This window comes from Crinia signifera, chromosome 4 (assembly GCF_055691185.1).
Source record: "Crinia signifera chromosome 4, ASM5569118v1, whole genome shotgun sequence".
Taxonomy (NCBI): Eukaryota; Metazoa; Chordata; class Amphibia; order Anura; family Myobatrachidae; genus Crinia; species Crinia signifera.
In genome coordinates, this window is record NC_139220.1 from 173,035,754 (window position 1) to 173,179,932 (window position 144,179).

The 144,179-nt window shown below is 43.5% G+C and overlaps 1 protein-coding gene across 6 annotated transcripts; it reads right to left on the minus strand.

Annotated features, from left to right (window-relative positions):
• Positions 1-15,087: 15,087 nt before the first annotated feature.
• Positions 15,088-89,028, minus strand: KMT2E (lysine methyltransferase 2E (inactive)). Of its 6 annotated transcripts, none has more exons than XM_083183011.1 (27): positions 88,742-89,027; positions 73,364-73,548; positions 67,704-67,818; positions 67,040-67,263; positions 66,743-66,823; positions 65,740-65,798; positions 64,092-64,145; positions 60,660-60,832; positions 59,708-59,746; positions 58,593-58,823; positions 56,567-56,697; positions 56,114-56,231; positions 55,800-55,909; positions 53,312-53,576; positions 51,114-51,212; positions 46,244-46,408; positions 41,289-41,624; positions 40,678-40,731; positions 38,865-39,116; positions 37,596-37,740; positions 32,417-32,670; positions 31,744-31,800; positions 22,987-23,556; positions 21,873-22,168; positions 19,182-19,267; positions 17,421-17,518; positions 15,088-17,249 (listed from the first exon to the last, which is right to left on the minus strand). In XM_083183011.1, the coding sequence occupies exons 2-27, from the start codon at positions 73,432-73,434 to the stop codon at positions 15,843-15,845; spliced, it is 5,490 nt and encodes a 1,829-aa protein (XP_083039137.1). In that variant the 5' UTR covers positions 73,435-73,548; positions 88,742-89,027; the 3' UTR covers positions 15,088-15,842. The 6 variants fall into 6 exon arrangements, with proteins under 6 accessions (XP_083039137.1, XP_083039136.1, XP_083039139.1 ...); XM_083183010.1 differs by having other exon boundaries at positions 88,525-89,027; XM_083183013.1 differs by lacking the exon at positions 64,092-64,145 and having other exon boundaries at positions 88,525-89,027.
• Positions 89,029-144,179: the final 55,151 nt, after the last annotated feature.

The window sequence follows — 144,179 nt, forward strand, 5'->3', positions numbered from 1 at the left end:
TCCACCTGTCAACTTAGGAATCACAATAGGTTGATTTATGTGGAAAGAAGATACCACCTTAGGGAGAAGTTCTGCCCTGTCCCTATAAAACACCAAAAATGGTGATCTACATGAAAGGGCTCCCAATTTCGACACTCTGCGAGCCGAAGCTAATGCCAACAGCATGACCGCCTTCCAAGTCAACAATTTTAGTTCCACTGCCTCCAAGGGTTCGAAGAGGTCTGATTTCAAGAAGTCTAAGACAATTGACAATTCCCAAGGTTCCAATGGAGGCACGAAAGGGGGCTGTAGACGCAACACCCCTTTTAGGAAGGTCTGAACCTCCGGAATAACTGCTAATCTGCAAAGAGACAGACAGGGCAGAAACCTGAACATTAAGGGATGCCAGCCTAAGGCCAGCGGCCAATCCAGATTGAAGAAATTCCAGTATTATAGCTAAAGAAAACACTGCCTTGGGCACACCTCTGGTCTCACACCATAGCACATATGCCTTCCAGATGCGATGGTAGTGTGAAGCCGTAACATCTTTCCTGGCTTTAATCATAGTAGGGATCACAGAGATAGGGATACCTCTTCGCCTCAGGAAATCGGCCTCAACAGCCATGCCGTCAAACGCAGATGAGGCAAGTCTGGGTAGGCAAATGGACCCTGCTGTAGTAAATCTTCCCGAAGTGGTAGTCTCCATGGGTCATCTGCGAGAAGAGCCTTGAGGTCTGAATACCAAGGTCTTCGAGGCCAGTCCGAGGATTACCATCATGGATTCCCTCTTTACTCATTTGAGTACCTTTTTGAAGCAATGGTATCAGCGGAAACAGGTAAACCAGGTCGTAATCCCATGGAATGGCCAACGCATCCACTGCCACAGCCGCTGGGTCCTGAGAACTGGAGCAGTACTGGGGAAGCTTGTGGTTTAATTTGGATGCCATGAGGTCTATTTGGAGGTCTCCCTCAACTGCTGGAATACTTCCGGATTTAGGGCCCATTCTCCTGGATGGAACTCCTGGCGGCTGAGGAAATCTGCTTCCCAATTCTCTACACCTGGAATGAAGACCGCTGAGAAGCTGATCGCATAGGTCTCTGCCCAGGTTAGAATTGGTCGTACCTCCCTAATGGCAGCTCTGCTCCTGGGTTCCTCCTTTGGCGATTTCTATAGGAGACGGCGGTGATGTTGTCCGACTGGATCCTCACAGCTTTGCCCACTAAAAGGTGGTGGGTCTTGGACAGTGCCAATCGGATTGCCCTCCGTTCCAGAATGTTGATGGGTAACCTTGCTTCTTCGGGAGACAAGTGACCCTGGAAAGTATGTCCCAGAGTCACTGCCCCCCACCCTTGGAGACTGGCATCTGTGGTTAACATTGTCCATGTGTGAGCTTTGAAACTGCGACCCTGCGTTAGGTTGAACGTGCTGAGCCACCATTGTAAAGAAAGTTTGGTTTCTATTGACAAGACAATCTTCTTCTGAATGTGTAGGTGGGAGCCCGACCATTGAGCTAACAGGTTGCCTTGAAACGTCCAAGTGTGAAATCTGCCATACGGAAGGGTTCAAAATAAGCTACCATCATGCCCAAGAGCTTTGTGCATAGATGCACAGAAACTCTGTGAGGCAGCAGAACTGGTCTTACTTTCTTCTGAATGGCCAAGACCTTTTCCCTTGGAAGAATGACCTTCTCTTCTATGGTGTCGAACAGGAGACCCAAAAAGAGTAACATTTGAACAGGTTGAAGTTGCAACTTTTTGAAATTCAAAACCCAACCGTTCCGCAGGAGAAACTGACATGTCTTCCAAGCATCCTCCTGTAGTTTCACAGGACAGGGGGCTTTCAGGAGAAGATCGTCCAGATAAGGAACAATTGTTATCCCCTGAATCCGAAGGGCTGATATCATGCAGGCCATAACTTTGGTGAACACTCTTGCGGCCGATGAAAGGCTGAACGGCAGGGCCTGGAACTGGAAATGGTGGCTGCGTATCGAAAATCGAAGAAATTTTTGATGTGGACCCCAAATGGGAATGTGCAAATATGCATCTTTTGTCCAAGGAGAGGAGGTACTCCCTTGGCTCCAGACTCGCTATCACGGACCTGATGGATTCCATTTTGAATTTGTGATATACGATAGATTCAACTGCCTCAAATTTAGAATCAGTTGTACAGACCCATCTGGTTTTTGGTACCACGAAAAGACTGGAATAATAACCCAGTCCTTCCTGATCCTTTGGTACTAGCACAATACCTCCTGTCTGAAGGGGGGGTGGTGGTGGTGGTGGTGGTGGTGGTCTGGAGGCAAACTCCAGGCTGTACTAGTTCCACAATTGTCCCTGCAGTGAGCTTTCCATTCTTCTTTGAATAGTGACAATCTGGCAACCACCTTGGGATCCCCCAAATGGGCAGGTAGCCAGTCATGCCACCGGTTTGTCTGCAATCTTGGGTTCTGCTCTACGTCTAACTGAGGCGCTGGTAGCAGCTGCTCTGGCTCCTCTAACTCCTCGAAATGAAGAGAACCCACCTCGTGAACGGCCTCTGAATGATGCTGCACCCCGAAAGGAAAGAGCAGTATACGTTTTTTTTCAGAGGGGGTGCTGAGGAAGGGAGAAAGGTAGATTGCCCTCCTGTAGCCTGTGCAATAAGCTTATCCAGCTCAGGGCCAAAAAGCATATCACCGTTATAAGGCAAAGCTTCCACTGCTTTCTTGATTTCGGCTTCAACTTGCCACGAGCGCAGCCAAATGGTACGCCTGGCCAACACTGCCGAAGCAGACACTTTTGCTCTTAACTCTGCTACATCATACGCAGCTTCTCCTATGTAAAAGGATGCATCCTTTAGAAATGGCTGCAACTCTGACCTAGGTCTATTGTTCTGGAGATCTAGCGATAACTCATCAGCCCACCTTTCCATGGCCTTACATACCTTTCCCAGGCCGAAGCTAAGGCAAGTCTGAGAAGAACCCCCGCCGTAGTGTAAATCGACTTTACAGTATTTTCCAACCGACGGTCCGGAGCTTCTTTTAAGGTTACTGCTCCAGGAACCGCCAGGGTAGTACATTTAGATAAACGGGAAAAGGAGAGACATCTGCTGGAGGGGGAGTCTCCCACTTCTCCCTTGAATCTGTAGTAAAGGAGTATAACATTTTTATCCTCCTTGACAGTTGGAATTTCTGATCAGGCGTTTTCCAAACGCTAAGAAGGGGCCTGTCCAATTCGAACGAATCTGGAAATGTAACCAGCTGTTTTTGAGTACGGCCGAAGATAGAAATGGGAGCAGGAGTATCGGGTTCTACCAAATTTAGAGTGGTCCTGACCGCCTGAATAAGGCAGTCTACCCCCCTGCGGATAGTCCCCACTGGGATCCTGAATGGGTTCAGGATAGTCTGCTACAGGGATTTCATCCAAAGGCTCCTCATCATCCGAGTCATTAAGCTGAAAGATGGCGGGTATAGCCTTCCTCTTCTGAGGAATAGGGGAGGCTGATCTATGCTGAGAAGGCCCTTTCACAGTATGTAGTAGTAGCACGTTTATTTATGTACGTTAATGTGTCAGGGAATCTACCGACTGCATGAGGCTTCTGGCCCATTTGTCATCTGCCCATTATTTGTCATTTGGTCAAGCTCAGCCTGAAAAGCCTCCCTATCCCTGCGTGGAGTAGCTAATTCAGCAGCCAAATTGGAGAAGACCAAATGGAATACCGGTACTTCTGCTGGAGGTGTTGGAATAGCAGCACTATCTGCCCCCTGTGCAGCAGCATAACAGTTTTCACATAAGGAGATGCCAATAATGTGCTGCGTGTATTGTTCCTTGCAATTCTTGCAAGATAACAGTTTTTAAGCAGCCTTTGAAGAGGTAGCTTTGCCTGCCATACTTGTTCAGAGTGTACACCTGAACACAAACAAGATTACAGTTGTACGCACTCACACCAGATACCCCCCAGAACCCCTAACAGTGCTTAGAAAACAGACGGGGCCTGAGTTAAGATATGGGGGGGGGGGGAGGGGACAGAGCCTTTCGAAAAAATCCCCCTAATATGAGTGTGACCCTCCGGTGACTTACAGAGTCCTCTGCAGTACTGGGAGGGAGCGCTGAGCCACGGTGCAGACACTAAATAATCAGAGCCGTCACTGCTGGCCGATATCAGAGCTGCGTGAGGGACAGGTAGATGGCGCCATCTGTCAGGAGGAAGGCGCCAATGCACTGTGCGGAAGCCCCTCCCCGTAAGCACGCGTAGACGCTGACGCAATGGCGCTTGTAAACAGAGCGGAGTGCTGTATACAGCCTCCTCTCTGAGCCTGTCTGTATCCCTCTGACAGTGCGCTGAAAGCAGCATCTGTCAGGAACAGCGTGCTACCTTGGTCCTAGCCACCCTGACCACAGCATCTCTCACCCGTTTCAGCTCATAAATCCCTGGAGCGGTGCCAGAGCCTTGGACCCGTAACGCACACCGCATGCAGTGGCGGTGGGTCCTCGGTTGCTGGTTTCTGGAAGGCGCACTGTGGAGAGTGGCGACCAGAAACACATCCAGGTTCCCACGTCGCAGGCAGACTCTGCTGAAGAATCTGCCTGTCCTCTGTTTCATATTAAATAAAAAATAAAAGTAAAAAACCTAAACTCCCTGAGGAGAAAAGGGCCAGGGGACAGACTCCTCTGGCACTTTTTCTAAGACTGGTGTCTGGGTGGGGATAGAGGGGGGAGAAGCCTACTACACCAAAGTTTTCTTAAAGTGCCGAATCCTCCAAAACACCTACTCTATCCCCATACGTGTTGACTGCAGTGTCCCCTGCTGCATGTAGGTGAAATATAGATTACACACACTATTATTACTGACCAGATATCTACAATGTTGCTAGCTTTTGTGGCGGATTGTGCAGTAATTTTCTTTTCTCTGCACCCATTTTCCCATAACATTGTCCCACATCTTATGCTGTTACCTCCTGTTTTAGGATTATATATCAGACCACTGTGTCATGATAGAATAAGCTGTACACTGAGGAGACCGTTGTACTGTCCAGTCTACATTGTTTGCAGGGGTATAAGCAGTGATCATGCAGCCAGTGAGAGCTGGGGGGATGGTTAGGTCTAAATTGAAGTTGGCTAAGGGACCTCCTGATGTCACAGGGGGGAGGAGCACGTTCTGAAGAAGGGTCCCAAACGGATGCTTGCCACGCTTCAGGCACAGTGATTCTGCTCGTCACTTGGTTACTAAAGGCAACCAGTGGTGGCATGGATAGTGAAGGAGCTAGCCCCCCCCCCCAGCCTTGCTCCTCCCCCCCCAGCCTTGCTCCTCCCCCTGGATGTGGAAGGTCCTTTAGTCCACTACAATTTAGCAACTACCCTGAGGGGATAGGGCGTCCTTGCAGCTCTGCACTGAAATCGTTCATGGTATCCGGACTGATCATAGATTGACACTAGGTCAACAGTCATAAAGGTCAACCACTATTGGTAGACAGTCAAAAAGCCGACAGGGTTTAAAAAGGTAGACATCCAAAAGGTCAACTCGAATTTTTAGTCAACAGGCAGTATTTCATGGTCTACCATCCACTACGGCACGAAGGGAGATTATAATAGCGTGCCATGCGCAGCGAGCCCAAAGCATGGCAAGCGCCCCAAGCCACGCAAGGGTACGCGGTACACTTAGACAGTGTCCATGTCGACAGACACCAAAAATATGAAGAAAAAAAACGGATTTTGTAAATCCTTTTCTCCGAGTCCACAGGTGTCACTGGAGTAAAAGTGGGGGATAGAAGGGCGACCACAGGGAGCATGGGCACTTTAAATATAATTAAGTGTGGCCAACTACTCCCCACCTAGGCAGTCACAAGGATGTGCCCGAATGGAGCTGAAAGAAAGAACACGCTTTCCAGAGGAGGTTAGTATAACACACAAGAGTAAACAATCAACCAGAAAAGATTGAAAACATAAATAGTGAGAACCACTGAATCAAACATGCCACACATATAACATAGCAGGCAGTTCCCTCAACATAAGAAGAACTTAACCTAGCAAGTATAACTGTAAAGTTTTAAGGCAGGAATTCCTAATAACAAAGGAACAGCGCCGAGGCGGGTGTCCAGTGACACCTGTGGACTCGGAGAAAAGGATTTACGGTAAGTACAAAAAGGGGATTTTGGTCCTACCTGTAAAATCCTTTTTTCTGAATCCATGGTGGACACTGGGACAGTGGGGGGTGTGGGTGGAGCTTCAGCTACAGGCACCAAGTAGAATAGAGTTCTTCGAGTGCAGCCCAGGCTCCTCCTCCTCCACGCCCCTACAGGCTTCAGTTTGTTCAACAGCTTACCCGCAAGGTACAGGAAAAGGAAGAGAAACAGGAAAGAAACCAGCAACCCGAAGGAAGAATAAGTTTCAGGAAGGTGTAAGCCGACCCCCATTATTGTAGATCAGTGTGCGAGGGCGGGCGCCCAGTGTCCACCATGGATTCAGAAAAAAGGATTTTACAGGTAGGACCAAAATCCCCTTTTTTCATTCATGCCAATGGTGGTCACTGGGACAGTGGGACGTCCCAAAGCTGTCCCTTTTACGGGAGGGAACGCACCTGAGCTGCACTGATGAAGCGTTGCCCAAAAGCAGAATCTGCCCCGGTGAATGTGTCAAAATGGTAAAATTTTAGAAAGGTGTGTGGAGAGGACCAAGTGGCCGCGCGACACAACTGTTCTGCTGAGGCTCCCTGATGAGCCGCCCAAGAGGCCGCTACCGAACGCATGGAGTGGGCTCTAATAGAGAATGGAACTGGCTTATTGGAAGATACATAAGCTTGTTTTATGGTTAGCCGCAACCATCGAGCCAGTGTCTGCTTCGTTGCAGGCCAGCCTCTCTTGTTTGCATCATAGAACACGAACAGGGCCTCTGTCTTGCGGATTGATTGAGTCCTAGTAACGTAAACCTTTAAAGCTCTTGTAACATCCAAAGAGCGTAACTCTGGGGAGTCCTCCAACTGGGAAAACGCAGGAACAACGATATCCTGGTTTATGTGAAAACTGGAAATAACCTTGGGTAGGAACTCCTTCTTAGTTCTTAAGACTGCCCTGTCCGGGTGGAACACCAGATACGGAGAGGCACTGGACAAGGCTGACAGGTCCGAAACTCTTCTGGCTGAGGAAATAGCCAGTAGGAACACTGTTTTCCATGTTAACCACCTGAGCTCTGAGGATTCTAGAGGCTCAAAAGGTGGTCTTTGCAGTGCTGAGAGCACCACTGTGAGGTCCCAAGGTTGGATTGGGGGTACAAAGGGAGGCTGTATGTGAAGGACGCCTTGCAAAAAGGTCTGTATAGCCATCCGCTTTGCTAACTTCCGCTGAAACAAAATAGAGAGTGCGGAAACTTGGACCTTTAAGGAGGACAACCTTAGGCCCAAATCCAGGCCCGCCTGCAAGAAGGCCAGGATCCTGGAAAGTCGAAACTCCCTAGGTGGAAGGTTCTTCTTCGCACACCAGGTGAAAAAGGCATTCCAGATTCGATAGTAGATCCGAGAAGAAGCCGGTTTCCTTGCTGCTATCATGGTTTTTATGAACGGTAATGAAAATCCCTTCTCCCTTAAAACTTCAGTTTCAAGAGCCATGCCGTTAAAGCTAGTCTGCCTAGATTCGGATGAAGGCATGGTCCTTGTACTAGCAAGTCCGGACGAGCTGGCAGCCTCCAAGGTGGCTGCAGAGACATCTCCCGAAGGTCTGAGTACCAGGCTCTGCGGGGCCAGTCTGGGGCCAGGAGGATTGCTGTGGTCCCTTCTTGTTTGAGGCACCTGAGGACTCTTGGTAGCAGGGCCACTGGGGGGAAAATGTAGACCAGGGAGAAAGGCCATGGAGCCGACAGGGCATCCACCAGATATGCCTGTGGGTCCCTGGAGCGAGCCCCGTAGCAGGGTAACTTTTTGTTGACGCTTGAGGCCATTAGGTCTATTTGCGGGAGTCCCCATCTGTAGACTAGTTCCTGGAACACATTCTCGTGGAGCTCCCATTCGCCTGACTGTACCTCCTGGCGGCTCAGAAAGTCGGCCTCCCAGTTCTGAACCCCTGGAATGTCTACCGCCGACAAAGCTAACAGGTGATGCTCTGCCCACTGTAGAATCGATGTTACCTCCCTCATGGCCGCTAGGCTTCTGGTCCCCCCCTGGTGGTTGACGTATGCCACCGCAGTGGCATTGTCTGATTGTATTTTCACCGGTTTGGAGTGAATCAGAGGGCCTGCCGACTTGAGGGCTAGCAGGATGGCTCTTAGCTCCAGTATGTTTATTGGGAGTAGCGCCTCCTCCCTTGACAAGCTGAGGGCTTGTCGGCCTGTTTTGGGGCTTGACGGCGACCCGCCCAGGACTGTTTAGTCTTGGGAGCGGATGGACGCCTTGTGGGGGCCTGCGCCCTTGATGAAGGCTGATCCCTGGGCCTCCCCTGTGGACGGAAGGTCCGAAAGGACTGAGATCTAGGCCTAGCCGGTGCCGAAGGCAGAAAGGCTGTTTTGGACGTTGCAATGGTGGCTACAATCTTGTCCAGCTCAGAACCGAACAGTACCTCTCCTGAGAATGGAAGGGCCTCTAATGCCTTTTTGGAATCAGAATCTGCGTTCCAAGTACGCAGCCACAGTGCACGCCGGGCAGCAATTGAAGAAGCTGACATTTTTGAGGAGAGGGCCGCGGCATCTATCGCTGCCTCTTCCAGGTATGTGGCCCCTTCCCTAATGAGGTCCACTGTTGATAACAATTCAGAGCGACGTGTACCTGAGGAAATCTGCTCTTGCAGAGAATCTGCCCAAGTTGCAATTGCCTTTGCTACCCAGGCTGAGGCCATAGCTGGTCTTGCTGACACGCCTGCATTGGAGAACACTGATTTTAGGCAGTGTTCAATCTTCCTATCAGTAGGATCCTTAAGAGAGGCCACTGTAGGAATGGGAAGGGTAGTAGCCTTAACTAGGCGGGCTACGTGAGCATCAACCTGTGGAGGCTCCTCCCATTTCTTACGGTCCGCTGGAGCGAACGGGAAGAAGGAAATCAGGCGTTTGGACACCAAAAACTTTTTGTTAGGGTGTTGCCACGCTTCAGATAAGACCTCATTCAAGTCTGAATTTGAGGGAAAAAGAGCCAACTCCTTCTTTTTCTTTTTAAAAAGAAGTGTGTCAGGTGTTGTGACCTGGGCGTCCTGTATATTGAGAGACATCCTAACAACCTTAACTAAGGAGTCTACTCTGGACTGGGTCATTCTTTCCTCCTTATCAGGTTCATCTATGTCAACATCATCGTCTGTGTCGACCAGCACCTGGTCATCCAAGTCATCCCCAGCATCTGATTGGTTAGAGGCTAAAGGAGCTTGTGCTTTGCGTTTAGGTGGAGCCCTCAATGCAGATTGCAGAGAAGCAGACACCTGGACTAAATCCTGAACAGAGGAGGATAAACCCTGTACCCAGGCCGGCTCTGATGCAGCAACAGCAGGCTGAGCTGGCAATGGCTCCGCAGCAGACTCTCTGTTTGCAGCTAACTGAGTTGCTAACTCCTTCATGGCTGCTGAGAGAGTGGAAGCCCAACTGGGTTCCCCATGCGTTGGGACTGAGGGGCCCCCCAGGGAGTTCTGTGCAGAACAGCGTTCACACAAACCAGCTTGCTCCTGTATGGAGGAATAATTCTCCTTACAGTTAGTGCATGTATAAGCATGCAGCTTAGGTGAATCCCTAGCTGGTTTTGCTTTGGGGTTTTTCTGTGACATCTTAACACAGACAGGCCCTGTGTGCACTGGTAACAATAATACAGTGGACAGTAACACCCTCTGAAACTATAAAAGTATACAGATGGATAAAAGTAGAAAAAAAGACACTATACTCTCTGACTCTCAGCTAAATACTGAGGTACAGAGGGCTGCTGAAAAACCTGTTCCTGTAGCGTGTAGAGGAGCAGGGATTCCGGTGCACTTCTCCCACAGTGTAGTCCCGCGTAATGGCGTCTTCAGTACGCTGCTGGGGCGTGGGGAAGCTAAGCTCAGGCGGGAAAACAGCGTTATGCCGCTCTGAGCGTGGAGCTGTGGATCAAGGCCCCGCCTCCCCTGGAACCATCAGTGCCCTGCGCCATTAACAAAAATGGCGCTCCACAGTACGGCTCCCTGGTGGTCTAGTGGCCGCGCAGAAAGGACTGGGTGCCACTGCCAGGGTCACCCGGGCTGTACCCCGCCCGGTGACTCGACCGCTAGCGGTGCGCACTTAAAATGGTGCACGTGTCACCTCACATGGAGGGCCCGCTTACCTGTGGTGGAGCGCGGCGTCCTCAGTGTCATGAGGAGAGCGGCGGGTCTGAATATGAAAGTCAGCGCGCCGCTGCCAGCCACAGGGGAGCAGCGTACCGCTGTCTCCGTGTAAAAAATAAATAAATGAAGATTTCAGACAGGGCACGGAGCCCTGTCCCATGGTACCTGTGCCTTGAGGCACCAAGAAACAACGGAAGCCTGTAGGGGCGTGGAGGAGGAGCCTGGGCTGCACTCGAAGAACTCTATTCTACTTGGTGCCTGTAGCTGAAGCTCCACCCACACCCCCCACTGTCCCAGTGACCACCATTGGCATGAATGAAAAATCCCTGTTTTCTCCTTCATCCACTAGGTGTCACTGGAGTAACAGTGGGGACGTCCCAGAGCTCCCAACACGGGTGGGATGGCGCTGAGACCCCCGTAACACTGAGCGTCCAAACTGTGAAGCTGATGCCGCAAAAGTGTAAAATCGGTAGAACCGAACAAATGTCTGATGACCAGACCAGGTGGCAGCTCTGCAGAGCTGCTGAATGGAGACCCCTCTGGCAGCCGCCGAAGAGAGGCCCACCGAGCGCGTAGAATGCGCTGTGATGGAGGCAGGAGGGCGTTGAGCTCTTGCCTTGCCACGTAGGCCTGACGAATAGTCAGGCGGATCCAACGAGACATCTGCTTTGAGGCTGGCCAGCCCCGCCTGACCGGATCATACCTAACAAAAAGAGCATCTGACTTCCTCAGCGATGTACTGTTCTCAGGAGAGACGTCTTGGAAGGCCGGTACCACAATCGGCTGATTTATGTGGAAGGCGGATACCACATTAGGCAAAAAGGAACCGCTGGGCCAAGAGAAGAACTGTCTTCCATGTGAGGTAACGAAGGTCCACGTCCTCTAGAGGTTCGAACACCGCCGACTGTAAGAAACCTAGAACAAGGTCTAAGTCCCAAGGAGCCGTGGGTGGACGAAAAGGAGGTTGCAGCCGCAAAACTCCCTGAAAGAAGGTGTGTACCTCAGGTAAAAGGGCCAATTTATTTTGAAAAAAAGATAGACAATGCCGAAACCTGTACCTTCAAGGTGGAAAGACGCAACCCTGCAACCAAGCCAGCCTGCAGGAAAAGAAGAAGCCTGGCCTTTTTGAAAAGAGTGGCGGAGACACCACGACTCTCACACCAGACCACATAGGCCCTCCAGATGCGGTGGTAATGCTTGGAGGTGACCTCCTTCCTGGCCTTCATCATGAAGGGTATCACCGCCCGCGGGATACCTGCCTGTCTCAGGATGGATCTTTCAGCAGCCACGCCATCAAATGTAGTCGACTTAAGTCTGGAAAAATGAAAGGCCCTTGGCTGAGCAGATCTTCTTGAAGAGCCAGGGGCCAAGGCTCGTCTATCAGAAGAGACGTGAGGCTGGTGTACCATGACCTGCACGGTCAGTCCGGAGCCATCAGGAGGACAGAGATCCCCTTCCTTCGGATTCTCTGCAGCACCCGAGTGGAAACGGAGGGAAGATGTACACAAAGTGGAATGGCCAAGGGGCCACCAATGCATCCACTCCCACCGCTTGAGGATCCCTCGTGCGGGCGAAGAACCGGGGTAACTGGTAGTTGTGGCGAGACACCATGAGGTCTGCCAGGGGACACCCCCACCGGTGGACCAGTTGCTGGAAAACCTGGGGATTGAGACACCATTCCCCCTGGTGTACATCCTGCCAACTTAAGAAGTCGGCCTCCCAATTTTCTACGCCAGGAATGAATATGGCGGAGATGGCCAGGGCGTGATCTTGAGCCCACAGCAGGATTCGACTCACCTCCTTCATGGCAGCGCGGCTGTGCTTGCCTTTCTGCTTGTTGATGTAGGCCACCGCAGTGGCGTTGTCCGACTGCACTCTGATGGCCTGACCCTGTAGGAGATGATGGCCCTGCAGGAGAGCATTGTAGACTGCTCTGAGCTCCAAGATATTGATGGAGAGCAGGGCCTCCTGCTGAGTCCAACGGCCCTGGAACTGATTGTCTAGAATGACTGCTCCCCACCCGCGAAGACTCGCGTCTGTGGTGAGCAGTATCCAGTTCCAAATGGCGAACCTCTTTCCCTCCCTGAGGTTTGCTGGGTTCAGCCACCACAGGAGAGAGTGCCGTGCCCGCACTGACAACCGTATCCTGTGGTGAAGGTGCAGGTGAGAACTGGACCACTGACGCAGAAGGCAACGCTGGAAGGGTCTCGATCGAAAACGACCGTATTGGAGAGCCTCGTTGGAGGCGACTATCTTCCCCAGAAGTCTGGTACATGTGAGGACCGACAACTGTCTGGTCAGAAGGACCGAGCGGATCAAGGCCTGGAGGGACTGTATCTTGTCCTCCGGGAGGAACACCCTCAGAAGAGTAGTATCCAGTACCATCCCAAAGAACTGTAACCGTTGAGACTGCTAGAGCTGGGACTTCTGAAAATTGAGTATCCATCCGTGGCGAATGAGAGTACTCTGAGTCAGGGCTATGTTGTCCAGGAGAACCTCCCTGGATGGTGCCTTCAGCAGAAGATCGTCCAGGTATGGAATGACCGTCACTCCCTGGTTCCACAGAATCTCCATCATCACCACCATGACCTTGGTAAAGATCCGGGGGGCTGAGGAGAGGCCAAATGAAAGGGCCTGAAACTGCCAATGTTGGCTGCGGACTGTGAACCGAAGGAAGGCCTGATGTGGAGGCCAAATAGGGATATGGAGCTAGGTGTCCTTGATGTCGAGTGACACCAAGAACTCGCCCTCCTCCAACCCCGCGATCACCGATTGCAGGGACTCCATCCTGAACTTGACCGGTTGGAGGTAAGGATTGAGATCCTTCAAGTTCAGAATGGGACGTGCCGATCCGTCTGGCTTGGGGACCAGAAAGAGGGTGGAGTAGAACCCCAAGGTCCTTTGGTCTGCTGGGACCGGGATAACCACCCCTGCCGAAACCAACTTTTGGATGGCCGCAGTTAGTAGCAGGCTCTTTTCTGCTGAAACTGGCAAACCGGTTTTGAAAAACTGGTGAGGGGGTGGTTTTTGGAAATGTATCTTGTAGCCAAAGGCTACCAGATCTCGCACCCAAGCGTCCTGGCAAGACTGCAGCCAAATGTGCCTGAAGCCTTGAAGACGCGCTCCCACCCTGGGATCCCCCAGGTGGGCCTGAAACCGGTCATGCGGTGGGCTTGGTGGAGGCCTTGGCCTCTTGGGTGGAAGAGAAAGCACCGCTGCCACGACCTCTGGAGCCTCTCTGAGATGCAGCGCCTCCTCTAGAGCGACCTCTGAACTTTGCCTGAGGCCGAAAGGACGTTCCCTGAAAGGTCCTACGAGTAGAAGGAGGAGGGGCCGTGGAAGGGAGAAAAGTGGTTTTCCACCAGTGGCTTGTGATATCCACTTATCTAGTTCGGGCCCAAACAGTACCTCACCCGTGAAGGGGAGTGCTTCTACTGCCCGCTTGGACTCCGCATCAGCTTGCCACTAGCGGAGCCAAAGTGATCGGCGTGCCGATATGGACAGAGCCGATATGCGTGCTCCTAAGATGCCAGAGGCCATCAACAATGCTATGGTATATACCAGAGAGCGCTATAGCCCAATTTACATACAGCCCAGAACTGTCTCACCCAGCTCTAACTCCACTGTCTGCATGCAGGGCTTGCGGAAGCTTTTGCAGGTCTGGACATCGGGAGAAGGCTGTGCTTGAGTCTGTGACCGTCTCAGCCGCAAACAGAGTCCCTCAGCGTGTCAGCAGCGGTGCGCACTAAAAAGATGGTCGCCGCAGCTCAGTCACGCTGGGGAAATGCCGGGGCTGCTGGGAGCGTACCACGCGGTAGCTCCACCCCCTTGCTCCGTGCTCCCAATATGGCGCCAGTTTCTTAAAAAACCTGCACTACCGCCATATTTTTAAATCACTGACCCCCGCGCTAAGCGGGAGGATCAGGAATACATTACCGCTGCCTTGCTGGTCAGCGGCGGTAGAGGCTGAGGGAGGACGGGACATGTACCACGTGCAGTGGTGGCTGTCTCTCCGGAGACGGTTGTCTCCGCAGCCGGGGACCGGGCACGAGCCGCACGCAGCTGCGGCCAGATCCCCACCGACAGCTCCCACTATGCAAACAGGCAGCGGCAGACTGCCTGTCTGTTGTTGTAATAAAAATTTTCAAGCTTTTAAAAGTTGTGCCCTGGAGCAAGCCAGAAGTGTGACCAGCTCCCATGAGGGCACATTCTATGACTGCCTAGGTGGGGAGTAGAAGGGGGAGGAGTTGGCCACACTTAATTATATTTAAAGTGCCCATGCTCCCTGTGGTCGCCCTTCTATCCCCCATTGTTACTCCAGTGACACCTAGTGGATGAAGGAGAAAAACTCATGTTGACCTTTAAACTCTGTCTACCTTTGAACCCTGTCGACCTTTTCAATGTTGACCATTGGACCCGGACGACCTTGTGACTGTCTAACATTAATGGTCGACCAGATGTAGACCTAGACATTGTAGATCTAATGTCTTACACAGATACACTGCCTTTGCTTATTATATAAAAGTTATCAAGCCTTTACTAATGTTTGCATTTTTCCAATTAGTATCAAAATTTCAAGTTTAATATCCTACACATTCATTTCTGAGATCTCAAAAGAGTAACAATGGGGAAACAGTAGAAGTAATAGAATTGCTCAAGTAGAAACAATTTTGGTAATTAGCCAATTTTTCATAGAGGGGATAGTTTTTTTATAGGACTAAGCAAAAAATAAAATAATAATGGGCAATTTAATAAAGCGTTATTATTGGGACCAGTTTACAGTTTTAATTCAACATAAGTGAACTTGATTAACGGAACTCCATAAACTGCAGTTACATTAAGATCCTTTTAAAAACAACACTACAACAGGTTTTGGAATAGTCAGGAAAAAGTGCTGACAACGCATTTTAATGTACAGTTTAAGTGCTGTAATGACGCATTAACTTTTTAATTTTGTAAAATGTATGAAAGGACTAACCTGATAAAACAGACATAATTGTGGTTTATTTAACATGAATTAAAATGCCCAACCAGTGCTGCAATGTGACAGTATATTACAAAAAAATAAACTGTCATATACTGTACTACTTCAACAAGGATCATACAATAAAAAAAAAAAAAAAACCTATGTACATGTTATCAAATGAGGTGGAAGCTTTAAGCAATAAACAAGCAAATACAGTATTTACAAAACTTCTAAAGAAGTTGTTAAACAGAACTATACATTAAATTACAATTGTGTAAATAAGCAAGAAGGAGCAATGTAACATTAAAACTGGCTTTGTGTTATCTATATGTGCACATCGCACAAAAATAAAATGTGTTAGTGCTCTTATCTGTGTATTTAAATCACATATATAAAACATACTGAACTTGGACGAGTGACTTACATGTTATGTAGTTTTAACTATGCTGCATTGAAACAGAACTGGAATGTTTAATAAACTAAAAGACTCAAAACTGGCTTAAAAGCTCAGTAGACATAAAATAAAATGAAAGCGCACCAGTAATTGAATTTTTACAAATTTTCATATACAGGCTTTAAAAAGTACCTTTATAAGGTACATATAAAATATACAGATATTTTACATTTTTTAAAAATGTTTATGCACAGCAAAACCAAACTTAATGCCAGCCTGAACCATGGTAATTGTTTTGAAAAGTTGGTGGCACCTGCGGTCTGTGAATATTTATCTGGCCAGGAACTGCTGAAGCCTGCTGTGGTCCTTGCACCCCATGGGGGAGACTTACAGACCCAGGATGGGGACAGAATCCTGCAGGTGTTGCAATACTGTTTGGTCCTTGTGGTTGAATATGAGGCCCCTGATTTGGAAGCGGGAGGTGTGGTCCAGGTGCAGATTGTTGTGATACAGGTCCAACTGTGTTATGAATTGGAGCTTGGGTTGAATATGGTGCTACGCCTGAATGAGCCCCTGAAGGAAAAATTGCAGGTCCTTGGTGAGTCTGCAAGTGCAATCCTTGTGCTGATGCTGAGTGATGCCCAGTACTACCTAAAACATTAGTAGACTGAGGTGGAGGGGGTGGGGGAGGAGGAGGGGGTGGAGGAGCAGTATTTAGAACATGCTGGTGTTGCACCTGCAGGCCTTGATGTCCTGTTGTAACATGTTGCATGTGTGAGTGATGTGGACCTGGCCCAGGTGGTGGAGGGGGAGGTGGTGGTAAATGGTGTCCTGTTGACTGCGAATGAATAAGCGTGGCACTAGCAACTGGGACTGCAAGAACGGGTCCCGCCACATGTGTTTGATGGCATCCAGGTGGGGGTGGCGGCGGTGGAGGCGGAACACCAGAGGGTGTACCCTGGAGGTGGACAGCAGCATTCTGAGAAGGCAAATAATGTCCCGTATTTACATGATGTCCTTGAATTGCTGGTTGCCCGGTTGTTGTTGGATGGCCCTGATTTGGACAGGATGTAAACACAGTTTGCTGGGGAATACTTCCTTTGATTTGACTATAATTCTGAAAAGATGCAGATGGTTGCTGGTTTTGATAAAAGTTTGCGGTTGGCGGAGGAGGAGGGGGAGGCGGAGCAGAACCGTTTACATTCGGTTGATTAAATGAACTATAAACTGTTGAACATTGTCCTGTCTGTGCCTGGGAAAACAACTGTCCACCTCCTGGCTGTGGATTAGAAGTCTGAAGGTTCTGAGAAACAGGATAAAAGTTTACATGGTTTTCTCTTTGCGGCGTCCCCACCTGGTGCGGTGGAGGGTGATGAGGTCTAAATGGAGAGCCTAGCTGTTGTGAATGGGGCTTTGGTGAAAGATAGCCATGCTGAATGGGTGTGTGTGGGGTGGAAGGCTTAGGGGATTGTTCCAGATGAGGGGATGAAGGACAATGCAATTTTAAAGGCGTAGAAGGCAGCTTCTGTGAATGAGGTTGAGAAACATGAGTTTTCGAAAGGGACAGCTGTTTCTGTTGCAGCTCAGGTTTATAGGGGCTTGAAGCGTCAGCCACAGTTGTATGTACGATGGATTCTTGGGCAGGATCTGTTCTAGGTCCTGAAGAGCAGGCCTGCAAAGAAAGAGGAAGAATAAGAGTGGAATATATTTATTTTACATTACATACATCTCTTTCTAGTGCCTGCATGTCTTTTCTGAGTGCTACACCCTGGCAAAACACCAACAATATATTTCATTATTTTTCAAGGCTACATAAATGTAGGTAGCCATTATGCCTCCTTACCACATTCTGTTGTTTGGAGGGACTACAATGCTTCTGACATTGATCTGGAGACTGGCTTTCTTTTACAGTAACACATTCTCCATTTTCTGGCTCTCCATCTGGGTGGGGGAAAACAAACAGACAAAACATGAATGTCGCTAGCTGTTCCCTAAACTTCCCAGAAGTCACAAAGAGCAAGTAGAAGGACTAGGATTAGGGTGTATGACACAAACAGGAGTAGGGAATAAGCCAGTGTATCTGCCACATTAGGGCAAAGTGGGCTCTCCCTGCATTGCTTTCACACATAATAAAAACATGTGGGCCTTTAGGCAATGGGCAGTATTCAATGCTCTGGTGAACTGGGCTGTTTATCAGCGAAACAGCCAATTTTTCCTCAGAAAATGTTATTTGCTGTATTCAATGTTCACCGAAAGCGAACAGTGAATGCCGGACAGTTCTCGGTTTCATGCTCGCGGCAATTCGCCGGTGTATTTCAATGGGGTTTTGACTCTAATTCGCCGACAATGTATTCAATCCTAGAATGGAGAAATACTTTCGCCGCGATTTTTGATATCTCCGTTTTGCATTGAACATCTTTTTTTGGTGAACTGGAATGTGTTCTTTTAAAATAAAGGTTTTCTATTCATTTTTTTGGTGTCCAAAAATCTTTTTTTTTTTTTTTTTTTTTTATTATTTGAAGGATCTTGCTATTTTTATAAAAAAAAAAAAAAACATGCAGCACATAAATAAAGTAAAAAAAACCCTTTCATGACGTCAACAGGGGGGCGGGGACCCGCTCATTCGATATTCACTATGCTTGGTCCCGATTATTACATATGCACAAGCGGCACCAGAGCAGCTTCTGTGCCTGTATCCCAACCAGCCCTCCTTCTCCTCCCTGATAATAGTGGGTGGCATGCAGCGGGGTCTAGCAGCGCAGGGTAGCGCTGGTGGGCAGGGAGGCTCTGCGGCGTATGTGAAGTCAGCGGTGGGGTCCCTGCAGCAGATGGGAACTAGTAGTTTCCATCCGCTGATCTAAAACACGTGTCAGGGACCCCCTTCCTGCCAGCGCTACCAGACCCCACTGCATGCCACCCACCAGCGGGCAGGGGGTCCCTGCAGCATATATGTGAGATCAGCGGCGCCCCCACTGCAAATGTTATGTAATCAGCAGCGCAGCCCTCCATCCCTCCGCCCTGTCCCCCTCCTGCCTTCTGTTGTATTGGGGTATTTTCACCATCAGGGTCAGCAAGCCCCTGAGGCGTTGAATTTGGTGAACGGCGGGGCAGGCAGTGAATCAAAATGACAGCGAAAGCCCAGCGAGCGCAGGCGAAAGCGTTACAGCGTACACTGCCCCTGCGCTCGCTGAGCATTGAATACAGCCCAATGTGTATTTCTAAAGGGGAGGCCATAATTGAAGAAAAAAAGAAAAAAAAAAACCCTTAAAAACATAACGTACACTTTTTAAATACAGATTCTTCAAATGCAAATAAGGGCATTAGAGTTTGCAATATTGGTCCAGGTAAAGAAACTAGAGGGTCAATTTAATTACCCAAAAAACATTGTGTTTGCGATTTAGCGGCACTCACAGTACCAGTTAGGCATTAAAGAGCGGTGAGTTTGGGAGAAGTCACAAGGTGGCAACTTGCAACCATTCGCAGGTTATTGGACTTGCTCTAGATCTACATGGAAGAAGTAGAGAACACTACTGAGCCCTATAGGATACCACCTGCTTGTTACAGAATACCGTATTCTTAATAGGACAAGACCGAAATCACTCACCATCTTTATCCTTCCTGTGGTCGCTTAGTAGCAAGGCTCTATGATAGCTCCTCTCTCTGACTTGTTCCACAGAGGTTGAAGAAGTCCTGCAATAAATATTAAATAACATAATATTTAGAAAAGCCAAATAAATGGGACCCATACACCACTGGGACGCCCCATCAGTGTGAATAACTAAACTTGGTTCTACTTGTAAAGCAATGGTTCTGAAGAGAAAATGCAGACCAGATGGGAAATTGGTATACAAAACAGTAATGACATTGTGTGAATTATTAATAATAATAGTAAACCGTAACAGAGCAAGCCACAAAACATTAACCGCTCGTGTGAAATTGATTCACAACAAAGAAATCCATGCAAAAGATTATATAGCTTTTCAACTACCATCTTTTTGCATGGAAATATGAGACTCGAAGTACTACAACAATGAAAAGACAGAACTACAAATCCCAGTATTAGTGGGTGGTTGTTTTTTTTTGGGGGGGGGGGGGGGGGGGGGGAATTTCAACTAAGATGCATTTTCAACACACACACAAAAAAAAGATGCCAGATAAAATATTGCGCTAGACACGTAAAAGTAATATTAGACAGTCATATAGTACATTGTATATAGCAATCCACAGAATGCGTAATAACATTTGGGGGATATTGCCAACCTTGGGGTGTATAGGGCACTGTTGCAAGTACTGTACTATACTGCAAACAAGTTCTGTGTTTTTAAATGTGTCCACATCTAGGCCTCCTTTCGCATTAAACAGCTCTTCATGACTTCGTGCAACTGTGTAGCACCAGGTGTCTTTTTCTGTTAAATAGCATCTTATTTGCAAAACGGAGCAAATAGGATGCACAATCAGCTTCTGTTGATTAAAGTAATGGAACGTTAGTTTCTTCCATGAAAACACTAATGTAGCATTCCGTTTTGGAAAGAAGATGGTAAAGGGGAAAAAAACCACCACAATGTCCAACTCTACAGATTCACACAGAGCTGTATCGCATGGAGGGTAGATGTGGACACATCTGTAGGTCTCCTCATCCAATTGGACCTCAATCTGTACCTTTTGTTCACAGCAAATTTAAACAGAATGGAGTGAAAAAGGAGTTGGAACACAGTGTCCGATAAATATATTTAACAGAGTCCGGAAAAAAAACTATTTTCACCATTTGAGGGATGCCCCTAAACTTGGGGATTGTTCTATAGCTGTCATTGTGAAATGGCTTTTATTAAATATACCACTGAGAATTGTTGTACCAACAGTGACTGATAGCCACTAATCAAGGCTAGAGCACCTGGCCCCCATTAACTAATATTAATCCAGACAGAATATTTTATTACAGCCAAGAGCAACTGTCTTCTGATGCAGTTACTGACATTGGCAGCTTTTTTGCGGTGGACAGTTTGAGAAACCTTAGGATTGGCTCACTTGCTCATGGTCTGTGCAATGGTCGCAATGTTTCACTGATGTTAAACCTTTGAATGTAGTCAATGGATCTGAGAAGACAGTGGTGGGCATCTGTGCAAAAGTTGCTCCTGTGGCATTAGTTTATCGTCTCAGATCTGCTTTTGGCAAAGCAGCAGCACAGCGCAAATTTGTGTCCAACTTTTAATCAGGTCCACAAATATAACCAAGTCATGTAACAAGCGGTTTTATCGCTCACTCTTGAGGTACACTATTGTGGTGTACACATGTTCCGATTTAATCTATTGTTCAATTTGATTTTGCTTATAGAAGTAAAAATGTAATTTGTTTGATTTCATCCCGATGCGCAGTATCAAAATCAGATAGAATGTTCAGGCAAGACTATAGTGCAGATCTGTGTATATAGTCTAAATGGAATGTGTACACGGCACCGTGCAATTTTATCGGGATGGCATAGAAAGTAAATTGCCCCTTAAAAGTTATCAAGTTCATTTGCTTCACATTGTTTGACAGAACAGCGGTGTTATAGTTTATGCCAGTGGTTCCCAAACTTTCTTGATTACGAAAAACTTTTTTATGGCACCACTTGGCCAAAAGCTTCTTATTGAGTAATTTAGCAATAAATTATAAGTAAAGTAAATTGTTATTACAAGTCATCCTTGGGGTCATTGTGGTGAAGGACAAGATTCGCTTCAGTTTGTTTGCTCATAAGCACTGGTTTTGCCCATTACATTGACCATAAATAATTGAAATTGGTCCTGGACCATGCAAGAGTTCCAAGGCACCCCAGTTTGGGAACCAATGGTTTAACGCTATAAAAAAAAATAATAATAATTAACTCATCAAGAGAACATTCATGAAGGAAATATTTTCTGTGTGTTGTTTTAACCCTTTGAGTGCCAAGTGAAATTGTCAATACAAGTGTGAAAATTGCCAAGCAAACATTTTATTCTATTATTCATAATGACCTGTAATGTTTACCTTAGAGGAATTTTTTTTTAACAAATTTTTTATTTAGATTTATATAAACAAATCTGAGTGACGCTGGCATTCTTGTGGATATTTTGCACATCACTAACAGATGTTGGCACTGAAAGGGTTAAAAAGTAGTGGCTGGTATAACAATATTACTGAAATCAGATTATGCCGTTTCAAAAAATACTTATACCACTGCTTATACTTATCACCATAGGACGAATCAGAAAACAAAAAAAAACAAAAAACTTAGTGAACAAAAATAATAATAAATATATAAATAAAAAATAATAATTACCATTGGACCTCTGGATCATTTTTCTCATTTGGAGAGGTATCCATTGCGGGAGAATTTTGGTCTGTCTCCTCCGATGAAGCATTTTGGACTTCAGCTGGCTGCGGTACAGTCTGATTAGACACAAACTCAATGGGTTCTATGTTCTCCACATTGCTACTGAAGTTTTCAGTAGCACAGTTCCCAACTAGATTTCCATTGTCTGGATGTGGGGAAAGTGTGTCCAGAGATAAACTTTCAGATTTAGAGCCACTCTTTCTGGCTTCACGCTGTCTTTTCCGGTATTCCAGCAATGATACCTAAAGAGTAAAAAAAAGGGACATAGAATTATTTACAAAGTATATTATAAAAGTAATAACAGAATACATTCATATGTATAGTGTGAATGAAAAGGAGAGTGACATAGCAGGTAACATTTAGGGGGGTATTCAATCTGGAAGTCACGGTGGTCGAGCTTGCTGGACCGCCGTGACCCGGTCCCGTTCAGCTGAACCGAGAACACGCAGGCGGGATTCAATGTCCCGCCTGCAGTGGGACAAAAAGGGGGCTTGGAAGCAAGTCGCATCACTTCCCGGCAGAACGAGCCCGACATCTTGTGTCGGGCTCGTTCTGCCGAGATACCCTGCTCAATGCTGTCAGGGAAGACAGCATTAAATAGGGCCCGGCGGCCATCTCCCCCATCGCTGGTGATTAATGTACCAGCTATTTTCCCATGGTTTACGGCAAATTTATATGCACATACAGTGTGGACACACACTACACAGTAATACCAGTCACTCTTACATGTTAAGCCTTCACAATAATTTTAACTCATGTTTATTAGTTTTGCCTAGATATTGGTCAGATTTTATAAAAAAACGATAGCAACACCTATTCTTTGCTCCAAATGATGATAATAGAAAGATGTGAGACTGCTTCTATTTTTAACCCTTGTATAGCCTACACAATTAACTTTATTTAAAAAAAACAGATAACCAAGCTTTAGAAACCTAAAATACAGGGTTTAAAGAAAAAAAAAATTCTGCTACAAGGAAATCTGGATGTAGACATAAGGTCTGAGTATTTATTAACCAATACTCAGCGCTTAGGTTTAAAATTCTACAAACTTACAGCTCACCTTTTTCTTTTGTGGAGGATTTAGTTGTGTTCCATTTCCATCCAAAACACCATCACTACAAAGTGCTCTTCCAAATCCAGTAACAAGTCCTTCATCTGAAGAACAGAAAATGGAACCATCTATGAACATGGTACGGGCATCCTCTTGAATCAGGCACTTTGAGTCATTCATTCTGAACCCACCGCCACCTTCTAACTGGTGAGAAGGGGTCAAGTCTCTCAAATTAGAATTGACTGCAGAGAAGTTTATCCCTGTCCTTTCTGGGCTTTTGATCCAAGATGGATATACAGCTCCTTGTCCACAGTGAGCAGTCTCCTGCTGGCTGTTTGAATCAGTCCTTTCTAGGGACAAGGGCTCCATATTCTTTTGCAGTACAGTATGTGCCTTCAAGTCAAGTCCCAAATGATGGTCTGGCACAGACTCACTTTCTGACGTGCATGGTCTGTTTACTTCAGTCCTACTCCGTGGGCTTGAATAGCCAATAGGTTTTATTTCTTGCACTCCCATTTCGGTTAGGTTACAATTTCTGAGTGAACTCATCGACAGAGATGTTGCTGCTCGGTCAGTAACCTGGTAACAAATAGAGCATTACATTAACAGGCACAATGTACACGTTTAGTTGAAATCACAAGTGAAATAAGGTATGACATAATTCTAGCTAGCAGAGTAATGAATCAAAAGTTGTCTACAGTTAACAAAACCTAGTATCCAGGGCACCAAACTGAATGCAAATATAAAAAGAATATCTATATTTCCCCACATGCCCAGCACTGTAATTTCAATCAAACTTTAGTGACATGGACATTTGTGTAAACCTCAATAGGAGTCCAAATAGATCCTGAGTGGAAGGGGCAGCAAAGGGACCACAATACCAAGAAATACTGACTGACCAAATCAAATTCTATAAACATAATTAAAAAGGATTTGAGCAAATCCTTTTTAATTAACATATAAGTAGTATGAATAGTAATAGTACGATCATCATCAATATTGTCCATCACTATATTTAACCAGACCGACATTACACTAGGATTACTCTTGAAGGCCTGCCTCAACCAAAACTTCCACAAAGTGGATGCATTTTGCAAATGTCCAAGACCACTACAGTTTGTGATACGCAGGCCGAACTCGGTAGTGAAGAATAGGTACAAGTTCTTTGCGGTCTCAGAACTATCATTCTAAGTTTATACCATGTTTCCAGCACAACAACTGTGAGTGCTTGTGACCAGGCTATACATAATCATGCAAGGGGAAAAAATGGTTTCCACAAAGTGTACAAAGGCAAGGGGGAGGTAGCAGAATCCTGAAAAGCCCAAAACTGGTTAGTAGCTACATAAAAAGTATTCCAGAACACATAGTTAGGAAACCCATGTCAGCATTGATGCTTATGTTCTTGAATGGCCCTGCAGGCCAAAAATGATAAGATAAATACCTGTATACAATAAATAATGAAAGCCCACACTGAAAACAAGATCTAGGTTCTTGCCTGATAAATCTGTTTCTCTGATGCCATGGGAAACACTGGGAAATCATGTGGGGCATAGCTGGTGCTGGAGGAGTCTGGGCACTAAGATGTTAACTTGCAGAGCAGCTAATGCTCCTCCTCTCCTATGCCCTGCCCCAGTCAGTCAGTTTTCATCTAGCAAAGGTAAAAAGGCAGGAGACAAGAGAAGGGGGGAAAAAGTTCAGGCACATAAACAAACCCACAAACTAGGATCAGGTGCCCGGGCCTAACAAACCAGAACACAAAGAAAACCAAAGCCAATGGGAGGGCATCTAGTGTCTCATCAGAGAAATAGATTTATTGGTCAAGTACAAAAGAGTGTAGTGTTGTGTGGGCACAATGCACTGTAAAAGGTATATTCAATGTCTTTTAACAGGTTATATTTATTGCGCTATCCGCAGTTATAGAAATATGGGAACCTACATGTAAAATGTATAACTTATTTGGTTTCCAAAACGATTTGACAATTGGAAGCAAATAATACTACTTTCAGAAGGAATAACCTGGGCTTTTATCAACATTTGAGTGCCACATTGTTTTGCAGGTCCGAGCCTGACCCCTCTTCCACACAGTATAGCAAAATTACCAGGTCAAGCATTTCTACCCTATAATTTGCTTCATAACACAAGTATTTCTTCTGTGTGAAAGGTCCAAACGGGTCAAAATTCCTGGGTCTTTGACCAGTGTTGAAGGGCAAATTACCAGGTAAAATGTTTAACAAGGTAATTTGCTTTTATTATTGAAGATATTCTAACATCAAAAGGGATATGTAAATCATCATGACCTAGTGTGATTGACCAAATTCTTTGTGTACAAGCACTTTCTTTAAAATGCAAAATAAGAGCTCTCCTGTGTGTCTTATGTAAAAATGTGCCACCAGAATGAGTCTGGTTTCAGGAGTTTCCTATAATTGTTTAATCAGTTTATGTTTGGGATAGCAAACTGGTTTGGGCTATACATATAAATTTCTGAAAGGGATGCAGGAAATTGGGAGCACCAGGTGAAATAGGTTCTCCAAACTCTATGGAAAATGCAGACTGTAGAAGGTTTCCTCACAGAAATCATGACCTGGTCTTAAAATCCTTTGACTCTTAAGACCAAACGCTCAACAGCCAGGCCATCAAATTCAGACTTTGAAGGTCTGGATGGAGGCAAGGACCCAGAGTTAGCAAGTCTGGTTGAAGAAGAAGACGCCACGGAGGGGCAAAGGACAGACTCTTCAGATCTGCAAACCAGGCTCGCTTCGGCCAATTCGGGGCATTGAGGAAACAGCCACTGGAAAGGCCACGGAGCTGCTAGGCCATCTATGAGATACATCCTGGGATCACTTGTGCGAGCTCCGTAACTTGTGGTTGCGTCTGGATGCAAACCAGTATATCTGTGGGTGGCCCCATAGTAACACCAGCTGGTGAAATACTTCTGGGTGGAGGGACAATTCTGGAATGGACATCCTGCCTGCTCAAGAAATCTGCTTCCCAATTGAGAAAGCCCGGTATATAGACCGCCGATAGTGCCAGAGGAAACTTTTCGCACCCGGTCGAGAATGTGGGACACCTCCTGCATTACTGAACAAGTGCCATCCTGGTGATTTATGTAAGCCACGGAGGTGGTGTTGTTGGACTGCACCTTCACTGCTCGATGATGGAGCAGGGAACCCGCCTGTTGAAATGTCAAGTAGACAGCTCTCAATTTAAGGGTTTTGATTGGTCGCCTTGTTTCTCAGACCGACCATTGGCCCTGGGATGAGACTCCACTACTGCCCACCAACCTCAGAGGCTGGCATCCTTCGTCAGGATCACACAATCAAGGATGAGAAAAGAGCATCCCCGAGTCGGATAAAAGGTTCCTGAGTCCGATGCTCCACTGCTTGCACAGATCTACGGATCAGACAAACACATCACGAGTGCTAAAAAGCACCCGCGATGTGCCATTGATGGGTCCGATCCGATAGATGTGCAGCCCGCCAGACCTCTCCACACCGACCGGATGTGCACGGGACAGTGCATCAGGTAGAAGGGGATGTCAAAACACATCAGATTTGGGCTCATTTCTCCGCACGATCTGTAAGGACACGTCTAAACATGAATAGAGTTGATATTGCCCATAAGATTCTGTCTATCATATCTCAATTGCATGTTAGAAAATGATCAAGATAATTTGTTTTTTATGGGTAACATCACCGTCATTTCTTGAAGCTTTAGTAAATTTACCCCTTAGTGTCTATTGGGGAGGTAAAAAAAAAAAAACCCCAAACAGATTGATTTACAAAGAACAGTTGTTTTAATTGCAAAGCTTTCTGAAGTTTGAATATATATTTAGAACTTTAAAAAAAAAAAAAAATACATAAAATATATACAGTAATCAATATTTTAAAACTATTTACAGACAAATTTATAGTTTCTGTACATTTGATAGGACACTCCACAAATATTCCTCAAAAATTTGCAACAGCAAAGAGGTGTTTTTCTTTAACATATGATTATTTAACAGTTTTTTGTATTGTGCGTTTTTTGTATCACTGTATATTCTATATGTATTTTTGGTGCCAGCGCTCATGCAGTCAACTGAAAGATTGTGACAGGTCTGTGCATGGTTGGCTGTTGCAGCAGGGGTAGAGGCTGTGATCTGAAGGGAAAGTGATAAAGTCAAACCTAATAATATTCTCTTTTGCCTAGCAGCAGTCTCTAGAGGAAAAGTGCACACAGATTTGATATTGTGACAATTCTTGGGAGGGCAGATAAGAACAATGTAAAGTGCACACAGCATGCTAATTTTTGTGCCAGCACCCACTGGTGGGCCCCCTTTTCATGGCATGCCACAGCCCAAGCAAAGATATAAAAGGACGCATATGTATGATCTCTACATATGCAGGAATAGAACCACATGATTTAACCCCTTGAGTGGTGAATTTTGCTGGGGTAGGACAAACCCCTTGGGGATAACACCCAAGGGGTTAATCTCCCAATGGGAGACAAAACAAAAGGCATGCATGATCTGAACGGTGCACAGAGTTGTGTACTGTAGGGCAAATTTTGCTGTTTTGCATGCCAAGATAAAAGGGCACATCTGAATGCCCAAGTAACAAGGCCACTTATTATCAACCTATACAACAGGTTTATGGGTCGAGTAGATATATGCCATAGGATCACGTAGCAATGTTTTTATAATATATGCATGAAACAAACCTTTACAAATATGGAGAAAAAACAAACATGAGTTTACTAGAACTCAAAGCAGCAACATTTATTGAAACGGGCAAACATTGAATAAAAAGGGAAGGCCTTCTATATCTTATGGAAGCACCACCTAAAAATAGTAAAAGGTTTGCAGAATGTTGTACCTGAAATAAGATTGGATGGAGTTGGACATTATATAAAGATCTTAAAAATCCTTTACAATGCCCAGACAAAAATTGTACCAGAGGAAAATGGCTATATTTGTGGAAAGTGCAAACGTTCCGTGTGCCTACAATGCATGTAATTTCTTCAGTAGTGGTTCCCAAACTCTTTTTGAATCACGGCACCCTAGAGCATCAAAATTAGGGTGGCCAATCCCGGGATCGGCGGGATCCCGGGATTTGGCCCCCAAAACGCCGGGATTTCAATCCCGGGATTGGAGTTTCCAATCCCGGGATTTCGGGATTAGACTGCGCATGCGCGCAGTCTAATGCCGGGCAGCGTCTGAGCATCGCTCAGACGCTGCCCGACTTCTCCCGGCAGCACTGTGTGCAGCGTGACCTCTCAGCGTGAGATCAGGGGTCACGCTGCGCAGGCAGAGGATGCGCCCGGCATTGTAATGCTGTGCCGGACAGCGCGCCCACCCACCACCCGCCCAGCCCAAGCACCCACCCAGCGCGCCCACTCGCCCAGCCCAAGCGCCCACAGCCAGCGCGAAGCCAGCACGCCAGCGGCATGGACGACCCGTCCCCACACAACCGGCAACCATCAAGTGTAAGTTTGTGGGGCAGTCTTTTTTTTATTAGGAAAGCCAATCCCGGGATTGAGCATTTTTCAATCCCGAATCCCGGGATTGAAAAAAATGCCCCGGGATTAGCTTTCCTAATCAAAATGTTTTCAAGGCACCCCTAGGCCATATGTTTCTTTTTGAGAAATTTTGAAAAAAAAAAAAAATATTAAATTAAGTACATTGCGTTTATTAGGTCACAGTTTTGTGGTGAGGGACAGGATTTGTTCCGGATTGTCCACATATATTATGATTGGCAGCCACCAGCACTAGTTTTGCCTGTCACATTGACCATTACTAATATGAATTGATCCTGGTCCACCAACCCAAGGCACCCCTGCAAGTGTCCTGAGGCACCCCAGGGAGCCTAGGCAGACACGGGCAGATTTATTAAGCTCGGTTAAGTGATAAAGTGACTAGTTTTTTTTTCATCGGCCAATCAGCTCCTACTGTGAAGTTACAGGCTTGGTTTGAAATATGACCGGTATAAGCTGATTGGCCGGTGATAAAAAAAAAAACAGACTCTTTATCACTTCACCAAGCTTAATAAATCTGCCCCACAGTTTGGGAACCACTGTGCTACAGTAAAAGACCAACACAGGTACGTGGCCAGTTAAACTTTTCCAGCTTTTCAACACTTTTATATATAAAAAAAAAAAATTAATTTCTTAACTTGTTCTTTATCATCTGATCAATAAAATATACTACATTTTATTAAATAGCTCTAAAATTATAAAATTTGTCCCTGACGAGGTTTACATACACACACAGTGCACTGCCACTATATATCCTATACTTCCTTTCCATAGCGATTCAACCACTTCTGAATTTTCAGTTTTAAACATCAGCTGATCGTTTTCCCATTTAATTACACCAGCAGGCATGCTTCATTGAAACAGTCCAAACCATTACACGTCAACCAAATGCAAACTTGTGTGTCCTTTCACCATTGTCTCACCACTGATTCCTCTATACCAAGCACCCGTACAAACCAACTTCCTGTATTTCTTCGCCACTCACACACCTACACACACTAGACGATAAAGTAACATTTATCTTTGTCACAATCCTACCTGAACCTGTGTGTTTGTCCTGTCATACCTGCTTGTCAATCTTGGGTATCTCAGCCTGCTGCAGCAAGACTACCATGTGTTATGAGCCTGTGCTAGTAATGAGCACCTGGGTGAGTTCTGAATCAGCCATTAACTCTGTAGTCACCAGTAGAATGGAATCATGCAAGCTCCCTGTTGGCCTCATCCAGAGACTGCTCCAGGTGTTGCCATTCCCAATCACCCGGCTGCCCAATCAGTGCTGTTCTGAGGGGTTATCCTCTTAGCTCTGCAGGCATATCCTGCTTGTGCATTGTTGTTACTAAGCTCCATGCTGAAGAAGCTTTCTGAACAGGCTTCCAAGTACCTGCACCAGCGTTCACCTGCATGCCCCAGTTCCTGCACCTGTGGCCACCTGCGTGCTCCAGTTCCTGCACCTGTGGCCACCTGCGTGCTCCAGTTCCTGCACCTGTGGCCACCTGCATGCTCCAGTTCCTGCACCTGTGACCACCTGCGTGCTCCAGTTCCTGCACCTGTGACCACCTGCGTGCTCCAGTTCCTGCACCTGTGACCACCTGCGTGCTCCAGTTCCTGCACCTGTGACCACCTGCGTGCTCCAGTTCCTGCACCTGTGACCACCTGCGTGCTCCAGTTCCTGCACCTGTGACCACCTGCGTGCTCCAGTTCCTGCACCTGTGACCACCTGCATGCTCCAGTTCCTGCACCTGTGACCGCCTGCATGCTCCAGTTCCTGCACCTGTGACCACCAGCACCGCTGCATACTTCAGCTACCTGCACCTGTGCCCTGGTTGCATTCACTCCGTATTTCCAGACACCTGTGCTCCAGTGGTCTCCATGCCGTGCCTCCAGGCACCTGTGCTCCAGTATTATCTATTCCGTGCTTCCAGGCACCTGTGCTCCTGCTACAGTTACTCCCTGCTTCCAGGCACCTGTGTTCCTGCTACAGCTACTCCATGCTTCCAAGCATCTGTTACCTGTGTACAGCCCCTGCTACCCACATTCCATTCTGTTACCTTTCCAAAGCACCTGCTACCTGCATCCTGTTCTGTTACCTGTCTCCATCATCTGCTACAGGATATAGCTTTTAACATTCTCTGTAGCTTCCCCAAAGACTATTACAGACTTTGTGTCACCTCTGTGCCAGTTTCCCATTGTACAATAAACTTAATTAATCTTATCCACACGCCTCCAGCCTCTGTTTCCAGTCAGCTAGCCACCAAGGTCACTCCCGGGGCCCAATCCCCAGTCGTGACAATCTTTCATCTTTATCTTCTAGTGTGTCCACTGAATGTGGTTAACAATGCATGGTCCCATGCATCGTTAACAACCCCCTCCCTCTTCCTGCATGTTCAGTCATGCTGCAGCTTGGCCGTCGCTAGCTTCAGTGCAGGCATCATAAGTGTGTATGCACTTGCCAATGCCAGCACTCCACCAATATCGGCGGTGGCCATCAGCAAGTGTATATGAGGCTTAAGTCTACAAACCAGCAAGAATCCCAGTTACAAATGATATGTCTCTCAGCCAAAGTCTAGAACCACACATATCAAAGTTCTTACATTTCATAGGCTTCAGATGACAGCATGGATTTCTCCAGTTTCTTTGTAATAGATCACCAAGTCCACCATCCTAAACCCCCATGTCTGTTCTCCCTCCTAGATTGTAAGCAATCTAACTTTATTGCCGTGTCTGTTCGGTCTCTATTCTATTTGTAGGTTGTGTCAAGTCATGCTGCAATCTTGTTTCCCATGCAATTTTGTCAAAATCGCATCCACTCAATTCATCCTGCATTAGCGCCATACATCTAAATTTCTGCCTTGACTATTATATTTTTAATACATAGGTGCCATTAAAGTACAGCTATTCATTTTTAATGTTAAAATATATTTTCATACATATCCTGATGTTAATCTGATCTGTATGCTTTATGATGTTTTTAGTCATTATTGCATCAAAGTATTTTGCTTACATTTGTTGCTTGTTCGTAATATCTGCATTACTCTGCATTACTCTGCACTGCACCATAAACAGTGGCACTTACAACCTTGAGGGTGACAAACTGTAGGTCCTGTGCTTTCATACTGGGCAAAATTCTAAAAGGGACTTTCAATATCTTATAATTCCGCATCTACTAATGTAACAGTGTGTTTCCTGTGTTATAGATTACATGCAGTATACACTGGATTGCGTTTGTGAAGCAGGTAGGTAGTATAAAAGACTTACTTCCTGGTCAAGAGATCTTCTGCTAAGCTCTGGCGAACTCTCTGGTGAGGAAATGCTCTGTAAATGATTAATTAAAAGATTGTTACGAGAGAGCGAGAGAGAGTCAGTCTAGTGATGATACAGTACTGCAGATATGTACAACCCACATGACCAAGAGTTTTTCCAAACGTTTATGTTGCAAATGGAAAAGTCTTCCATTACTGTGCAGGCAGACACCGGTATTATGTGTACCATGCATCAACAAGGTGATTACTGAACAGGTACAGGTGACTAAGTTAGGGTGTCATTGGTCAGAATCCTGACAATGGAAACCAGACTGCAATAACTGACTGGAAACAGCCACTAAATTACTTCTCCCTTTCCATGGTCTTCTTCCCCCTCCCGTAGCCTAACCCTCCCTGACATGCTTCTGTTCGGGATTCTGGCAACAGACTTCTGACTTCCAGCATCCCGTTTACTGGGATGCTGCCCACAATCCATGAAGGAATCTGCCAAATCAATCAAGTATGTTAAAAAATAATAATAATTTGATTGGAAAGTCATGGATTTTTATCAGAATCAGTGAATAAAAAATTTCTATCATGCTGGATTTTTTCTACCCAGGCATTGGGAGAAGGGGGACTCTGCAGATTTATGCGACACTTTAGATAAGACATTAAGATCAGTTGATTACCTCAAAGTGCAAGTGATTTCCACGAATGCAAGGAGTTATTGGAGTAACTGGTGAATAGGTCTGCTTATAATTACTGCGACAAGTTTCATCCTCTAGCTTTACCCTAGGAGGCGTAGTAAATAGCGAACCATCTATGGTTGGCATATCTGCATGTGTTGGTGTAGCATAGGGAGATGCAGTAGGTGTAGAGTTCTCAGAAAACGTATAGTCCAACAACTGATACAGTCTCCGTTTTTTCAACGGTGTTGTTAAATCTGAATGAAAAAAAAAAAAAAAAAAAGGAGGCAATATATTCAGAATTAATCCTATATAAACTAGAATTTTTGTTTTTTAAAAGACAAGAAAATTTATTACTTTGATACATGCATTCAGTTTACTGCAACAGCTTTAATCAATAAGTATGCAACATCTGACCATTGCTTTTTTTTGGATGCATCAGGGAGGCTGCACTAAGAGTAGCTGTCTCAGTTACTTATCAGGTTTTCTTCCTTGATGCAATTTGCACTCTTTAAAGACAGAGGTTCCATTTATCCTGGTTTGTATCTGTTTTGGCAAAGACTCCAACATTTTTTGTTATATTATACCCCCTTTTAGACATACTACCCGGGAATTACCTGCCATTTTGACTGCTGGGTCATTTTCCCGGATGCAGCCTGCACCTTTTCACACGTACAGAAGCAAAATTACTGAGTGAAGCAGTTCCACCTGGTACCTTGCTGAAAAACCCATATACTTTTTCTGCTCTATTCACTCCTGGACACCTGGATCCCCAAAAGTTTCTTGCCAAGGTCTACACAATATTGCTTAACTTTGTAGATCATGTAAAAAGGGAGAAATTACGAATATACAGTACCAACAAGCATGTTGACTGTGTCAACCTATATAGCCCCTAAAGGTCCCCATACATTAGTCCGAATTGTCCTAGGCAAGTCAGACCTGATTTCCCCCCGGTAGGGGGACACGCGATTAGGCACTTGATGTGCCAAGTTTTGCATATGATAAATCGATTTGATTTTTCATATGCAGTCCCGGGGAGCTGCAGGAGGGAGCCGTGTGGGGGACGTCAGCGGGCAGAGGATGTCAGCTAATAGAGAGAGCCAGGCAGAGGGAGGTTGCGTAGGGAGCCGGGCAGACGAGGAAGCTATTGCGGTGCCAGCGGGAGCAGGGCACCGGGCAGTAGAAGACGCTGGCTAGTGGCGTGAGGAGCAGAGAACTTGAAAAAGAAAAATGCCCATACAGATGAATAGGAAGCCATTGATTGGCTGAGACCTCTCTCAGCCAATCACTTGGCTGAGAGGTCCCCCCCCCAAGTCACATAATCGGCCAATCTTGGAGGATCAGACAAAAAAAAATAAAAAATTTTTTAAAGCTTAAAAAAAAGGGATTGCTCAGAGTTCAAGAACACTGATTAGCAAGTGACTTTCTTAAACTCTACACAACCTAGTAATGACTGATAGGTGGATCACTCTCCACCTAAGTAGACTTTGGTCATTGGTCTTCAGAACTCAAAAAGATGTGTCCCTTGTCCAAGTGGGACCAGTGAAGTCACCACAAAATGGAGTGCCTAACCTCCTTAGAGGAGGTTTACCATGTTAATGAGCTGATGGGATATGTTCCATCTTGCCATAATCTCCATCTGAAAGGGCAGAGTGTGAAACTGGGCATGCTCCACCATGTCGAAGATGGAACGGAGAGACCCCAGAATCCGTATGCAGAAGTTAATAGACATGTGGGAGAGATATATGAACCATGATACCATGACTGTAAGGTCCCGCAACTTGTCTGCTGGAATGAAAACAAACACTCTGAACTCCGGAGTCTCTCGAGATCTTATGAGTTATTGTGAAACTGGGCAGGCATAAGTAAATCATCCAGTTAAGAAAAAATCCTGATGCCTTTGCACTGCAAGTGAGAAGCCATGACTTTCATGAAAACAGAAGGGAGTCCTGAAAAGTCCAAAAGGTAATGCCCAAAATGGTCAATCAGAGAAAGTGAAAGTGTTTGAGGTAGATTGGATCACAAATAGGCATCCTGGATGTCCAGGGAGGTCGCAGGCGGCAGAGACTCCAATAATTTAGAATTCATGTTCTTGGTGAAAGTTTTACATGTAAGGATTGACTAAAAGGATTTATTAAGCTTCTGAACCAAGAGGAGGTTGTCATAGAACAACCTATGAGCCAGGTGGACCGTAAATATTACCAATAGAGGCTAGCAGGGTGTGAATGTCGTGCTGCCCATTTGAATTCTGAAGATCAATTAAAGTCCAGTGGAAAATTAACTTGTGGCGGACGTGCGTGGAAGGTTAGAGCTTAGCCCTGAGAGACTACTTGTGCAACCAGGAGTCCGATGTGGTATTCATGCAGTGGTCAGAGAAAAACTGCAAGGGTTGCCCTGGAGGTGGCAGGCTTGTTGGCTGGTTTAGTGGGCGTCTGGTAGAGTAGGACTGTTCAAATCAGGGCATGAAACTTTGAAGGAAGAACCCTGGAACCAGGAAAATGGCTGAACCATGGCCTTATCCTGCAGACAAAAAACTAGTTGCACAAAACAAAAAGGGGATACCGAAAAAGGCCGCCTTGGACAGTCACATTGTGGCCACAATTTATCCACCTTGGGCCCAGAAAGAATGTCCCCAGAATAAACAAGAGCCTCTAGGGCTTTTTTTAGAATAAGTATCAGTGTGCCAGGACTGAAGCCAGAGGGTTCTCCTAGCCAACACATAGGAAGCAGACACCTTGGAGGTTAGGTTATCTATATCAATCCTTAACTTACAAAGATATGTCTCAATGACATGTGTCACCAGAGGCAGTAGCTGTGTTCTAAGAGTACCAGAATGGCCTTAGCTGCCTACATTGATACCAGAGCAGGCCCCATTTTATAGCACAGGCATGGGAATAGATAACCTTAAAGGTGGTTTCCAACTTTCTATCATTTGGAGCCTTAAGAGAAGCGGTGTTAGAAATATAAAGGGTGTTATTCTTAAAAAAAACAGGCAATGTGCGCACCCCGAGGGACGACATTAGAGACTTTCCACAGCTGAAAGCAGATAAAATGCAGCAACGCTCTTAGGGACCTGAAAGCGCTTGTTAGGCCAAGACCAACCAAAAAAGGTTCTCAAGCTGCGCAGATGTAGGGAATTATTCAGATTCCTTCTTTTGAGTCTTGAAAGCCAGGGCTTTTGATTTAGGGGCCCGTTCCACATCTTCATACAATCTATTTAACTGCCTTAACAAGGGCCACCAACATCGCAGAGACCGTGGAGGTTGCAATGTCTGAGGTTCAAGACACTTTCCTTTAAGTCTGAAAAAACCCATGGAAGAGTTCCCGTTAGTAGAAAAACATTTATAAGCGCCCCACCGTGTAAAAGCCCTGTTTTTGCAAAACTCCCCCCCCCCCAACTTAACCCCCTAGCAGCATTTATTTTTTTATTAGTCCCCCTTTACAAACCCATTCCCCCTGATCAGTTTTTCTGAGGGAATAGATGATCAGTCTCCCCTGCTACAGCTGATTTCTGCACTGATCTCAACCAAAATGTGCTGGGTGAGGTACTAAGTTTCCCTCCACACACTGTGATCTCTATAGCATGCCGACCACACTGATAGGTAATGCCAGAAGAGTCAGATCCAATCTGCACAAGTCCTAATCTAAAGGCAAGGCAAGTGGTTAAGGCAGCCCCTGTTTAAGTGCCATTTCCTGCCAGGACCAAACTAAAAACCGAAGCGTGGCGAGCCCCGCCAAGGGACCGGGAAAACTAAGCAGATAGCTTAGTGGACGCCAAACTAACATAAGTACCCTTGTATTAAAGTCTTCCAAGACCTAAGCTAGCCATACACAAGATTCCGAATCATAATGTGTCAATACATTCCTGGCTACTTCCCACACACCCACACACAATAGATCTTATGAGAAATTATACACAGAGAATAATATACAGCGAAGCCTTGACGTGGCTTGGGGGCATATCATACACCTGCGCAGGTATATGTAACCAATATCTCTGAATTCTATTATCATGAAGTGTTCAAGATTCGTTACTAATACCACTCAGTGAGCTAGGGAAAAATATGTATTGTTTTACTTACTCAGTATTAACCCCTCCCTTACATGCACCTGAGTGGTATTACTGAACTAATTGAGCATCTACCACTATCTGTATGTCTGTTGTTAGAGGCAGAAAGGAGCCTGCATTAGGAGGAGATGCAGGTCCCGATATGCCACATGGAGTAGTTTGGGGTTGCTCCAAGTTAGGTAGCTCTTCGTTTGGATAGATCAGGCAAGGAGCCATTATCGTAGACCCAATTTAGGGTAACGGTGATGTGGGGTGCGGTGCCCCTGGACTGGTTGGCTCTAGTGCGGCACACCCCTACATTCTATTAACACTTTTTTTTTACTCACTAACACCATTTCTTTAATAGTTTAATTGCACTTCACCCCCCCCTATCTATACGGCTTCTTCTCACTAACACTATAGTTCTTCACTGGTGTGCCACTCTCTGCTTTCTAGCTTGTGCTAGTTTTTTTGGGGTGTCGCACCCTGCACCTAGATATAGCGCTGGGAACCCCCAATATACAGAAAAGCCTTGATGTGAATTGGGGGCATATCATACACCTGCACAGGTATATGTAACCAATAACTCTGAATTCTATTATCATGTAGTGTTCAAGATTGGTTAGCGATACCACTCAGTGAGCTGGGGGAAACTAGGTCTTGTTTTAATTACTCAGTATTAACCCCTCCCTTGCATGCACCTGAGTGGTATCACTAAGCTAATTGAGCATCTACCACTATCTGTATGTGTGAAATTATACACATAAGGTCTGAAACTCCTAGCATCCTAGTCATTAGCAGCATCTTTAGATTTTATGTGCAGCACATAAGAACACAGGAGAACCACACGGCCCACGGGACTGCACATCGTACCGAAACACCTCACAATGCATTGCACGACCCATCAATATTTTGTGCGTTCAGACCTGAAATCGTTCTGATGTATGGCCAGCTAAAGACATCTTAATTAAAAGATTGTACAAGTTCTATTAACTGTTGGATTACACTGTATTTAGCCTAAATTTAAATAAAAAAAAAATAAAAAAAAGCAGAACAGACATTACTTCATTGCAGCAGATTATATAACAGGGCATTCACATCACACATATGCTAAACAGGAAAGTCGTATCTTACCTGCCAATGGACAGCTGCCATTCATAACTAAATGGCACTTATTTTCTGCAAATGTAATGGGGCTCTGGGACCGATCTTGTGCAGGAGAATCAAAAGGATTCATCGGTGCAGAATGCTCCTCTTCCAAAGCTTGTTTTAGCCAACGCTAATACATTTAAAAAAAAAAAAAGTACCAAGATTATTAAGATATCCTTGAAAATGGTCAGGAAAATCAGTATTATTTACTTGAAGAAGAAAAAAAAATAAAAAAAAAATAAAAGGCTCACCAGGGGCCATGAAAGGCCCCCTATGAGCCTTTCATGGCTTAAGTCAGACACTATTTCTTACTAGGCTTCCACAATTGCCTGTGCCGCCAACATGCCCAATCTCATATTACATAAATTCCCCACCTCTCTACCTAGCAAGACCAACAACTAAAAGTAGGCATTTCATTAATTGCACAAGTACCAGTTATTTCAAAAGGACTAAAACTAGTTAGTGAAATCAAAGTGTTCCTATAAAACAGAGGCTAGCTGAATACCTTCCACAATATTTGGCATCAGTCTAGGTATATCCTTCTCTTCCCCTAAAGACAGTCATCCTGTCCCCAATTTTCTTTTACACAATGGTTTCCAAACCTTAATCTGGTGTCCAGTTGTATAAATATGTATGGTTATCTGTGACCAGCTGAGTCAGAAGATTCCCTTGTATGTGGACTAAAATGTCAGCACCTATTAAAATCTGTATTATGGTTATGTTAGTAATTAATGTTAATTTGTATATTTGCAAAAATAAAAAAAGAGCTTGTTCCCAAACTGTGTGCCGTGGGATTCTGGGGTGCCTTGGAGCATTTGAAAGGGTGCTCTGGATTGGTGGTCCATGACCAATCCAAATTATTTAAGACCAATGTTATAGGCAAATTGAGGACAAACAGAAGTGAATCCTGTCCATTACCTCATAACTGACCCTAAGGATGACACAAACACAATTTACTAAATTTTATATTTATTTTCTGATTTTATCAAGGAGAAAGTTTTGGCCTAGGGGCGCCATGATTGAAAAAAGTTTGGGAATCACTGGTCTAAATACTTACCGAATTAAACTTTATACAAGTAAAGTTATGGCATATTAGCCCAGTGTTCCCTCCTGGTCTAATGACCAAAGAGGAGTGCAGAAGTGTCAAAATGCAGCTTCTGGGTAACAGGTTACTTATAAATAAAGTACAGGTCACTCCTAAAATGAGAAAGCCATCTCTCATATTTAGAGACTTAAAATAATAATTAAGAATACCTTTTTGCAACAGCTGGAGACATTTTCCTCATCTTTTTTCTTTTTCTTCTCGGAAAGGAACGGCGAGGTAAAACGAATATAATGCTTTGGAGTGGTATACATATGTGGACTGTAGATGAGACCTGGCAGAGAGTTCAACTGTGTTGCGAGGACTTCAGGATCTGTTGTTATCCGCAGAGGTTTTTCCAAATAGGTTTCTCCATGTTTACTAGGTTTCTCATGTTTTTCGCTTAACCATTCATTAACCAAGTGCTAAAAGAACAACCAGAAAAAAAAAAAAGGATAGCTCACTTTACAGTTCCCCCCTAATATAATGGTATTAAAATATCCTAAAGATTACTTTTAAACTAGACCTACCTGCTACCCTGTGCAGCAATAACCATTAATGATGCACGCTACCGCAGGTCGTTAGCGATGTCCTCCATTGTCTGTACAGTGCATAAAAAGGACAACGGAGGATCGCGCTAGCGAAAGACATGCTGCATTCCCCGCTCCTGGCAATGGCAAGTGTATGCACTTGCCGATGCCGGCACGCCTGCCGGGTCCAGTTGATCCCAAAATTGCTGGGTACACATTATGTAATGTGTACCCAGCTATACATGTGAAAAAGCTTAAAGCGCAAATAAGTCACACCAAGCAAGAGAACCCAACTGAATAACAGTGACAAGTTGCTAAGTATACTGTCAACAGGGTTCAATAACTTAGAACAAATGGATTTGCTATGAACTGATAGCTGCAATGTCATATTTTAAGGATTAAACGGTTTCATTTAAAAAAAAAAAGACCATTAATAACATTGCAAGCTATAGTTTCAAAGTACATTACAGTGATCATAAAATACCACAAGTTAATATAGTCTCAGGAGAGACTATTGAAAAGATTATTGCCAATTATTAACCTGAAAATTTATAAACACGTTTACTGCACTTATGACATTTCAAAGAATACAAACACCACATTTCTGATCACTGAACAAAATGTTTCAATACAATATTGTTATCCCATAGAAAAAAAAGTTTTAGATAAGTTAAGACACTCATGGGCTGAAGTAAATTCTGTAGCTTTGCACAGTGAGTTTGCGTGGCATGTTTATAGTAATAACCTATGTTATTTCAGTGCAAGCAAAAATAAGCAATATATTCTTATCTGTAACTGTGGGCTGCTTCGTTAGCAGAATCACATTGTGTGAGGCTACTAGAGGTTCTTGCGCCACAGAAATACACCTCTATTTAAAATAAACAGCCCCATGCACACCTCTTAGTCTTACAGCTGAATATATACTATGCATTTAATATACTAATGCCAATCTGTCATTAGTGAACAGAGATCAATAAGTATCTGCAATCACACAAAATATTTAATGCATTTGAACAGGTGTCATTTAATGTAAACCACAACAAGTTAAGACGAAAAGAAAACAACTATTGTTTAGCAGTATTATTTAACATTTCCAATTGAGGGTAAGGAGCACTAACATCCAAATGACTGGGGGCCTGACCTTAATAAACACTACAGCAATCCAATGAGGTCTCGATTAGCTCCCAAGCAAATTGGGGGACAGGACACATACATTTGTGGTGAGGGCTTCTGGGCACAAAATATATTTAAGCATTCAAAACATTTAATAGTTTAACTTCTTTTCAAATAAATTAAATACACTGTTCAAATTATGCCAATCTGTATGATTAGATAAAAGAAATGCTTATTCTATACTTCAAGTCACTTTGCCATTTTACGGTGTACTAAACATTTTACGGCACAGATTAAAATACTTGTGTGGAAAAAAATTCACAAAACTGCCTTTGATACATACTGTAAAAAGAGTGTCCTTCCATTTTTGAAGTGCCACACAAGTGCTTACGCAAGACTGCAAACAGAATGGCAATGTATGCATTATTCATAAGACACACGTGTAAACGTGAAACAAGTAGTAAGAGGCATGCCATCATCAGTAACAATTTCATAAAAACATCTATCAGTTTGCAGTGCAAAAAAAGTAAATACCCTCGTCCTTAGAAAGAAACAAAAAGAAACATATCCCTAAACAATGTGTGTATATAAAAAAAATAAAAAAAGGTATGCACGCTATAGAACATAACTATTTTTAAATTAAAACTCAATTGTATAAAGTGATTGCATCAATAACTGCTGCAAACATACTAAATGAAAACTTTTTCTTCCCATGAGGCAAGTGTAATTTTATTTTTTTAGAAAAACGGTTCATCCTAATACAAATATGGGTTAAGGATTTCCATCTTCCCCTTTCTTGTTTTCTAGAATATATATGTATATATATATATATTAAAAATATTATAGAGAAGCTTCTGACCCTTAGGTAGCACCCATTACAAAATATAGAAATAAAAAAAAATTTATTCCATTTCCAAACTAGGTGGATGTCTTACCAGGATTAGTCGGACCTACCTTTTTAGTTTTTGGGTATTTTGCAGAACATTTGTTTTGTACAAATGATTCAGCATCTGTAACCTCATCTGTATCATCTGTTGCAGAAACACCAACAGCAGCAGAGTTCTCACTGACAGCCTCTTCCACAAGCGCATTAGTCTCCGCTTCTATTTGCTGTGGGGTTGTCTCTACATCTGGGGAGGATGGCTGGATGTCTGAGCAAGTGCTTATAGTTCTGTGCCTCCTACGTTGTTGTCCAATGTGAGTTCTACTTCTAGTAAAGCTTTTTCTTTGCTTGGTACGATTAATTTTGGCAGGCATAGGCTTGCTGATCGGTTCCTCTTTCACTGGTTCCTAACAAATAAAAGGAGAAACCAAGCAGCTTTAAAATTTGCCAGCTTTAATAGGAAAATTATGTGTCCATTCTTACGGTTACTTAAGTCTTGCCAAATGGCGCATCTCTGAACAACGTGCAACTTGCTTAAATTAATTTCTAGCTGAAATGATGCATCTTAATTGCATCAAACGACTGGGAGAAACAAAACTACATTGTTAAGTGACCATGGCTCCTCCACATACCATGTTCTGTGGTGATTCATTGTAAAATCAATGCCTATGCAGCCAATGTTGCAGCCCACTTATGGGGCCTACACACAAATATTTGTGCCAGAGATTTAACAAGGGAGATTCTGCATGAGAGATTCCCTTTGAGCTTCCCTAAATCTAGATTGCTCATAAAGTGCCAGCGATCAAGCCTAGATTTAAGTTAAGCAAGTAAATTAAAAGGGCCCCACACATTGCAACGATCTTGGGGGGGTGGGGGGGGTGGGCAACGTCGCACGGGAGTGCACATCATTAACTATGCACAGCGTACAGACTGGCCAACATCTTTCACAAAATCATTCTGAAAAAGCCCTTTATGAACGATATTATTACTAGGGATGCTAATCCCTGGATCCCGGGATTTAGGGCATTTTTGGCCGGGATTTGAATCCCGGGATTGGAGGCTCCAATCCCAGGATTCAAATGCGCATGAGCGGGCCAGGAAGGAGGCGGTTAATTTGAAGTCCGGGCAGACGCGGCGGTGTTTTAACACAGTGTGGTTGCGCAGCGTGACCTCTAATATCACGCTGCGCTGCCTGGCAACCCGGACACCGAGTTACCCGCCTCCTCCTCCTAGTGCCCGGGCAGTGTCACCTCGCCTCCTCCACCATGCCACCGCGTCTGGTCTGCCCGGACAGTGTCACCTCGCCTCAAATGCCGCATGCCTCCACACTTAGAGGTAATTTATTATTTATTGGGCATATCAGGAGGCCAATCCCGGGATTGACAGTTTTTCAATCCCGAGATTAGAAAAATAGCCCGGGATTGGCCTCCATAATTATTACCGATATCGTCTCATGAGCATGGGCCTTACAAATGGGAGATTGTGTTAAACAAGTTCATGCAGATCGCAAAGCACAAAGCATGGGCTATATGCAGTCTCTTACCAAGTGATCTGACTAGATTTATACAACAGGCTGGTTAGACATCTGCCGGCAATAGCGCCGCCATGCATCGCTTATACACGAAGCAATGTGTGTTTAACTTCTAAGTGTGCCACCGTTCTTGGGACTCCTTTGACGCATGAGGTGTTATTTGGCATATATACAACCAGTAAATAAGGACACATCTAAAACAGCTGAACATTACACAAAATGTTTAGCATGAAATTAAACATGCATACTATTTTTACACATTGTATTTAGATTTTTGAACACTGTAATACATTAATTTTCAGTACAGCGCACACTAACCCCTTGAGTGGTGGGTTACAAAACGCCGGAGCGGAGGGGGAGGTGAGAGACAGGAGGGGGGTGTGACCCCTAAAGGTAGTGCGCCAGTGGCGTGCACCTAATGCAAAGTGGTATGGCCGGAAATTTTCCGGGACAGCATGCTGCGGCAGCGCAACTGAGCCTGGAAAATTTCTGGCTATACCACCCAAGGGGGTTAAAGCATAGATGTGAGCTAGAGTTCACATACTATTTGTATACCACTGTCTAAGTGCACATTCAGTAATATTACTGCAGACCAGGAGTTTTTAAACATGACCCAAATATTACAGGACCCCAGCAAGTTATTGCAGAATAATAATGTTGTTAATAATAATAATGTTGTTATTTAAATAGCACTTTTTTCCTAATAGGACTCAAAGTGCTTGCATTAGCCTTTTAGAGCACAAAATACAAAATAAACTAACAACGTAACAAGGGACATTAGTGAAATACTTGGGTGAACAGGAAAGTCTTGAGTCTATTTTTGAATGTTTCCAGAGTGGAAGCTTCTTGAACTGAGCAGGGAAGTGAGTTCCATAGAGTTGGAGCCACAGCGCTGAAAGCTCGATCCCAAAATTCAAGGAAATTCTGGGTACTGTTAGTAGTCCTTCATCAACCAATCGCAGTTATTCAAGCGGGACAATAAGGGATCAGAAGCTTCTGCAGGTACCTTGGGCCCTGGTCATGTAGAGCTATGAAAGTCAGTAAGCCAATCTTAACAATTATTCACCATTTTATAGGCAGCCAGTGAAGGGAGTACAGAATGGGTGTTATGTGGCTGGTGCAATTGTGGCGGTGCAATTCTTATGCTGGGAGACCGAGGTAGATGGCATTGCAGTAGTCAATGCGCGATGATACAAATTCATGTATGACTTTAGGCAGATCTTCTGAGGGAATTAAGTGCTCGATTCTGGCTATATTCCTTAGATGATAGAATGAGGATTTAATTGTGGCTGATAACTGATGTTTAAGCCACTATCCAGGAAATCACCAAGTTTTTCTTAAGTCATCAGCCTGACCGTCCGCAACATGGAGTTGTGACCCCATGAGAAGGACCCACAATCGGAGAATTGCAGCCAGCCAGGGGCATAGGGAAGCATGCCCAGTGCCACCTATGGACTCAGAGAAAATAATTTTTACAGGTAAAAAAAAAAAACAGAAAAAAATATCACATTTCCACTTTCTTCCATGAGGGACACTGTAACCCATGGGGCATACCAAAGCTGTCCCCCTTTAAATGATGGAATGATCCTGTGATGTGAATAGGTCCAGTCGCTGAAACAAGTAGTCCTAGAGGATACACCATCAAACCAGAGATTAGAGCTGCAAAAGGATTCACTCAGAGGGTAAGCAGAGGGATGCTGCAGAGACACCTGTGTAGTTACCAAGGAAACCTCCAGCAACTGAGTGGAATAGGAAATATCAATTAAACAGGTGAAGCCAGAGGCCACTGATTGTGGATCCTACTATGAGTAGCATAGAAAGCCAGTCCAAAGAAAAGATCATACAACATCTAATTAAATGAGGGAGGAACCAAAGTTGTAAGACCTAACAGACAAGAGAGCATCCAATATCACTTGTAATAGTGGAACAATCAAAAGTTAAGAAATCAAACATGGTGCAAAATATTGCCCCTTCCTACAAAAATATGGGAAATCTAGAAGCTAAAGCCCACCAGATAGACCACCCAGTGGAAGAGAGAAATAGAAGGGAAAGTTCATTGGCTCAAATGGAGGGGGTTAGAGGAAGCCTTTATCCAAAAATTAAAACCAAAATGGCGAAAAGACCAAACTAAACCAGCTGAAGAAAAGTTTTGTGCTGGAATAAAACCAAAAGGGCTGAGACATACATACTAGAGAAAAAGATGTTGATACTGCCTGTACAAAGAAAAAGACCCATAAGGCTGTTGAGTCAGATACCACGCTAAAGTCAAAGTAGGTACTAAACTCCTTAAAAAGCCATGGAAACACCAGCATCCTTGAGAGGAATGTGCGCACCACCCAGCTGTAAAGCTCTACACTGGCAGGAGGACTGCATTAATAGGCAGCCTTGACAAGCTTCACTAGAAATGTCCAGGTGAAGCTCTGTGTCCTGGGAAAGAAAAGACAGTCTGGGAGGAAGCTACACAGAGGATGCAAACAAAAAAGACAGAGCTCCATGCTTTAAGTACTATTGAGTGAAGACAGGGCTGCTATAATAGCTAGGTCTACAATTAACTTAGCCTGTGAAGAACTATTGAAAGCAGGGGCATTGGTGAAAAGATGTATCACCTGAACAACATCGCCAATATCTCAGTAGTGGATGTTGGCCTTAAGCATCGGGAAGGAAATTAGAAAAGGCACCATAGTTATCTGCAGATGCATAGGCATAGAAAATTATCCTGTGACGATTCCTTAGTAGTCTGTTTATAGAAGAGGGTGCGCGAAGCATCCTGAACTGTAGCATTTGAGCAGTTGTCGCCATCATTTCACATTAGGAAGGAGGAGAGACGAAGCATTAGTTAAATGAGCAATTAATATATTAGTTGTAATATCTCAGAAGTCAAATCACTTACCTTCTGAGAGTTGTGCATGATAGGACTTTCAAACAGGCCACATTAACTGCATGTATAGATGGAGCACTTCTCAACCAGGGAATCGCCAGATTCCATTAGCTGGCGATCACAGTCGGAGAGGCACTCCATCTGAAAGGCACACACGAGCGTCCCTGTCAACACGGTTGCCGTGAGCACTTTTCCTGCCTATCTCCACTTCAGTGAGATGGGCAGGGTTAGAGGGAGCTGGGGGCAGCTACAGCGGGCGACGGAGGGCTCCGTCAAAACGGATTGCATAACATTAGTCACGGCAGGCAGATTAAATGTTGCCAATATGATCTCCAAACAAAGCACTTCATTTTAAATGATGAAAACAATTATGAATTCTGATTATTCTCCATGTTTAATCATATAAACAATAAAGTGAATTGAAAAGCATCATCAGTAATTACATGTATATTGTTTAATCTGGAGACTGTAAACCCAGAAAAGAAAAAATAAACAAAACATTTGTTTCAGTGAGATTAAATTTTTCATCTTTAAAATTCCAGATTTCAAGAGTTTATAATCTTATCCAAGATAAAAACATAAGTAATATAGTAGATATGGGTTCAGAACAAAATTACCTGAACAAGTTCACATTCACTAAGGATCTGAAGATCCTTGGTATCTGGTTTGACATCAGTTTTAGATGTACCAATTCTTTCTAAAGCCTGCTCTCTCCGTTTCTCTCGCTTCTCTAGCCTTGCAAATGCTTGAAGTATAGCCTCCATTTTCCTTTCTTCTCTGGTCTAAAATAAAATCAAGAAAAAAAAATAGTAATTAGGAATGAATTCATATGATTACAAAAGAATAAATGTAGATCATGTCAAAAATAAGATAGCATACATTGTATACATTTGCGAAATCTAATGTTTTTGGAGTGAGGCTTAACCGGACAACTTACACATTTAATTTGATGTAAATACAAATTAAAAAGGTAAGGACTATTTTCAAATGTATTTGCAAGTTACACAAATTATGCAACCATTTAACAGCAGCTCTTGCCATAGGGCAGGCATTCCCAATTACTGTCCAGAAGGCACACTGGCCAACATATTAGTGATTATTGAATGGCAAAGACATTGCGGGTGCGTTGGTAAATGTATACCCCCAATAGATCAGCGATGAATGTCTTCCATACATATCGTGTCGGCCCTGCAGTTCAGTCAATGGCTGATACACCGGCAGATCTATTGATGCATTGACGGTGTGTACAGGAGGTCTGCAGAGCTGTAGAAGCTGGTGATTACTGACAGTACAACTGCTTACCCAATTGTGATGTAAGGCACAACATACCGAGCCAACGATTGGTAAGCATATATGCACTTACCGACCGTCAGATGGAATAGCCGGACTGCCAATCCTAGGGTGTACTCAACTTAACAGTCCAGATTGTTGTGATATCCACGCTGGAGCAGAGGTGACTTATCCGGTTTTACGAAACCGTAACAAAAAATGAATTGAATATTCCATCTTCAAAATCTCTTTCTCTATAAAATTCTCCCTCTGATTTGGAAACTGGTAGATAGTAAAAAAAAAAAAAAAAAAAAAAGAAAGCGGTGCCATCGGGAAGGTACACCCTTCTGGCCTCCAAGTGTCTTGGTTACAGGTCACTGTGTCCGATGGAGACTCAAAGGGCCAAATGAGGGGAAAAATGCACCTGCCCACAGGGACTTCTCACTAGGACCCCGGTGACACACTGACCAGTACATGCTTTGGAGCCCAGCAGGGTGCACACTGCAGATAGCACCATGCTTTTCCATCCAGCAGGCTCCAAATCTCTATCTGGGTTAAAGAATCCCCACATCCTGTATGCTACAAGGCTGGATTGAGAAGTAATGCCTCCATGTCTATACCTTTTTTATTTGTGAAGGCACTACGGTGCAGTGGAAAAGCGGTCTAAACCAAGTATGACACTGAAAAATCCTGGGTCAGACACGTGTGTTTGGGGGAAAGGGGGTATTTGTTGTCCAATATTCCAGTATTTACAAAATGGTAAAAAATCCCGGGTCAGACACGTGTGTTTGGGGGAAAGGGGGTATTTGTTGTCCAATATTCCAGCATTTACAAAATGGTAAAAAATCCCGGGTCAGACACGTGTGTTTGGGGGAAAGGGGGTATTCGTTGTCCAATATTCCAGCATTTACAAAATGTGAATCAACATATTGAACATTCAACAAGGAACACAAGCCTGATTTAGAATGTCAAACTATACCAAATTGTATTCATGCTGCTCAAGTAAAACTTGAGATCGAATCTAGAAAACACTCAATCCAGTAAGTACTACATAACTCAAGTTGATGTTGAGTTCTTTCTGTCCAATAAGGCTAAAACAACAAATGAGAATGGATTTGGTTTATGAATAATGAGCTAGGAAGGAGACCAACTCTCTCTTGTGGACTTAACACCTACTAGGGACATCTGTAACTGGCTCTCAAATTCAGTGTCTTGAGATTGCACACAAAGTTTGTTTCATGCACAAATAAAAAAAATTTTGTTTGATGTGCTTATACAACATAAATGTAAGATACCTCATTCAAATATAAAAATATTCCAAAACACAGAGTAATCAGTTATCCAAAAATGCTTCTGGTCCCGGGCATTTTTGGCTAAGGGATACTGAACATGAATGTATTTGAAGAAAATGGGAAAGGTCACTTATCAGGCGCTTGAAATCCTATGTTCTGCGCTGTTGTCTCCAAACCATTCAGCACATACAAATAAATAAATGAAGCTGGATAGTGAAGTATGTCAATCACTAGTGCATATCATTTAATAACAGCCATAAAAACATATAATAGACACAACAATAATTAAAAACTTCATCCAGAATAATCAGCACTGAGAGTAAAGTGCATGTGCATCCAAAACAAGGCAAAGGTTGAAGGATTACCGGATCTTGTGGGAACGGAGTTCTCACCAGTTCCACATGCCCTTAGATACAGTCCCCCCCAGGGCATATCAGCTGGGCGCTTGTAGTGTAGTGATCCTGGTCCTGCAGTCTCCTCGCCTGCCTCATACACAGTCCACCAACGCGTTTCTTCCTCGGTAGAGGACTTTTTCAAGGTGTGAAAAAGTCCTCTACCGAGGAAGAAACGCGTTGGTGGACTGTGTATGAGGCAGGCGAGGAGACTGCAGGACCAGGATCACTACACTACAAGCGCCCAGCTGATATGCCCTGGGGGGACTGTATCTAAGGGCATGTGGAACTGGTGAGAACTCCGTTCCCACAAGATCCGGTAATTCTTCAACCTTTGCCTTGTTTTGGATGCACATGCACTTTACTCTCAGTGCTGATTATTCTGGATGAAGTTTTTAATTATTGTTGTGTCTATATTATATGTTTTTATGGCTGTTATTAAATGATATGCACTAGTGATTGACATACTTCACTATCCAGCTTCATTTATTTATTTGTATGTGCTGAAAGGTTTGGAGACAACAGCGCAGAACATAGGATTTCAAGCGCCTGATAAGTGACCTTTCCCATTTTCTTGTTTTTGTGGTGTTTCTGGTGAAGGTTTATTTGAGGAACCTTAGTGGAAAGTGCACTAAATAGGCAGCTGAATGCGCAACAGACCCATTCTCTGATCCCTGTTCACATGAATGTATTTGAGATCTGCTGACCTACCGTACACCTGCTGTGCAAGACGGTAGTGATTTCACAGCGCAACTGGGCGTGTGCCCGCCAAGCTGTGACTTCGGCCATGGCTGTGTTCTGAATACACACTCGCTATATATCTGCAGATTGATAGATCAGCAAATATAACTTTAGGTTTGAATGCAGCAAAACCCCTCTTACATGGCAAACCGTTTTTTTTCATTAGCAAATTATGTAAAATAATCATTGTCAACTGACTCAGTATAAATGTACACTGAATAGGCATGTGTTAAGCTTAAGTGTTAAGAGGCTCAAATAAATCCTGTTACTTAATTTGAAACTTAAATAAAAATTATTTCTGGTTCATTTAGGCCTCTTTTTTTTTTAAGGTAACATTTACGCACAATTTCTAAATTATTCAAACTTTCTATAAATCACTGCTAAATCAAGATAAAACTTTACAGAAGAGGAGTTCATTCTTAGGCCTCACACAAATTTGCACTTCAAATATAGTAAGCCCACTTGAAGCAAATGCTTCAAAAGGTTGATGTAGTTTCATTCACTGTCAACAGATGGCAGTGTTTCAGTGACAAACTGAGACAAATTATATATATAGGATAGATAGAGAGATGATATGCAACCTCCTCCATTATTGTTTCTGTTGCATTGCATTTAAGAATGATATTTTTAGGAATGCTGCCAGCTTTATTTCTTTGCATACATGCAAGTCAAATGCACAGATGCTAATAGACATGCTTTTTAGCCATCGTATGTCAAACGTGTTCAGGTTTGAAATACTGGGTAAAAATATGCAGTGGGTACCTGGACATAAATAAACATTTATGACAGCATGTACATTTTTCTGAGTGCCTAAGGATTGTGAGTATTATTGAGTGATGCGCACACTTATTTGTAATTTCTATTTTGCCAACAGTATTTCATAACTTCCGATAAGATGGTTCAGTCAAACAAAACGATTAAAGAAACAATAAATGTTTCTAGGTATCTAGAGAGATCCAGAAGGACTTCCGCACAAGGACTAACTTATAGAATTTTCAAGAAAGTCCCGGTATTTGAATATTTATAATAAAAGTTTCATTATTTTCAGGGGGTGCAGCCTCAGACTGGTATACTGGAAAATTGGTAATAGGAATAAAAAAAAGTCTGTAGGTGGCGTACTTTACACAATAATTGTTCAAATATAACTTAATATTTGTAAGTAAAATAATGGCTCTTTACATCAGCAAAATATTTGAAAAAAAAAAAAAAGTTTATAGAATGTGTATAGAAAAAAAAATGTGATTTAACAAATATTGTAAGCTTGCGAGCAGGGCCCTCCTACATTTTGACTGTCTGTAAATACCCTGTTTGTTGTATTACTGGCTCCTTCGTAAAGCGCAACGGAATATGCTGCGCTATATAAGAAACTGTTAATAAATAAAGATACTTTTTTGTTGTTGTTCATATACCAGTATAGTGTGACAGCAACAGGCTTTTTAATAGCGAATAAATTAAATGAAAATGAAGCTTGCTTTATTGCTTAAGCAGAATTAACAAAAGCAAAACTAGCACCATTTTATGTAATTGGTGAACAGAGGAGCAGGAGGGAGTCATAAAAGAAACACATATGGAAGAATATTTAAAAAATTACCCAACAATTTTACATAATCAAATTAAAGAGCAACGCGAAATGAATGCACCAAGCAAGCTGCTTATTACAGAATAATGCACAAAGGAAACGCTTAGTCAATGATTTTGATCTAAAGCCTATATAGGAAGCAACAGTCTGGATGGGAAGAGCAGTTGTCACTCGGGCCAAGTGACACGAACTAGCCACTATCTTCCTGACTTACCATCTTCCTTTTTCTTTCTGCAATCTGCTCGTCAGATTCCATTTCTACTTCATTGCTAATAGGAGTTTTTTCTTCTATATCATCAATATAATCTGGCTCCTGAAAGATGGAAATGACTGCTTTATAGAAGCTCTACTGCACTAATTACTCAAGGGATACTAAGACTACAATAGCTAGATAAGTTTTGCGAATGTCAATCAATGGAATACTTTGAACTTCTTTGTTGCCAAATGGATATCAAATAGCATTCCAGAGTTACATCAGTCAGGTGCCTGACCAGCAGTTAGGCTTGGAATGAAGTGTACATTTGTATAAGCCATGCTGGCTAGTATGGAAAGACATTACTTATATGGGAGAGTAATACTACTGCTGCCTATAACATGCATTTAATCTTTTGTAAAGAAAATTACAATTTGACGTGAGAAACATGTGACTGCTTAAAGTTTGTGTACAATTATTTATCTACCCAATTATTATTGTTTTCTTAAATTATAATGTCTCCACTTACAGTAGATCAGGATATGGTTCAGTAGGTTGACAGTAAGAAGGAAACCGGTGTTTTGTTCAAGCTAAGAGTCAACATGCACAAGGTCCACAAGAGTACAAAGTTGACACAAGCAAATGGTCAACACATGAAAATGTTTTTAATGCGACAATTTGTAAGATTTAGCACGTGGAATCACCATGCTTCGAGCAAGGTGCCTCGCTCCACTTCCACTGTGCTTGGCACTGGCTGCCGTTCCCAATCATGTTCACGTTGCTGGTACAGTACGGAAAAGTAACAAAAAAATAATAAATAAGTCAAGTATGCTGCATCAACCATTGTCAAGTCAACCTAATGCATGTCGACCATCACTGGTTTACCTAAACTTCAGGTACCTGTACATCTTTACTATCCTCAACGCTCTAGGGCTGTTTATTTTGACAATACCTGGGGGCAATTACATTTCTTATCACACCCGATTTTCCCATCTGGAATCCATTAAGGACGGTGAGAGGTGTGCTTTGTGGGGATTGGAGGTAATATTCCACTTAGATAGAGAAACCTTGTTATGTAAAAATTAATCTACATTCAGAAGACTATTTGCCATATTAATATTTAGATAAAAACAACTTAAAATGGTTGAAAACTTCAGGGGAAAAAATAAATAAATTAAGAAAGTGGCCCACGGTCAGATGCATCAACCTTAAAAAAAAGTGATAAAAATGTAGAGTAATAAACAACCAGCTCCTAACTGCGATATTACAGGCAGGGTTTGATAAATGACAGAGCTGATTGGCCGATTGCTTATCACTCGTCCACTACATTTTTTTGAAGCTTGATACATCTTTTACTTTGTCTGAGGTGTTCCTATTCTTGAAAAAACAATCAACCCAAAAAAAAAAAAAAAAAAAAGGTTCTCAAATAAGCAATTCTGGAAAAAAGAAAATAGAGAGCATCCGGCATTTACTGCACATTAAATTTATACGAAAAATTTTGGGGGAACTACCAACATTTTTAAGTTATTGCAAAACATAAATGTATATTCCATTAGATCCTAAATGACACAATTCCAACACATATTATGGTCTTTCATAAACGAGTGCATTCGGCTATATATGGAAATGGGATGCGGTCAATATGCTGGTGGTTGAAATACCGATGCCAGAATCCCAACCGCCGCAATACCGGCACTTTATCCCTCTATGGGTGTCCACGACACCCATAGAGGGAGAATAAAATAGTGTGCCGAGCGCATCGCCAGGCCCACTGCATGGATCCATGCATCCATGTAAAAAGAGTTTCAAACGTAACACTGCAAGGATTACATGACTATTACAAAATGAACCATTGCCTTGCTATATAGAAAAAAAAATACATTAAAATCATGAATAATCATCTAAATAAGCCACACGTGCAAAATAAATCTATAAAATAAGAATGACCACTAATTTTAGTTTTTACCATTGTTGCAGGTTTATCATTACTCGTGATATGGAAAAAGGAGTAAATTGGAAAACTTGGCAACATAATAATGCAACTGAATATTAAACATGTGTGTTCTTTACTTTTAAAATTGTGTGCGCTGTAGCAAAATTAAGTCACCTAAAAGTTGTAATGCATATATATTTAGTTAAGGAAATTGCCACTTAAAAACGCATGTAAATGCTGTAATATATTTGGCTATACCTCTCCATATACACACACACTAGATTACCTGGTTATTAGAAATGGACAGCCTAAGAGGGGACAGTTTCCGCTGTTTGTTATCTGGTGTTTTCAGTTTGTTGATTGCTCCATCTGGGTCTACTAGGAGGTTCTGATTTTGAGATTCTTTATCTTTACAAATCTCCTTTTCTTTCCTTCCTTTTCTTCTTCTAGTATCATAACCACTGTTCATATTTTCTGTTGGTTCAGAAGTACATCGAAGCACTGGGCATTCTGGATTATCTTTGAGGCACGCACAATCCACTTTGTATTTGCTGTAATGATAGTGAAAGACAGAAGACAGTTATGCTTCTATGAAAAACCAGCACCAGTCAATCAATTCAGAAAAGCAATGTTCTCTTGGCTCAGCTAGCCAGGTAAAGCATTATGTTGAAAAAACAAAAACTATGGTGCAGTGTTTTCCATTGAGCAGTACCTGGGGAATTAAGCCATTGGATTGAAGTGCCAGCACTATCTCATACTTCATAAGTGATTAATGGGACCACATATTGTTTATTTAAGTTATTTGGCATCAAACTTTTTTATTGGGGGGGGGGGGGGGGGGGGGGGGTTTGTAAAATTGATGGCGCATAGCCATTATTGGTGCTTTTTGAACTAGATTGCATCGTATCTAGTTTAAAATTCACGAGACGTGCTAAAGCACAATGCGTTTTGACGCAATATAGCTCAAAAGTACCTGCAGCACATACAATGTGAGGTGCACAGAAGCATGCGTCGCATTGGAAGCCCAAAAGGCTCAGTGTATTGTCACCATGTGTTTGTTAAACTGGTTACATTTATTTCATTGTCCCTGATGACGTAGATGAGCAGTCTATTATTAACTTCGACCTTCAGTCTCATAAGCTCTGCCCTGTTCTGTAGCTGCACTTTCTCCAACAGCCTGTTCTGTTTCCATGTAAGAGCAGCTGCAGAGCTCGTACACCAAACCTTCTAGTACTCTATTTTACTGCTGTCTGTCTGACACCTACTCCGACTCCTTCATATTTGGCAGATTTCAATATTACATGCATCCCATGTGGACTTGATCCTTAGCATCGTTAAATCCATCAAACATGATTTTATTAAAGTTCAAAAAGCATTTTAGATCATGAGTGGTAATTATCACATTGTATTGTGTGATGGCAGCATGGGGTAATTATGTAGGGGACAGATGTTGCATGGGTATTTATAAACACCATAATATATTACTTCGCCATTGTTTTCAGTGACAGATACTGTCCTGTATTTGAGAATGTTTTGAGAATATTTGAATTTAATCAAATGTGCAGAGTGACCAATTCAGTGAACAATTGTGTATATTATTTACTGGCAGTTGGGGAATAAAAAAAAAAAAAAAAAATCACTATATGGTTTCACTGTGACTTATTCTTCCAATGCTAAAAATCCTTATCCCTGCAGTATCAACATTCATTTACTCCCTTTCAATCCCCAACACGTACTAACCACATTATTACTGAATCTACTGTACATTTTACTGCTGCCTGCCATTTGTCTCTTTGGTCATTATTTTACAGACATTCTCCTGCGGTCATTTTGAGTTTCTTTTATGAAATAGATTGAGAAGGGATTTACGTTTATAGATGCACAAAACAGATCTGGAGAAGTGCTTAGCAAATGGTAAATGAGAAATGGAAAGTAATACCCCATTTACACTGCCGAAAAATCTGGTGCAGTGGCGGGTCAGACACGGAACAGCGGCGGTGTAAATGGGGTCAACCCCTGTCCATTTACACGGGTCCTCTACCCAGGTCTTTAGGACCAGTGTAGAGGCCAGGGTAAATGGTCCCAGCACGGGTTGGGAAATCCGAGCAGAACGGGGCAGTCAGGGGGGTTGACAGCACCAGTCAGCCACTAAACACAGCCAGCAGCTGTACGCTGTGTGTAGGGAGTGGGGCACATGTTCTTTGCTCCCATCCGCTCTGGAGAGCTGCCCCCCGCAGTGCCGACAGCCTGATTCTTGAACTGAATAAGTTCCAAAACTGATAGATTTTACAACTGTACCATTCTATTTCTAGGAATAAATAAACCCATTTAAACATAGGATGGAATTTGAAGGACCAGCACATAATAGCTCCTGTCTTGCCCAAGTATTTGGGAAACACTGAAACTTTGTTTACTGCCTTGGAACACTTATTGCTTGACTGATATTGGACATTAACCACATCTGTGTCCAGCATATTACAATTGGCGTATCGGTTTGAGGATGCTCAGCACCCTGAAGCAGAGTCAGCGTTGTACAGGTTTCAATGATTCCACACACCGAAGTGTATTATTTGTTATATTGAATGTTTGGAGCTGAAAGTTTGTTGGGACTTTTAATAAACAATGCTTATAATAATAAATACCTTATAAACTAACTTGCGGCAAAAATTAAGTCACATACCAGACATACCATGATTCATTAATGCAATGTTATATATGGCTTTTGGATGATTAATTGTAGGACAAAGACCGTCATATGACTATCTTTTACTCACCAATTTGCATAATCAAAATCAAAAGCAATCGTAATTTCTGCTCCTTTTGGAATGTTTGAAATTGAATAAATATAAAGATGAATAGTTCCCTCTTCAATAATATGTCGTACCTGCAATATAAGAAGGGAAAAGAATTCCAAAAATCAGAAAGGAGAAAAAAAAAAACACATAAAAGTGATGTGTCTGTACCCTGTACCCAACATACCCTGTTATTCACAATTCTAATTTCAGTTACAAATAGCAAAATGAAAATGGCATATATATCTGAGGCACTGTAACTAAATGAAACATTAAAACATACTGCAAAATCATACCTCAGCATTTGGAGTGCAAGATCGTCTGATGAACCTCGCCTCATTACCAAATGTTCTTGCATCGACACACATTTCTAATCCATGAAATTTTGAATAAAACAAAACAAAAGGGTACGGCCTAAAGAAACAAATATTAATAGATTAAAATGTATTGTTTTGAAATGTGATAAACCAATATGACTTCATAGAAGTACCAGTGATTTATACTATTTACTAAAAAGATGCATTTACTTTATTCCTTCAAGTGTGTGTACAGATCCTTACCATCTACATATTATTTATACATGCATACACACAAAAACATAAATTTTTGACATTCTCATGCCTGCATTTGTATGGCTTAGTACAGATAAGCAAATATTTAATAATTCCTTGCATTTCATATATATGTCGCAAGATGTATTTTAATTCTATGGCCAACTCTTAAATGAAACCATGGGAAAGCATAAATACCTCTTGAAGAAATATCCATTAGCCTCAAACTGCTCACGTAGCATGAATTTTCCTCTATATTCAATAATTAACGTTTCAGGAAGAAGATCTCTCGCAGCTTTTAATATTTTTTTGTTCTTCTGCAGATAGCTCTATTAAAAGAAAACCCAGTATAATACATGACTTTTCAATAAATCAATAGAATGAAAATATCTATTTATTTTGGTTTTTACGGTAAACCTTTTCAGCATTTTTTTCGCTATACCCTGCCATGCTTCCTAGGTAACACAACCAAATAAAAAGCATTAGGAGCAAATCAGAGGACGTCTACAGTCTTCCTATGGATTAAGAGATAAAAATTTAGCAGGTAAGAACCAAAATGTTATTTCCACTGTGAGTTCATGGGAGACACTTGAGAATGCTGTCCACTATGGGAGATAAAGACCCTAAACTGCAGAGAGCCTACGCACCCTATAGGAGAATTAATTCAAACGGTAGAGAGTGCACCAAGGCCCATTTAGCAGACCTGCATAATTGCTCCTCAAAAGGCTTTACACTGAGCTGCCCAGAAGTTCCTAACTGATCAAGCAAAAAGGGAAGAGCCAAATGAGGCACAAGGTGGTTAGTTAGGGTGTATACATGACATATCACCTCCCAAAACAAAGAACCAAACAATCTACCAATCATCTGTTTGGAAGCTGACTAATCAACTACCGAATAAAGCATAAAGAGGGAGTCCGGCCAGCAAAAGTCATTAAATCTATCCACGTAAAGGTGGAGACTATTCAATACAAAAATAGGTAACCCTCTCAATCCGAAAAGATTGAAGGACAATTTCCTGACCGATATAACTTGCAGAAGACATTGGTGGACCTATGTGATAAGCACTAAACTCAGCCCCAATGGGCCAAGAATACTTTAATAACCACCTATTCCAAAGGTTCAATAAGGGACAGTGTTGGAAAGCCTGTAAAGAAAAAACTAAATTTCAGTCTTCAACTGAAGGCACAAATGAGGTTAAAGAGGAAAATCTCCTTGCAGGAAAGTCGGACTACCAGCAAGGTTGCTATACATAACTGGAAATAAAATAAAAGAGCAGTAACCTGGCTTTCAGAGAAGACAAGCGAAGGCTTAAGTCAAATCCCAGTTGTATCAAAGGACAGGACCTTAGAAACCTGGTAAATATACAGCTTTAGTTTCTGGTAAGCACAACCGACCCTAAGTTAGGGATCAGACACATCCGGCTTCCTAGCATAAAGCACAGCATTGATAAGAATCAGAAAAACCCCTAGCCATCATAAGGGTAGACTATGACCCACCCACTGGAGAATCCTGCATGGCTTGCCAGCAAATTGTGCCACCCTGATCTTGACCAGTTGGCCCTTGAGAGGTCATTGTGCTTGACACGGGGCCCTGCAAAGTTGCAAGACGTTTATGGGGAAAGAAGATTTCCTGTCCATCCAGAGACTGTGAAAAGTTGGGTGAGGCGGCGGAGACCGTCTCGTGCGCCCCTGCAAGAAAGAAGCCGGCTCCATCTGTAAGCCCATGTCAATATTGCCATGTGTCGACCTTGGTGCTGTCTACACTATGAGCCATACCTGTCAATTTTATCCCTTTAAGTCTAATGACGCTCGTGATTCTAATGATAAGGACTTGAAGGAACCTCAGAGATTTGATTTAAGATCCTTAGAACATAACCGGATATAAATTTGGTGAGGGTCTTTTCCTTTTTTTTGTGGAGTAATAAACGTTGTTACACCTATTAAAATAGCACAGAATCAACTTTTGGTGTAACTTCTACTCATTATTTGCTAAAGGGAATATGGGGTTTGTAATTACATAGCTGTAAATAAATTAACATTCTAGATGATGGGTCACAAAGCAGGCATATTTTGATTAAACTTTAATATGAAAACCTCACAATTCTAATTCTGTAGATCCACAATAGACATAGTTTTTTTTTTTTTTACATAACGATAGTTTTCATTATTTTTGGATTTTATTATATTATTTGCATCCTAAAGTTTAGCAATACTGTAAGACTTACTTCTACTGGTGGCTTAAACATGAGATTGCTGGAACTGAAACTGGGCTTTCCAATTTGCTCGTTTTTTTCACTGTCATAACCGAGCCTTAGTGCTATCCTTTGTGCCTCTCTTTGAACACCTTCACTGTACTGGTTGTTACTTGCTTCTTCATAATGGTCCATCCAAGCTTTGATCTTATTCTCCCATCCATATGTGGTATTGTCAGAAGGATCAATTTCTGGAGCAGTACCCTAAAATGGATGTTAATATCCAAAAATAAATAAATTTCAGAGGTGCATAAATCAAGCAATGTGATCTAGTGATCCATGTTTATGGTTGTTTGTTACAAATCAACAGAAATTCACACATAAAATGTAGTGGAATTTTTTTTGAAAGAAATATAGTCAAGTTAATGAATGGCCTGTTACTATCACAAAATTTGTTACAAAAAAAAGTTGAGTTACTCTTGTATTAAATAAAATGTTAATAAAATTCACATAGAAAAAAAAAAAAACTACAAATGTGTAAAAGTTTCAACTATTGTAGGCCTGCATGTCTGAGCCAGACACAAGTAGCGCCACTTTTTCCGGTACTTATGTAATATCTGGGCTCCCGTTTTTCTTATGAGACCACGTCCGCTCGCCACGCTTCGGGCACGGTGGCTCGATGCGCTCGCCACTCTATATGAAATCAACTCCATGCGTAGTTGGATAGTAGGGGTATGAAAAAATAGGGTTCATTTAACATGGGAGCCCAGATAATACATAAGTACTCTTTTTCCTTTTCTGTTAATATATAGTGTTCCTTCTAGGAACGGGGGCAGCGTAAGAGGGTTGGACCGGGCCTGCCGACGTCACTGTTTTGGGCGGTCCCGAGCCGCCGGCGTCACTGAAGGGGGCGGATCCGCCCACCCGGAAGGCTGTACACTGCCGGGCATCGCTATGTACAGCGGCGCCGGGCTTCCCCAGTCACATCAGAGGGGACAGAGGCAGGCTGTTTTAGCTAAAACAGCCTAGCGGGAACACTAATATAATGTGCCAAGTTTATGACACGTACAATTAAGTATCCACGTATCAGTATTAACAAACAGCCAACAATATGTGGTTAAGATAAGAATATATAAGCAGATAACTACCTTAACTCTGGAAGATTTTCTAGATCCTTCTCTGAAGGCCTGCGAGAAAAAGAAAAACACGTTGTCAAGTTTCGGTTGATGACCTTACTTGTATAGGCAATCATCACACAAAACTTGTCTTAGAAGGTCATTAAGGTGAAAATAGAAATGCTACATAACGGGAAAATAAAAATAAAACGGGAAAATAAAAATAAAAAATAGATGACGACCATATAGTCTGGGGGATATTCTATCTCCCACTGCCATTCCTGACGTGGGAAATGGCGGCGGGGCCCTAGTCAATGCTGTCTTCCCCGACAGCACTGAACGGGGATCTAGGAAGAACTTGCCCAACTTCACAAGCAGTTGAGCCCATTCTTCAGCCACTTCTCAAGGCCCCCTTCTCAGCACACATCTCAGTCGAGCCGGCTGAGAATGGGACACGACTGTTGGGCCAGCCCGACAGACATGACCCTACAGTGACTACCCCCCATAGTCACAATTAAGCTAGGTGCATATTTTACATTCAGTGAAGTTACTGTAAATAAAGTACAAAAGTAAGACATAAAGAAGAATGTTCTAAAAAATGAAGGTGTAATTATAAGCTCAACAACTTTGTAACTAGCTTACTATATTTTAGGCAAGGTCTGCTGGCCAATATATTTTGAGCTTACATTACAATGTGCTTAAAATAGAAATAAAAATTAAATCTTTTCGATTTTGTCCAGTCAACACTAAGTGAATGTGATGACATTGTGTATTCTTAAACGTGTGTATTCTTAAACGAATGACAGCTGGCTCTGGCGTTATTAGTCACATATGGGGTTTTCTACCATAATAGGCAAACTATCAAGAAAGAAAACTGAAGTACAGAGATCCATCCATGTATTATAAAAAAAGATGCTCAGGAGGTTGTGATTAATTTTTAAAAACTAGTTACAATTAAAAACAATAAAATATTGGAATGCCTTACCTTTTTAGATTTTGCTGCATTTTGTTCCTTATCTCCACTTTTCTTCCTTTTCTTGTCATTCACCTTTGTTACTCTGGTGGCAGTGAGAGTAAGCGTTGTAGGAGTGTGCTGGAAAGCAGTATACAGCTCCATGGGAACTTCATCACAACTTTCAGTTGCACTGGTATCACCATCTTTACAAATCAGATAATAATAAAAAAAAAAAAGAATACATTCAAAATTAAACCATTTACTACATATAATGGTCATAAATAATTTGAGAATCGAATTGAAAATAAATGCTAAAAACCATATGGAAATCTCATTAAAGAGATAAACTCAGATCAGCATTGTTCAAGGGTTTTCTTGGTGTTTTGGTTTAGAGATTAAGGGGGGTATTCAATCTTCGGGTCACGGCAGACGAGCTTGAATTGTAGCTCAGAATTGTAAAAACACTGTCACCACATACAGTGCCTCAGTGTAGCAGAACTCAATTCAACCACTACTAAGTGAGTACCATTAATTGACCACTATCTGTGATACTGGGGAGGGACGACAAAACGGTACACCTTAAGCAAGAAAAAACGGCAACCTGCTGCTTAACTAAATAAGCCAAAACATTTCTACATATTGCCTTTTAAGAAGTACATGAGCAATTAGATTCCCCACTGAACAGTTGCAAGACATCTTCTCACTGCAACTTTCAGCACAGTACAGTTTCAATGGAATTCCTCTCCATAATCTTAAACCGTGTACACATGGCAGCGATAGGGGCTGATATTGCTGGGAATATGGTCGCTGGCGACCATATTGCCAGCGATGGGAGTGTGCCCCGGCGATTGGCGCGCTCCCGTTTTCAGCCCCGTTCTAAATCGCTGGTCGCAGGAGCTTTCTCCTGCAACCAGCTGATTACCTCTCTCCGGCAGAGATTCCATCAGTGACCATCTCTGGTCGCTGATGAAAAGGAAACACTGAGCAATATATATCTCCCCTTTAGTGTTTTTTTTATGGTTAAAGTAGTACAGAATTTGTGTTTTATTGTATAATACTAGGATAACATTATTGAAGTTTTTACAAAACATAAAACCTTTATTCATGTAAAGTATTCAACATTAATGTTAAATTGTTACCATCAATATGTTGACAGATAAAATAAAAAAACATGTAGTACTGTAATACTAAAGTCAAACATGTTTTTACAATAAAAAAAATATAATATAATTGTGCTTCAACCAGTTTTTACATATTAATTTATGATAAGATGCTATGTACATAAATTTACATTCTGAAAAACTAAGTTTACCAAAACCTTTAGGTTGTGTTTAATAAGCATTTCACCTTTAGAAATACATTGCGGCTACCATAAGCATATAACAGTCAATAGATTAAATTGTTTAATAGGATTCCACTGGCTGCAACATTTGTGCTTGCAGCTAGTCTTTTTGCTTCGCTAGCAACACTTTAAATAGGGTTAGTCATTTTGTGTACTTAAACCCAGCAGTTCTAGGTGTGATCAGCCCGATAAATTAATTAAAAAAAAGGGTGCCCGAGCAATTGCATACCACTTGTCTAAAGTGGCAATGGGACTTGCAATTACAGGTGCCCATTAAACAATGGATTGGTTCCCAAAGAACATGGTTAGACAAATATATAATTTTATTAACCTCAAACTATACAGAATTAGACTAATCACAATGAAAAAAAATACAAATGCATGTTACACAATAAAGAAAAAAAACTATCCGTAAATTAGGTATAATGCAATTCTGAATAGCTAGAAGCTCAATATCAGGTTTAAAGTAAAGCAGAAATCATGCCCGAACTCAGTAATTTGAGGTAGCTAAAGTAATTAAAAATATACACTTTCCAACAAAAGTTTTTAACTTTATACATTGTTTTGGCCGAATTGCATCAATAATTAGTTTTAAGAAAGTCCTAAAATTTAGGTATATAGATATATATCTATATATCCTCTCAAATTATGGGAGTGTCAGATTAAATAGCTAGAGGGTGAAAAATTCATGGTATGCATACCTGATCCTTACTGCAAAAAAATCCACATAAAGATGCAAAGACCTGAATTCTTGGTAAGCGTTCATTGGGACACCTCCCCATTTGCAGAGAGCATTATAATGTGCAAAATATCTGCTAAAAATGCCAGTGTCATTCACAGCTACTTTTAATTTTGCTCAGTGTTTAAAAAAACTTCAAAATAACAATTCAGATCATTTGCAGGCAATAACTAAATGGATTTATATTCCTCGACTTCGAACCTGGCATTTTTAGCGGACATCTCTCAGCAACGTTGGCACTCATATGGTTAACGATATAAGGGGGGTATTCAATCCCAGAGTTATCTTTTGCCAGATTAAAAAAACAGCAATTTTCTACCTTTTTTAGGTCTATTCAATCCCAGTATTGATTTTTAGCCTGGGCAAAAACCCAGCATCTCCGAAAACCATGTGGATCGTCGAAATTACCACAAATTTTTTGGCTGGAATTGAATACCCCCAAAAATGCTAATTTCTTGTAACGGATACTAATTATTGCATGTAACATAACTAAAACAATGAGTTTCATTTATAGCTCGATGGAATAGAAAGCAATTATTTACACAATGATAAGCCCAATGGCTTTCCTGGCCACAGCCGATATAGTGAATGATAATGGCCGCGGGTGGGCATTTTCAGAGTGTAGACACTGAACGATACTGGTAAATGATACTGCATTACCAGGATACACTTACCATGTGGACCATTGGCTATATAGCAAAATTAACCTGCATGTTGAGCAAATGGGTAGGGTCATTAACTATGCGAGCGCATCGTTCATGATGTAACTCATGAACATTCTGGCATCAAGCACCAAACCATTTGATTCAGTAGTTTCATTATTCAAAACTGTATGTTAGGTTGAGACACTATTATTCCTATGCATTCAATGTGCAACTAGCAAAAAAAATAAAGTTGTTTTATTCAGGTGTATTTTTTATTAAGAAAACCAATGTGTCATAATAAAGATAATGATAAAAAATGTTGAAAAATCTCATCTAGATTTATATTATTTAACCACTATGGATGTTGGAATATAAATCGACCTTAAAAATAACAAAATGGATTCAGCACAGATAGAAAAGCCTTCAATGGTGAACAGGTTAACCACATCAACTCTTGCTTTAAATTAAGTGGTTTTAGAAAAAAAAAAAAAAGCACAACTGATTAAAAAGCGGACCAGTCTTATATATCACTTAAGCATAAAAAAAATCCCACCAATTCTACATGCAAGACAGAAGAGGCAAACAGAATGAATAGAAGGACCACTGCTGATAGTTTACACCTTGGAAAAGAACTACAAAAGGAACCTTGAGAAATTTAGAAGGAAAGCAAACTCAGAAGTGCGAGTAATATAAGGAGTGAAGGGAGGGAAGGTGGTCACACGTGAAATGGTACCTACCAGATAAAAGGCTTCCGTTGTTGCCTCTGCCATTGTAGCAGGTTTGAAGATCATCTGCATTAGAGTCACAAAAGTTATAGCCCAAAAGGTATGTGGCACTCCATAAATAACATTATCAGTGCACTAACACTCTTTGCCTCTGAGCATGACCAGACTGATCTGTTCACCTAATGGCAAAGAAAGTATTGCCTCCTTAATAGGCTTCACTATTGTCCCAACTATGAAGATGATCTATGTAGCGGCATCTAAAATATCAATGCTTTATAATTAAAAAGTAATATAAACAAATTTGTGGCTAATAACTTTACTTCCAATGACTGGGTTATGATTATAGGACAATTTCCCGTATTGGGCAGTGTTTTTGATACAAAGTTATGCACACACACTGACTGCTTTACATTTGATGGGGGGAAAAAATAAAAAGAAATCATAACTTCAGATTTAATCAATTGTTTCACCTTGGAGTATACAAAATACGTGTGTGTGTATCTATCTATTTCTACCTATCTAGCAGCTTCTTAAAGATAATAGCCAGAAATATGTATACCTTGTACGGTTTTAATGTGTTCTATATGTACGACGCTGCGTACCGCATTATAAATAAAAATCTAATAATAAGAATAATAATAATAAAAGTGATTGGTTGCTATTGGCAATCTCTCAGTCTCTATAAAACTGTACATTAGTAAATATACCCATAAATGTCAGAATGTCTATTTCTGGGTGTTTTAGTGGTCAAGATTATGGAAATAAGTAACAAAATTGTAATGCAGCGTACACATGGGACGATTGTAGCCCTATTTCTAAGCGACCTGATTAGGCCCGGATAGCTCTTTGAATAGGCACCCCAGCAATGGGTTAGTAACAGTTTATTTTCAGGGAACACTGGCCGTACCAGTGATCCCCCTAAGCAGTATCGCTCAGCACGTAGGCTCCCTCGCACCATGTGTATGGGGCTTTGCTATTAAAAGCAACAAAAATAGGTAATATTTCAAGCCAAAAAAATCTTTTGTTTTTTTTCACCCTATAATATAGTTTAGGATATGGATGTGTCTACAGCTAATCAAATTATGTCTCCAGTTTCCCCAACTACCATGATCTATGTAGATTTCTGGTTCCTGTCTCATACACAGTAGAACGGTCATATGTGAGAGGAAGCCTAGGTTTATTACAAAGTACAGCGAAATACAGTGATAAATCACTAAAATGTTCCAAAACAAGGACAATTTTGAAAGTCTGTTTGACACATCCCTTAATAAAGGATTTATGTAAAGAGGTTATGGTTAACCTGAATGTTAAATCCAAAGTAAAAATGATGTCACAATTTAAAAACAAGTTTGAAACCAGTGTCTAGGAAAAACATCTGTATGCTGCTACAGTTTAAATTCAAGAACTAGCTAGTTTACACCTAAAGTAAACAGTGAGGTGTGCACAATTATACATTGAAGGTGTTACAGCAAGCCAAAGGGGACATAAATATATAGCAAGAGTGGGGCAGGGAAGATACATTTCTTAATATTCAATGCATATTGGACATTTTCTCATTAATCAGAAGCCAATCATCTAATTTAGGGATTTGATGGCTATGGAAGACTGACACTAGGACATGTGACAGTGCAAAAATGCAGTCCAAACTTGTTTCACCTACCTGACAAATGTTCTCTTTTTCTTTGCTGCAGCAATACTGCTCGCTCTCTGTCCAGAACCCTGTCAGATAAGAACAAGTTTAGTTACACAACAATGAAAATGTGAAATGTCATAAAGCAACCGGTAGAAGGCTGTGAAAATAAAATATATACATAAAGAACCAAATTTTATGAACGGCATTGTGGGAGGTTTGCAGATTTCAGTGCTAAAAAATTAATAATAGTATTTTCGGTACTTGTTTCCTAGCACGGCGCCCGTCGGGTTGATCGCATGCCTTAAGTTTAAGGTACTTAAGTAGTAAATCGACGCGATGGACCCGATTTTATGTCAATCACCAGTGTATTTGCCGGTGAAAGACAAAATCGCGTTGATCGGGTCCATCGCGGTGCGATGCGACCAACTCGATTTTCCCATAGAGAATAATGTTAAATTACAAAATCGCGTTGATCGGGTCCATCTACCTGTGAAGTTATGCACGTCCGCTTGCCACGCTTCGCGCTCGCCACACTATATAAAATCAGCTCCACGCCGACGTGGATAGTGGGGGTATGAAAATGTCGGAGGACGCGTACAGCCGCCCCTCGCGAGCTCGCTGCGCTTCGGGTTGGCGTCAATTGTGGGGTGGCGTGAACAATGGGGGGCCATTTCAACCATCAGGGGGAATTTGCTATTAAAATGGGGGGTTTTGGGGCTTTTTACATTGAAATCAATGTAAAATCGGGTCTCAGGGACCATTTTAAATTGATTCCAATGTAAAAATCGGGTCGATCACATCGCATGCGATTTGGTAGGCATGCGTTGGACGCAATTTTTCCGACCGGATCAATACAATCAAAATCGTGGGCGCCGTGCTAGGAAACAAGTACCGTATTTTCTAAAAAGATTTACGGTTCAGTTGGAAATGACAAAGGGTGTAAGAGTGCTCAAACATACAGTTGGGTGAAAAATATCAGAATGTTCTAGTAAATTCAACACATACTGTAAAAGCAAAATGAGCTGCTTACCGAGGCTGACAGCGCTCGCATAAATAGATGTCTGGAATATTTTGTCTGTCGATACCCATACAATCTATATGTTGCCATACACTAGAAGAAAAAAAGAAAATACAGAAACAGTTACGTGGGCTGGACTGGTACAATTGTGCAGAGGCCAGCTATTAAACATGATTCAAGGCCAGACCTTTTGGGTTTAGGTCTTCATAATAGAAACCATATATGTTACATTAAATTAAAAGTCATAAAATACATACAATATGACAGGCATCAGATATTTCCCATATGTACTGCAACTTCATCTCATACCTGCATTTATCACAACAGATCATGTACCCATCATCATGGGTAAAGCCACAGATGCATCGAGTGACATCTGTTCCATAGCTTCCATCTTCAGAGGTGCTGATGGTTGTAGCACTAGAAGTCTCATCAAAATGAGGAGTGGTAAATATGTTCACTTCATTCTTAATGAGAACAGGAGGCGGAGATGCCGGAGGCGTTGGTGGGGGTCGAGCACCATAGTTGTGATCCTGTTTCCATACACAAAAATAATAATATTGCAAAACAATTAAAATACAAATGAAACAAAATGGCAAAAACCGAATTACTGCATAATGCGAGGGGATGCGGGTGCTCTTCAAGCGGTGTCCATGTCGACACCATGAAAAAACCCACGTTGACCTAATGGTTGTCGACCTTTTTGCTGTAGACCCCTTGTCCCACTTCCGCCCCAACATTGAATACACCCCTAAACCTGGCATGCCTGGATTTTTCTTTCTTTTTTAAATTAACATTGACCCCCAATATCCCTTTAATTTAGTTGGGAGATTAAATGCAATAAACACTTAATTCAGTAGATATAGATATATCTCCCTCAGTTCATTACATAGATAAAATACTTTAAAACTCAATTGAAAACCTCAAACCTGTAAAACTATAAACAAATGTAATATCAATAGCCTCAACTTACCGCATAAGGCAAGCCAATATAACTGTGCGAGTGATGAGAACTGCTGGTATACAGCTGGTGTGGATAACTGTTTGACTTTTCAACTACAACAGGGCTTGCTTCTACGGATTCTGGTCTGTATGAAAAGAGGAATTGCAGTTTATGCATATAAATACTACATAAGGATGCAAAGAATAGTTTTTCAGAGGAAATGCCATATAAAACTCACAAGGCAAAGAGTTTACAGTAATGCTCTGGGGCAGCACTGAGATCTTGGGTTCAATTTTCCCTTCGACCTCCCCCCAGTGCACTTGTGCAGTTAGTATGCTCCCAGAGTATGTGTGGGTTTCCTCCACATATTTGTTTCTCTCACAAACTAAAAAGATATACGGTGGGTTAAATTGGCTTTTGACAAACATGAACTCTAGTGCATATGGTAAGGTAACATATGGTAAGGAAAATGCACCATGAGCTGCCGTACAATGGCAGGGACTGATGTTAAAGGTCAAATATTCTCTGTAAAATATATATGTGCTATATAAGGAATATAATAAATTAGGATTAAACTAGTTACCAGCCCGGTAAAATAATGGAACAATGGGCTAGCACTTGTTTTTTTTGCTTGCCCCAATGAAGCAACACTTCAATTACTCCATTGGGAACTATCTTGTGGCAGGCATGCTGTAGGCTTGTATTCTAAAGGATATGCCAATATAACGTAAATGGTTAACCTAGTCCAAGTTTCCAAAATTTTAATTTAGCTCTATGTATACAATTATACCCTAGTTTATAATGTGTGTGTGTTCCTGTTACATCCTTTAACAGACCTGTATGGTGAAATACAAGAGTTTATGTAGGTTTTTTTCTCTCTAGCATTTCACCAAAGCCCTGGCACTTAAAAGGATTACGGGTGAAAATGTATACAGGGGTTAAAAAAAAAAAAAAAAAAAAAAGCAGTGACCCCATGATCAAAAGATGTGACATTATCCTGCCTTCCTGCAGGACCTCCAAAGTTGGAATAAACTGAAGAGGTGAACAGACAAACAGTATCCCTAATGGTGTGTACACACGGTCAGATGTGCCTTAAGATACTATCCACGATCCGATCAGATCGTATCGTGGATAGTATCTTAAGGCACATCCGATTTGCATACAAGTCTGACTATATAGTGCAGATCTGCACTATATAGTCATGGCAGACAAGACTTTCTGCCTTGCGATACGTGAACGTGCATCGGATCAGGATCGCAAGGGTTAAAACCCTTGCGATCTGCATCCGATTCCAATCCGATGTCGACTATATCGTCAACATCGGAAGGCAAAAAGTATCGTGTGTACACACCATAAGATGCTCAGCAGCAATAGCTGGTATTGACTATATAAGTCAGGATTTTACTGCATGTATAAACAGAGGATGTCATTAAATAACAGTGGGAGCACCCTTCATTAATGATATAGTGGGGTATTCCATCTGTGCCGATATTTCCTGACAGGCGGAAATATCAACACTCACTGTTCACGAGAGCACTGAAGGGTGTCAGTTCAGACTTTTTATTTTAAATCGGATCGGTTTTGATGGAAATGGCTGTGGATTGTCAAATTCACAGCTGTTTCCGACAATTTGCAGACTTTGACTATCAATACATTGAATACCAGCTGTCGAATCAGAAGAAAAATGGCCAGGATGTCAACGGTCCATCAGTCAGAATCCCGGATTGAATAGCCCCCCCATTGTGTGTTGTGTACACATTAGAAGATTTTCATGAAAATATTGTTAATCTTTATCGTTTGCATAAAAAAAAAAAAAAAGGGTACTTGTTTCCTAGCACGGCACCCGTCGTGGTACATCGCATGCCTTAAGTTAAGGTACTTAAGGCATGCGATGGACCCGATTTTCTGACTTTAACTGGTTCATTTGCCGGTAAAAGTGAAAATCGCGTCCCCTAATAAGATTAACGCGATTTCCCCATAAGGAACAATGTAAAAGTGAAAATCAGGTTGATCGCGTCCGTCGCGGGCCATTATAATGGCCCGCGATGCAATCAACCCGATTTTACATAGGTGACAATGTGAAATGGGCCAATGTGGCCCATTTCACATTGAATATGTGTAAAAAATGTGGTTAATGCCCCCCCCCCCCCCCGCTAAGGACGCCAACCCGAAGCGTGGCGAGCGCAGCGAGCCCGCGCGGGGTGGCGGTACGCGTCCTCTGACCTTTTCATACCCCTACTATCCACGTCGGTGTGGAGTTGAGAACAGAAAGTGGCGAGCACAGCGAGCTCCGCGAGGGGACGCGGATACCTGTGAAGCCCGCGAGACCTGTGAAGGTATCCGCGTGCGCTGGCCACGCTTCGAGCTCGGTGGCTCGCTGCGCTGGCCACACTTTCTATTCTCAACTCCACGCCGACGTGGATAGTAGGGGTATGAAAAGGTCGGAGGACGCGTACCGCTGCCCCTCATGGGCTCGCTGCGCTCGCCACGCTTCGGGTTGGCGTCTATAGCGGGGTGGTGTTACAATTGGGTGCCATTTCAAACATCAGGGGGGTTTTCTATACAAATGGGGTGTTTTGGGGCATTTCACATTAAAATCAATGCAAAATCGCGTCGATCGCATGGCATGCGATGGACGGAATTTTTTCCGACACGATGCTCACAATCAAAATCTGTGGCGCCGTGCTAGGAAACAAGTACCAAAAAAAATTGTGTATCCAGTTTTAAATATGCGAGCGAGCGAAACAGGTAAAGCCTCCTTTCCCTTTCAATTCATGGAAAAAAGGAAAGATATATACCAACTTGCCATTGGTATACAATAGGGGAGGGGGTGAAGCTCCGAGCTGGCAAACTGAAATGTGGCATTTTAGATTAAAACGACCCTTATGTATCCATGTACCAAATCTCGCCATGCATGTGCTCATTGCAGGCATCATCATAGATTGGAGTTTGTTTACCAGCTGCTGAATTGTGTGTAAACTGAATATAAAGGATCTGCTGTGGCCCATGAAATATTTGCACCATTTGAACTTCTGAAAATATATTTAAGCTTTATGTACTCTTGTACCTACAATGTATATCCATTTTTAAGATGTCCTGAGCTAGTCCAGCATCTCCAATTATACCCCTGCTTGATAACCAAACAGCTCTAAATTAAAGTGGTCTGGAGGAACTAAGCAGTCAGCAGCCATGGAGTTGTGCTGTAGCAGCATAACTGTATACCTAGACATAAAGGAGGACATTTACTAACATGTGTAATCTACTTCACATGTAATGTTGCTATGGAAAACAAATGTGAATTAGAATACCAAAGTGTTCAGTTTGCAGTAAAATAATCTGGTGGTGACATGAATTTACTGATGGCAAGAAGAAACTCAACTACAAACTGTGGTCAGAGAAGCTAAAGGGGTCAATGGATATTTGGAAAAGAACAATTGACAAATATATAGAAAAGTCAGAGCAAGACAAGGTATAGAAAAAAATTCCAGACACAAAAATCCAATAAAAGGACATATTTTGAGAGGCGTACTTAATAATGGCACAGCCAGCAGCCACTAGAGCTGTAACTCTAGTGAGGCAGATCCAGCTGCTGGAGCCATTATTTCAGCTTGCACCCCCTCAGGGGATGCAAACTGAAGTCTGCGAAAAGTCACCCGTTTGAGGACTTTTTGTGGCGCAACAATTAGCTTGGTCAGGTGAACCACTTTAGATATTGCTAGCAAAGGATCTGATGTAAAATAATTGAAGTTTTGTTGAATAAAAAAAAAGGACCACTGCCAGTTTTATTTTCACATCTGACGGCAACAATGCCACTGAAAGGGTTAAGCGTCGCAGCAGTGCATGGCCATAAATTCCACCCTGGACCTTCCCCACAGCAGGTGCGCATGTGATCCTGGTCCCTGCCCGCAGGAGGGGTGCCCGAGTCGGAGGTCGGACTGGCAGCAGGTCCAACCTTTGATTCCAACCACACATCAGATATCATAGATGCAATTTTGGCCGAATTCACCTGATTTGCCCGCCCGATCTGTTGGGATCAAGTGAATTAGGGCCAAAACCGCATAGTGTAAAGGTGCTATACACTGCTGCGAGACTGTACGAACATCAGATACCCTGTAAGACCTCGGGACCTTCCCACATGCGATCAGTCACAATTTGTTGTGATGGATCGCATGTGTCACTGCTTCCCGCCCATCTCGCCGCCAGGAGGGAGGTCCCAGTATGGGTGGTCGGACGGGCAGCAGTTCCGACCACCTGTTCGAGTTCGATGCACATGGGACCGCTCATCGAACCCGACGGCATGTCAGAGACAGCCGATATGGTCCTATTTAACGGCCCGATTGGTCGCAGAAATCGGACCAAATCGGCTCTGTGTATGGGGGCCTTAAGATGGAAGAGAAAACCTTCTTGAAAAACAATTAATTCGGTACAGTTGCCATTATTTATTTTCTCTACCCATAATCCCTTCTATCACCTGCCAAAGCTCTGTTATTGAGGTGTGATAATCCTTGGAAAAAAACAAAATAGATGATAAAGAATGTGCCGGCCACCACAGTCAGATGTGTTTGGCGTCCTACCCCTGCTGCTGCAATCGTATATATCACCCTACTCCACAATCAGAGTGACAGCAGTGTTTGGGGAGGGGGACAGCAAGGGGGAAGCTTGCTCCCGTAACATGGAGAGTGGAGGAGGGCAGAAGCGGGAGCCCAAGCATCTCCTGTCCTTGCAGTGCCTGCTTTGCCTCTCCTTCCTCTGGCTCACACAAGGGGCTGGGAAACATACAGAGAAGGGAGGAGGCAGTACATACAGTGAATGGGGGCAGAGTGGGATACATAGTGAATGGGGGTCATACAGTGAAGGAGGGTCATACAGTGAAGGAGGGTCATACAGGGAAGGAGGGTCAGCTTAGGGACATACAATGAATGGAGGCACTGATGGAGATTAAGAGAAGGGGGGCAGGCTGGAGGACAGAGTGAATGGGTGCAGAGTGGGGAACATACAGTGAAGGAGGGGCAGGCTGGGGGACATACAGTGAAGGAGGGGCAGGCTGGGGGACATACAGTGAATAGGGGCAGGCTGGGGGACCATCCTGATGTGATTAATGATTCAAAGAATGTCAGGCTGAATGGTCGGCCCCCGACACATTTACACTTCACCAAATCTGGCTCTCGTCGCAAAAAGTTTGGACACCCCTGGTCTAGCACATAAATCAAGTCCATTTCCAAGCTACAGTATAACCACAAATATACAATTAACATTACGGATGAGCTCACATTTTTATGGGGCGGGTGGAAATTAAATTGTTTTATAGGGCACCTAAAGTAATGTGCATTTGTCAGCGCAATTCAATTGTTGCTCTGATTGCGTACACATTACCTTTGAAGTACACAGAATCCCCAAATTTAGCTGCATAGAGCGGCTAATCCAGACTAATGTCCCAGCTACGGCATGAGAAGTGCTCTTTGTCCTCTCAGGACATTTATAGTACATTTCTGCTCTCCACCTCAGGAAGCTTCAAGCTGAAATGTTGGTGCTGCTAGCGGCACTCATGTCTGAACAATTTAATTGTTGCGGACATGCACCCAAACAATTAAAATGCCCCTATGAGTCATTCAAATGTATGCATTAATGTAAAAGGAGCGCAAATCAAGTTATGCAATATGTTGGTCTTCATCAAAAAATGTTTTACTTACTCAGAGCCTGCTGCCATTTCTAAATATGGAGTTTCTGCGGTCTCAACCCGTAAAGGGACCACTATGCTCATGACGTTCGCTTCTGATAAATTCGATTACTACGGAGTCCTCTGCATCGGGATCCGAAACACTGGGGCATGCCAGCCACAGTGCTCATTGCAAACATCTAAGTGCATCCACGAACCCTAAAGTAAAACAGGAAAAAGAAAAAAAAAAACGTAAGAATTCCATTGCCCTAGACCATTGCTTACAAAACTTTTTTGAAGTATTTTTTTCCACAGAACCCCTTAGTCCAAAAAGTTTGATATTGAAAATTGCAGAAAAAAAATCAATACAACATTAAATTGTTCTTAGGTGTCCTCCTTAAGTTCAGTTACATGGTAAGGAACAGGATTTTGCTTCTGTTTGTCAACATATTTTAGTATTGGCAGCCACAAGCACTGGTTTTATCCATTACACTGCGGTAAAGAATTAATTTGAATTGGTCCCGGAATACCAATCCAAGTTATCACTGCAAGAGCTAAAGCACCCAGGGTTGGAAACACTGTCCAAAACAACCTAAGCTCACAACATTTTTCACACATATTATGAACAATTACTTTTTCTCCTCCACCATTTAGCCTTTCATAGTTTCATAAGACACAAGAAATAAGTACCAGTTAAAAGAAGAGCGTCACGCAGTTTAGAAAGATCCTACATTTTAAAAGTCAAATACAATAAATGCTATAAATAGATGATTAAAATAAACTAGTTAATAGCTCCCTGTGTTTTTGGAGGCAGTTTCAATCGTTCTTTGTGGGCGCCCATCAGAGACAAACAATTGTCCATGTTTAACCTTGCAAAGCGGCTAAACCCATCTAAAGTGCAGGTTAGGTCCCAAACCACAGAGTTTATGTGCATTTAAGCTCGCCATGCAGGAGGCTGCAATTTGTAATGTGTCTTGCCAGCTGCATGCAAGCCCATATGGAGAAACATGTGAATTGATCTGCACGATCTAGTGGCGGCTGGGGATGCAGACAATTGCATACCTCCCAACATGACCCATTCCAAGAGGGACAAAATGCTGTTCCTGGGCTGTCATGCAATTGATAGGCGCAGAGCTGGAAATGCAGAGCAGTCCATAATTAAAATAGGGGAGCCACACTGACTACAGAGTGCCTTGTTTTGAATAGAAACCATAGGCCCAGAGCTATGAGGCATAGTAAAGCACTAGATCAGCAATTAATATGCAGTTATGCTGATGTGTCACGGCCGCTTTAAGAAAATTGCAAACCCTTGCACTGATCCTTAACTAATCTTCGTTCTGATGAGGATTTGCAAAAGATGCACTCCAACAAAGCAAATGAAATTAGGAGAGGTGAGGAGAGAGACAGCCGAATAGAAATAAAGAAAAAAAAAAAAAAATTATATATATATATATATATATATATATATATATATATATATATATATATATATATATATATATATATATATATATATATATATATATATATATATATATATATATATATATATATATATAGAGAGAGAAAAATAGAATATTACAGAATTATTCTGTGTTGTATATGTTAACTCTCCAGCTTTCTTCTTTTTACACAGAAGTTACATAATTGTGTGGTACAAAGCATGCTTATTTATACCCAGTTTTATTTTTATTATTTTTTAATAGTTTCGTATATAGCGCAGCAGATTCTGTTGGATTTACAATTGTAGGCAGTCATACAACAAACTGGGTAGCAATAGTCAGACTTTAAGGTGGGAGGGCCCTGCTGCAAGCGTACAATCTATACTACAACACCAACCATGCACAGGTGTGCCCTCCACAGTAATCAGCAACCTGTCCTACATAAATCCTAGAGAACACTTATGCTAATCCTGTGCATTACGGGCATCACAGGAAGTGCAATGCTGGTTATGCACAAATCTGAATTTGCTGCTGGACAATTTAGGACAGGAACCAATTCTCTCACTCTACAACAGGCATGTCCAACCTGCGGCCCTCCAGCTGTTGTGAAACTACACAACCCAGCATGCATTGCCATAGTTTTGCTATTAGGGAATGCTAATACTATGGCAAGGCATGCTGGGATGTGTAGTCGCACAACAGCTGGTTGACCACAGGTTGGACATGCCTGCTGTACAACAAACACAGTCATAAGTCACACAAAATTAGTGATATGGCACTTCCAAGTTCTAGGAGTAGCACTATCAGAAATGTAAATGTATCATAATTGCAAAATTAATACGGTTTGTTACGTTTTTTTAATGACAAATATAGGTACAATGTTCAGACCAATGTTTTTTTTCCCCTGTGAATTAAAATGCAGCTACATGTTGTGAAACTACAGTTTACACCAAAAAAAAATGGCCACTAATAATGCATGTAAGCAGGACAACATAAAAGAGTACAGCAAACTATGCTGTTATGGTTTCTTATTGCTCCTAGTCTGCATGTGCAGAACATAGAAGACCAACTGATGTACCACCAAAAAATGGAAGGAGCAACTCAGTGTATACTACATACTGTAATCTCCGTTAAAAAAATATATAATATTTTAACTCCTCCAGGCAAATATACAATTACATGTGTCCCTCCACTTCCATAACAAAGTGCACTGCTATACATCAGTGATGAATAATGTTGGTGAGCTAGAAGGAAAACTGCTCACCTACTAAGAGCTATCGGGTGTCTAGGACACCTGATCTCTCTATCAGAACAAAGACAGACAGTGATCTGAAACACTGGTGAGGATTGTGACATCACCCATGTATACCTGCAGGTAGAAAATAGTCTGTGGTGGAGCTGCAATAGATTTTGTGATCCAATGTCCCTATTGTTGGAGAAAGTATCCTATCCAGAGCCAATTAGTATAATTTGAACACATTAAAATGAATAATATTATTTGTATAGTCAATACAAAAAGTTGTTTATTCTGAGAAGTCACCACAAAGTTTGGATGCTGGACGAACTCGCCAACTATTTACAAGGCATGGTTTTTCTTTACAATTTATTGCCTCTTGAATAAAACATCTGAGCATCCCCCAACTCCATAGAACTAGTTTTCTTTCACATTTACTGACTTATAGGGGGAGGATTCAATTGTGTTTTAGGCACCCACCACTAGATGGGAGCTCAAAGGCAGGAATTACATTGTTTCGTCATTAGGGCACAATCAATCTCTGGGGGGCTGGGAATAGTATTGAAATAGACTTGTTTTATATAAATAAAAAAAAAAAAACATTTTTTTTTTTACCTCCGTTCAGCCTTGAACTGTTCACGCTTGCTTCTTAGCATGTAAGCTCTAACAGCAAGGGCCCTTTTCCCTCATGTTCTCCTAGCACTATCCAAATGGATAAGCTAATGGTGCCCATACACGCTACGCTTTTTTGGTCCTATTTGATTTGATTTAATTTTGACTATATGCGATACAGTACAAAAAGGATGTGCCTGCACATCCTTTTTGTACTTTACTATATCGGGCTCCCGGGGACGCGCATCGCGTCGGATCTGAACGCGGCAGACACTTAACACGCCGCGATTATCGTATATGCGATGCGTTTTGTACTTAAAAAGTACAAAACGCATACGATAATCGTAGCGTGTATGGGCACCATAACTCTGAGGTAGCCAACTCCAGTCCTCAAGAGCTACCAACAGTTATGCTGTGTACACACTAGTACAATCTGCATAAGATCCAGATGCGATTACAATTTAGACTATATGCATACAATTTACACTATCTGCATTCAATTTAGACTATATAGTGCAGATCTGCACTATATAGACAGGGCAGCCAAGACTTTCTGGTTAAGATATGGGAGCGCGCATCTTGAACGCATCTGGTTCGCTTGGGATAAAACCCATACAATCTGCATGAGATCCAGATAAGATTTTGACTATATAGTCAAAATCTTATCTGGATCTTATGCAGATTGTATCAGTGTGTACACAGCATTACTGTTTTGCAGATCTCCTCACAGAATCACAAGTGAAGTAATTAGCTCCACCTGTGGATCTTTTAAAATGTGTCAGTCAGTAATGAGTGCACCTGTGCAGCTGCTAGGTTGTCTGGAAAATGTGAACAGTTGGTAGCTCTCGAGGACTGGAGTTGGCTACCCCTGACCTAACTGATTTCCCCCATAATTAGCACTACAGGTGAAAAACTGAGCAACTTGTTGTTCTGTTTAGGAGCGGTTCGCCACAGTGGTCACATTTCTGCTCATAGCCACAAGAAACACCAGAAGAAATGTGTGCAAAATGGGTGGTTTATGTACCCTGCCCTATATATTTGGGTGTGACAAAAAAAAGAATTATTTGAGATTCCTTATATTCCATTAGTTTAGACTCAACTGAATTTTCCCCCTAATAGTGTGAGTGTGGTAAGATCATCTAACTATTTGCACCCACACAGAACGACTGATCAGACATGCACGATCCATACAGCATACAAATAAAGAAAAATACCTTTAAAGATTATAGCCCTTATTCCAGAGGTTCCCAAACGCGGTCCTCAAGGCACCCCAACAGTCCAGGTTTTAGGTATATCCATGGCTCGGCAAAGATGGTTAAATCAGACTGACTGAGTTACTAATTAAGTCTCCTGTGGCCAGGCATGGATATGCTTAATACCTGGACCGTGGGGGTGCCTTGAGGACCGCGTTTGGGAACCTATGCCTTATTCCATACTAAATAAGGGTAAAAAAAAAAAAAAAAAATTACACATCATCCAAATGACAAAAGGTCAAAAAGGAGGGAGAGCAACACTAGGGTGTTTGTTTCATTCTGATTTAATGAGAAAAATAAAATTGTAATAAATAATAAAAATGCTTACATAAAGTCTCCCCTTTAATATAGGGGGAGATAAGTAATATCATTGCGATCACTTGTCACTAATCTTAATTGGTGCTCCAACCAATCAGCTCCTTAAGGCTCTTAAGTCCTATGGCCCATACACACTGGGTGATTCGGAACTGAAAGCAGGTCAGTTTTGTTGTTTGAGCTGCTCTCAGCTCGGTGTGTATAGAAGTTTAGGTTTAAAAAATGACAGGAACTGATTGAATACAGCACCATTTAAGATTAGAGTGGGGAAAAAATAATCATAGGTTGTTAAATCTGCCCCTTTATCTTCAAACTACTTCAAATCAATAACTATCCTTAATGTTCTCCATTTTTAGAATAGTGCATCAGTCACCTGGATTTCAAGTTTTCTTTCACATCCCATAGAGAAGCACAAAAAACTTGCTACAGTAAAGGCCCATACACACTAGAACAGTGAATTTAAACTTTTTTACCTTGCGGCACATTAAATAAGATTTTAATATTGCCAAGGCACACCATGAGTTCCCCACAGGGCAAAACATATTTGCCCCACAGGAAAAAAAAAAAAAAAAATCACACTGGTCCGCACAGGTGACTAAAATACATTGTCCCTTTACATAATAGGGGGGGGGGGGGGGGGCAGGGGGGACAGACGGGAGGTAGTCATATCCAAATACCAGTAAGTATATAAACCATTAAGAACCATAAAATTATTTACTTAAGAAGCATACACACATTTCCCTCTGCCCGGCACTGTCAGCAGGGGAGGCGGACAGCTTTGCATAGTGCAGCGCTATACAAAGCGGTCCACAAAGCCGCTCATCTGCTGGTAATACCTTTCCCAGCGATGATACGGGAACGCGCATCACCGCCGGGCCATACACACTGGGTGGTTTTGAGCTGAAAGCCCCTCTTGTGTTTTGAGCGGCTTTCAGCTCAAAATCGCCTAGTGTGTATGGGCCTTTACATTACAGATAGATGAAAAGGGATACACAGTCTGTACTGTAGTTATCTACCCCTTTTACACCAGAGGTTGGACCCGGGATATTGCCTCTCCAGTCAGGGGCGGGGCATGGTGTAAATGGGCTGAAAAAAAATAACACGGGTACTGTTCCCCGGGAATCTGACCCGGCAAATGTTCAGGGTCGGACACGGGGCTTATCCGGGGCTCAGGGTGGTGTAAATGGTCATTATCTGGGTTATATGTTGGGGAGAAGGCCGCGAAGAGCTTATTGGTGCTTCTGCGGCTCTGGCAGATAATGTCATCTGCTGGAGACCCGCACATGGAGCAGCAGCAGAAGCAGCGTTACCACACTGTGTGCAGACTGTGCCCTACACTACAGCAACAGTCTGTGCTGGAAGCACTCTCCCCAGTGAGTTTACAGCCTCATCTGCAGGAACACACGCTGGCTGTCACACAGTGTGTCCCACGTTTGTATTCATACGCATCTTCATCTTTCTTTATGAGAATACATTACATCTATAAAGATTCCAATGTACAGTATGATGATTGTATGCATATTTTCAACTTAATAAAAGCAAAAAAAACTTGGAGTGTCATGTTCCATTTGTTGTGACCTCATCATCAACAGGCCAAAAATATATTTTTTTAATGACAGCAGCAAGGAAAGGCAGGGCTGATCCCTTCTCAGTGTAAAAGGGCATTACCCGGGAATAACCTGGATTGAAGTGCAGTGTGTACCCCTTTTACACCAGAGGTTGGACCCGGGATATTGCCTCTCCAGTCCGGGGCAGGGCATGGTGTAAATGGGCTGAAAAAAAATAACACGGGTACTGTTCCCCGGGAATCTGACCCGGCAAATGTTCAGGGTCGGACACGGGGCTTATCCGGGGCTCAGGGTGGTGTAAATGGTCATTATCCGGGTTATTTGGAGGGTAGAGGGGCGCGAAGAGCTGATTGGTGCTTCTGCAGCTCTGGCAGACTATGTCATCTGCTGGAGATCCGCACAGGGCGCATGTAGCAGCGCAGCAGCAGCGTTACCACGCTCTGTGCTGCAAGCACACTCCACAATGTGTTTACAGCATCATCTGCTGCAGCACACACTGGCTGTCACGCAGTGTGTTCCACTTTGGCTGACCCCAAACCTGATCTGCACCATCATGTCTGCAACTGCAACACAGCTACTCCGTCTGCCATCTTTGCTGCAATGCTGGGAGCAGAACCCACTCCCTCCCTTTTCCCTTTCTTGTGACCTCATCTCAAACAGCCCAAAGGTCCATTTTTAATGACACCAGCAAGGAAAGACAGGGCTGATCCGTTTTCAGTGTGAAAGGGCCTTACCCGGGAATAACCCGGATTGAAGTGCAGTGTAAATGGGGTCTGAGGCAGGGCATGCCCTGGCAATATCCCGTGTTCGATTTCCCGGGTCCTATCCGGTATTCTGGTGTAAAAGTGGTATCTGAGGCAGGGCATGCCCTGGTAATTTCCCGGGTCCTACCCGGCATTCTGGTGTAAAAGTGGTATAAAATGCTCAGGAGGAGAAACGTTTTGGATAAGGGATTACTGTATTCCTTATTTCACAATATTTTTATATTTTAATGAGGTATTTTGCGAATGTGTCGCATGTGTGAACACAAAATGCGTTTATGTTGTCAAAACACAGCAAACACATGAAATAAACACACATTTTATTTTTGCATGAAACAAGGTTTCAAAACATGAAACAAAGTTTCTGTACGATCAATGGATTACAGATCATGTCCCCAGTGGTGCTGTGTGTGTGTGTGTGTGTGTGTGTGTGTGTGTGTGTGTGTGTGTGTGTGTGTGTGTGTGTGTGTGTGTGTGTGTGTAAAAACCACATTCCGTAAACTATGGTTTCTCTGAAGATTTTGCTACGGATCAGGGATACTCAACCTGTACCACTAAAAGAAACAACCATCATCATCATCATCATCATCATCATCATCTGGTATGTACGCACTATATCATTAATGATGCACTCCTGCAGGTCATTAACAGTGTCCTCCTTCATCCTAAATGTACAGATGTGTGAGGTGTACCCAGTTTAGGATTGGTTACTGATGCTTCAGAGTAGCACCTTTGAGCAATGGAGTAAATAACTTTAATTAATATTCCCTCGCTAACAGAGTAATTACCAAAATATCTATTATTGATTTGTTATAAATGTATTTTGAATCTTTTTAAAGTGTAACCCACCAGTAGGAAAGTAAAATATGTATAGTCCCTTATGCTTTTGTCAACGAGTAATACAGTTCTGTTCAAGTGGTATGCCTAAGGCATCGTTACATAAGCAAGGTAAAGGTGAAAAAAAAAGGGGGGGGAACAAATTTTAAATTTCCATTTACTATAATATGGTCACCAATAGATTTGCTGGTTTGGTAAAACGGTTAGGTAATTGATTAAATATCAGAAGCTATTGCCATGGCAAGATAAAATGCAGCACATTGCAACATTCTTTAGAAAATATTTATAGGTCTAGGGAAGCATTCAATTGTTTTTTGCGTGCTTGTAGTAATAAGCTCCCAAAAGAGCTATTCAATTGTTCTGCTGATGGGCATGAATGCTGCGGGCCTGATTATCACCACTTGCTCCTGAGGAAGCCGGAGGTTACAATTATCCGGGGAAACGCGTTGAGCTCTTTAAACTATTTGCTATACTGGGACTCTATTATCTACCATTGATTTGCATTCCATACATCACCATCTGATACCTGAAAATATAGAGCGCCATACTGGTAAAGTGATCCTACAAACATCTGTGCTACCTAGCCCAATCCCTAAAGACACACACCAGAGGACAAGTGACTGCCATCAAGATACTTCATTATACAGAGACATTGAATTGATCAATTATCCTTCTACGACTAACAAAGGAAACTTCATCATTCTATCAATGGTAATATGCAAAAATTCTTACCCAGCCTTTTATTAATGTGACTCATTTCAACGAAAATCTTTTTATTGAATATACTACCAGTGATGTCACAAATGTGACCAATATCCCTTTCACACCAGAAATGCAGGGACAAACCCGGGAATTCAGTTCCCGGGACAAGCAGGGACATTCCCGGGTTTGGACCCATTCACACCAGAAATGTCCCTGCATTTTCTGGTGTGTGAAGTGGGCGGGAAGGAGGCCGGCAGGAGGTGGGGAGGAGGCGGGCAGTCGGCAGCGGAGGTGGGGAGAATACTCACCGCGGTTGCTGGTCCTCCACACAGGTGGCGGCGCAAATGACGGGACAGGCGGCGGATGAAGATGACGCAGCTCAGCTGCGTCATCATCATCATCCACCGGCTGTTCCGTCATTTGCGCCCGCCGCCTGCATTAATTCCCGTCTGAAAGGACACGGCAACCCGGGTAAGTATACCCTACACCTTTCACACCAGTCAATTCCCCAGGTTGAACCCGGGAACAACCCTGCTACCTAGCCGGGTTGCAAATTAGCCCGGGGTACAAGTGATAGATATATAATCTATCTATCTATATATTTTGTGTTTAGCATTGCCTTAGTTATATTATATTCTTTTTTACATTTTATATTATTAGAGTTAATAAATATTATCTATGAGAACCGTCTAAATTTATTGTTCAGAGCCAGCACTGGCATACCTTTCTTTGTTTTATTGTCTTTTGGGGACCGACCACCCCCTACCAGCTGCTGATAATTGCGCACCACATACATACCTTCTTTTTATCTGATTATCATGCTGGTCTCGGCCAAAAACACTGGGTTTAGCTACATAAGCCAGCTAAATACATCTAAACTGTCGGGCACGCTATAAAAACTACAGTTTAGGTGCTGAAGAGTATAAAGCTTGGTACTTGTTTAGTTTCACGGCGGCACTTCCCAGCAGATCGCATGTAAATCATATGCAGATCGCATTCGATATTTGCATATGATTCAATCTGCGATGCGATTTAACACCCCCCCACTATCCACGTCAGCCCGAAGCGTGGCGAGCGCATACTCCCAACCTATTCATACCCCCTCTATCCACATCGGCGTGGAGTTGATTTTATAAAGTGTGACAAGCACAGCGAACCCGAAGCGTGACGAGTGCAGCGAGCCCCGCTTAAATTGGCGAGGACCCGCGGAATACACGTCAAGTAATCCATGTTCCCTCACGGGGCTCGCCACGCTTCTGGCTCACCACACTTTATAAAGTCAACTCCGCGCCAACATGGATAGTGGGGGTATGAACAAGTCGGGAGGACACTTACCACATCCCCTCGCCACACTTCGATTTACATTCGATGCGATCTGCTGGGAAGTGCCGCCGTGAAACTAAACAACTACCTAAAACTTTTTACATGCCTGCTTGCAATTAGGGCCATAACTAGGGGTTAGTAAGGATAGCATTCACCAGGGGTGCTAGCCATTGGGGAGCACTACTTAGCCTTCCATTTCCTAGGGGGATGGTCAGTGACCCATTCTGAACCATTATTCAACATATTGGGCCATATTGACTGTAAAATATGTAAGTTTATAACTAAAATACACATTTCATAAAATATTTGCTATACACGCAACCAGCTTCAGAAATCTTTTACTGGCTCAACATTGCAGCATGTGAGGCCTCAAAAAACAACTGCAATGTCATAATGATTGTATTGAAATCAAAAGCATTTCTAACAGGTACAGTACAAAATGTATGTATCATATTAGTATTCTTTTTGTATATCCAATGATCTGTGAGCGCACATTGTGGGAAATTGGTTCACCGTGGACATAGACATCCAACTAGCCCCATAAAACAGACATTATCGTGAATTCTGCATCACATGACTCAGGGATGCGAAGCAGATTCCCTGATAACAGCTGAAAAACTGGTCTCCAATGGCTGGTTAACACATGGGTCCAAGAACTTTTATCACAGATCCCATAGGTTATAGCCCGCTATAACCTGCATGATGACTGTACTGTCTCTGCTTGTATTGTTACCTGCCTGGCTGCTGCAACCAGTGGTGCCACTGATGGCTGCCTAAGCGCTGTGCAGCACGGCAGGTATGTGTTCCCTGCATGATAACTGTACTGTCTCTGCTTATATTGTTTCCTGGCTGCTGTGGCACCACTGATGGCTGCCTAGGCATTGTGCAGCTCGGCGATGATATGTTCCCTGAGTGATAACTGTACTGTATCTGCTTGTATTGTTACCTGCCTGGTGGTTGCGGAAACCAGTGGCACCGCAGATGGCGGCCTGGGCTCTGTGCAGCTCAGTGAATATACTTTCCCTGCGTCTATAAGCCCCAGGGTACATCTAGCGTATACCTGTATGTGTAATGTATATAAAGCTGATTCTGATAAGTCAATTACCACACAGTAAAAACAGGCTGTAATTGGAAAGATTGTGCTAATTTACTGCATAATAAAAATCCACAGACCAGGATATACAGACATCTGTCCACCGCACAAACAATCAAATACCCCTTTATACCAAAAACGCCAGGTCGCATCCAGGTTTTTGATCCCCACTTCAAGCCGTGTGCGACCCGGCGTTTGCTCTCTTTTACACAACCGCCGCAAACCCCCCTGCTTGGAGATGACATCATCTCCAAGCGCCGATTGCTGCCGCCGGGACCCGGACCGCTGCACTGGGGGCAAGCCCAGCACTAAAAGGTTATCTGCTGGGCTGCCCCCAGCCCTGTGCACCCCCCAGCCCTTGTCTGGGAGGTGAATGGATGCCACACATAGGCATAAATTCACCTCCTCCGCTGCCGCTGTCTGCAGGGTATAGCAGACAGCAGCGCAGGCTGTCTGTGCCCCCCCCCCCCCCCCCCGTCCAACCGATGGACGCTGCGGTCCGCAGGTTGCATGTCCCCTATTGATGTAAATGGGAGCCGGGTCGGTTGACTGGGTGTACCCATTTACACCGCCCTCTACCCAGGTCCTAGCCGTGTTCTACCCAGGTCAGGACCTGGGTAGAAGTCCCGTGTAAAGGGACACGGCATGTCCCATTTACACCGCCGCTGACCCGCCAAAGACCCGGGTTTTGCAGCGGTGTAAAAGGGGTATAAATAAGGATCAGAGTAATTATGTCAATAGACCAGGGGTCCTCAAAGTATTGTGCTATGGGACCCCATCCAACAATAAAAATAATTAAAGGACCCCAGCAAGGTTCTGCAGAAGGTCAGCACATCACGGGGGTTATTCAGGTTGATTCGCAAGGCTGCGAATTCGCAGCCTTGCGAGTCCACCAGACCCGGTGATGTCAGCTAAGCGGCCCACACACCCGCGTCACTGCCTCATGCCCATGGAACGCTGGGCGTTCCCATATGGTAATGGGGCAGCCCGGCGCTCCCCGCCCATCTCCGCCCCCCCTCGCTGCCATGGGTGCGTGCACCCGGTGACCCGAAAGGTCGCCGTGGGTGCATGCACCATGCGCCTGCACATGCGCAGACGCACAACATCGAATGCGCGCAGTACCGATGAAATCTGAATAAGGCCCCACATGTGTTGTCAGCAGACAGCACATGCAGGCAGCATTGTGGAGGCACAAAATGATGGGAGGAGTCTAAAACAACAGACAATTCAACAGATTTTTTAGACTCCTTGAATCACTGACTGAGATTAGAGTAGTCACCTGTTTGATGGTCGTGACCCCATGCTGAGAAGGTCAGGACCCACAGTTTGAGAACCCGCTGCACTAGACCAATGAGACTTAAGCTGGCTATGCACTGTCAACATGGAAGAGGACAGGAGGAACTACCTCCATACACTACAATATACTATATATGGGGACGATCTCCATTCACAGCTGAACAACTGTGACTATGTAGATGATAGGTTTGGTTTTCAAACCACACTCAAAGATCCAGACCACTTTATCATCCATTTTAGGATTGTGAACCATCATTGTTCGGTACCATACACTAAGCTAGGTATGGCTAAACTGTGGCCCTCCAGCTGTTGTGAAACCACACATCCCAGCCATAGTTTTTGCAATCCCTAATAGCAAAACTGTGGCAAGGCATGTTGGGACTTGTAGTTTCACAACAGCTGGAGGGCCATAGTTTGGACAAGCCTGCACTAAGCAATAAAAGGCTCAAACCAGTATATAGCCAACATTGCTTTAGCTAAACTGAACAGTGATCCTGATGCTCAACTCCAGGGACTAAAGATAGTATAGATATTTGTAATGGTCTGTAAATAAACACAAGAAAGTCTCAAATTAATTTCTCAAAAGCAACTGAAAAACAGTAAGGTGTTTTAAAATAAAATAAAAAGGTCAACCATTTATCATACATTGACTCTCTAGAAGCAGCAGACTTGATCAAGAAGAGTGTGGTAAATTTGAAAGCACACTTGTTATGGAACTAGCAAAAATGAAAAATGTAATTTAAAAAGAACATTTCTGATATACCTTGGCCTTTAGCAAAATATTTTATGTCAGAAATGTAAATCTATAAAAAATAACTACAAATGCATTTGTATGGTTAGGAAACTGCATCCCAAGAGGTATAAAGCAAATTATGCTGCAGTGTGATGCAGCTTCGTCAGGATAATTATGGGTTAAACTACAGCAGGAAGACAATATACAGAGAAGAATACACTATACACTCCCTTCTCACCGCCCACTGCCTCCACAGAGAAAGGCACCTCAAGAAATCCTGCTCTGCTTTGCTGCCTTCAATTGTAACTTTAAAATCGCTTGTTCAAGGTTCCAGAAAAGAAAATCACATAAATGGGATGAGTTAAAAATAAACATTTGTAATATTTAGTGTTTATTTCACAAACCAATAAAATATGCAAATATTAGCCCAACTTGTAATGTAAATACTAAAACGATTATTTAAAGAAAACCACCTTTGCCTTGTACCACATGTGTGTGCTGCAGACATATGTACTGCATGGGGTGTGGAGAACCCGAGCTGATTAGATTACAACATCAGCCGGGGGCCGCCATTTTTTGCCTCTTCAAAAGGACAAAAAAAGAAAGAAAGGGAAATACAAACAATTGCAGATGATTAACAAGCAAAACACTGATTGTTTTGAAAAACTGAATTTAGAGGAAAGACAAGCTGGAGGAGCCTAGTAATCTCAAACAAGAATGGTCATTCCACCCATCCAAAAAGACAACTAAACATTACACTATCTTAGCACATACAAAAAGGGTACATGGGAAAACAATGTATGCTCAACACAAAAGGATGGGTACACACACACACACACACACAGTAATTTATACAAACTGAAAACAATTTAAAGAGTGATGGGGTGGTATGTGACTGATTATTTAATTAATAGGGGGGCTGACGGAAGCATGGTGTTCCCTTTCTTTGTGCGCTAGTGTTGTGTCTGAGCTGGCCTGCTTACACACACACAGGATTGCTTGTTCCTCCCCCATCCATGTCTGCAGCCTGAGAGCAGAAAGCCCTGGAAAGACCTACAGCTTTGCAGAGGGTGTGTGAGAGGATGTACACACACACACACACACACACACACACACACACACCCTCTCTCAAACACCATAGCCATGTTTTCCTTTTACATACACAACAGAAACTATCCACAAATTATTGACAACCGTTTAGAAAAAGAAAATATATTTTTTGATGATGCATTACACACATTAATAAATATTACATATCAGCTGCATTGGTAAATTATTTATAATGTAATGTTAAATAAAAACAAACCCACTGATTCTTAACACACTGCATAAACCAACACCATCATTAACCAAACATACCTTCCAATGGGGGGCAACCACAGCAAAAGCCTTCCCAGCCTGTGGACATCTTTTAGAGGGGAGGGAATCATATACATCTGAGTAGGGCATTTGTCATATTAAATTAAACAGTTTGCAGACAATAGTGCCTGGTATGTATTAGCATCACATCACCCATTTCACTGATGCTGTATTAAATAAGGAGCATAAGTTGTACAAGCTGACAAAGCCAAATACTTTAATAGAAGAGGCCTGAAAGGGAAATGCTTCATTACATAAACTAGAAAGTACTAGTCTGTGTGTATGCAGGAAGCTGCGTTTTAAGGGACAGCGTTAGGTTATCTGTGTACATGCAAAAGTATATAGAGGAACATCAGAGCCCAGGGAAATAATGCAATGTGGCTGCCCACCCCTTCCCATCACTGCCAGAAACATCTACGATGACCAGAAACCCGCCATATTAATGCTATATGCAGACCTTTCTGTAGGAGCAGAGAGTGCGAGGCACCCCACGTATGAGCACATACATACAGACAGTACAGAACACATACATGCAGTGACAGTGTCACAAGGGGAATGTATAGTGCAGGGTGCATAGCCTACAATAAGCACCCGTCCCTGCACATACGTGCCCTGCGGAGGGGACACTCTTACAGGCTATACAATACAGGATGGCAGGGACACTTACCTACAATGTGCAAACGCCAGGAAACAGGACACCGTTACAGCGGAACGCAGACACACACACACCCCCCTAAAAGGAGATGGTGTGACAAGCTGCGGGGCGATAGTGCATACGGCTGCAGGCAGCGGGGTGATAGGAGTAGCGACGTCAGGGGCAGCCCAGGACCGTTAGGCAGACCTGCAGGGCCGGCACCACAGCAGTATGATACACTGGCACTGACCTGACGGGAAGCGATCAATGGCAGGCGGTGATATAAAGGCTGTTATCAGCGCTTGTGGTGACTGCAGCAGCCCCAATGTGTACAAACCCCGCTCCTCCCGTGCCTCAGCCTACGCTGGCTCTATGTCACTGCCTCTCTCTGGAAAATGGCGTCGGATGCTTGTACGGGGGTTCCCCTCCCAGCTGCCAGGGGCTCAACACTGTGACTGAGACGACTGCGGGTGTGGGGACCTAGCGGCTGAAACCTTTGCCCACAAGTAAAATGCCGGTCTCAGTATCACAAAATACGCCATTTTGCTTGTGGGCATAAGCATATGACCTAAGGAAGCTGCTGCTGCTGCTGCTGCTGCTGTCGCACCACCCCGCTCGGCGACGGCGGCCTCAATGAATCTCCACATCAACATTTTTTTTTTTTAATTGGAAGGTGGAGCTACTGCCAGGCATTTATGGCGATGTACAAATGTCGAAGCAAGCTTGCGTTACTGAAGAGATATCCGCAGAATCCTGAAAGACACACGTCCCTGCAGCCTGAGCGGGACTGGGAGGAGGGTGCAGGCAGTTTTTTTTTTTTTTTTTTTTTAATAGGTGCACATCATACAGTTTGCAGAGCCGCCATGTTGTCCTGTGCTGCTAAGCAGAACAGCGTTGTGATCATAGATGGTGATATATACACGCGGTTACCGGGCGCATTACACAGTAGCAGTACATGCTGCGTGATCATCGAGAAAGTAGACCGTGAAGCCTTATACACACGCAGCCAGGGGATTTCCCAGGGTGCAGTGTGAGGTGTCACAGGGGTCTGTCGGTTACACGCTGTGGCCTGCGGAGGCAGTGCGGCCCCTGGGCTCTAAGCTCTGCAGCAGGTGTAGCAGGATACAGAGCTCCCTCTGGAAATAGAGAGGGTGGGTGACTGTAACTCAAATGCACGGTCTCAAGGTAGCCCGGTGCTGCTGGCTGGCTCTAATTGGGGAAGATGGAGGCGGTTCCTCGCCCAACTCTGCGCTTATCACCATGGTGTTCCACCGAGGGAGACGCTGGGTGGGGTCTCTTGGGCTGCGGGTGCAGGGGCCGCCGAGCTGACGCTACTGCGCAAACGCGAGGATGATGTGAGCGAGGCTCGCAGAGTCAGACAGACAGACCACTGCTCCCATGCTCTGTCTCCATACAGAGAGAAGGACGCGGCTGCTGGGATTGACGCTGCTGCAGCAACACCGCGCAATAGTCACAGCATCGCCACCGCGCTGCCGAGTCACTAAGGAAGCGGATGGTGTAGGGGCATTGCCGCTCCACGTATTGTATGCTTTGAGTGGTTATCAAACTGTGTCGGTGCGGCAGCGGCGCCCTGGTACTCTTAATATTCCTGTGGCGCTACCGCCGCACACAATGGCGCCCTGTTACTTGCTGTCATTTCATCGTTGTTGTTTCTTTGCTGGTGGGGCGAGGCTGGCCGGGAACAGCCAATGGCTGCTTTAGCTGTTTTGCATCGGCCGCCTTTGATTGGCTGGCCGTGACATCATGCTGCAGCAGCTGGGAGGAGAGAGAGCTGCTGGGGGATGCGGGCGCAGAGGGAGAACTCACTCGGCGCCATTATGTAACAGTAACAACGGAACTACGAGTCTGAGCGCTCGTCCTTATCACATTCACATTGCTGTGCGGTAGTGTCTGACCCATGCTGATCTGTGTCCATTTTTTTTTTAGGGAGAATAATGATCGCGCATTTCTGGTCTATACCGTCCAGCGCCACTCCGTGTGTCGGATAATGAATTGTGAGTGCGTCACACCAACATGGTGCCCTGGAAGCAGCAGCAGTGCTGGGGCCGCCGCACGTCCTGCGCTGGTCACGTGTCCGTGTTGCCTGGTGATATAGGGCTTGGCCGGGAACCAAGCGGTTAGAGACGGATGTGGGGGAGGAAGAAGAAGTTATTTCTGCTAGAGGTGGGGGCAGGCACTGGGCTACAGTTCACCATTTTGTAGATTAGAGTTCGGTTTGCTCGTACTACATAATCCGGGAGAATGTCATTAACCGCTGCAATGCGGGGCTGTGTAATGTGCTGCTTTTCTTTTCTTCAGCAGCAGTCCTTGTAGAATAAATCTTCAGCCTCAGCAAATGTTCGAGACGGGTTTCTTCTGTAGTTTTACAGTTGTATTGTAAGCCCATACTGTTGGCTATGGTTTTGCATCAGATGTGGTATAATATCAGTCTGCCAATAATATTGCGGTTCTTCAAAAATGTTTACTTTTTTTTTTTTTTTCAGAACTGTGGTCAGCCGTCTTGCTGTTCTATGTGCGCATTCACATTAGCCTGTTGAACCTTAAAGTCTATCCAGTATCCACCACACAGTACAAGCCATTAATTTTCTCATGGAAGCCATGTTGCCTAAATCGGAGGGGGGGTCTTGTCCTGGTCTGGTTTTTACCCATACCCATCGGGGGTGCCTAAACTCTCTTGAATAATAGTTTTCCAAGTTTTTATTTCTATCTCTAAATCTACAGTTAAGCATTGAGGATTCAGCAAGTATATTCTATTAAATAGGCTGGTCGTGGTATTCTTAAAACATGGGACATCTATGCTTTTTACGTATTTTGTGAGGTTGATTAAAGCCAGATAAATTGCAGGCTTGAATGTAGCCAAACGCAGAACATACTGTATATTGGTCAAAGGTGATCTCGATTTAAAGATTATACTGGCAGGTCAACTGAGTAATTGTGCTTACCCGTCATACTTCTGTTCAGTTGTGTGGTGAATAGGATTTGATTCTATGGATGGAATTCAGTTTATCACTCCCCACACCCCTGGTCTGCCATCTAATGTGGAAACATTCAATTGATGATTTTGCTCAATTTAGCACAGTGGTTCCCAACCCTGGTCCTCAAGTTCCCCCAACAGTGCACGTTTTCCAGGTCACCCAGCAGGTGCACTCATTATTCAGATACATTTTAAAAGATCCACAGGTGGAGCTAATTATGTCACTTGTGATTCTGTGTGGAGACAAGGAAAACGTGTACTGTTGGGGGTACTTGAGGACCAGCGTTGGGAACCACTGATTTAGCAGCTAAACACGACCAAACTAATTGGTGCACAGTGAAAATTCCTATTTAAACATTCAAACAAATCACTTTGTGTGCATTCTAGTTTGCCAACCCTGGGTGGTGCAAGCTGAAATTCTGGCGCCAGCAGCTGATTGTACCATATACAGGCACTATTACACTTAAATTCCCCCCCATTGGTCCATATATTTTATGGTTGTCAGCCACTAGCACTTATGTTTAATACATATTTGACCGTAAATAATTTTATTAGTCTTGTACCGTCATGGTGCACTTGCACTATGGCGCCCCAAGTATATTGAGTGTGTTTTTGGTCATCTGTAAGGAGGAAACCTGCTTTCAGGGAACATGCAAATGTCCCATAGAGTAGACAGAACCTTGATACTCAAGCCCCCCGCAACACTTGCTAACTGACACTTCACTGCCCTGATAGAAAATAGATATTTGCATAAAGTTCTACTTTCACTCATCCTTGCTCTATAATATACTCTTACTGTATATGTGTAAACATCTTTAGGAAAGTATTTGGCCAACTGATTTCCTTTCAAGAAACCAGAACAGTGGAAAAAGGGAATAAAAATGTGAACAAATGGGGATGAATTCTATTCAACACACTGTCAATAGCACCAGGAGGGAGCTCCCAGAGCTGTTCAAATCAGCTTGCTCCCGTGTCTGACTAGTGAATTTTGGATTGCACCCTAGGAGGGATGTGATCAGAAATCTGACAAAACCTAGGTCAGTGTTCCTAATGCGGGGTACACACCAGGACGACCCGCTCACGATGCACATCGTGAGCGGGTCGTCAGTGTCTCGTCCGACCCGCTCACGATGACGCGGGGGGGGCACGACCCGCTCACGATGTGCACCGTGAGCGGGTCCGATCCGATGGCGACCCGCACCCGGCTGTATGGTCGTCATTGAGATCCTACCTGCAGCAGGTAGGATCTCAATAACGACCCGCGGGACCGCGCATCGGATCGGTATCGGTCCACACCAGGTCAGAAAAGGGCCCAATCAGCACACAATCTACATCCAATTGATCGGAATTGGATCTAGATTGTGCGGATCGGGCCCTAGTCGTCCTGGTGTGTACCCAGCATAACATTTTAAGATTCCCTACCCCCACAAAAAAAAGTATGGTTTACATTTTGAAGTTTGGATCTGAATGAAATCCTATATCTAGAAATTTCTGTATTCATAGTAATATGTGAGCTATGCAATCATTTTTTTTCTATAACTGTTAAGTATTTAACTTGTTACTTTAAAAGTAGCAGTTCTAAATTTCCATAAATTGGTTATTAATTGTTCTAATGCACCCTTAAAGGTTATGTTCTCTAAGGTATCTGAAACCATAGTATTATAAATCATCCGATATATAATTTTAAAAACTGGAGTTAAGTGATTTGGGCACCCAAGTTTCGGACTTAAAGCACATTTTTCTCTAATTGGAACAACATTTGAATAGGTTACTCGCCAGTTACTATAGATTAGGCATTCCCAACCACGGTCCTCAAGGCACACCAACAGTGCAGGTTTTAGTGATATCCAGGCTTCAACACATATGGTTTAATCAGACTCCCTCAGATACTAATTAAGTCACCTGTGCTCATGCCTGGATATCTACAAAACCTGCACTGTTGGTGTGCCTTGAGGACCATGGTTGGGAATTCCTGATCTATAGTAACTGGCGAGTAAGCTATTCAAATGTTTTTCCAATTAGAGAAAAATGTGCTTTAAGTCTGAAATTTTGGTGCCCAAACCACTTACCTTTTAATTAGATAGCTGAGCAATGTGTGCAAACACCAACCCCTCCCCCTGTACCAGCTGACCCAAACTTTCCTTTAAAATGGGAAATTTGGAGAAGCCTGGCCAAGACTTGCCTGCATCATCTGAAGCAAGCAATGAGTTAGAACTGGATTTGGAAATAAACCGAAACACTGCCAGGTTTAATTTTTGCTTTTCACAAATTACCATCTATCTCAGCCTCTGAGCTGAGGAAAGCTCTTTGTTTTACTGTTTCTTTACCATGATCTTCATCATATACCTGGCTGTTTTGGCGACCAGTGGCGCCGCTGATGGCTGCCTAGGCACTGTTCAGCTCGGTGGGTATGCGTTCCCTGTGATAACTGTACTGTCTCTGCTTAATGTTACCTACCTGGCTGTAGCAGTGACCAGTGGCGCCGCTGATGGCTGCCTAGGCGCTGTGCAACTCGGTGGGCAAGTGTTCCTCACATGTAATGTCTTAATGTAATGTGCCCCCCCCCCCCCCTTCATCCCTACTTTATGCTGCACTGTAAATCCACAAAAAAATCCTAGTGTGCGCAAGCATACATGGCCAATAAAGTTGATTCTATTCTATTAACGTGGTTGTGAATGCCTGCTATAGATGGCCAGCAGGGGGCGGTGCTTCAATTGAATTGGCCCAATTGTGGTTTATAATCAGGTTTTTATTTTCAATTTAGGACAAATAAAGTCTGTTTCAAACATAACACACCTTTAAATGTGAGTTGCAAAGTGGTTTATGGGCATTTTCTGAACTATTCAATCTCTAGATTGCTTAGAAAATGCCCCTACATCGCTATGTGTGGAGGGGCATAGTGATGCGTGGCCCCTCGCACCGATATCTCACGGCGATTAATATCCAGAATGCTGGATACATCTCATTAATCGCTGGGGTCAGGTCCAGTGTTGTCAGCAGAGAACACTGACGCCGCGCTGTGTGCTGAGGGACTTTGCATAGTCACGTGTGTAAGTTTAAAAAGTCAGTATCTTAAGATCCCAATCAGGTTGTATTCTCAAATTGAAAATGTTTTTATTTAAAATAAAAATAAACATCTCCTTGCCTGAGAAAATTTAGGTTCTATGTATGCTAATTTTATTTATTTATTTTCAAACCCTTGTAACTCAAACACTACACAAGATAAAAACAAAATTTCAAGAATTTTATACCCTTTTCACACGACACCTATAACTGGGGTTATTGCTGGGTTGACCCAGGTTGAGTTGCAGTTTGAAAGCGTAACCTAGCTCGACCAACCAGGCAATTCAACCCAGGTTCTAAAAAGTAATAAAGCCGGATTACCCTGTGTATAATGGGTGACTCAGGTCAGAGCCGGGTTGGACCTGGCTTGGTTATGTGAAAGCAATATTAGTTAGTTTTCACTTTATGTAGCATACTTTCCTCTGAATATTCAGTGGCTGCCAGCATTCAGAGAAGGGATGCAGCTTTGCCTCTATGCATACTGAACTATGCATACTGAACTAAAAAAATATGGCCCCTCTGGAAAATGGTGTACATCCAGCTTAAAATCAAGCATTGTTATTTGTGTGGTTTTTTTTTTTTAAAGCAGTGATACTAAAAGGGGTATATTTACTATAGTGCAGATTTTTATAAACTCATAGCAACCAATCGGATTCTTCTTATTTTATCTAAAAATATCTGGATTCTTGTTTTGTTTATATTGGCAACATCTGCTCTTCTAAAAGCCCACACTTTGGTAAATATACCTCAACATGGTTTTATATTCGTCTCAAATTTAGTCATGGAGATTTCAATAATTTTTGTTTTTATGGAAGTTGTGTTTTTTTTTTAGTTTTTTTTTTTTAGTAAAAATAATTCCACCGTATTCAGTGTTGGGTCTATTTCCTTTAGACAATTCGAGTACCAATTTCCTTTTTCTTTTTTATAGCTACCTTACAAATGTAAAGGATAGTCAGAGAAAATGGTGTCCAAGAACAGAAAAACTGCAGATAGGATGTTGGAACATGGTGTCAGGGCAAATGGTAAAATTTTGTACCAGTTATGAATCTATCATTGTGAAGAAAATAAGGAAGTTGTTACAAGTGAAACCAGGTCCCACTCCCCTGTGGCAGGATGCCAGGCAGTGGGTGAGTGAGTGAGGACAGGCTGCGGCACAGCCTCTCTCACCAGCCCAGAACCTGCTGCCGTGTGCTGAGCTTGGGAGAAAGGCAGTGGCAGCCTGTCCTCTCTCCCTGAGTGGGTATCCTACCTGTGACTTTAGTAATTTTTTTTTTATATATAGTGGTGTAGCCATGCCCCTTATTTTTACCGGGGCCCAGAAACGCTGTTGGCACCCTTGAATGGGGACACTATAAACTAAAGAGATGTTTGTGTTCAAATGCAAATCTAAATTGCAGTCTAAAAATAATTCAGTATTTGTGATCTACAAACAAAGGAAGTCATTATTTGCCATGCATGGAAAAGAAACATGTTTTGCAACATAGTTTGAACAGGTGTAGAGTTGCTTGCTTTCTTTTGCTTTGCTCCCAACTTAGTCTCTGCATCAGTCCCTATCTGTTTTTGTCTTTCACTTGATGGATCTGTTTTTCACCCTCCTATTGAAAGCCAAAAGCCCCATACCCACTACTAGATGATATTGGTCACAATATCTTTCAGAAAGGGCTTTCTGGGCGATATTGTGGACCATATCGCCAAGTGTGTACGCTCCCTAACATTAAAGTGAGTGCACTACTGATTCGTTAAGGACCTCCTCCCGCATCCAAGCATGTGTATGCACTTGCTGATGCCTGCCCCAGATGGCGGAGGAGGGTGCATTGTTTAGTGTGTATGGATCTTGTACCTCCTACGCAATCTTCTCTTGAGCTGGATCAGTGATCTACCTTTATCACTAAAGATTCCTTAAATTGCTGGTAATGTAGTGCTCATGCTAGGCTGTTTTAGCAGGCCCTGCCTGACTTTTAAAGGGCAAATTGCACCCTGCCCATTTTGTGGTGCCCTGCTAAAACACCCCAGCCTGTCAGTCCCTGCTGGGAGCTTCCGGAGCTCTAGGGAGAAGCTCACGACCCACGTAGGGGTCGTGCATGCCCCCAACATAGACTTTGGTCCCCGCCATGTTCAAAGTGCCCCTATAATGTAAATTTGTTTAGGTTGTTAGAGATTTTAGAGCAATCCCTTCCCCTAAATAGACCCATTGTGATGGTCTCCAAAATTGGTTGTATGAAATCCCTGGATTTTTGATCCTGGGATTGCCAATGTTTTTTGAATTTCCAAAGATAACAAATGATGATGATTTAAATTCAAATAAACAGTACAGATTTTCAACACTGCGCATGTGCGTTGAAATCTAAAAAGGCTGATACAAATGATAACTACTAATAAATATATATATAAAAAAACAGGTTGTTTCCATAATCTATGGTTTCTGCATGCATGATACAGATCTTTATCTAATAAACTTTGATGCAGAGGTGGACCATATGAATCTACTCAATACTTTTGTAGGGTCTCCAATTAGTAGAACACTAGTTAATACTTGGTGAAAAAATACGGCCCCCGGGCCTAAGGTTCCTCTCCACTGCAATAATTGGTAGAGATATATCAATAGTTTTTCATAAAAGGATCCTGTTTAGGTATTATAAGTAACACAGTCCTGCACCACAGTCTTTTAAACTGGGTTATGGGACATTACCTGTCTCTGCCCCTGGAGACTCCAAAGGTGAGGCTGTTTGCGGCACTCCCTAATCAATTGCCAGGGAGTGTTTCTAGCAGCTTTGCTCAGCTGGAAATGTGAACAGCTGCTGACATACATAATCTTCCACAGCATTAAAGCAGCGTGACCAGTAGTCCGCAGATGCTCTGCCGTCTAAGGTGCTTAGCAGATGTAGCCGTTTTATTCTGTCTTTTGCAGGTATTCCAAAGTATTTAATCATCTATTGAACGGGATATTCAAGTAAGTGAATATCCTCTCCTGGAGCATTTTGATCCTAGTAGGGAACTCTACCAAAGAGAGGGTTTCAAAACGCTCACTTGGATAATATTTAGTGGGGGAAAGGGGAGCAGGGTCAGAGGCGGATCTAGTGTTGGTGCTAGGGGGCACCTGACAAAATCACACATGTACTGTTTAAAGATGCATCTAAATAATCTTAGGTATTATTTATATTTAGATCTCCCCCTTCGTCAAGGATCAAGCAGTGTGTACTGCTTAATCCTTGACGAAGGGGGGTAACCCCGAAACTGTTGGAATGGAATAAAAGATTTTATATGCAAAGCCTGACGAGTGCCACCTCCAATGCTACTACATACCTGGGTTTCCCACAAGGAAGGCACCGCAGCATAAAAAGCATCTATTAACCCTGGAAGTGCTGGATTTCCTGGTATCTATTTATTGCACGTATGAGCAGTACGCTCGGGTTTTTTAAAGAAATAATGACACTTAGGCGAGTGCTGAAATTCTACGTTTGGGTTTAATTCTAAACGGTCATCCGGAATGCCAGCGCCTCTTTGTCAAGGTGTAGGTGACAAACGTTCTCACCTACACCTTGACAAAGGGGCGCTGCCCCGAAACGTTGGTTTTCCATGCTTTAAGTACAGTTTGAAGGGCCTGATCATCCGTTCATGGCTATACACATACCAGTTTTTCTCTCTAGATATGTGCACCGCCTTCGGCTCCATTAATGAAGCCCATGCGGTGGCTCCTTCTAACAACAGTCTCTGCAGCCGCAGACTTTCACTGGTCTCTTCCTGACTGTTTCTGGTGCCAACATCGAGCTCTGTACTGTGGTGCACTTTACTCTCAGTGGCTACCCGCGTAGGGGAGCGGATTGGCTGCACAGTGAGAGTGGCCGGGATCCGCCGCAGCCCTGGCATTCATCCTGGCTCTCGCTGGTCACTGCACTGCGACCCTGTGCTCCCATGGCACCAGCTCCCCCCCCCCCCCCCCCCCACCGCTAGGGCTGCGGAGTTCTAGTTACACCACTGGGTATGCAATCATTTGGTTGACAGTCAAAAGGTTGATACATGAAAAAAGTTGACGTGTATTAGTTCGAAATGAGTTTTTCATGATTTTAATATATTAACCGACATATTTCATACTTTCCCATTCTAGTGGTCATAGAGGGTAGAATATAATAGTTTGCCCGAAGCATGGCGAGCCATGCGAGGAGATGTGGTACACAAATACAATGACACAAAAAAACATGAAAAACTATTGTTGACCTTCATGTCAATCTAATGCATGTCAACCTTTTGCATGTGTAAACCTGTCGAACAAACAAACCACACCCCACATTTAGGGCCTTATTCTAATTCACTCGCTATCCTGCACAATGTATTCTGTCTGCGCATGTGCAGACGCACGGTGCGAGTAGGCATAGCAACCTGCTAATTCTCCACCCTGTTCGCACCTACCAGTGCGGATGATGGGCTATGCCCATGGGAAAACCCAGCGTTTCATGGGTGTTCCCATGCAAATGCAGGGCGTTTTCTGTGCAAATGGTGCCGTGATGCTGGGGGCGGGCAGTTGACATCACTAAATGTCAGCTGCCCGCCCTCTTCCCGTACAAGGAGCATGTAATGTTAAGGCACCAGAGAGTGTCTTAAGGTGCCCATACACTAGTAAGATTTATCTTCAGATCTGGCTGGTTGGAACAAAAACATGGTTATGGATGAGTGACAGTTTGTCAGTTTTTCAGCATTTCCAAGCAAATGGTCAACTATCATGTGCTCTCATCCATAACCATGTTTTTGTTCCAACCAGACAGATCTGCAGATAAATCTGCGTGTGTATGGCCACCTTTAGTTTTGTGTGCACCTTCCAACTCATTTGATGGTCGGCGGCCATTAAATTATTTGGTCCCCGCATCAAAGGCTGCGAATGGATGTTCATGCAAAACATCCATTCACAGCCAAGCGAGGGGGTGACATTTCATCCACACGAAACATTGCGTATTTCGCAGCGTTGCATGTGGACCAAAATAAGTCAGAACCGGGAAATCTGGAATAATCCTCTAGACCAGAGATAGATATTAGCATTCCTTGGGATAAGCAAGAGACTTTGGGGGTAACCAAGACCTGTTCACAAGGCTGCAAATTCGCATAGTAGGTGATAATCGATACACTACACATGCAATAAATGCACCTGAAATAAAGTCCTGCTTTTTCTATTGGCAAGGTGACTGACAGGAAGTAGGTGTCTGGAGGTGGAAACCGGTGATTTAGTAGGAGTTAAAAAAAACAACCAAACACAGGCATGCCTATGAAAACACAAGGCGTAGCTGAACATTTTATGGTAGGGTGTGTGATGGAAGCTTTAGGAAGGATATGCCGTTTCTATCGCACCTCCAAGTAAGTTTCTGACAAGTATCCAGGGTTTGGGGACTCCATGGGATCACAACACTGTCAGTTGTATGCAAATAAAGAAATAAAACCCTTTTGTCAACTCTGGGAAGAGTTTTCCCGGTCTCTTCAGGTATTTGCAATTGAAGATGGGCTAATTAGTCTAAAGGAGAAATGGTAAGAAGACATAGGGCAGATAAATATGGATCAATGGACCTCTGCAATTGCATGGGTTCCCAAAGCAACAAACTATTAAAGTGCAACAAATACAGTTATATATGTTTCATAAATCTTACATTACTACGGGGAGGATGGTGAAATTCAAGGTAAAATTTTTAGATATATGCCCAATATTTAATAACGCATCTGGAAACTTTTTTCATCTGACATGGGAATGTTAGGTGGTACAGGAATTCTGGGTTCAGGTCAAAGATATTGGTAGATATGGGGATTGAGGAGGATATTCTCACGCCCAAATGCTGTCTATTGAATATAATGCTGCGTTCTCATTGCCGCCCCTGCAAAATCCCAGGTTTTTTTTGGCGGGGCACAGAGCTTCTCATCTTAACAGACACCCTTCACACTGCACCTCAGACCCGGGAATTTTTCTGTGTCTGCCCCTTTCACACTGCTTTCCATGGTCTGCCTTCCAACAAGTGTGTGGAATGTACTAGCAGCTTTGATTGGCTGTTGGGACATTTGTACAAATTGCTTTGATTGGCTCTTTAAAAAACAGCTTTTATTGGCTGGCTGTCACACATCACATGATTACATCCCCCAATGAACTTGCTTGTTTGCATTTTGTGAGAAAAACCCGGGTCTGTGCTGTCCACACTGCCATACACCCGTGTATTACCAGGAAAAACCCTGCAAAAAACTTGTGTCTAATTCCCAGGGCATAACACCTGGGAATTTCACAAAGACCCTTTCTCACTGAGACAGGACACAGGAAATTACTGCTTGCCCTGGCAAATACGCGGGTTTTTGCGGCAGTGAGGACGGGGTATTATTAGGGATGGATGATTAGACCGAGAAGGAAAGGTCCTCCTTATTTATTTGTGTTCTATGGCCAAAGTAATGATAGCTAGAACTAGGATGGCCAAAATAGGACCGGAATTTGGAGGCTGAAAAGCATTAGTAGATTACACAGTACAGCACTAAAAATATTTTCACAAAAATAGGAACACATTAGGAAAATTGGTACTTGTTTCCTAGCACGGCGCCCAGATTTGCTACGTACGGCACCGTACGTAGCAAATAGCATTATAACGGCATGTGATGCGTTTTTTAATGTATTTTTTTTTTTTTTTTTTTTTACACCACAATATAGCATCGCATGTCCCGCAAAATTGCATGAGATTTTATAGGGTGTGCAATGCCATGACATAAGGTATACAATACTATGATTGTATGTCCCAAAAATAGATGTAACGCACCCCCACCCCCTATCCACGCCACCCTGAACGCGTCTACCGACTTTTTCATTACCCCACTATCCACATCGGTGTGGAGTTGTTTTTATATAGTGTGGCAAGTCACTGAGCCCGAAGCGCGGCGAGCGCAGCGGATTACTTTACATGTATTCCGCGGCCACTCACAGTGCTCGCCACGCTTCGGGCTCGGTGGCTCGCCACACTATATAAAATCAACACGCCGAAGTGGATAGTGGGGTAATGAAAAAGTCTGAGGATGCCTTCCGCCGCCCCTCGCAGCGCTCGCCATGCTTCGGGTTGGCGTGGGGGGGGGGGTGCGTTTAACCTATTTTTGGGGACATACAATCATATGATTGCATACCTAATGTCATGGCATCAAACACCCTATAAAATGACATGCGATCGCATGCAATTTTGCTGCATATGCGATGCGATGGCCCAGGGCTGAGAGAGCAGTGAATAAATTACATAGGAAAATCACATCGCAAGGCCCTAAAATGGCCCATGCGATGCGATGCAATTTCACTACGCAGAATAGCCCAAAAGTACCGGAAAATTTAATAGAATTTGTAATAAATGGATAGAGAAATAACACTTTTTCGGTACTTGTTTCCTAGCACGGCGCCCAAGAATTTTTATCTTATGCGATCGCATCGCATGCCATATAGCCGCATGCGATGGTATACGATTTTTTATTGTACAACCACCCTGATGGGTCCTTAAAATGTTAATTCCCCCCCCCCCCCCCCCCCCGTTGTCAACGCCACCCCCAGGATCATTGCCATCCCGAAGCGTGGCGAGCGCAGCGAGCCCGCGAGGGTCGGCAGTACGCGTCCTTGGACCTTTTCATAACCCCACTATCCACGTCGGCGTGAAGTTGATTTTAGATAGTGTGGCAAGCGGACGCATATTACTTTACATGTATTGCGAGTCCCCTTGCGGGGCTCGTCACGCAAGGGCTTGGTGGCTCGCCACACTATCAAAGTTCAACTCCACGCCTATGTGGGTAGTGGGGTTATGAAAAGGTCCAAGGACGCGTACTGCCCGCGCTTCGAGTTGACGTTGATCCTGGGGGTGGCGTTGACAATGGGGGGCATTTAACATTGTAAGGACCCATCACGGTGGTTGTACAATAAAAAATCGTATACCATCGCATTGTATGGCATACGATGCGATACAAAATTTTATTGTACAATATCGCATCCCATTGTATACCATATTTAGTCTTATGGTATACGATGCGATGGGCGCCGTGCTAGGAAGGAAGTACCCTTTTTTCTCCTTCATCCAAGGTGACACTTAAGTCACTACGCTGGGGGATAGAGTGGTGCATTGGAGGAGTCGGCACTTTAAGAAATTGAAGTGTAGCATGGCTCCCCCCCCCTCTATCCTCACCTCAGACCCCAGTCTTAGTTAAGTACCCGGAGGAGTCGGAACCCTGGGCTAGGGCTCCTTATAGAGGGGCTATTAACTTTAAATTTAAATTTTTCTTTTATGAAGTGTCACGGGCAGCCAGAGGACCTTACTGGCTGCCAGCTGCGTGGGATGCCCTCCGGGGGGTCAGAGCGGCACTGCCTGGCCACCAGCGCATCGGCACTGGGGACCCGCCGCAGCCGCCCGCGTTACGGGTCCGTGGCCGCGTCACCCACCGGAGGTTCAGGGGCAGAAGCACAGGTGACGGCTGGACCATAGAGTGCGCTGGTCCAGCAAGGAAGGCAGATGACGGAAGGGGGCGGAGTTATACACTCTCCCCTTCTCCTGCACACTGAGACGCCATTTTCAGCCCCCGCTGCTTCTCCCTTCTGGTGCTCCTCGATGGATCTCCTGCACAGGGCATCAGAGCGCTTTCTCCACCTCATCGGCCGGTTCACTGTGCTGGGTGAGTGACAGGGCTTCCCACTGGGATCCCTGCTGGAGTGTTATATTTGTGGTGGGCTTAATTTGGGGAAAGCGGGCTCCTCGCCCCCTATTATCTCCTTCTCTCCCTCACTGCTCCCTATATTTGTGTGTGGGTCAGTGTGTGGTACGGTGACAATTTCCTGTTGTTTCACTATGACTGCAAGGAGTTCTCACTCTAAAGCCTCTCAAAAACTGTTTGTGTGCACCCAGTGCAATGAACAGTTCACTCAGCACATTAAGGGGGAAATTTACTAAGATGTGAAATACACTTCACAGGTTATGTTGCTATGGGCAACCAAGCAGATCCTGTCTACTATCTTCTAGAGGGTAATAAAAATAAATATGTAGTAGCTTCTGATTGGTTGCCCATAGCAAAATGACCTGTGAAGTGTATTTCACATCTTAGTAAATTTCCCCCTAAGGCTGTAACCCTGTGAAGAGAATGTCATGAAGAGGAAGAAAACAAAGCCCCTTCTCCCCTCCTCAATGTGGAAGGGGTCACTAGTGTTTTATCCACCCTGGCAGCAGAACTGGCTGCATCCCACAGGGACAGGGAGGATTTATATACCCAACTGGCCTCTATGGGTTTAGCTGAACCTTCCTGGGCCAGGGACCTCAATAAATCAGTGGATTCCCTAGTAAGGGCTACAACAACACAGCCTGCAAGAACTCCCCACCTCTTAAAAGGAGTATTCCCTTGTTACGAGGAGATTCGTCCGGGGACAAGCAGGACGATCCCCTGGGAGATGGAGATGTGCAGGATGATCAGGCAGATGGGGGGGGGGGGGATGAGGTTCAAGAGGGGTCCCTAGGTTTAAAGGCCATTATACAGTCTACATTTCTTCCTCGTTTCGACCTCTGGGGTTGCCGGCCTCCCTTAAAAAATGCGTGCTAGAGTTGGCTGAGGACTGATCTGAGTCTGAAGTTTGAGATTCAATATCAGTAGATGGTTTATTGAACCTTCTCCTCCCTCCTGTTCTAGATTTCCAAGCTCTAGCCTGGTTTTGAGAAAATATCCAAGGATATACTCTGACCTCCTTGTAGTCCTCTCGTACTTTTTTGTATTTGTTCTTTTTAAACGCTAAAAGCTCATCTCTGAAGGTATTGATGCCATCTTCTAGCTTATTAAGCCAGTCTGTACCACTGTCTGACTTCATAATATCTAAACCATGGCTTTCACATTCTCCTATCTCTCTCTCGAGTGTGGTTATATCATTATTGACCTGCTGGATGATCAGCACCATACATATATATGTATGTTACCTTTTATGATGGTCATTGATTATTATGGGGTAACTACTCTGGCTATTAAGTGTTTGTTTGTACCAGGCTGACATTATGTACACCATGTTAGGGGTGAACTCTTTTTCTTCTCCTTTGTGTGCGACTATTGCGCATTCTGTTGCACATGTAGTTATAAGTTAATTTTGGTTGTGGGCATGTATATATGTGCACATCATTATATTTGATAGATATTTTTATTATATGTGGTATTCCATGATCTTTTGATATTAATTATCATGTGGTGAAAGCACTCTCACTAGGTCCAATGATGTGCGCCATTATCTGTATTAGACAACTACTCTCTCACCATATGTCTACCCTCTTTCCTTGATCTACTTATATATTGTAAAAAAAATTGTTCTATATAAGACAGTGTTATTTTGCCATTACTAATACTGTGGGCTGATATTCTGCTTAAGCTGGCGCTTGAGTCATGGCCGTGCGTTCCAAGGCCTGACTCTATGCGTTCCAGCAGCAGGAAGTGATGCGCACGCTGTTAGACCTGAACATGGGACACGCCGCTTGCACCGGAGGGTGTCAGCGGTGCTGGACTCAGGTAAGGGGTCATATAAGTGGCGCTGTCAGACGGCTCAATTCTATACTTTGGCATTTATCATTACACATTATGGCTGTATTATGGGGAGCCGATCCCGGAACCGGAAGTGCTGTTCACAGGCACCATATGCGTTCCACAGCTCACATGCTGTCTTGCATGTAGTCAGGAGAGGTGAGCTGACAGGTGAGTGTTGTTTATTTGATTTTGGCGCCATCTGGGCCTTTATATATGGCTAGCTGGGCAGTTAAGCTTATAACCCTTGAGGAAGGTGGTCGCACCACCGAAACAGGCTGTCGGGTATTGATGCTTGGAAGCTGGTGACGGGTTTCCCTGAGACACTATGCTACAGTGTTGGGCTCCGATAAGTAACCTGCACCTTTTTGCTCTAATCATGTGATTCCAATGCAATGCCATGTGCTATTTTTTCATTTTGTGTGACATAAAATGTTCTGTCTAAAACCTGGTGTGCAGACCACTCTCTACCCTGGAGATATCACATATATATATATATATATATATATATATATATATATCCCTTTTTTTTGGTCTATATTTTCCACAGATCTCTAGAGAGATACCGAATTTTATAAAGATTCTGCTATTGTTTTAGACCGACATACCGCTTATCCCGGTATGTATGATTTTATATAATTTTTATTCCATTTTATAACGGTTGTTATACTGTATTGTATTTATATGGCATTCTGTACCACCCACAGTGTACCCCTGAGGAAGTCTCTTCTGAGACGAAATGCGTCGGGTTTATGTCTGCGTTTTTTCCATCCAAAGAATTAAAAACAAACGGATGTCTGTTCAAGATTATTAATAAATATTATCAAAAATTGTCAAGCATTGCATCAATATTTACCTAAGTATTTGCCTAAGCTGATCACTTAAGGTGGTGGTATATTGGTATTTACACTAGCGCCCTCTACGCTCTTTTCTTGATATATATATATATATATATATATATATATATATCGTGTGTAAACTATGTATATGTGTATAGTATGTTAGTCCCAACTTTTATTAAATAAAAAAATAATGACAACCAGTGCAAGTCCTTATAGTAGAAAAAAAACAATATATATTTAATAAGGGATACTTTTCCTTCCCCTTCCGCGGCCCGCCCCTAGCTGCTGTGACTGTCTGTTGCTGTAGTACATTTGCTGCTGCTGTAGTACTCCATTTACATTCATATTTCATACACTTGCACGCAACATGATAATTATATTCAATATTCATTATGCGTGCACGGCTTCCTGTTTCCTCTCCTGCTTGGCTCCGCCGGGACTCTGAGACATTCGTGACGTCACACAGTTGGACTGGAGTCGGAGGAGTCAGCCAGGTGCGTACGCAGCGCGCGCATGTGCAGAAGAAAACCTTACTAGTATCCAGCGTTAGGTAGCAATGCCTCCCCATAGCAGGATAGATCCAATGATGTCAATGGTGTGGTCAGCATCGGAATCACAGGATTTGAAGAAGCAATGTTATTTTTTTCAAATGTAGCAAGGATCCTCTGTGTGAAGGCATTAATGGCTTTAAGTATTAAAAGCAGAGAGTCAGGCATCCTCAAAAGAATGTATCAGACGTATACTCCAAATAGACAGCAAAAATATTGTTTCTAGACACAGCATGCAGTATATATATAGATATATATGAAAGTGTCAGCCTACACTCCAATGTCCGTAGAGTATGTACAATTGTGCAAAAATGGTATATTCACCCACTGGAAGGCAGAGTCCAAGCAGGTAACACCCACTGGGCAGCAAGGCAGGGACCCCAATAGCAAGATCGTGGATGCGGTGTCCAGGCAGTTTCTCACATGCAGAAACCTAAGATGGTGTCAGGGGTGGCCTGTGTGACCCTCATAGATCACAGGACTGGCAGCAGGCAGAGCCTCCCTCCGTGAGGTAGGCTGCGGCAGCAGGAGGGAGGTAGTGTCATCCATGGTGCTCCCAGCATGCGCCCCCACCAGTGTCTGTCAGAGCGGGAGCAGGGCTGGAGTCACACAGTGGGGACTTCCTAAAGATGGCGCCCGCACCCTAGAGGAAGGTCCAAGCAGTCCCTCACAGGCCCAGGAGGACCGTGAGCTGCACAGAGGGTGCAGGGGAGGCCCCAAAAGGTAAAAGAGTGCGAGCAGGGTGCCTACGGTCCCTGGGACAGGATTTTACTGCAGTATATCAGCGGAGCTCGCTCACCCAACATTCGCTTACCAAGCCACGCCCCCAAGGAGTGGGGTTTTATTGATTACTCTTCCTTGTCCCAAAGCCAGATGGCTCCTTCTGACCTATTCTAAACCTTCAGACTCTGAACAGGTTTTTGCGAGCCTTCAGGATAGAGTCCCTCAGATCTATTCTGCAGGCTCTATGGAAGGATGACTTCTTGGCATTCTTAGATATGCAGGCTGCTTACCTGCACATTCCAATTTAGAAGGACCATCAGAGTTTTCTTTGGTTTGCCATCCAACGGCATCCCTATCGGTTCCAGGCACAGGCCATTCGGCCTGTCCTCAGCTCCTTGTGTCTTCACAAAAGTAATGGCAGTGATTACAGCTCACCTGAAACATCAAGAAATCAAAATAATTCCTTATTTGGATGTCCTCCTGATGGCATATTCTCAGGTCTCCCTTCAGGGGCACATTTAGGCTCGTGGATGGCTAGGAGGAGAGAGAGGACTACTTTGTCCATTCTCTTTACCTGCTGCCTCGTGTCCTGCCATGCTCACTTCTTGCCTCAGGTTTCCTTACCTGCACCTCATGTCACCTGTCTGTCTCCCCCTCCCTCTGGATCAGGCATTCCCAGCCGCGGTCCTCGGGGCACACCAACAGTGCAGGTTTTGTAGATGTCCAGGCTTGAGCACAGGTGACTTGATTAGTATCTGAGGGATTCTGATTGGACCATCTGTGCTGAAGCCTGGATGTCACTAGGGCCTGCGCTGTTGGTGTGCCTTGAGGACCGTGGTTGGGAATGCCTGCTCTGGATTGTAAGCTCCTTAGAGCAGGGCCCTCCTCCCTCCTGTTCTCACTGCACTCTTCTTGTATTTCAACTACAGCTCTCTTACTCATCTACAATCTATACCTGCATCTATTCTCATTCACTTCCTTATATCTCAGCTGTATTGTGTACTAAGAATTGTGCTTTAATTGTGTTATGACTAGTTCTGTGTACCCTGTACTGTTCTTTTGTGTTCTATATGTACAGTACTGGCTGGTGCAATCACCATGTGGCGCCGCTGATTGGCTGCCTGGGTGCTGCACAGCTCAGTAATGATATGTTCCCCATGTCTGTGACCCTCATTAGAGTACATCTAGTATATATATCAGTACTGTTACTGGCTACCTAGCTGGCTGTGCAATCACCATGTGGCGCCGCTGATTGGCTGACTGGGTGCTGCACAGCTCAGTAATTATATGGTCCCCATGTCTGTGCTCCTCATTAGAGTACATCTAGTTTATATATATATCAGTACTGTTACTGGCTGTGCAATCACCATGTGGCGCCGCTGAATGGCTGCCTGGGTACTGCACAGCTCGGTAAATATGTTCCCCATGTCCGTGTCCCTTATTAGAATGCGTCTTGTGCATATCTGTATGTGTGATGTACATTTGTACTGCCATTGTTGCCTGTTCCTTGTACTGATAACCCTTTGTATTGCAGTATGTGCATTGTTATTTTTATTGTCTGTAAAGCGCCTTGAGTCCTGTTGGAGAAAGTGCGCTATATAAATAAAACTTACTTACTTACTTACTTACTAATGAACTGGAAAAAGTCCAGTCTCATTCCTGCTGGGTGCATGACTCCCCTTGTTAGACACTGGTCTCCAGAGGGTTTTTCTTCCAGCGGACAAATGCAGATCTCTCCAGGAGTTTGTCAGGGACTTCCTCTCTCACAGAAAGGTGAGAGTTCATCCATACATGCAGCTACTAGGCAAGATGGTAGCTTGCTTCGAGATGGTCCAGTATGCTCAATGGCATTCTCACGCATTACAGCTGGAACTTCTTTGCTGCTGGAATCGCTCCCCCCTCCACCTTAAATCTCAGTTTCTGGTCATCTCCAGAGATATTTGTCTTTCCCTTCTTTGGTGACTAGAGTCCTCTCATCTGACTCATCCTCGACAAAGTGATCCTCATGATGGGGTTGGGGGACAGTACTAGTGAAATCTCACTCTTCCCAGGGCCGATGGTTGGTGCATGAAATGAAGCTGACGATCAACATCCTCCAGCTGAGAGCTGTCTACTTGGCACTTCAGCAGGCGGGACCCCTGCTCCATCATTGGGCAGTGAAGGTACACTCTGACAATGATAGGAGTTCTATTTCAGATTATATGTTGCTATAGGCAACCAATCAGAATCTACTTATCACATTCTAGAAGATAATAGATCATATGTGATTGGTTGCTCATATCAACATCCCATCTGAAACAGAACTCCCGTATTAGTAAATAAACCCCTATGAGAGCGGGCTATTGAGCAGTGTATGAGGCTAGGCTATGGGGTAGTGTGTGAGCCTACGAGAGCAGGCTATAGAACAGTGTGTGAGGCTATGAGGGTAGGCCATGGGGTAGTGTGTGTGGTTCTGGATATAGGCTATAAGCAGTGTGTGAGACTATGGATGCATGCTGTTATCAAAAGCTTCAGGGGTTCTAGATGTACCTCAGACTCCAGACCATTCTTGGTTTTTTTTTAAAAACTGTTGAGCAGGGGAGAAGAGGAAACCGTTTAGTCTGCAGATGCAAAGCACACAATGTTCTCTTGATGCAGACTTTAGTGGGGAATGACCAACACAAGAGTGATGAAGATGCCCAGAAAAAAAATATTGGCTACTCAAAAGATTATAAGCAGTGTTTCATTCTGTATTGCCATTAAAGATAAACCACAAACATTAAAATGGTATTATAGTGCCCCCTAGTGTTAGCTATGTAAAACTATGAAACAAACACAGGCAAAGCATTTGTTCTTGTCAATACAAAGAGTACAAATTTTAAGAAGAGGACAGAGGGGACGATCAGGGCCGCCGACAGGGGGGTGCCAGGGGTACAGCTGTCCCGGGCCCCCAATAGGCTGAAAGCTGAGGGGCCCCTCTTTCCATGGGTACAAGAATTAAAAAAATCGTCCCCTGGGACCCGGAGATATCTGACTTCAAAGCAGTGGTCCCCATCCAAGCCTGTTAATTGCTCTTCCCAGTCAGATATTTCAGGTTCTGTCTGACTTAGAGTTTTCTGAGGGTATATTCCAAAAATCTGGGACTCTCTCCCTTTGAACAACACTAGAAGCTTGTCTCTACTGTTCAGAGAACCAAAGATATCAGCCTTCAAGCAGCTGATTACTGCTCCAGCTCCTGGTGTGTAGTTTTATATACTCGTTGGCAGATTGCTCTGCCTCCTGAACTCTGATCCCCTAGTCCCCAATACCATTTGGTAGGGGGGTTTCTCTAGTTTTTAATTCCATTAAAATCTAAGAAATCTATATTCCGGGAACTGGAGATCACTGCAGTCAACCAAGCTGTCCTCCCACCAGAAAAATATGAATAATAAGCCCACTCCACTATACACCCCTCCTCTGCATATTAAACATCCTCTACCACCCTGGAAGTTATGTATCAGGGCCCCTTCATTCAGCCCGATGCCCCCTTCTCCCACCCCATCTCCCACCATCTGTGCAGTAAAGGGGTAATTAGTGGAAATTACTGATCCAGGCCCTACATGCTGAGCGGTTGATATAATACCCCCTGACACCCGCGGACATCAAAGCTTCCCCCACCCCTACCACTGGAGGATCGGTAGGGGCCCAATAAATTGCTATGCCCAGGGGTATACACTGCTGTCGACGCCCCTGTGTGTGTGTATATATATATATATATATATATATTTATTTTATTATTATTTATATACATTTGGTCTATCTATAATACTTTAACTGACCCGGCATATACTGGGTCACCTAAGTGTCCATCTCCGTGCTTTGCTCCGCCCCTCTGGAAACCACCTTCTGAAAATCCTGCATTTGCCCCTGGCCCAAGCCTCTGCAGGGGCCCGGGCAGCTGCCCACAGTGGCATGGCACCACCCCCCGCACCCGCTCAGTATCCCCCACCCGGCGGCCAGGCGCGCACAATACCCAGTGCAGCCTGCACAGCCCCGAGCCTAGGATACAGAGGGGCTCTGCAGGCTGCACTGTGCAGTGAGTGCTCTGAGTCCCGGAGGGAGAAGATGCCGCACCTCCACCACTTCTAGTAAGTATTAGTAATGGGGTCCCGGCATGCGATGGGGGGGGGGGTGTGCCGGCGAGCGCAAGGGCGGGGGGTGCGGCGGCACACGCAGGGGGGGGTGCCGCTGGGGGCCTGGGCTGAAGGTCAGTCCCGGGCCCCAACATTACTAGTGGCTGCCCTGGGGACGATTCAGTTGTTGTTATTGCAAATATTAGTTTTGCCCATCTGATGAAGCAATTCAATTGTTGCTCCATTTAGGCCAGAATAGCCATGGCTGCACACATTTCAGCTTAGAGAACCTGGAGATAGTGAGCTAAAATGTGCAAAAAGTTGACTGTTTGGGTGCCCAAACCATTTTTCCCATTGCCCCTAAACCCTGTCTAATTGGGCATGGTAAGCAGAATAATTAAATGGTGCCAGATCCAGTAGAGAAATCACAAGAGTCTGAGGGATCCCAGCATCAGATCAATGATGGTAAGAGACCCCAAACATATGTCATCTACATGTTTGGTAAGGTGCTAAAAGTATCCATTCCATAGACACAGACTTTGACAGCATATTGGAATTTCATACATGGAAATGCTGAATTAGTAAAGGATGTTTGTTTGCCGAAAGTAATGTCCCCTACTCTCCCCTCTGTGGTCTCATTGTCCTCCCTGTGCCCCCACTCTCCCCACTGTGTACCCTACTCTCCCCTCTGTGGCTGATACGCCCCTATTTCCCATGGTCACGCCCTTCCATGTTACCAGGCCCACTTTTCGGGAGCGACTTCAGTGCCTGCACACAGTACCACTAATAATTTTTTCCTACTTGCACCACTGAATCCAAGTGAGGTGACTATTCCAAACATCATGAACTTATATTCATGTGCCATTGATAAAGTCTATATAGACGAAACGCATAGAGACTGTGCCTCCATCCAGGATCAAAAGCTAAGACTGCCTTTATTTACCTTATCTTATCAATTTATTTTTTCTCTCTTCTCTTTTATTGAATTGGATTTTTTATATATATATATATATATATATATATATATATATATACTTATATACAAAAAAAGAATAATACTATATATATCTTATCTGCCTGTATCTATGAAGAAGGACCATTTTTTCAATTTGGTTTAATGTAAACATTATCAAAGTGACATTTTAATTATAATTCAAAGGGGAAAAATTGATACTGCGTCTGCAACGCGTTTCTGCTTTACAGACTTCTTCAAGTAGGTGTCTATTGCTGGAGTTCTCTGGGTTTAAATCTCCCTCTATGTCCACGTGGTTTTTCTACTCCATTTTCATTGGTCAGTCAGGGTATCTGTCAGCTTGCCTATTGTTCACGCTCATTGGTTGATGTTCCCTGACAGTCAGCTGTACTCGTTTCTGAAATCTGACTTCATGTCACTCTTTGATGCGCACAGTTAGGACTGAGCATACAGACTATCCAACTTATGCTTATGATCAATTGACACTTTTTTGTGGCCAATTGTGTACATTTTAAAAGAATCCTTGTTTAAAGTAAATTACAATTGCAAACATACTGAGTCTATTACCAATTTCTACTGTATACAGCCATATGCACCCATTTATATGTATATTCACTGCATATTGATTAACAATTAAGACAGAGTGTGACACTAACCCACAAAAATTATATACGTTCAAAAAGATTGGATCCCAGTGTCAGATCCATAAGTGTTCGCAGCTAGTCATAACATCAATCTCAGTGCGCAGATACAACAAGAAATTCTCTACTACTCAAGTAACCTGCCAATGTACAGTGCTCAAATCTGACATACTGTATAAATGCAAAAAAATCCCACTATAGAACAGATATTGCATTCAAATTCCTTTATTAACCACAAGGTTAATAGAGGTTAACCTTGTGGTTCCCATAATAGAATACAATGTAGCAGCATAGACGGAATTTCACACCATTTCAGTCTATGTTGGGAATTTGAGTGACAGAGCAGCTTCTCACAACCAATAAGAGAGCAGAAGCGCTTGTTGATTGGCTGGTGGCTCCTAAAATAACAGTAGTCACCTGGGTGCTGCTCAGTCCCATAGAGTAAGTGTATGTGTATTGGTTTGGGTATTAAATATTTATTTTTACTAGAGATGTTCAGACTCTGATTCCAAAGATCCGAGCCCCCACGGACGTCATCATTCCGAGCCTAGTTCCGAGCAGCGCTCGGAGATTCCCGCCTGACTCTTGTCCATCCGCGTGGTCAGAACGTCATCTCGGCGCCGGATTTTGCGAGGCTTTAAAAGCGGCAGCTGCGCCCGCCATCTTCACTCCAGTCTAGTAGTGGGTTGGGAGAGGGTGTGTTGGTGCTGCTGCTGGGGCTTAAACTTGAGCTTGACCTTGAACGCAATATGTTTTAATCGCTGGGGCTGTCTCTCAGTGCTGCTGTGTAGTATAACTGTGTACTTGTAGTACTACTGTCTCCTCTGTGCGGTCTACCTCTGGTGTGCTGTGCTGTAATTAATTATTTTATTCGCTGGGGCTGTCTCCCTCAGTGCTGCTGTGTACTCTGTTCTCCTCTCTGCTTAGGAGAACAGTCTAACTGTGTACCTGTAGTACTACTGTCTCCTCTGTGCTGGGGCCTACCTCTGGTGCTGTGCTGTGCCTGTAATATTATATTATATATTAATAATTAATTATATTATATATATAGTCCACTGGTGCTGCCTGCACTGAATCTGCCAGTATTATTTAGTTACTCAGTCCACTGTTGCCACTGGCAGTGCTACTGCCTACCTAGTGTACCTACCTAGTACATACTAGGCTGCTATATCTAATTTAATTAAAAAATAATACTTGTGCTGTGTGGGACTGTAAAAAATAATTCCATACTGCTGGTGCACTGACGTGTGCCACTGAGTGCCACTGCCAAGCAGTACCTAATATAAAATTAATTATTATATAAATTCTGCTGGTGCACTGCATAAAGCTACTGGTGGTGTGTAATATAATAACTACCTTTTGTGGTGACCACTGGCAGTGCTACTGCCTGCCTGCCTGCCTACCTACCTAGTAGTTTATTTTCTCTACCTACTAGGCTGCTATATTATTAATAATTAATTGAATTATATATAGTCCACTGGTGCTGCCTGCCTGCACTGAATACTGTGAATAGAGGTTGCCAGCAGTGTTCCCTCTAAGCTGTGCGCGTGTGCGCGCGCACACAACTCGCCGAGCCCGCGCACAGACATTACAACTGAGCGCACAAAGGTTAAAATCTTGTTTTAGTGTGCCACGAGTTTAATAAGGTTGAAAATCACTGCTATAGTCTATATGTGTGGTGTGTGAAGTCTGTAAACATTCAAATTGCTTTATTAACTCAACAGAACTCGAAACCTAGGCCTGTATACGTTATGTGACGCACAAAAATGTACATTTCCTTCCAAAGTTGCACAGCCAATATCTTTTTCTGCACAAAGCCTTCGTAAAATTAGAGGGAACATTGGTTGCCAGTATTATTTACTCAGTCCACTGTTGCCACTGGCAGTGTTACTGCCTAAGTGTACCTACCTAGTAGTAGTACAAGTACATACTAGGCTGCTATATCTAATTTAATAAAAAAAATAATACTTGTGCTGTATGGGACTGTAAAACATAATTCCATGCTGCTTGTGCACTGACGTGTGCCACTGAGTGCCACTGCCAAGCAGTACCTAATATAAAATTAATTATTATAAATTCTGCTGGTGCACTGCATAAAGCTACTGGTGGTGTGTAACATAGGGGGTTATTCTAATCCACTCTTTCTGACAAAATCCTTCTTAGACGGACAAAACCATGTGCACTGCAGGAGGGGCAGATGTAACATGTGCAGAGAGAATTAGTGCTGATTTATAAATATGAAGGACCCATACATTGTATTTTGCTCCATATACAGTATCTTGAACCAGGACCAGTCCAATACAGGGGATCCTCACACATTTTCACCCTGTATTTTTAGCATAAGGACCACCTGAAAGAGCCGGAAGGTGGGAGCCCCATGCAGTTTTTTAGTCTACTGTTTTAAATTTAAAAATAAAAAAAATGTCCTTGATTGAAAAAAAAATGCCCAAAGGCTCTCATGTTTGCCACTTGCACAAACAAAGAACTTAGTAAGTTTACCACCTAGGATCTGTTCAGACTTCTCCAGGTAAAAAAAAAGTGTGGGGTATCCTCCAAATTCATAACCGGCTCTAAGCTTTTTCATCCTAGTCTGGTAGTGAAACTTAGGAGCCAATTCAGACACGTTCGTTAGTGTCTGAATTTGTACCCGAGGGTTTGCGGGGTGAGCGATCACTGAATGATTACTCTTCCGTTCGGTTGCATGCGAGTAGAGGTTCATGTGAACACACCCTCTTGCATGCTAGCACACGTTCGGCGGGTTGCATTTATCTGTTCGCTTGGCTGTGAGTATATGCAGCCTAGCAAACAGGTCTGAATCAGGCCCTTAATTTCTATTAAACAACTAAGCTTTACTAGCCAGTGCCTTGAAGTCATGTCATTTTAATTGTTGTTCCGCAAGACTAATGTGGTCTTAGCCTTGTATCTAGAGAGATACCGAATTTTATAAAGATTCTGCTATTGTTTTAGACCGACATACCGCTTATCCCGGTATGTATGATTTTATATAATTTTTATTCCATTTTATAACGGTTGTTATACTGTATTGTATTTATATGGCATTCTGTACCACCCACAGTGTACCCCTGAGGAAGTCTCTTCTGAGACGAAATGCGTCGGGTTTATGTCTGCGTTTTTTCCATCCAAAGAATTAAAAACAAACGGATGTCTGTTCAAGATTATTAATAAATATTATCAAAAATTGTCAAGCATTGTATCAATATTTACCTAAGTATTTGCCTAAGCTGATCACTTAAGGTGGTGGTATATTGGTATTTACACTAGCGCCCTCTACGCTCTTTTCTTGATATATATATATATATATATATATATATATATATATATATATAGTGTGTAAACTATGTATATGTGTATAGTATGTTAGTCCCAACTTTTATTAAATAAAAAAATAATGACAACCAGTGCAAGTCCTTATAGTAGAAAAAAAACAATATATATTTAATAAGGGATACTTTTCCTTCCCCTTCCGCGGCCCGCCCCTAGCTGCTGTGACTGTCTGTTGCTGTAGTACATTTGCTGCTGCTGTAGTACTCCATTTACATTCATATTTCATACACTTGCACGCAACATGATAATTATATTCAATATTCATTATGCGTGCACGGCTTCCTGTTTCCTCTCCTGCTTGGCTCCGCCGGGACTCTGAGACATTCGTGACGTCACACAGTTGGACTGGAGTCGGAGGAGTCAGCCAGGTGCGTACGCAGCGCGCGCATGTGCAGAAGAAAACCTTACTAGTATCCAGCGTTAGGTAGCAATGCCTCCCCATAGCAGGATAGATCCAATGATGTCAATGGTGTGGTCAGCATCGGAATCACAGGATTTGAAGAAGCAATGTTATTTTTTTCAAATGTAGCAAGGATCCTCTGTGTGAAGGCATTAATGGCTTTAAGTATTAAAAGCAGAGAGTCAGGCATCCTCAAAAGAATGTATCAGACGTATACTCCAAATAGACAGCAAAAATATTGTTTCTAGACACAGCATGCAGTATATATATAGATATATATGAAAGTGTCAGCCTACACTCCAATGTCCGTAGAGTATGTACAATTGTGCAAAAATGGTATATTCACCCACTGGAAGGCAGAGTCCAAGCAGGTAACACCCACTGGGCAGCAAGGCAGGGACCCCAATAGCAAGATCGTGGATGCGGTGTCCAGGCAGTTTCTCACATGCAGAAACCTAAGATGGTGTCAGGGGTGGCCTGTGTGACCCTCATAGATCACAGGACTGGCAGCAGGCAGAGCCTCCCTCCGTGAGGTAGGCTGCGGCAGCAGGAGGGAGGTAGTGTCATCCATGGTGCTCCCAGCATGCGCCCCCACCAGTGTCTGTCAGAGCGGGAGCAGGGCTGGAGTCACACAGTGGGGACTTCCTAAAGATGGCGCCCGCACCCTAGAGGAAGGTCCAAGCAGTCCCTCACAGGCCCAGGAGGACCGTGAGCTGCACAGAGGGTGCAGGGGAGGCCCCAAAAGGTAAAAGAGTGCGAGCAGGGTGCCTACGGTCCCTGGGACAGGATTTTACTGCAGTATATCAGCGGAGCTCGCTCACCCAACATTCGCTTACCAAGCCACGCCCCCAAGGAGTGGGGTTTTATTGATTACTCTTCCTTGTCCCAAAGCCAGATGGCTCCTTCTGACCTATTCTAAACCTTCAGACTCTGAACAGGTTTTTGCGAGCCTTCAGGATAGAGTCCCTCAGATCTATTCTGCAGGCTCTATGGAAGGATGACTTCTTGGCATTCTTAGATATGCAGGCTGCTTACCTGCACATTCCAATTTAGAAGGACCATCAGAGTTTTCTTTGGTTTGCCATCCAACGGCATCCCTATCGGTTCCAGGCACAGGCCATTCGGCCTGTCCTCAGCTCCTTGTGTCTTCACAAAAGTAATGGCAGTGATTACAGCTCACCTGAAACATCAAGAAATCAAAATAATTCCTTATTTGGATGTCCTCCTGATGGCATATTCTCAGGTCTCCCTTCAGGGGCACATTTAGGCTCGTGGATGGCTAGGAGGAGAGAGAGGACTACTTTGTCCATTCTCTTTACCTGCTGCCTCGTGTCCTGCCATGCTCACTTCTTGCCTCAGGTTTCCTTACCTGCACCTCATGTCACCTGTCTGTCTCCCCCTCCCTCTGGATCAGGCATTCCCAGCCGCGGTCCTCGGGGCACACCAACAGTGCAGGTTTTGTAGATGTCCAGGCTTGAGCACAGGTGACTTGATTAGTATCTGAGGGATTCTGATTGGACCATCTGTGCTGAAGCCTGGATGTCACTAGGGCCTGCGCTGTTGGTGTGCCTTGAGGACCGTGGTTGGGAATGCCTGCTCTGGATTGTAAGCTCCTTAGAGCAGGGCCCTCCTCCCTCCTGTTCTCACTGCACTCTTCTTGTATTTCAACTACAGCTCTCTTACTCATCTACAATCTATACCTGCATCTATTCTCATTCACTTCCTTATATCTCAGCTGTATTGTGTACTAAGAATTGTGCTTTAATTGTGTTATGACTAGTTCTGTGTACCCTGTACTGTTCTTTTGTGTTCTATATGTACAGTACTGGCTGGTGCAATCACCATGTGGCGCCGCTGATTGGCTGCCTGGTTGCTGCACAGCTCAGTAATGATATGTTCCCCATGTCTGTGACCCTCATTAGAGTACATCTAGTATATATATCAGTACTGTTACTGGCTACCTAGCTGGCTGTGCAATCACCATGTGGCGCCGCTGACTGGGTGCTGCACAGCTCAGTAATTATATGGTCCCCATGTCTGTGCTCCTCATTAGAGTACGTCTAGTTTATATATATATCAGTACTGTTACTGGCTGTGCAATCACCATGTGGCGCCGCTGAATGGCTGCCTGGGTACTGCACAGCTCGGTAAATATGTTCCCCATGTCCGTGTCCCTTATTAGAATGCGTCTTGTGCATATCTGTATGTGTGATGTACATTTGTACTGCCATTGTTGCCTGTTCCTTGTACTGATAACCCTTTGTATTGCAGTATGTGCATTGTTATTTTTATTGTCTGTAAAGCGCCTTGAGTCCTGTTGGAGAAAGTGCGCTATATAAATAAAACTTACTTACTTACTAATGAACTGGAAAAAGTCCAGTCTCATTCCTGCTGGGTGCATGACTCCCCTTGTTAGACACTGGTCTCCAGAGGGTTTTTCTTCCAGCGGACAAATGCAGATCTCTCCAGGAGTTTGTCAGGGACTTCCTCTCTCACAGAAAGGTGAGAGTTCATCCATACATGCAGCTACTAGGCAAGATGGTAGCTTGCTTCGAGATGGTCCAGTATGCTCAATGGCATTCTCACGCATTACAGCTGGAACTTCTTTGCTGCTGGAATCGCTCCCCCCTCCACCTTAAATCTCAGTTTCTGGTCATCTCCAGAGATATTTGTCTTTCCCTTCTTTGGTGACTAGAGTCCTCTCATCTGACTCATCCTCGACAAAGTGATCCTCATGATGGGGTTGGGGGACAGTACTAGTGAAATCTCACTCTTCCCAGGGCCGATGGTTGGTGCATGAAATGAAGCTGACGATCAACATCCTCCAGCTGAGAGCTGTCTACTTGGCACTTCAGCAGGCGGGACCCCTGCTCCATCATTGGGCAGTGAAGGTACACTCTGACAATGATAGGAGTTCTATTTCAGATTATATGTTGCTATAGGCAACCAATCAGAATCTACTTATCACATTCTAGAAGATAATAGATCATATGTGATTGGTTGCTCATATCAACATCCCATCTGAAACAGAACTCCCGTATTAGTAAATAAACCCCTATGAGAGCGGGCTATTGAGCAGTGTATGAGGCTAGGCTATGGGGTAGTGTGTGAGCCTACGAGAGCAGGCTATAGAACAGTGTGTGAGGCTATGAGGGTAGGCCATGGGGTAGTGTGTGTGGTTCTGGATATAGGCTATAAGCAGTGTGTGAGACTATGGATGCATGCTGTTATCAAAAGCTTCAGGGGTTCTAGATGTACCTCAGACTCCAGACCATTCTTGTTTTTTTTTTAAAAACTGTTGAGCAGGGGAGAAGAGGAAACCGTTTAGTCTGCAGATGCAAAGCACACAATGTTCTCTTGATGCAGACTTTAGTGGGGAATGACCAACACAAGAGTGATGAAGATGCCCAGAAAAAAAATATTGGCTACTCAAAAGATTATAAGCAGTGTTTCATTCTGTATTGCCATTAAAGATAAACCACAAACATTAAAATGGTATTATAGTGCCCCCTAGTGTTAGCTATGTAAAAATATGAAACAAACACAGGCAAAGCATTTGTTCTTGTCAATACAAAGAGTACAAATTTTAAGAAGAGGACAGAGGGGACGATCAGGGCCGCCGACAGGGGGGTGCCAGGGGTACAGCTGTCCCGGGCCCCCAATAGGCTGAAAGCTGAGGGGCCCCTCTTTCCATGGGTACAAGAATTAAAAAAATTGTCCCTTGGGACCCGGAGATATCTGACTTCAAAGCAGTGGTCCCCATCCAAGCCTGTTAATTGCTCTTCCCAGTCAGATATTTCAGGTTCTGTCTGACTTAGAGTTTTCTGAGGGTATATTCCAAAAATCTGGGACTCTCTCCCTTTGAACAACACTAGAAGCTTGTCTCTACTGTTCAGAGAACCAAAGATATCAGCCTTCAAGCAGCTGATTACTGCTCCAGCTCCTGGTGTGTAGTTTTATATACTCGTTGGCAGATTGCTCTGCCTCCTGAACTCTGATCCCCTAGTCCCCAATACCATTTGGTAGGGGGGTTTCTCTAGTTTTTAATTCCATTAAAATCTAAGAAATCTATATTCCGGGAACTGGAGATCACTGCAGTCAACCAAGCTGTCCTCCCACCAGAAAAATATGAATAATAAGCCCACTCCACTATACACCCCTCCTCTGCATATTAAACATCCTCTACCACCCTGGAAGTTATGTATCAGGGCCCCTTCATTCAGCCCGATGCCCCCTTCTCCCACCCCATCTCCCACCATCTGTGCAGTAAAGGGGTAATTAGTGGAAATTACTGATCCAGGCCCTACATGCTGAGCGGTTGATATAATACCCCCTGACACCCGCGGACATCAAAGCTTCCCCCACCCCTACCACTGGAGGATCGGTAGGGGCCCAATAAATTGCTATGCCCAGGGGTATACACTGCTGTCGACGCCCCTGTGTGTGTGTATATATATATATATATATATATATATATATATATTTATTTTATTATTATTTATATACATTTGGTCTATCTATAATACTTTAACTGACCCGGCATATACTGGGTCACCTAAGTGTCCATCTCCGTGCTTTGCTCCGCCCCTCTGGAAACCACCTTCTGAAAATCCTGCATTTGCCCCTGGCCCAAGCCTCTGCAGGGGCCCGGGCAGCTGCCCACAGTGGCATGGCACCACCCCCCGCACCCGCTCAGTATCCCCCACCCGGCGGCCAGGCGCGCACAATACCCAGTGCAGCCTGCACAGCCCCGAGCCTAGGATACAGAGGGGCTCTGCAGGCTGCACTGTGCAGTGAGTGCTCTGAGTCCCGGAGGGAGAAGATGCCGCACCTCCACCACTTCTAGTAAGTATTAGTAATGGGGTCCCGGCATGCGATGGGGGGGGGGGGGTGCCGGCGAGCGCAAGGGCGGGGGGTGCGGCGGCACACGCAGGGGGGGGTGCCGCTGGGGGCCTGGGCTGAAGGTCAGTCCCGGGCCCCAACATTACTAGTGGCTGCCCTGGGGACGATTCAGTTGTTGTTATTGCAAATATTAGTTTTGCCCATCTGATGAAGCAATTCAATTGTTGCTCCATTTAGGCCAGAATAGCCATGGCTGCACACATTTCAGCTTAGAGAACCTGGAGATAGTGAGCTAAAATGTGCAAAAAGTTGACTGTTTGGGTGCCCAAACCATTTTTCCCATTGCCCCTAAACCCTGTCTAATTGGGCATGGTAAGCAGAATAATTAAATGGTGCCAGATCCAGTAGAGAAATCACAAGAGTCTGAGGGATCCCAGCATCAGATCAATGATGGTAAGAGACCCCAAACATATGTCATCTACATGTTTGGTAAGGTGCTAAAAGTATCCATTCCATAGACACAGACTTTGACAGCATATTGGAATTTCATACATGGAAATGCTGAATTAGTAAAGGATGTTTGTTTGCCGAAAGTAATGTCCCCTACTCTCCCCTCTGTGGTCTCATTGTCCTCCCTGTGCCCCCACTCTCCCCACTGTGTACCCTACTCTCCCCTCTGTGGCTGATACGCCCCTATTTCCCATGGTCACGCCCTTCCATGTTACCAGGCCCACTTTTCGTGAGCGTCTTCAGTGCCTGCACACAGTACCACTAATAATTTTTTCCTACTTGCACCACTGAATCCAAGTGAGGTGACTATTCCAAACATCATGAACTTATATTCATGTGCCATTGATAAAGTCTATATAGACGAAACGCATAGAGACTGTGCCTCCATCCAGGATCAAAAGCTAAGACTGCCTTTATTTACCTTATCTTATCAATTTATTTTTTCTCTCTTCTCTTTTATTGAATTGGATTTTTTATATATATATATATATATATATATACTTATATACAAAAAAAGAATAATACTATATATATCTTATCTGCCTGTATCTATGAAGAAGGACCATTTTTTCAATTTGGTTTAATGTAAACATTATCAAAGTGACATTTTAATTATAATTCAAAGGGGAAAAATTGATACTGCGTCTGCAACGCGTTTCTGCTTTACAGACTTCTTCAAGTAGGTGTCTATTGCTGGAGTTCTCTGGGTTTAAATCTCCCTCTATGTCCACGTGGTTTTTCTACTCCATTTTCATTGGTCAGTCAGGGTATCTGTCAGCTTGCCTATTGTTCACGCTCATTGGTTGATGTTCCCTGACAGTCAGCTGTACTCGTTTCTGAAATCTGACTTCATGTCACTCTTTGATGCGCACAGTTAGGACTGAGCATACAGACTATCCAACTTATGCTTATGATCAATTGACACTTTTTTGTGGCCAATTGTGTACATTTTAAAAGAATCCTTGTTTAAAGTAAATTACAATTGCAAACATACTTAGTCTATTACCAATTTCTACTGTATACAGCCATATGCACCCATTTATATGTATATTCACTGCATATTGATTAACAATTAAGACAGAGTGTGACACTAACCCACAAAAATTATATACGTTCAAAAAGATTGGATCCCAGTGTCAGATCCATAAGTGTTCGCAGCTAGTCATAACATCAATCTCAGTGCGCAGATACAACAAGAAATTCTCTACTACTCAAGTAACCTGCCAATGTACAGTGCTCAAATCTGACATACTGTATAAATGCAAAAAAATCCCACTATAGAACAGATATTGCATTCAAATTCCTTTATTAACCACAAGGTTAATAGAGGTTAACCTTGTGGTTCCCATAATAGAATACAATGTAGCAGCATAGACGGAATTTCACACCATTTCAGTCTATGTTGGGAATTTGAGTGACAGAGCAGCTTCTCACAACCAATAAGAGAGCAGAAGCGCTTGTTGATTGGCTGGTGGCTCCTAAAATAACAGTAGTCACCTGGGTGCTGCTCAGTCCCATAGAGTAAGTGTATGTGTATTGGTTTGGGTATTAAATATTTATTTTTACTAGAGATGTTCAGACTCTGATTCCAAAGATCCGAGCCCCCACGGACGTCATCATTCCGAGCCTAGTTCCGAGCAGCGCTCGGAGATTCCCGCCTGACTCTTGTCCATCCGCGTGGTCAGAACGTCATCTCGGCGCCGGATTTTGCGAGGCTTTAAAAGCGGCAGCTGCGCCCGCCATCTTCACTCCAGTCTAGTAGTGGGTTGGGAGAGGGTGTGTTGGTGCTGCTGCTGGGGCTTAAACTTGAGCTTGACCTTGAACGCAATATGTTTTAATCGCTGGGGCTGTCTCTCAGTGCTGCTGTGTAGTATAACTGTGTACTTGTAGTACTACTGTCTCCTCTGTGCGGTCTACCTCTGGTGTGCTGTGCTGTAATTAATTATTTTATTCGCTGGGGCTGTCTCCCTCAGTGCTGCTGTGTACTCTGTTCTCCTCTCTGCTTAGGAGAACAGTCTAACTGTGTACCTGTAGTACTACTGTCTCCTCTGTGCTGGGGCCTACCTCTGGTGCTGTGCTGTGCCTGTAATATTATATTATATATTAATAATTAATTATATTATATATATATAGTCCACTGGTGCTGCCTGCACTGAATCTGCCAGTATTATTTAGTTACTCAGTCCACTGTTGCCACTGGCAGTGCTACTGCCTACCTAGTGTACCTACCTAGTACATACTAGGCTGCTATATCTAATTTAATTAAAAAATAATACTTGTGCTGTGTGGGACTGTAAAAAATAATTCCATACTGCTGGTGCACTGACGTGTGCCACTGAGTGCCACTGCCAAGCAGTACCTAATATAAAATTAATTATTATATAAATTCTGCTGGTGCACTGCATAAAGCTACTGGTGGTGTGTAATATAATAACTACCTTTTGTGGTGACCACTGGCAGTGCTACTGCCTGCCTGCCTGCCTACCTACCTAGTAGTTTATTTTCTCTACCTACTAGGCTGCTATATTATTAATAATTAATTGAATTATATATAGTCCACTGGTGCTGCCTGCCTGCACTGAATACTGTGAATAGAGGTTGCCAGCAGTGTTCCCTCTAAGCTGTGCGCGTGTGCGCGCGCACACAACTCGCCGAGCCCGCGCACAGACATTACAACTGAGCGCACAAAGGTTAAAATCTTGTTTTAGTGTGCCACGAGTTTAATAAGGTTGAAAATCACTGCTATAGTCTATATGTGTGGTGTGTGAAGTCTGTAAACATTCAAATTGCTTTATTAACTCAACAGAACTCGAAACCTAGGCCTGTATACGTTATGTGACGCACAAAAATGTACATTTCCTTCCAAAGTTGCACAGCCAATATCTTTTTCTGCACAAAGCCTTCGTAAAATTAGAGGGAACATTGGTTGCCAGTATTATTTACTCAGTCCACTGTTGCCACTGGCAGTGTTACTGCCTAAGTGTACCTACCTAGTAGTAGTACAAGTACATACTAGGCTGCTATATCTAATTTAATAAAAAAAATAATACTTGTGCTGTGTGGGACTGTAAAACATAATTCCATGCTGCTTGTGCACTGACGTGTGCCACTGAGTGCCACTGCCAAGCAGTACCTAATATAAAGTTAATTATTATAAATTCTGCTGGTGCACTGCATAAAGCTACTGGTGGTGTGTAACATAGGGGGTTATTCTAATCCACTCTTTCTGACAAAATCCTTCTTAGACGGACAAAACCATGTGCACTGCAGGAGGGGCAGATGTAACATGTGCAGAGAGAATTAGTGCTGATTTATAAATATGAAGGACCCATACATTGTATTTTGCTCCATATACAGTATCTTGAACCAGGACCAGTCCAATACAGGGGATCCTCACACATTTTCACCCTGTATTTTTAGCATAAGGACCACCTGAAAGAGCCGGAAGGTGGGAGCCCCATGCAGTTTTTTAGTCTACTGTTTTAAATTTAAAAATAAAAAAAATGTCCTTGATTGAAAAAAAAAATGCCCAAAGGCTCTCATGTTTGCCACTTGCACAAACAAAGAACTTAGTAAGTTTACCACCTAGGATCTGTTCAGACTTCTCCAGGTAAAAAAAAAGTGTGGGGTATCCTCCAAATTCATAACCGGCTCTAAGCTTTTTCATCCTAGTCTGGTAGTGAAACTTAGGAGCCAATTCAGACACGTTCGTTAGTGTCTGAATTTGTACCCGAGGGTTTGCGGGGTGAGCGATCACTGAATGATTACTCTTCCGTTCGGTTGCATGCGAGTAGAGGTTCATGTGAACACACCCTCTTGCATGCTAGCACACGTTCGGCGGGTTGCATTTATCTGTTCGCTTGGCTGTGAGTATATGCAGCCTAGCAAACAGGTCTGAATCAGGCCCTTAATTTCTATTAAACAACTAAGCTTTACTAGCCAGTGCCTTGAAGTCATGTCATTTTAATTGTTGTTCCGCAAGACTAATGTGGTCTTAGCCTTGTAACCTTGGTTTAATTGTTGATTAGTATTTGTCCCTTGTTATACACATTTTGGTACTCTTTACCTAGAAGGGCGCCCAAGATTTTGACCGTGGGCATCGTAAGGAAAAAAAAATTGCGTCGGTCGCATCGCATGCGACCAAAAAATCGCATGCGATGCGACCGACGCGATGACCGCGATTTCCCATAGGGAACAATTTTAAATGTCCCAATTGACCCGATTTTCCATAGGGAACAATGTTAAATGGCCCACACAGGCCAAATAGGCACCCTGAAGTGTGAAATGGCCCCCCCCAATTGTTAACGCGAGGGGACGCGTATACCTGTGAAGGTGTCCGCGTCCCCTCGCGGGGCTCGCCACGCTTCGGGCTCGGTGGCTCGCTGCGCTCGCCACACTTTCTATTCTCAACTCCACGCCGAAGCGGGCTCGCTGCACTCGCCACGCTTCGGGTTGACGTTGATCGTGGGGTGGCGTTAACAATTGGGGTGCCATTTCACACTTCAGGGTGCCTATTTGGCCTCTGTGGGCCATTTAGCATTGTTCCCTATGGAAAATCGGATCAATTGGGACATTTAACATTGTTCCCTATGGGAAATCGCGGTCATCGCGTCGGTCGCATCGCATGCGATTTTTTAGTACATGCGATACCCGGAATGGGCGCCCTTCTAGGTAAAGAGTACCCACATTTTTTTAAAGGTGAATTAGTGATCATTCCAATTGTATAAAAATGTTTGCTAAGAGTTGTTGGTGCCATCTAGTGGTCTCATAGCAAAACTACACATTTATAGAAAAAAATTCTCAGCATTATTACTGCTATTTATTATAACTCCCAGCTGTCTCGATTCCGGCATTTGTATATACTCCCTATGCTTGCTTGGGTTTCCTCTGGGTCCTCGCACAATATATTGATAGATTCATTGTTTTACAACAACAAAAATTATCCCTAGTGTGTGCGTGTACATGGGTAGATTAGATGAGTCAAGTTGTTCTATTTGGTCGATAAATACTATGTTTAATGGGCACACAGTTTACAGAGAGCTGTCTTATTACTTAAGGTGTTGCCTTTGGCTCTACATCATTTTGCACAGCCACTGCGATCAAAGATGCCTCTGAATTAGCTCCCAAGTTTATTTGGACATAAAGGTGATTTAATTTTACATTTCCAAGGGTGCCCTTATAAATTGAACTAAAACTACAGTATTACTAAAATACAGATAGAGCCATCCTCATCTAACCCTTCAATAGGATTCTGGGGGTTATTCTGGTTGAATCTGTTCTGTCCGCATTCAGACGGAAAGCAGGTTTTTTCTTTTACGCATGCGTACCATTCGCAATGCGCATGTGCGATGACAGCGCAACGCTCGCAGACGGACCTCGTCGATCAAAAAGTCCTGTCTGCTCACAGACGGACAAAGTGGGCGTAATGTGGGCATTTTTAGGGGAGAGGCCAGAAAAGAGAGCAAAACTGGGCGTATACCTGGGTGTACATGGAGTTGTGTACTCAAACTGCACGTAGGTGCATCCGTCTTGGTCGGAGAGTGTTTGGGACGCTTCTGGGCCAAAACCCTCGGCACGCTAAAAAGAGTGCTCCAAACTATCCGCCTGAGTCCGGCCGCACTCGGAACACACTGAATGCAATATTAAGCAATGCTGCAGACAATTTAGTGAAATAGCTCAATTGAGTACCTGCAAGCCATACACAGCCCTGAAACACATTGGAAGGTTCACTTTCTACACTTGTCACCAAGGTAGGATTATTTGTATTGTTTGTTAGGCCAAATACACATTAGGGCGGAGTGAAAAAACTGAAATTGAGAAATTCAAAATCGGCTAGTGTGGGAAAGTTGTGACTTGACCTGAATAAGAAACATGCAAAAGCTTTTTGATCTGAGTCAACATCTTCTGTTCTGGCAAGAGGCCTAAAGTTTCACTTTTTTGGTGAAAATGACGAAAACTGATGTATGAATGGCCAGCATCGCTGACCGTTCCGCATGATGCCGCTTTTAGCTTCGCCAGCAGCAGGCTGGCGAAGCCCTATCTAAACAGCAGGGGCAGCGCTGTCCCTGCTGTTAGCTCTAGGGAACTCGCGTGAGCAGAGAGATTCCATGCATGCCCACTCGAGCCGGTTGGGGGACAGGAGACAGCGCATCAATGTAAACTGATGCGCTATCTCCAGGAGGAGACATCACGAGAGGGCTGAGTTAGTTCTCCCCCGCTTTGGCAGACAAGATGTTAATACATCTTGTCGATGTCCCTTCTTGCTTCGGCTCGCTAATGAGGCGAAGCAGGAAGTATTATAGCGCCACGTTAAGCGCCGCTATAATACATCTGCCCCAATATACCACACACAGTGCTCCAAACAATGCTAAATAATATGTTTATTTTAAAATTTACAGATTTCAAAAACAGTGCAGTGCAAAACATTCCTAAATTCATATAAGGTTGTGAAAAATATAATCAGCTTTACTCCATATGTGCTAATGTCCTGTTATACAGAAGGTTGGTAGGACATTACTAGTGAAAAGGTAATGAGGCTTTTCTGTGAACGGTTGTATCACTGCCTTTTGGCCCTTATTCAAACCTGATTGCAGTAAAAATTTGTTCTCAAAATGGGCAAAAAATGCTGCACTGCAGGGGGGGGGGGCAGATGTAACATGTGCAGAGTGAGGTGATAAAGGTGAAGGTGTTAAAAAACCTTTAGTCAGAGAATGGACTAATTAGTCACTCGTAACAACTGTGTTAATTATCATGACCCAATAGGATTACAATCCCAATAAAGGTGACGGGTATATCAGGGTGACAAGCCTGCAATATGGATACTCTTTGAAAAGGCTCACATTGGAGTGAAACGCGTTAGTGGATCCGGCATCCCCGGAGAGAGGAAAAATACCTTTGGAGTCCACTAGCATCTTCACTTATGCTCTTCCACTTTGGCGAACTTTGCCAGACGTACTGGACATATCAGCGGTAATACATGTACACTGAATCATAGCCTCATCACTAGCAGCGGTGCAGCGGGTGAGAGACGCAGCACAGCCTGACACACAGGCACTCCGTACAAGCCGGAGGTGAGACCACCCACTGCTGCGTGTGAGAGACGCGGCAGTACCGGACTGACGTTACACTGCTGGACCTAGGTGGTTCTCTTTCCCGGCACTTCACCTTTGTACATTCACCGCAAACGAGCAGGTAGCAGTACTGAGGGCAGTGGAGTCATCACTGAATCGTCCCTCAGTCTCCCTGCATTCCCCACCTTGCTATACAACATACAATTGGAGTCCATATCGCATTAAGTGGAAGCATCTTTCTTTCCCCCCATTCAAAGACACTTGGAAATCAATTTACTGGCATTCTAGTGGACATTCTTGCATATTTGTCTATATATGAGAAATTGGAATAATATGATCCCGGGATATATTTATTTTATACATTTTTATTATTAGTTATTTATTTCATTAAATATATGTTATAACCATTACATAAAAAATAGGTGGCCACCTAAATCATATACGAGCATTAGCTTTTTATTTCTTATGTGATTGTTTATTGTACTTTGATACTTTTTATAAGTAATACTTTTTATAATTCATTAAAAATAATAATTGATTCAAATTGTGTGAGACAGTGATTCAGTCATATCGCACTACATAGAATATTAGCGCAGACATTGGGATTTTTTCTCTTGATGAATTTAGGAATGTTTTGTGATAGTAATGTCAATCAAGTATAAAAAAATCTGCACTGTTTTTGAAATCTGTAAATTAAAAAAAACATACTATTTAGCATTGTTTGGAGCACTGTGAGTATGGTATATTGTGTCTTATCAATAAAAGTGTCTGGTTGTCAGATCTTGCCAATAAGAAATAACTGTTGCAGTCTGTTATTGAAAAAACTTAACTGTTACAATAAGTATTACAAGTAACAGTGTAAACTGTTTAATGTATCATTTTAAATATCACTAAATATTAGATGTATTTGTTTATTACATCATAATACACTTCAACATATTTAACTGTTAATATATTGGCTTATCTTTGGCATAACTAGATGCCGTAATGCAGCCCTTTCATGTTCCCAGCACGGTAGCGTAGGCTCATATGCACGCCACTCCCCATTGTCGGTTTATCACACCGTCCGTGTGCAGATGTACTGAGGGCGCACTCATGCTCACCGAAAGAGTGTGGGATCCGTTCGGATGGTCCGTACGCGCATGCGTCCGCCTGATCCAACCAGAATAAGGTCCTCAGTGAGCCAGAGCTGTCAGATTTACAGTAATCCTATGCTAATCCCCTACTGTATTGTTCTATGTATTGTATTGCAGCTGAGAACAATAGGCCTTGGTGAGCCATGGCTCACCATGGATAACCAGAGAAGGCTAGTTGAAGAAGGCTCCAAAGGAGCATATAAAAATGATATAGCAGCATTTTTTGTTAATAAAAATTTCCATTTTATACACTTTTTTTTCTTTTTAGTTTATTTTTTTTACTGGATTATAAAAATTATAGAATATATACAATATAAGATACGTTTTGCATGTGCACCATATAGAGGGCCAATTCAATTCTGTTGTATATATGAGGCCATATGCAGTGATTCTGCAAAAATATACTAATGCCACTGCGATTTGTACAGAGATGCCCACTGGCGGCATCTCTAATCTACTGATTGCGTACAAAGATGCACCATTGGTCACACTATTATATTTCTGGACAACCCCATGAAATTAGGACACCATATGCAACCCCATGAAATTAGGACACCATATGACATTAGGACACCATTTGCATATGAAGATGCAGTCACAGACTGAGACCCCCCCCCCCCTAAAATGGTAACAACAAATCTGCATTGGACTCACCATGCCCTAGCAGTCCCTGTCAATCTCTCTCTATCCAAATCCTCACTGCAACTACAGTTGATTATAATGCATGCACATTATGATGCATACTTCTGCGCATTACTAAAGAGCATTGCTCATCTTCACAAACATTGGCATAGCATCTGCCTCTTAACCAGGCCTCTAAGACCTCACTTTCCTGTCTACAGTTTACTCTGTAATGGTAATTATTTTTTCGTCATTAACATGACTTTTATTTGCATGCGTCTGCCCGAAGATGGGGCCGGCGGCTGACGTCCTGTGACTCAGCTGCCCGCTCCCAGCAAAAATGGGCCCATCTGCGTACCCATGGGAATGCCCAGTGTTTTCATGGAGACGTTCATAAAACGCTGGGTGTTCCCATGGGCAGGCCCCATTACCGCCACCGTGTATGTAAGAGAGTGGGCACCACCTCAAGAGAGAGAGTCGAGTTTGAGATTTCCTGCCTGCCTCTCACTGTGCGATCCAGCCACAGACCCCACATACTCCAGGTTGGGTGCACAATCACGTGACCGCAATAAAAGTCACATGGGGGTGGGATACACAAATCACCCATCCACAATATAATGTTTTCTAATGCATTAAACTGTATTTTAGATCAAAATATGAGTGTCTTTATTGACATATACATTTGCCTTCAGATTATTCATTTAGATGTTTAATTTTATGAACGGTTTCTTCTTCATTTTATATATATGTTTAGCTGTTTTATATGTTTTGTAATGGTACTTGTGTATTTTGGCGGCGCCCATCGCATCGCATACCATAACGCATACGATGGTATGCGATGCGACGCGATATCGTACGATAGTGCACGATGGCATACAATTTTGAAATTGTATGCTATTGTACATGGCATACAATGCCATACGATGCGATTAAACATTGTATAAGCACCCTAATGGGTGCTTATACAATGTTAAGCACCCAAATGGGTGCTTACAATGTTAAATGCACCCCCACGCCACCCCCCACTATAAACGTGAACCCGAAGCGTGGCGAGCGCAGCGAGCCCGTGAGGGGCGGTGGTACGCGTCCTACGACCTTTTCATACCCCCACTATCCACGTCGGCGTGGAGTTGAGAATAGAATAGTGTGGCGAGCGCAGCGTGGCGAGGGGACGCGTTTACCTGTGAAGCCCGCGAAGGGACGCGTTTATCTGTGAAGGTATCCGCGTCCCCTCGCCACGCTTTGGGCTCGGTGGCTCGCCACACTATTCTATTCTCAACTCCACGCCGACGTGGATAGTGGGGGTATGAAAAGGTCGTAGGACGCGTACCGCCGCCGCTCGCCACGCTTCGGGTTCACGTTTATAGTGGGGGGTGCATTTAACATTGTAAGCACCCATTTGGGTGCTCAAAAGCACCCTTTAGGGTGCTTATACGATTTTTGGTCGTATACGGGGTCCAAATCGCGTTGCATCGTATGCCATCGGGTGCATGGCATGCGATCTGTTCGTCATACGACGGACATCGGGGGCGCCGCCAAAATACACAAGTACCTCTGTAATTACTATAGGAGGGTTTTAAACCCCTCATTACACTCATTGTTCATTCTGCTCCTGATGAAGCTGGGAGGCTGATCCCAGCGAAACATGTTAAATCATTGAGAAATCCTTGCATCACTTACCACTAGAGGAAAATGGTTATTCAAAGACTTTTCTTGGACCCAATATCCATAATACCACTTTTTGGAGGCTGTTCTGAGGCAGCTGCTGAATTGCAAGGTTTAACCACAACCCTTGACCCTCAATAGTGGAATTTGCACCCCACACTTACCTTTTTCAATTGGGACATTGTTGGTCATCTTTCATTCATCAGCACCTTTCCAGTAGTAATGTGTTGAATATGAACTTTTAATATTTTTATTTATTCTCATTTTTTTTATTATGGAATTCCATGTTATCATTTATATAGTTTATTATATAATTAAATATTAGGCACTTGTTTCCTAGCACGGCGCCCACGATTTTCATCTTATGCCATCGTTTTGATGCGATCAAAATAAATTTTTCATTGTACAGGCACCCGGATGGGTGATTACTATGTTAAATGCACCCCCATTGTTAATGCCACCTCCACTATGGACGCCAACCCGAAGCGTGGTGAGCGCAGTGGTACGCGTCCTCTGACCTTTTCCTACCCCCACTATCCACGTCAGTGTGGAGTTGATTTTATATAGTGTGTCGAGCGCAGCGAGCCCGAAGCGTGGCGAGCGGACGCGGATTACTTCACATGTATTCCGCTTCCGCTCGCCACGCTTCGGACACGGTGGCTCACTGCGCTCGCCAAACTATATAAAATCAACTTCACGCCAACATGCATAGTGGGGGTATGAAAAGGTCGGAGGACGCGTACCGCTGCGCTCGCCACGCTTCGGGTTGGCGTTGATAGTGGAGGTGGCATTAACAATGGGGGTGCATTTAACACAGTAATCACCCATCAGGATGCCTGTACAATTAAAAATCGCATCGCATGCGATGGGACGCGATATTAGAATTGTACAGTGCGGCTCTTAGGCCCTGAAAATCGGGTCCCATCGCATACCTTAATTAGTGGTATGTGATGGCATGCGATGGGCGCCATGCTAGGAAACAAGTACCAAATATTATTTATTGAAGAAACTGTTCTACCGCTTTTATCCAATATACAGCCGCATTGGTATGTTTCTTTGGTTTTTCTATATCTAGTTATTTGGGGCTGAGGACCCCAGTACCAGCTATTGATATTAGTGCACCTCTCACCATCTCTTTTTTTCAGTCTAGCAGTGACCTTTCATAACTGAACAACATCACAAAAGCCCACATGGTCATCAAACTGAGGTGAAAAGTCACATCTTGCTAGTATATTCAGGGCCGTAACTAGGGATCAGGGGTGTCCCGAAGGTGTTGATGCCTCCCCTCAACCATCTTTCATATAATTTTTGCTTATAACTTGGCCATCTGTGCTGAATTAATAGGGGTAGTAGGTCTTTAGGCAAAACTGAGGAGCATGAGACGGTGCAGTGGCTGGAGGGTAGATGTATTGGGCAGGAAGAAGCGAAAAAGAGGGTACAGGAGAGGTGTAGGATAGGGGGAATAGAGATCATAGGTTTGTATGATATTTCATCCATGGCCTGGTTATGCCCAATCTACCTAAGAAAACTGATATATTTTATTCTCTGCTGAACAATATTTCTGAAGGGTATACAATTTCAGTACCAATATCACTTCCATCATCACTGACGGCCATAGGCATGCGCAGCCCATTTTATTAGGGGGTGCACCATCAAAGGGGTAAGTCTAGCACCACCTATTGGGCGTGTCTAGCATTGCCCATTGGGTGTGTCTAACACTGCCAATCATGCATGTTTACCATCATCTATTGGTACTCGCTAAAATATAAAATGTCTGTCAGCCAGAACATAATCTCTGGCCTACTGTATTTCAGTTTCAATATTCTTATTACTCTGTATAACAGTACATGCATATAAATTAAAAAAAAAAATATGGATTATGCAGGTATGTAGTGATAAGACAACGGTCTAGTACAATTAATGCAAAACACACAATTGATTGATGGGCACTAATTTTAATGGAATACAGGCCTAAAAAGCAAAATACTTTGGTAAAAGGTATTGCTGGTAATGCTAGCGGCAGGGAGTTGTTCATAAGGGTGGGCACAAGATTTTTCGGGTGCCTGTGCACCCCTAACACTCAATGTGTGCACACCTATGCTGACGGCCCAACCTCCCTGCAATGTGAGGTTTTAGTACAGTCCATGGAACTGCCCAATAAGGCACAGAGGCTGCAGCCCAACATTGATATGTTGTTTCCATAAAACTTATTGTCAAGAATCCAGAATCTGCTGAAAAAAATAAGCAAAGCTTAGTGTAATTAATAATAATAATAAACAATTTCAGTATGGGTCATTCGGATAGAAGATCTGCACCCTAGGAGTTGGCAAGTTGAGACAACCTACCTCCTCCAGCCTGCCTGATTCTTTGTTTCTCCTTACAAGTCATTCCTGAATTCTCCTCTCTTCAAGATAGATTTGGTCTTCCCAACCAAATGCTGTCATCAGTTTCTCCAAATCCATCACCTTTATACTTCAATTGGCACTCAAACTTGTACAACCTATACTCCTCTGGAAAATGTTGTCTTCATTGCTCAGACTCAAAGGGGGAAATTTATTAAGATGTGTATTCTACTTCACATGTGATGTTACTATGAGCAACCAATCATAATCTACTTCTTATTTATTTAGCACCCTGTAGAACATGGGTCTTCAACCTATGGCCCTCCAGATGTTGTGAAACTACATGTCCCAACATGCATTGCCACATTTTTTCCTATAAGAGCATGCCAAAACTGTCAGGGCATGCTGGGACATGTAGTTCTACAACATCTGGAGGGCCACAGGTTGAAGACCTGTGCTGTAGAAGATAGTAGACAGGATCTGATTGGTTGCCCATAGCAACATCATGTGTGAAGTAGAATACACATCTTAGTAAATTTCCTCCAAAGAGACTTATAGCTTCTCTATTAGGGTCTTAATTACCCACAACCAACCTCCCAAGGAGCCACATGATCTGGCCTGGGAGGGAAGACATTGTAGAGAGCCCAGAGCTGGAGGAGTGGGCTACAATTCAAGGATACTTTACTAAATCTACCTGTATCCGAATTCTGGAAAACTCTTTTAACTGCCTCTATCGAGCTATATTTCTTCAGTCGTTCTGAATGATGATTATGGAGAACAGGGTTCTTTTGTGCACATTTGAGGGCTCTGCCCTAAAAAATTTTTTGGGGGGGAATAATGTATATCACTTAATCTGCTCCCTTACAGGCACCTCACTACCAACCTGCCTCTCACTCTACCTCCTTTCCGGAGCCCGTTCCCAGCTGTGATAAAAAAAACTTCAGTTTTAATTATGTAGACCCTTAATGCAGCCAATTGTTTCATTTCAGCCTGTTGGAAAAGGGTACACTCCACTTCTTCCTCTACTTTAATCTCCTCAATCTGTCAATTTTAGGGATTTAATTGCTTAATAGAAGTTCTATTGAAGATGGGATGTTGCCCATAGCAACCATTAGATTCTACTTATCCATTTAGCACCTTCTAGAAGATAATAGATATAATCTCTCCCCTGAGCATCTCATCCATCTAGATTCTAAACTCTCTCCCTGACACCCTCTTAATTCCTTCTCTCTTCTGCCACCGAGGGTCATTATAGTGACAATTGGGGGGGCTTTCAGGATTTTGCTATGGGGCCCAGAAGGTGCTTGTTACGCCCCTTATTGGATGTGAGCCTATTTAAAGTTTGTTTAGAAGTGGTGAGTCTGCAAGGGAGAGGTAGGACATTTCTGAAGTAGGGAGCAGTAAATGCTAAATCTTGGAGTCGAGTGTTGAAGTAATCAGTTTCCAAAAGACGCGGCATTCATTTGTGGAGCAAAGAGGGCAGGTGTGAATGTGAAGGTAGATAAGGTGAAAGACTAATCAGAGCTTTACCTAGATCTTGGTTAAGTACCCCAGGGCAATTATATGAGGCAGCACCTTACAAGTAAAAGGAAGAAGATTATGACAACCTGTACTGTAGATGCTTTTTTGGGATGTCGTAGAGAAGGCAAAAGATATTCTTGAGCTTGAGATAAAATAGGAAAAGACAGCAAAGAAATATTTGCATTAGATTGCACTTGCAAAGCAGCATGGATGGGGATTGGTAACTGGAAACAGTTACAATCCTTGCTGTAGGGTTAGGCTGGTTGTGTATGATGAGTATTTAATAAATGACGAGTCCATATGGAATTTAATTATTTGTAATGTGATCTGTGCACCACAGAAAGTAGTCAGTCTGCCCTGCTGCCCTGTGCCACCCTGGAGGGCGAGGAGGCTGTCAGCTGTCCTGAAGTCCAGCTCGTGCGCTTCTCACAGCTTGCGGCCTACTCCGCGAGTGAGACAGGGGCCTGTAGTTGGATGCCCGGCTGGCGCCGGAGCTCCGGACCTGCCAAGCGTTGTTTCTAGCCTTGTAGGGCCTCCCTGCTGCCCGAATTAGCTGCCTGCGATAAGAGGCTCCCTGCAGGGACCAACAGAGACTGCTGACCTCTGCCGCCACTAGCTATACGGGCGCCCTGGGGTCTTCCCCTCTCTCCCTGGGGAACTAGCGGCGGCCATTTTGACTCAAGCAGCCAGCCTCATAATTACAGCAAGGCTGCCCTGATACAGCTCACTTAAAGAGCAGCTAACCTATAAAATACAGTGAGGCCGCAATCCTCTCCAGTACTTTGGGACTTTTCTTGAATATAAGTTTATTACCTGGATACCCAGATTTTTTTTCTCTCCTGCTCCATTAAATACCTAAAGACTCTGTGCTATATATATTTGCTTATTACAGTTATCTCAAGACTTACAGCTCCACTTAGAGGCTTCTGAATATATAGCAACCTCATCTATATATTATGGCTGAAGGAGTAGCTGTCCTCACCTAGGGCCTTATTTTGGTTCATTCTTTCTGACAAAATCCTTCTTAGATGGACAAAACCATGTGCACTGCAGGGGGGGCAGATGTAACATGTGCAAAGATAATTAGATTTGGGTGAGTAATTTTGTTTCTGTGCAGGGAAAATACTGACTGCTTTACTTTTACACTGCAATATAGATCTCACTTTGAAGTAAAACCCCACCCAAATCTAATTCTCTCTGCACATGTTACATCTGCCCCACCTGCAGTGCACATGGTTTTGCCCATCTAAGAAGGATTTTGTCAGAAAGAATGAACCAAAATAAGGCCCAAAGTTTTTTCTTTTTAACTTCTAGTTTTTTAAAAGGAGATTTTGCTTTCAGCATTCTTTTTGACTTAATGTTTTTCTGGGTCTTTTTTGCTAGTTCTTTAGATACTTACCAAAAAGTTCTGCAGATTGAATTGTTTTGGGCATTGGATGAATTTAGTGAACTATGTATCATCTACAAATATTGTTCTATCTATTATCTATAAGCGAGTGTTCATGGATTTCACTTTCAGGAACAAACAACCTTATCGGAATTACTTTGTTGATAATTAATACAAGCTGCAACTGTCACATTCTACATGTAATTTCCAATAAACTTTATGAAATTTATATTTGATGCAAATATGTATCCCGGTTGTTGGTTGGTGTAATATAAAACACAGATTCTCCACAATTACCCTTGTATATGTTGTTCTTTTCAAAGGATGTATTGTGTAGTAGGAATTGCTTATTTTGTAGTAGGAATTGCTTACTTTTAAACGCCTTACAAACGTATTAATATTGCTAATTTATCTAGTCATCCCAGCTTTCCATGTATCTTGCTTATCATTATTACTGAAGTTTAATTTCTGAATAGACTTGACTTTGTTCTCTCCAGTCTTTGTTGTCTTCAATGTTTAGGTTCAACACTTTCAGCAGCCCAAGCTTGTGGAGACTTTCCTGTTATGGTGTAGGATAATAGATAAATAGAATTTGACGGCAGATAAGAACCATTTGGCCCATCTAGTCTGCCCCTTTTTTATCCTTCAGGTAATCTCAACCCTTTTTTGATCCTTATTTCTTTATTATTATAATTTTATTTATAAGGTGCCACAAGTGTTTCGCAGCGCCATACAAAGGAACTGTACAGGGAGACAAAACTTGGCATAATATTGAATAAATATCAAAAATAGAGTACAAAGAAAGAGCGCCACAGTTCAATACACATTACAGCTTAAATATAAGTAGTGAGGACTCAATCAACATACTATAAGAGGCTTGAGGCCAATGATGGAGATGAGTATGCGGACAAAGATGGTCACTGAGTGTTCGAGTATAGGAGAGCTGAGTGAAATGTGAAGAGAAGAGGGCTTTGACAACAGGAGGGAAGATGGGCCCTACTCGGAGGAGCTTACAATCTAGTAATTTATTTGTAAGGATATTCATATGCCTATCCCAAGCATGTTTAAATTGTTCTACTGTCTTAGCCTCTACCACCTCTGATGGGACGCTATTACACTTATCCACTACCCTTTCTGTGAAGTAATTTGTTCTAACATTTCCCCTGAACCTATCTCCCTCCAGTTTCAGTGCATGTCCTCGTGTTCTATTACTTTTTTTCCTTTGAAGAAATTTTCCTCCTGTACTATGTTAACCCCTTCCCGACATTTGACGTACATTTACGTCATGGCCGGGAGGTACTTCCCGACACATGGCATAAATGTACGTCATGACTTCTAACTGTCACTGCGTCTAGAGACGCAGTGACAGTTAGGTGATGTCTGCTGTCCCTGACAGCAGACATCCCCCCTCGCCGCCCAGGGGGGGCAGGGGTGCCCCCCCCGGTCGGCGATCGCTGTGATTGGCTGTTCAAATCTGAACAGCCATTCACAGCGTTTCCTGTGTTACCGGCGGCTAAGCCGCTCGGTAACACAGGGATCGGTGGTGATCGGTGCTGTCAGGTACAGCACCGATCACCACCGATGTGCAGCCCACCCCTCGCACCCGCCGGGCACTCACCCGGCAGCAGCAGCGGCTCCCACGGCTCCCCCGGAGCGTCTGGAGCGCACGCAGCGCTGCCCTCCTCCCCCCTCCCCCCCGCAGCAGCAGCAGCAGCATCAAGCTGCTGAAAAAGTTGTAAAATAAAATATATGCACTGAAAATATATGTATATATATATATATATACACACACATATATATATATGTGTGTGTATATATATGTATATATATAAATATATATATATACATATATACACATATATATATATATATATATGTGTGTGTGTGTGTGTATATACCCCACCGATCGCCAGCCCCCCCCCCCTCCCACCCGGCAGCCCCCCTCCCTCCCTCCCACCCACCCGGCTGCCGCAGCGCCAGCACCCCTCCCACCCCCCCGCCAGCCGCAGCGCCAGCCCCCCTCCCAAAGCTGGTGACTAAAATGGGGTCACTTGTGGGGGGGTTCCACTGTATTGGTGCTTCGGGGGTCTTGCTAATGCGACATAGCACCCACCATTCATTCCGCCACCAAAAATCACTCCTTCCCTTCTGAGTCCTGCCATGCACCCAACTGGTATTTTTTGGTCACACGTGAGGCATTGCCGTACTCGGGAGAAATTGGGGCACAGATTTTGGGGTGCTTTGTCTCCTTCATTCCTTGTGAAAATAAAAAATTTTGAGCCAGAACTGCATTTTTGTGTAAAAAATTACATTTTTTTACACAAAAATGCAGATCTGGCTCAAAATTTTTCATTTTCACAAGGAATGAAGGAGACAAAGCACCCCAAAATCTGTGCCCCAATTTCTCCCGAGTACGGCAATGCCTCATGTGTGACCAAAAAATACCAGTTGGGTGCATGGCAGGACTCAGAAGGGAAGGAGTGATTTTTGGATTTTGCAGCACAGATTCTGGTTGAATGACCCCCGAAACACCCATACAGTGGAACCCCCCCACAAGTGACCCCATTTTGCAAACTACACCCTTCAGGGAATTCATCAAGGGGTATAGTGTACATTTCAAACCCCCCGGGGTTTCACCAATTTTGATACAACTGAGCTGTGAAAATGAAAAATTTATTTTTTTCATTTTCACTGCCCAGTTGTACCACAATTGGTGAAACCCCTGGGGGTTTGAAATGTACACTATACCCCTAGATGAATTCCCTGAAGGGTGTAGTTTGCAAAATGGGGTCACTTGTGGGGGGGTTCCACTGTATTGGTGCTTCGGGGGTCTTGCTAATGCGACATAGCACCCACCATTCATTCCGCCACCAAAAATCACTCCTTCCCTTCTGAGTCCTGCCATGCACCCAACTGGTATTTTTTGGTCACACGTGAGGCATTGCCGTACTCGGGAGAAATTGGGGCACAGATTTTGGGGTGCTTTGTCTCCTTCATTCCTTGTGAAAATAAAATTTTTTGAGCCAGAACTGCATTTTTGTGTAAAAAATTACATTTTTTTACACAAAAATGCAGATCTGGCTCAAAATTTTTCATTTTCACAAGGAATGAAGGAGACAAAGCACCCCAAAATCTGTGCCCCAATTTCTCCCGAGTACGGCAATGCCTCATGTGTGACCAAAAAATACCAGTTGGGTGCATGGCAGGACTCAGAAGGGAAGGAGTGATTTTTGGATTTTGCAGCACAGATTCTGGTTGAATGACCCCCGAAACACCCATACAGTGGAACCCCCCCACAAGTGACCCCATTTTGCAAACTACACCCTTCAGGGAATTCATCAAGGGGTATAGTGTACATTTCAAACCCCCAGGGGTTTCACCAATTTTGATACAACTGAGCTGTGAAAATGAAAAATTTATTTTTTTCATTTTCACTGCCCAGTTGTACCACAATTGGTGAAACCCCTGGGGGTTTGAAATGTACACTATACCCCTAGATGAATTCCCTGAAGGGTGTAGTTTGCAAAATGGGGTCACTTGTGGGGGGGTACCTAACTTTTAGCATCTTATGGTGCCTAGAAACCTACATGGTTCCTAAAAAATAATCTCATAAAAAGGAGGCTCCAAAATCAAGTAGGTGCTCCTTCTATTATGAAGCCTGTGGTTTGGTCACCGTGCACACTAGGGCCACATATAGGATATTTATGAAAACCAAAGAATTGGGGGAATCAATTTTTAGTCACATTTCTCTAGTAAAATGTACTGTGTTCCTTAGAAAAATGTATTAAATTTGCAAATCTGCAAAAAAAATGAAATTTTGAAATTTCACCTACACTTTGTTTTAATTCCTGTGAAACACCTAAAGGGTTAACAAACTTCCAAAATGCTGTTTTGAATACTGTGAGGGGTGCAGTTTTTGAAATGGCATCATTTATGGGGGTGTCTCACATACAAGTCCCTCAAAGTCACATCAGAACTGAACTGGTCCCTAAAAAAATCAGTGTTTGAAATTTTCTTGAAAATTTGAGAATTTGCTATTCATATTTGAAGCCTCCTAGTGTCCAAAAAAATTAAAAGGAAGTTGAAATAATGATGGCAACATAAAGTAGACATATGGTCTATGTTAGTTATTAACTATTTTGAGTGGTATGATTATTTGTCTCACAAGCAGAAAATTTAACATTTTGCAAATCGCTAAATTTTCCATTTTTTCACGACATTTTGGTATTTTTCACAAAAAAACACAGACTGTATCGACCCAAATTTACCACTAATTTGAAGTACAATGTGTCACGAAAAAACAATCTCAAAATCACTGGGATAAGTAAAAGCAAAAAAAAGTTATCCCCACTTAAGTGAGACATGTCAGATTTGAAAAAAATGGCTCTGTCAGGAACGCAAAAACTAGCTCTGTCAGGAAGGGGTTAAAACCCTTGATATATTTGAAGATTTCGATCATGTCCCCCCTTTCCCTTCTCTGCTCCAAACTATACATGTTAAGATATTTTAGTCTTTCCAGGTAAGTTTTGTGATGTAAACCATGCAACATTTTAGTTGCCCTTCTTTGTACAGTCTCTAATGTATTTATATCCTTCTGAAGATATGGGGTGACATTCTATGGGATGCGGTAAAATCCGCATGTTTTTTTATCGCACCTAATCGCACTTTTGAAAATCGCAAGATTGGGCCGTTTTTCGCATATTTAATGAGATGCGAAAAATGGCCCAAATAGTGCGAATAGGTGCGATTTGATGCGATTTCTTTAGTCCTGAAAATGTGCGATTTTCAGGTCTGAAAATCACACATTTGCAGGAAATCGCAATTTAAAATAAAAAAAAACTGCGCGGGGTCCCCCGCCAGAGCATAACCAGCCCCGGGCTCATTGAGCTGGTGCTGGTGACATAAAATCACGGTCCCCGACAAATAGGGGTCCCCTTGATTTAATGAAACCAGCACCAGGCTCAAGGTCCGGCGCTGGTTCCCAAAATACGGGGGAAAAAATGACTAGGGGTCCCCCGCATTTCAAGAACCAGCACCAGACCCAACCAGCCAGCAGGGTAATGCCACAGCCGGGGGACACTTATTATATAAGGTCCCGCGGCCAAAGCATTATCCCCCTGGGGACAGCCCCGGACTTTCAGCATGGGCTGGTAAGTCCTGGAGGGGGGGGGACCCCTTCTTTGGGGGGGTCCCCACTTCCCCAGGACCCCTGCCCATGCTGACCAGCCAGGGGGATAATGCTTTGGCCGCGGGACCTTATATAATAATTGTGTCCCCCGGCTGTGGCATTACCCTGCTGGCTGGTTCTGGAAATGCGGGGGACCCCTAGTCATTTTGTCCCCCATATTTTGGGAACCAGCGCCGGACCTTGAGTCTGGTGCTGGTTTCATTAAATCAAGGGGACCCCTATTTGTCGGGGACCGTGATTTTATGTCACCAGCACCGGCTCAATGAGACCGGGGCTGGTTATGCTCTGGCGGGGGACCCCGCGCAGGTTTTTTTTTTTAACTGTTTAACCCTTTTTTTCAAACAGAACCATGCACCAGATCTCAATGATCTGTGCAGGGTTCTGGCTAATTCGCCCATCAGAACCTGGTCTGATTTTTGGGCAAGTTTTAGACACATTTATACAAATCGCATACCATTAAATATGCGATTTGTATACTTTTCAATGTGAAAACATCTGGATGCGATGTTCTGCGAAAAACAGCCATCGCATTTCCAGAATTTCAAATTTGTTGGCCAAAATCGCACTTTTTTCACATTTTCGCAGCTCATTAAATATGCGAAAATGGAAAAACATGCGATTTCGGCCGATTTTGCAAAAAAAATAAGGTACTTGTGTATTTTGGCGGCGCCCCCGATGTCCGTCGTACGACGAACAGATCGCATCGCATGCCATGCACCCGATGGCATGCGATGCGATGCGATTTTGACCCCCTATACGACCAAAAATCGTATAAGCACCCTAAAGGGTGCTTTTGAGCACCCAAATGGGTGCTTACAATGTTAAATGCACCCCCACGCCACCCCCCACTATAAACGTGAACCCGAAGCGTGGCGAGCGCAGCGAGCCCGCGAGGGGCGGCGGTACGCGTCCTACGACCTTTTCATACCCCCACTATCCACGTCGGCGTGGAGTTGAGAATAGAATAGTGTGGCGAGCGCAGCGAGCCACCGAGCCCGAAGCGTGGCGAGCGCAGCGTGCCCCGCGAGGGGACGCGGATACCTTCACAGTTATACGCGTCCCCTCGCGGGCTTCACAGGTGTCCGTGGCGACGCGGACACCTGTGAAGCCCGCGAGGGGACGCGTTTACCTGTGAAGGTATCCGCGTCCCCTCGCGGGGCTCGCCACGCTTCGGGCTCGGTGGCTCGCTGCGCTCGCCACACTATTCTATTCTCAACTCCACGCCGACGTGGATAGTGGGGGTATGAAAAGGTCGTAGGACGCGTAC

Excerpts from the sequence above, each read along its gene's own strand:
- KMT2E (XM_083183011.1), bottom strand. The coding sequence starts at position 73,434 with ATGAGCATAGTGGTCCCTTTACGGGTTGAGACCGCAGAAACTCCATAT. Across the intron at positions 67,264-67,703 it reads ATATTGGCTTGCCTTATGCG|GATCACAACTATGGTGCTCG; the intron begins GTAAGTTGAGGC and ends GTATGGAAACAG. Across the intron at positions 39,117-40,677 it reads GGAAGGACACTCTTTTTACA|CACTTGGTTAATGAATGGTT; the intron begins GTATGTATCAAA and ends TTGTTCTTTTAG.